General features: G+C 36.1%; 5 protein-coding genes and 1 long non-coding RNA gene across 7 annotated transcripts in view; 4 read left to right on the top strand and 2 right to left on the bottom strand.

The window, feature by feature from the left end:
• The first annotated feature begins 24,496 nt into the window (after positions 1 to 24,496).
• LOC129923976 (uncharacterized) lies at positions 24,497 to 33,935 on the top strand. The gene is made up of 5 exons (XM_056017426.1): positions 24,497 to 24,662; positions 26,844 to 27,020; positions 29,917 to 30,096; positions 32,011 to 32,184; positions 33,752 to 33,935. The coding sequence occupies exons 1-5, from the start codon at positions 24,617 to 24,619 to the stop codon at positions 33,877 to 33,879; spliced, it is 705 nt and encodes a 234-aa protein (XP_055873401.1). The 5' UTR covers positions 24,497 to 24,616; the 3' UTR covers positions 33,880 to 33,935.
• A 6,407-nt stretch (positions 33,936 to 40,342) lies between these two features.
• LOC106069248 (sodium-coupled monocarboxylate transporter 1-like) lies at positions 40,343 to 78,340 on the top strand. Its single transcript, XM_056017463.1, has 20 exons — positions 40,343 to 40,506; positions 45,247 to 45,754; positions 46,554 to 46,669; positions 48,970 to 49,077; positions 50,130 to 50,198; positions 52,572 to 52,623; positions 53,345 to 53,412; positions 56,931 to 57,011; positions 57,698 to 57,771; positions 58,813 to 58,953; positions 59,885 to 60,020; positions 60,246 to 60,331; positions 62,783 to 62,898; positions 64,576 to 64,646; positions 68,816 to 68,902; positions 70,000 to 70,226; positions 73,773 to 73,873; positions 74,458 to 74,582; positions 76,002 to 76,113; positions 77,071 to 78,340. Exons 2-20 carry the CDS (start codon positions 45,634 to 45,636, stop codon positions 77,298 to 77,300), a joined length of 2,121 nt encoding a protein of 706 aa, XP_055873438.1. The 5' UTR covers positions 40,343 to 40,506; positions 45,247 to 45,633; the 3' UTR covers positions 77,301 to 78,340.
• An 11,256-nt stretch (positions 78,341 to 89,596) lies between these two features.
• On the top strand, positions 89,597 to 93,112 carry LOC106075016 (uncharacterized). Its single transcript, XR_001219043.2, has 3 exons — positions 89,597 to 89,742; positions 92,013 to 92,100; positions 92,920 to 93,112. It is a non-coding gene; the product is annotated as an uncharacterized LOC106075016 (long non-coding RNA).
• A 1,244-nt stretch (positions 93,113 to 94,356) lies between these two features.
• On the bottom strand, positions 94,357 to 121,279 carry LOC106075010 (sodium-coupled monocarboxylate transporter 1-like). The gene is made up of 17 exons (XM_056016588.1): positions 121,147 to 121,279; positions 119,776 to 119,891; positions 114,295 to 114,402; positions 112,992 to 113,060; positions 112,556 to 112,607; positions 110,917 to 110,984; positions 110,067 to 110,147; positions 109,390 to 109,463; positions 108,938 to 109,078; positions 108,243 to 108,378; positions 105,810 to 105,895; positions 105,587 to 105,702; positions 100,366 to 100,436; positions 99,358 to 99,444; positions 98,269 to 98,492; positions 97,344 to 97,444; positions 94,357 to 94,579 (listed from the first exon to the last, which is right to left on the bottom strand). The coding sequence occupies exons 1-17, from the start codon at positions 121,265 to 121,267 to the stop codon at positions 94,392 to 94,394; spliced, it is 1,839 nt and encodes a 612-aa protein (XP_055872563.1). The 5' UTR covers positions 121,268 to 121,279; the 3' UTR covers positions 94,357 to 94,391.
• A 10,130-nt stretch (positions 121,280 to 131,409) lies between these two features.
• On the top strand, positions 131,410 to 139,232 carry LOC129923943 (reticulocyte-binding protein homolog 2a-like). 2 transcript variants are annotated; one of them, XM_056017224.1, is made up of 3 exons: positions 131,410 to 131,743; positions 131,858 to 134,451; positions 137,454 to 139,232. In XM_056017224.1, exons 2-3 carry the CDS (start codon positions 133,224 to 133,226, stop codon positions 137,468 to 137,470), a joined length of 1,245 nt encoding a protein of 414 aa, XP_055873199.1. In that variant the 5' UTR covers positions 131,410 to 131,743; positions 131,858 to 133,223; the 3' UTR covers positions 137,471 to 139,232. The 2 variants fall into 2 exon arrangements, with proteins under 2 accessions (XP_055873199.1, XP_055873198.1); XM_056017223.1 differs by having other exon boundaries at positions 131,410 to 134,451.
• A 1,979-nt stretch (positions 139,233 to 141,211) lies between these two features.
• The window catches only part of LOC106071221 (uncharacterized), an 8,546-nt gene continuing 5,578 nt past the window's right edge, over positions 141,212 to 144,179 (bottom strand). The window contains exon 5 of the mRNA XM_056017432.1: positions 141,212 to 141,268. Coding sequence (XP_055873407.1) covers positions 141,249 to 141,268 — 20 coding nt within the window. The 3' untranslated portion in view covers positions 141,212 to 141,248. The remainder of the gene's footprint in view (positions 141,269 to 144,179) is intronic.

Genomic DNA, 144,179 nt, shown 5'->3' on the forward strand with positions numbered 1-144,179 from the left:
AACAGACACATCTCAGTTCTGTCAATAAAACATACATATCTCGGTTCTGTCAATTCAACAGACACATCTCAGTTCTGTCAATAAAACATACACATCTCAGTTCTGTCAATTCAACAGACACATTTCGGTTCTGTCAATAAAACATACACATCTCAGTTCTGTCATTTCAACAGACACATCTCAGTTCTGTCAATTCAACAGACACATCTCGGTTCTGTCAATAAAACATACACATCTCAGTTCTGTCAATTCAACAGACACATCTCTTTTTTTGTCAATTCAACAGACACATCTCAGTTCTGTCAATTCAACAGACACATCTCGGTTCTGTCAATAAAACATACACATCTCAGTTCTGTCAATTCAACAGACACATCTCTTTTTTTGTCAATTCAACAGACACATCTCAGTTCTGTCAATAAAACATACACATCTCAGTTCTGTCAATTCAACAGACACATCTTAGTTCTGTCAATAAAACATACATATCTCGGTTCTGTCAATTCAACAGACACATCTCAGTTCTGTCAATAAAACATACACATCTCAGTTCTGTCAATTCAACAGACACATCTCAGTTCTGTCAATTCAACATACACATCTCAGTTCTGTCAATAAAACATACACATCTCAGTTCTGTCAATTCAACAGACACATCTCAGTTCTGTCAATAAAACATACACATCTCAGTTCTGTCAATTCAACAGACACATTTCGGTTCTGTCAATTGAATAGACACATCTCAGTTTGTTCAATTGAATAGACACACACTAAATTAGTTCATGAAACAGACACATCTCATTAAGTCACTTGAACAGGCACACTTCAGTTATTGTGAATTCACTAGACATATTCCTCTTGCCATTTGCTAGGACAAATTTGTACAAATGCTCCTTCTTCCCTAGTGCTAGTAGAGCATGGAATGGGTTACCTGCGCTAGCCAGGAAAAACCAGTGACTTGGCAGAATTTAGGTCATTGGTTAATATGCATGACTAAATGCATGACGCGTAGGACGTAATCATCTTCTTTTTTGAAGTAACGTCTGTATTATATAAGATAAGATAAGACATCTCAGCGTGTTGCTTGTATAGACACACATTACTGTTTTCGTTAAACAGAAAAAAAAAAAATTCCATTGTGCCAGTTTAACGTTCACACGTCCCACTGTTCCACCTAAACAGACATACTCCCAAGTGTGTCAGAAAACAAGATACTTTCTATGAGAAACGAAAGTGCAAAATTTCCTTAGCTTTTTAAACTTGTTGTTCTTGCATATCTTCAAGATAGAGATAACCTCTTTAATGCCTGTCCTAGAGATAAGTAGCACCTTCTTACAGTAAATTACTTTGTCTTTGAAAATAGCGCACACACAAACAAACTACCCTGTAACTTCAGGCCCCAGCTAACCCCGCCTCTATCCTTGGTCGCCTAGCTCTGTAATTATAGAGACGCGGTAACATAAGCCTTTGACGTTCCGAGGTATTTCCGGCACATTAGACAAATTTGAGCTGACATCGATACAGCCATGTACACACACGACTATTTATAGGTCAGGTCAGACCTTGAGCGAGTATTTGAAGGGTCCTTCCCTCTAGACGTCATGGTTTAATCTCACGGATGTTAAGTTTCGAACGTCTCTGTTTACTTGTAACCCCGTTGAGTCGTCAGCTACAAAAGGTCTACAAGTCACCATCAGATGCAGCGCCGGATTTTAGAAGGGTCCTTGACAGGATTTTTGGGGAGGCTCTAAATCCTGTTTAAGCGTCAATAATATTAATTGATTTAAAAGCATGTCATATTATAGGGAAAAAAATAGAGTACTTGTAAATTTTACGGTATACAAATGTAAGCAAACGCGACATGAAGCTCTTCAAAATCGACACTAGCAGCTGGGAAAAACTATCAATGGATAGATCCACATGGAGAGAGAGAGCATAAAGTAAGGGTCTCGGATTGCAGATGCCATACATAACAGCAGCAGAGAGAAGGGTGAAAATGTAACGGCGCCTAGTGATTACATATGCCCAACCTTTGACCGCAGCTGCTCATCAAGGATTGGCCTCTTTAGTCACACAAGAAGATGCAAATGGAACAGATCACCTCTCGATATATATATATATATATATATATATATATATATTATATATATATATATATATATATATATATATATTTGTTTATTTATTTAAAATGTGTGAAGGCCAAAAAGAGGAAAAGTAAAACAAGACCGGTCCCGTTTAAAATGGCGTCGCACCTACTCAAAAGACTATTTGAAGGCTCCATCCACTAAGGCTCAGTGGTGGGACAATCCCTTATAGCAGCGGTTCTCAACCTTTTAAGCTGGGCGACCCCTTTTTACAATCTCCCACTCTGCCGCGACCACCCCTCCCCCTCGCACACACACACAGCTTTAGAGGAATAGACAAAAACAATAAACTTTTTCGATGGTCTTTGGCGACCACTGGCAAATCGTCAATCGACCCCCAAGGGGGTCGCGACCCACAGGTTGAGAACCCCTGCTCTATAGCATTGTCTAGGTGTCTGGCAGTGTTCTAAAGTGTTTGCCTGTCTCCATACAGGGCAAGACCTCCCCCACTCCTCATGCACTAGTTCTATCTGTGCCTAGACTAGTATCTTCAAATTTGTGTGTTCAACTGTCTCGTCTTCTGTTTGATAGTATCGACATCTGGGATCGTGGTGAATTAAGCTTCTATCGGACAGTGTCCCGTGCGAAGCCGTGCCGAAATTGCCTAATCATTTCTGTCTAACTGCCACCATCCGTCCTTCCTGTTCGGCCGTTTGAGAACCTTCCAGACCTCCCGTTCTGTGCTACAACTGTTCCAGGCGATTGTACCACTTGGGCTTGATCCATTCACAAATCCCGGCTTTTGCACTCTCATACGTCTGCGGCTCTTAAACCCGGCCCTGATCAAATATTTTTTAAAGTAAACTTATACTTGGTGAAAACAAAAATCTATAAATAGCAAGCTCTTTGGTGTATCCGGTGTACAATGTAAAAGAAGTGTTGACAAGCTAGGGTTTTTTTCTACACGTGTATGTGAGATAGTTTTTGTGAATACTTTAAGAACGGAACAATCAAATGTTCTAAAAGCTCATCCAGTAAGGTCAGAACGGAGGAGACAGTAGACTTTCACTCTACGACTTTGTTACCTTTTTTTGAACAACAAATGGGCAACTAATTATCGATAATGAAAGAAAATTTACTTCCACTGACACTCATTGAGAGATTATTAACTCTTACTCTCCTAACTGACGATACCAACAATGATTTAACCCCATTAAATTAATTTAAATTTAGGTTTGATAAACTTTAATTTGTGACGCATGAGTGACCTTGGTCTTCTTCTATAATTATATACTTAATATAACGTTTCCTGATTACATACAAAAGAGGTATTGAACTTTAAGCATAAAAGGGTAGCAAAAAACAAATGAGCGAAATGAATTATTCTATCAGAATGTAGAAAATAATTACGGAGAGAAAGAGTTAATATATTAAAACTCTATTCTTTTTGTATCTAGTTGGCAACTTGAGGTTCAATTTAGCGTTCTTGACATTGTTGGGTTTAACATGAAAATATGAAATAGCAGTAAAATTGTTTGACAAAATCAGTTCTTATCTTTTTTCATCCGAAAAAAAATGTAGACATATTAAGAAAGAATATTTGATTTTCTCTAAAGCGTGGTCGAGAGGCAAAGTACGCTTGAACTTGGCTTGGGTACATACGAAGGGGGCTCGAGGTTCGACACCCGACTCGGACAGAGTTGTGTTTATTGAGCGGCTAAAGACAGCACGGAAAATTTCTCCTAGAAACCCCCTCCCTCCAACTGGTCCACAAATGAGATTGGACCCTAGAGCTCTGAGCATGCTATTAGTATGAAAGTAGCGTTATAAAAAAGCTATAATTATTATTATTATTAAACATTACGAAATCGTTGTGATTTTATACGCCCTTTTTTGACTTAAAATACAAGTAGAGTGGTCAGTAGTGTTCTCAGTATAGTGGTCAATAGTGTTATCATCAGTATGCTTAGTAGTGTCGTCAGTAGTGTGGAGAGTAGTCTGGTCAGTAGTTTTTTGTGAGTAGTCTTTTCACTTTCTTAGTAACTAGTGTGGTCATCTATCTGGTCATCTATCTGGAACGTTGGACACATACTAAAGTTTGGAAAAAAAATGCAAACTTGCATTTTGATGTTCCCGAAAAAAATAATTAATAAAAGAACAAATAAACAAATCTGAAAATGAAAATTAAATTTCATAGCCACAAACTAACAAGAAACATACGTTGATTATATAGCTGCGAGATGTCAAATGACCTAGTTCAAAATATATCATATTCTTGGAAGGGGGGAAAAAAAGACGAAAAATAAGTCATTGATATTGTGCTGGTTTATCTTTTTTCAGTTCCTAGATTTACTGTGGACTTGACTTGTTTAACAGAAATGACTGCCATGTGGCCATGTGGTATGCCAGGTCATGTGGTATGCCAGGTCATGTGGTGTGCCATGTCGTGTGGTATGCAAGGTCAGGTTTTATGCCAGATAATGTGATATGCCAAGTCGTGTGGTATTCTAAGGCCATGGGGTATACCAGGTCGTGTGGTATGCCAGGTCATGTGGTATGCAAGGTCATGTGGTATGTCAGTGTGGTATGCCAAGTTGCGTTGTATGCAAGGTCATGTGGTATACCGGGTCATGTGGTATTCCAGGTATTGTGGTATACCAGGTCATGTGGTATGCCAGGTCGTTAGATATGCCAGGTCATGTGGTAATGCAGGTCATGTGGTTTTCCAGGTCTTGTGGTATGCCAGATCATGTGGTATGCCAGGTCTTGTGGTAATGCAAGTCATCCAGGTCTTGTGGTATGCCAGGTCATGTGGTATTCCAGGTCATGTGGTATGCCAGGTCATGTGGTAATGCAAGTCATCCAGGTCTTGTGGTATTCCATGTCATGTGGTATTCCAGGTCATGTGGTATGCCAGGTCATGTGGTATTCCAGGTCTTGTGGTATGCCAGGTCATGTGGTATTCCAGGTCATGTGGTATGCCAGTTTGTGTGGTATGCCAGTTTGTGTGGTATGTTCTCGGGATGTCATCATGATGGTCTGGGGTTCTAACACTGCTTGCTATCATCTCCTATGTATCAAGCAGGAAGTGAAGGATTAGGAAATAATAATCTTACTTCATTTACAAAAAAAAGAAAAAAAAATAGCCAAAGCAAAAGTCTGAAAACTAAAACAAGTCCTTTGAACAGTAGAAATTATGCGAAATCCTGATGTTTCTAAATAGTTATCAATAATCAATGGAACCCCAACGGACTCATCTCTTCATGCTAAAGTGTCAAGTGATGCTAGTGAAACCTTTGTTTTGGAAATAATTTGTTTCACATCATCTGTATGGGCGTTATCTTTTCTTCTTTGGTTCAAAGACGTAGAGGGAGCTTCACTATCAAAAGCACAATACATTGCTATAATTAATCTTAACTGTGAATATTTTTCTTCAAGTTTCATTTTAGTGCCTAATGAATGGGGTTCGAACCATAAAAACTATGTGTTATAAGATAGTGCTCTGCCACACGACCAACTCCTCTGATTTTATTCTCAAATGGCAAGCAATCTTCGATCCTATTCTTGTGACAAGACGTCTGTGTATGTGTAACATAATAGACGTCTGCTCTTGCATTGGTTTCCGGTAACAATGTGAATGTAAGAAACCGGAAGTCTCAAGCGTCCACCCACATATAACCTCATAGAGCAACGTACACTTGCAGAGAGCCACACACACAAATCATCATATTCCAACTATTTTCCTCTCTGCTGGCTCCAATCAATAAGCAGATCAATCAAATATTCCAAATCTTTTATCAGTTATTTCCCATTGGCTGCCCACTAGGAAAAAAGTTGCGCCCCTTGACCAGGAAAAGGGGAGACAAGTAACACAATTAGACAAGTTCTATGAATATTATTGCATGGAGTGATACAAATATACTTCAATGTGAGCGTTTCATTTCCCGGGCTTCTGTGAAAGGGGAAGTAACTATGGTAAAAGAAAAACATATTCAACAAAAGATCTGTATTTTCCAAGATTATTTCCCTTTATTACCCATTTCCTCTCTGGAATCTTTTGGAAAATGTTAGAATTAAGTTAGATCTGGGTTATATTTTCTATTGTATAGTCAGGCTCTCACATGGGCGTAGCCAGGGGGGGGGTTCTTGGGTTTCAACCCCCCCCCGAAATGAAATCCCCCCCGGGGGGGGGGCGGAATTTAGTGACTGATTTTTGCTTTCATTTTGTTTATTTTAGGTGAGATTTTAATACTAAATCATCACTTACCACAGCACAGCCGAGGCAGTTTTGAGTTAAAAACCCTCTACCAGGGGGTTTTGAGTTTAAATCCCCCTACCAGGGGGTTTTGAGATTTTAAAAACCCCTATCAGGGGGTTTTGAGATACAAATCCCTCTACCAGGGGGCTTTGAGTTTAAAACCACCTACAGGGGTTTATGGATTTTAAACCCCCTACCAGAGGTTTTTGCAGTTAAATCCCCCTCTTCTATAAAACAAAGCAAAAAAATGCAAACAACAATCTCCAAATTCCAACAGCACAGTTGAGGAAGATTTTGATTTTAAAACCCCATCCAAAATTTACGATAACCCCATCTTCAATATAAAAAAAGCAAATTACACACTCAAAATTCTATGAGCGTAGCCAAAGGGGTTTTGAGTTTAACCCCCCCTCCCCCTTCCAGTTGGGGTTTGAAGCTAAAAAGTACCTCTTCAATATAAAAAAAAAGCAAATTACCCACTATAAAATCTATGAGCGTAGCCAAAGGGGTTTTGAGTTTAAATCCCCCTCTTCCATATGGCTTTTTCTTTAAAGTTTAAAACCCCTCCAGATGGTTTTGAGTTTAAAATTCCCCTACAGAGCGTTTAGAGTTGAAAACCTCTCTCTTCAATATTATTTTAAAGCAAACTACAGTCACCAAATTCTATGATCGTAGCTAAATGGGGTTTTGAATGAAAAACAAAACAAAACAAAAAACCCAGAGATTTTTTAGTTTAAAACCCCTCAACAGATGATTTGACGAAAAAACTTTCCTTTTCGATATAATATCTAAAGCGAAATACAGGCATGTAATTCCAAGAGCGTAGTCAAGAAAGTTTACAAATTTCTACCAGTGGCTTGGGCTCCATTAATTAAGTGTGAATAGTCTTCTGCCGAAATTGAAAATCGTTAAATGTGTCTCAACAAAGATGGCTAAGACAGATTTTAGGAGTCAGTCATAGAGATCGGGTCTAAATCAAAGAAATCATATGCCGAACTGGGAGTCGAATCCTTAGTAAGGTTGTGACAGAGCGTCGCATGAGGTTTTGCGGGACATGTTTTCCAAAAATGAATTACGCAAAATAAGCGTTGCGGAAACAGCTTGCCGGAAAATGCGCCGAACGGCGCGAGAGTGTTTAAGTCAGTAAGAATAGCACATTAGGTTTTTGAAATAAAACTTTTTAATAGCAAGATAATGCACTGTAGATACCTCAGAATATGCATTTTGTTGGCTTTCAATACCAGAAATTGTGCTCGGCGCAGGGGCTTCGCCCCGCGCTGGGGGAGCGCTGTGAACTCCCCCTGACCCCCTTGCTAGCAAGGGCGGGGAGTCTACAATAAACAATAAACGTCTTCCAAAAGGGTCAGAATTTATGTACACACACACATATATATATTTATATATATTTTTTTTTCGCGGGGGGGGGGGAGGTCGGGCGGGGGCAAAACCCTCCCCGAAAAAAAATCCTGGCTACGCCCATGGGCTCTCAAATACTTGCCTTACAGATATTTCAGCTGATCATCATCCATTTAGTCCCCAATAGGCTACTGTGTATGTAAATACATCTGGTGGAGTGGGAAGATTCGATATTTCAGTGTAAAATTAAAGTAGGATCTCCGAAAGTTAATGGACCACTGTAACTCCTATCGTACAGAAGTTAAGGCGGAACGCTTTGAGTTTATGTAGCTAGAAGGCCAATACTACAGTACTTACGCAATGTAGAGTAGGCTATGTTTTGTAACAAAATAAGGCCTACGGCTCAAGAGGCCGACGAGTCCGCTAGCGTGACGTGATGTGATATACATAGGCTCAGGGCCCCGCATATGACATGTTTTCTGAAATTCCTATGTTGGTCCTTGGTTAAAAAGACAAATTTACTAATTGCCCTACAAAATTAAAAAAAAAAACAGCTGCCATTAGCAGCAATTTTAATTAGCAACCTTTTTTGTTTAATCATTTCCTTTTCAAGTTGTCAGCTTAATAAAATTCTATCTCTTGTTAGTGTGATTTTACGAAAATGGAGACCGCTTAAAATTCATTAGAAATGTATCGATCTAACTGTAGTCTTAATCATCAACAGATAAAAATAAAAGTATTACGATACTGTTACCCTTCTAAAATAAAATTTTATTTCTTATAGTCATGCGTTTTCCGTACTAGATCTATATCATTCATGGGCGTAGCCAGGATTTTATTTTTCGGGGAGGGGGATTTTCCCCCGCCCCCCCCCCTTTCGCGAAAAAATATATATGTTTGTGTGTGTGTATACATAACTAATCTTTATTACACTATGACCCTCCATTCTTTCGGATGACGATTTTTGTGCCCTAGAATAGGCTCTTCCTGGAGCCCTGCCGCTTAAAACTATTTCTGGTATTGAAAGCCAACAAAATGCATATTCTGAGGTATCTACAGTGCATTATCCTGCTAGTAAAAAGTTTTATTTTTAAAAACCTTTTGTGCTATTCTTACTAACTTAGATCCTCCCGCGCCGTTCGATGCATTGGTCGGCAAGCTGCTTCCACAAAAATCTGTCACTGGCAATGTCTGAAGCTTTTTCCGACCTGCTCTGAGGTCCTCCATGAAAGTGTTGAGCCAAGTTTTCCCTGTTTGCGCTTTCCTCCTAATGGCCTTAATGTCATCGCAACTCTTATTATGCGTAATTCATTGTGTCGGAGAACATGTCCCGCAAAACCTTGTATTGGTTTTAAACTTAAAACCATCTGGAAGGGGTTTTATACTAAAAGCCCTCAAGAGGGGGGAGAGGTAAACTCAAAACTCCCTTTGGCTACGCTCATAGAATTTTGTGTGTCTCTAGTTTTCTTTATTTTTATATTGAAAGGTGATTTTAGATTCAAACCCCACTGGAGAGGGGTTATGAATCCAATCAATTTAAAAAGATACTGATACAACTGATCAGAAAAAGGTGCACACATTTCTTAACTTGTTATTCTAATTTTTAAAAAGTTTATATTAAATTTGTGTCACAATTTCTCCCACACCCAATCTAGCATCAAGGTTAAACTTTACACAATTATTTGTTGTATTTACCAAAACATTAATCAATGAGAAAAAAAATTAGACAATTAATTAATTATTGGTAATTAATTATTTTGTTTGGTATTGAAAAAGGGCAATAAATGCCATTTATTGAGAGGTGTTGCTGTCAATTTGTTGTCATTTCACTTATTACATTTTGTACAAAGTTTTTCTACCTATTCCATTCTCGAATCAAGTTGAAATTTTGCACAATTATTTGTAATTGATGACAATACATACAAAAAAATAATAATAAAACCAAATAGTTCAAAAATTAGTGGCAATTAATTAATTTTGTTTATATAGTAAAAAAAAAAGGCTAGTTCCTGCAGTATTGAGATTTTGCAGTTCTTCCTCGAAAGATTTTTTTTTTAAATACATTTGTACATTTTGCATCTTAATATTTTTAAAGTTGAAACACATCAGAAATAAACAGTAATTAAAACATATCATAGAGGAATACTTGTACACATTAAAAACAATTGTTTTAATTTCTACTACCTTTGTTTTTACTACCTTTACTATTTTAACTATGAATAGACCTTGTTTTTAATGATTAAACTGTATGGAATGTAGCTCTTGTAAAGGAGAGTAACCCTTGAAGGATTACGGGCACGACATGGCCTAACTTGTGCCGATGTGCCAAAACTCGAAGATCCAACTCTCACTCGATTTCACTGCAATACCAATATAATATAAATTTCTCCAACCTATATAGTGGAATGTTTTTCCTTAAAACATTTTTGTATTACTTATCTTAAAAAAACAACAACCTATGACACATTTCATTCAATGTAATAAATATATGACTACAAAATCAAATATTTATCAAGTAATTGATCTGGTCTCATACAAGCTTTGAAAGCAACACTTCACATGGTCAACGAAAGACATCAGATGGACATTCGCATCACTGTTTATCTTTCGTTAAGTACGGCGATATTTAAAAAAAAAAATACACTAGTCACTCTTACCATTTCATCCAAATAGTTTGTCTTAGAGATGTTTGCAGTCAGTAGTGACTAGAATGAATATCTTATACATGGTTATAGCATAAATAATAGAATATTGCCATTGTTAAGCTCTTCCGCGGTGATGAGGACTTGAAATACACATAAACTCAACTTGAGGTAACATCTAACTCAATACTGGAACAGATAACACCGGAAAAAGGGCCAACAATCGATAAAAGTATTCGACTCTAGTGTTGAACAACAAAGTACGTGTAATACCAAAAAAGGGAAACCGTCGAATGTCCTTTCTTCTAGCCGTCTATAAAATCCTTATCTTTACTTCAGTATGAAAAGCGTCTTGTCTTCATCAAATCCTAGAGCGTTCTTACTATTTAAAGATCTGTCACGTCACTTGTCGCTAAGTAAAACTTTCCCCTTATTCCCGAAACAAATACTAAATTCTAATCATGTCATAACACCATCTTGAATAGACATGTTTACACAACAATGCTATACTATCAGCTCTTCATGAGAGGCAGTACAGCTGTCTTACGGTAATACCGGCTAGACATCTCTATTAAGACTAAGACTAAGACTGCTTTATTGACCCTTAAGGAAATTTGTTGTGATTACAAGGACTCTTTCTCATATAAAGACAACATAACAGAAAAATACACATAAATACAACAGAAACAACATAAAGAGTTCATTCACTACACACAGTTATCTTGGTGCATTTCATGTTCCATGATCAATGAGTGGCGATGATAGAGTCTGACTGAGTGAGGTACGAACCAGTTTTTGTACCATTCGTTCTTGTTTTGATTGACAGCAGTCGCCCACTTCGCGACCACCTGACGTAGTTCTGATGGAGCGGGTGGCCGTTGTCTTCCAAGATTTTTTCGATTTTTCTTAGGCACTTTTGTTCAAAAAGTTCCTTTAAGTGTGGCAATGTTGTGAGTGTAATTTTTTATGCTTTTTTTTTATTAAAGAAAAAGCACACTTATGCAACCTGTAATGAAGTACTACTGACACTGGAGCTAGTTTCGAATCAAGGATTATCTTAAAACACACATCATAACATGATAATGAGAGCAAACAGCAAAACATGCAAACATCTCCATATAACGTGGAGGATGGGACAGAATATCATTCCTAATACAAACAGTCTGGATCAAATCCTAGAGCGTTCTTACTTTTTAAAATCTATCACGTCATTCGTCACTAAGTAAAACTTTTCCCTTGTTCCCGAAACAAATACTAAATTCTAATCATGTCATAACAACTCCTCCTCCTCTGGGAAAAGAAGGCCACAGGCCGGCCATCTTGGTTAGGGGGTAGCTGCTATGCTATGCTATAGCTATGCCAGAAGCATCTGTCTCCACTGTTAGCGGGCGATTGTAATCTATGATGTAAACAGTGGATTGCTCAAGCTCATCCTTTAGGCCTGGAATGCTTGTTTGAGTTTTGTTTTACTTCCCTTGGTGGCCTGATCGTGTTCTTCTACAATCTATGAGGCAGGGACCTGGAGCGAAGCGGGGAAGGCTGCTTATATCTAATGTTCTGCTTTGTTTCTTTTTTAATTTTTTTTTTTATTTTTTCCTCTCCGTATTTTCAGAAACATGTTTAATTTTTTTTTATATATTTTTTTCTTAAATAACTCAAATATATATTTTTTTCTCATTTTTTTTTTAATTTTATTTATTTACTTATATTTTGTTTCTTTTTATTTTATTTTTTTTTTGCTTTTTTTTTAAATTATTTTTTCCTTTTTTTGTAATTGTTTTTTTTTTTTCTCCGTATTTTCAAATAAATATATATATTTTTTTTAAGCTATTAAAATTCTCAATTTTTCATATTTTTTTTAGTTTTTATAGTTTTTAGTATATTTGTATGTATGCATAGTTTTTGTTTTGCGACCCTTCTCCCACTGTTACATCTTTACACCCCTTTTATTTCTATCTCCGCGAACGTCTAGGAAAGCATCTTTTGAAAATGAGCACGCTATTGAAAAGTGTAATTGCCATTGGTAAATAAATGAAGCAAAATTGTTACATTTCTGCCCGTACGAGATTGTAAGGCCCGGCCTTAGGCCATTGCAACCTATGCGGCAGCAATGGGCCCCACACTTTCATACACCTCGCGCAAATACTAGGTGTAAATTAGTAAATTGAACAATTATAGATTTTAACAGGGTCAGCGTTCCCTCAACATCCCGATTTTCTAGCTGCTCCCGGAAATCTCATGAAATTGTAAAATACACGAAAAAGTCCTGAAAATCTACTGAAATTTATAAACTTTCCTAAAAACGCATACAAATCTCTTGAAAAATAGACGAAATTGTCATTTTGGGATACCTTTCAATATGAAAAACGCTAATCCTACGCGCGAATAAAAATAGCAGGCATTGTAAGTTTTCATTTCATAAAAATGTAATAACAAAGCGATTTCTAACCCGAACCAGAAGTTTCGATTCATAGTTTACTTTAATTGTCACTGACATATAAATAAAAATAATATATATTTGGCGGAAATCGTTCTTCTTGCTAATGCAAACATCCTTACTAGTTTGGTTTCTAGAAGCGCGCACCTTCTGCACTAGCCTGGATGGCGGTGCGCATGGCGGAGTTATAAAGATATACATACATACATATATATATGTATATATATCAAACCACTCTGAAAGGGGGGTTTAACTCAAAACTCCTTTTGGCAAAGCTCATAGCATTTTGAGTGCGTAATTTGCTTTTTTCTTACATTGAAGATGTATTTTTTAGCTTCAAACCCCGCTTGCGGAGGTTTTAAACTCAAAACCCCTTTGGCTAAGCTCATAGATTTCTGAGTTTGTAATTCTCTTTTTTTTATATTGAAGAGGTATTTTTTAGCTTCAAAGTCCACTGGAGGGGAGTTTAAACTCAAAACCCCTTTGAATACACTCATAACATGTTGAGGGTATAATTTGCTTTGTTTTTAATATTAAAGAGGTATTTTTTACCTTCAAACCCCCCTGAAGGGGGGTTTAAACTCAAAAACCATTTAGCTAAGCTCATAACATTTTAGTGTATAATTTGCATATTGAAGAGGTATTTTTAGCTTCAAACCCCGCTGTAGGGGGGTTTAAATTTAAAACTGAGTCAAAACCCATTTAGCTACGCTCATAAAGTTTTGAGTGTGTAATTTGCGTTTTTTTATACCGGGTATTGAAAAAGTATTTTTTGCTACTGAAGAGGGGGTAGGGGTTAACTCAAAACCCCTTTGGCTACGCTCAAAGAATTTTGGGAGTGTAATTTTCTTTTTTTATATTGAAGAGGGGGTTTATCGTAAATTTTGGAGGGGGTTTAAAATTCAAAATCTTCCTTAACTGTAAAAATTTGGGGGATTGTCGTTTGCATTTTTTTTTTGTTTTGTGTTATAGAATAATGGAATTAAACGGCGAAAACCCCTGGTAGGGGGTTTTAAACTCGAATCCCCTTGGTAGGGGGTTTTAAACTCAAAACCCCCTGGTAAAGCGTTTTTAACTCAAAACCCACCTGATAGGGGTTTTAAACTCAAAAACTCCTGGTAGGGGGGGGGGGGGGTTAAACTCAACCCCCCCCCCCCCCGGTAGGTAAAACCTCTTTTGCTGTGCTAGGGCAAGTGATAGTTTAGTATTAAAATCTCACCTAAAATAAACAAAATTAAAGCAAAAAATCAGTCACTAAATTCTGATCCCCCCCCCCCGCTACGCTCATGATATATATATATATATATATATATATATATATATATATATATATATATATATATATATATATATATATATATATAGTGTCATAACCCCGCCATGCACACTGCCATCCAAGACAGTGCAGAAGGTGCGCACTATTAGTGACTAGGTAGGATGTTGACATTAGAGGAAGAAGAGAACGAGTTCCGCCAAATTTTAGCGCCGAGATGAAGATGCTGTGCTCAAGACAGATGTCCTTTGTGTTTGTCATGTCTCCATGTAAATTAACACCTATACCTCGTTGAGTTGCCTCCCTTCAGTTATTACATTGGTGTTGAAGTGGGATTATAGACGACTCAACGAGAATGGCATCTTTAAAACAACTAGACCAACTATTACTTAAACAGCTAAGGCAGGAACTTTGTTACAGACGCCTGAAGCTTGGTGGTACCAAGGAGGTGCTTACAGCTCGTCTCCGGCAAGCCCTGATAGATGAAGACGAAGATCCAGAGACCTACCTATTTGAAATTGAGTGTATTGCAAGTGAAAGGACAAACAGATTAATTTGATAAAATGGTGTCTCAAGCGTACGGAGGAATAGATTCGTCAGTGAAGGAGCAGTTGCCTGTAGACTCGTTGATGAAGAAGTTGCTTGGTCAGGACTGTGATTTTTCCTCAGGGTTTTTTCCCGAAGCCTTTCCCACGTTTAGGTACAGACGCAAGGCAGCGGAGGTTTGGATTCCGCGTTTTTCTTCTCCTAGATGGGTAAAAAACCAAGGCTAACGAGCCCCTCCTGCCCGAAGCTGACTGATTTAGGCAACAGTTGCTTGCCTTTGCCCCTTCTCCTGTCTGTGGTAACGGTTCCGCCAGGCTCAGTATCTGAACGTGAAGGCCAGGAGTTGGACTGGTTGTCAGAGGCTGTTTGAGACGCATACTATTGGAAGCCTTTTATAGGTAATGATGGACTTAAGACCATTACCACTTTCGGCGTTACCAACCTTGAGGAACCAAACACTATAAAATGTCCTAAATATAGACCAAAAAACATTCTAAATAAACATATTTTCTAAAATGATACCTAACAATTAGGAAATATATATATATATATATATATATATATATATTATAAAGTAGAATGTGAGAGGTATGTATGTATGGATGTATGTTACTTATAGACATCAAAACCGCTTGACCAATCTTGATAAAACTAGGCAGGAATGTTCCTTGGGTACCAACTTAGACCGTAGTGTATGTATTGTAGCCCTAAAACAAACTTAAGACCCTCAAAAAAAATAAAGTTGTCCGACTCTATTAAAGCTATAGTATTTTATGGATCTAGGCCATGTCTACAATGTTGACATGAGAAAAGATAGAAAGGATTTAGACCTAGATCTAATTTTAAGAAATACACTTTGCGCAGATAGTTTTTTACTTTGACACATGAAAAGACAAAAGAAGATCCATTGATTTCATTATATAATAAAATTAACCTTCAATTTTGTGTTTCAAAAGCATTTTTTACATAAATTAGTTCCTTATATCTGTGACTACAGATTTCCTGACGAACATTCTTTCATTAGACAATACCGTAATGAATCGAGTACTAAATATTAATCCCATCCCTAGATCTAAAACTCTAATTCAACTCTAAGATGATAAAACTTCTCTTCGCACAGATAGTTTTATACTTTAACACATTAATTAAAATCCATTCATTTCATATTTTGATCAAATAAACATTCAAATTTGGTTTTCTAAAGCTACATTCGTTTACGAAAGCTGCGAAGCCGAGTTGAGATAGGCCTAGATCTATATTCATTCATGAATCGCGTACTAAATATAATTTCGTTTAATTGTTCACTTTATAATCCCATTCATTTAACAAAGCTATCGCTCTTTTCGTTTTTAATAGATAAGAATGTATCGACTTCGGGTAAACCCATTTTCGCAAAACTAATTTTATTTTCGTAGCGAAAGAGAAATAACGTGAAAGGATCATTAGCTAACTTTAACATACATCTAAATCCAATCCACTAGATTATTCAAAAGCATTTTTTACATAAATAAGTTCCTGATATCTGTGACTACAGATTTCCTGGCGAACATTCTTTCATTAGACATTACTAAATGGTTACACATTAACACATCTCTGTACTGAGTCTATTCCTAGGCCTAGGTCTAAAACTCTGATTGAACTCTAAGATGATAAAACTTCTTTTCGCAAAGATAGTTTTATGCTTTAACACATAAACATACTAATTATTGTCCATTCATTTCATATTTTAATCAAATTAACATACAAAATTGTTTTTCTAATGCATTTTTAATACATTCGTTCGCTGTTCGCTAAAGCTGCGTAACCGTGTTGAGATAGGCCTATATTCATTCACGAAAAAAAGGTCACGCATGCGCAGCACAGAAAGAACTCTATAAAAGCCAATTTTTAACTCTAGATTAGTGTAGATTTAGATCTATGTCTACCTCAAGATCTACTTTATACTTTATACACATGAACATACAAAATAAAGTCTATTCATCTCAAATTTTAATCAAATATATGTAGGCCTACAAGCAAATGTTTTAATTGAACAAAAAAAAATGGATTTAAGCCTATTAGTTATTTTGATTTGATAGCTTCGTTCACACTATTTTTACATTGACAAATTCGCTTTACTTATTACATTATTATTTCGTTTAATTGTTTACAAAACACTCTTATCTTATCTTATATAATACAGACGTTACTTCAAAAAAGAAGATGATTACGTCCTACGCGTCATGCATTTAGTCATGCATATTAACCAATGACTTAAATTCTGCCAAGTCACTGGTTTTCCTGGCTAGCTCAGGCAACCCATTCCATGCTCTAATAGCACTAGGGAAGAAGGAGTATTTGTACAAATTTGTCCTAGCATATGGGACGAGGAATGTGCCTTTATCTTTGTGTCTTTCAGAGTATTTTATTAAATTTTGTTTTTGTATTTGAAGATTATGGTTCAGTGTTTTATGTATGATTGCTACTTTACTTTTGAGCCTTCTGTCCTGAAGGCTTTCTAAATTTAGTGATTTTACTAAAGGTGTTACTCTAGTCAAATGTGAATATTCGTTTGTTATGAATCTCACTGCTCTATTTTGTGTCTGTTCCAGTTTCTTAATGTTTTCTTGAGTTGAGGGGTCCCAAACGGAGGATGCATATTCTATTATTGGCCTAACCAAGGTTAAGTAACATTTTAGTTTTATGTTCTTATTTGATTTATAGAAATTTCTTTTAATAAATCCTAATGCTTTGTTTGATTTTTTTGTAGTTTCATCAATATGTGGATTCCATGATAGTTTTTCATTTATTATAACACCTAGGTATTTTGCGTTTTTAGTCTGTGATACTGGTTTGCCATGAATAAGATAAGTGGAATTAATTTGTTTTAGTTTTTTTGTTACTCTTAACAACTGACATTTTTCTGGGTGGAAAGACATGCTCCAATTTGATTCCCATTTCTGTAATTCATCTAATTCTCTTTGTAAAATATCTGTGTCTTGTGTTGTTTTTATTGTTCTATATATTATGCAATCGTCTGCAAATAATCTGACTTTTGTTCCTGAACTAATGCAATTTGGTAAATCATTTATGTAAATTAAAAATAGTAGTGGACCCAAGACTGTACCTTGAGGTACACCTGAGTTTACTGTTATCGGTGTTGATTTAGAGCCATTTATTATTACAGTTTGTTCTCTCCCTATCAGAAAGTCTTTAATCCACTGATGCAGTGGACCATTAATGCCGAAATATTTTAATTTTTTAAGCAAACTATGGTGGTGAACTTTGTCAAAAGCCTTAGAAAAATCTAGTAAGATAGCATCTATTTGTTCACTATTATCTAAACCTTTTGAAAAATCATCAATTAGTCCTATTAGTTGTGTTTCACATGATCTATATTTCCTAAAGCCATGTTGGTATGGTGTGAGGACATTATGTTTGTCTAAGTGGTTTATGATGTTGCTACATATTATGTGTTCTAGGATTTTACATGTGATGCTGGTAAGTGATACTGGTCTGTAGTTCCCTGGGTCAGATTTTTCTCCTTTTTTAAATAGGGGGGTGACATTAGCTTCTTTCCAGTCCTTTGGTACTCTGCCCTGGTTAAGTGAAGCCTGAAAGAGTATTTTGAACACTGGGGCTAGCTCATTACTTAGTTCTTTGAGTAATCTAGCTGGAATACCATCAGGTCCAGAAGCTTTATTTGGTTTGGTGTTGGCTAATAGTTTTTGAATTCCATTTTCTTGTACTACTATATCTTCTATGTTGTCTACTTGGTTCAAATTCAGTAATATGTCTTTGTCTCCTGGGGCTGAGAATGCTGATGCAAAGTATTTGTTTAGAATGTTTGCTTTAGTTTCATTATCATTATGTATTATGTTATGTTCATCTTTTAATGGCGCTACTCCTGTTGTTTCCATTTTCTTAGACTTAATGTATGACCATAGGTTTTTGTTGTTATCTTTAGATATTACATTGTTTATGTATTCACTCTGCAGCTGTCTGCTTACTTTTTGGGTTAAGTGTTTAATTTTTATATACTTTTTGTAAACTCTTTCTGCATTAGTTTCTTTAAATTTTCTATAGAGGTTTTCCTTCTGTTTACAAAGCTTCTTTAGTCTATTATTAAACCAGCATTTATTTATTTTGTTTGATGTGTATTTAGTTGGTATATGATTTTCTATTATGCTTTTAAGATGGTTTTTAATGAAATTCCAGAGGTCATCGACTGGTTGGTTAATGTCTTTTTCTAATAAGAATGTTTGTTGAAAGTTTAGTGCAGCTTGGTGTAGTTGTGTTAGGTTACATTTATTCCAGAGTAAGATTTTTCTTTTGAGTTTTGTATTGGCTACTGCTTTTATCTGACTGTGTATTTTTATGATCTCATGGTCTGATAGACCAGGGATAATTTCATAATCAACTACTAATCCAGGTCTGTTGGTTAAGAAGAGATCTAATGTGTTGTTTAATCTAGTTGGCTTTTTAATGATTTGATCTAAACTTAGGTTGTGTAAAGTTTCTATGAAAAGCTCATTTATGTCCTTAAGGTTTTGGTGTTTATCTATGGTTAGTGTTTTCCAATTTATATCAGGTAGGTTGAAATCACCCATAATCCAAAAAACTGCATTTTTATTTGTCTCTTTAAGTGTAGTAATCTGATTACATAGTTCCTGCATGTATTCTAAACTAGAATTTGGTGGTCTGTAAATGCTGCCTATTATTAGGGATGTTGAGGTGGTATTAATTTTACAAAATGTTGATTCTACATTTTTTGAGTTAGGTAAGGTAATTTCTTCTGCTATAAGAGTGTTTTTTATTGCTAAAAGAACTCCTCCATGATTATCAGCCCTATCTTTTCTAAAAATTTCATAATTACTATTGAAAATTTCTGCATTATAAATTTCAGGATGCAGCCAAGTTTCTGTTCCTGCAATTATGTCTGGTTTCTCACATTCTAATAAAATTTCTAAGTCTGCTGTTTTGTTCCTAATGCTTTGAAAATTTATAACTAAGGTTTTAAGGTATTTTGGTATTACTTCTTTAGTAGGTTTGTTTAGTGAGGCTGTTGTATTAATTTTAGTAGATTTAGGTTTAACAGGAGTGGATCTGGCTAGTGGTTGGTGAGTTTGGTTCGGGATGGTGTTTAGGATGTTGTATGGGTTAGAAGTGTCCGCATCAAAGGAATCAAACAGTCCTGATGTAAACTGAGGTAACCCACACGGTACACAGTGCCATGATGCGTCTTTGTTGCCTAAGGCATAATACACAGGTGTATTCATATGGAGACATGATGCATGGTACCATTCATCGCACGTGTCACATTGAATGGCTTTCTGTTTCAGGGTGCATATTTTTTTGCAGATGTTGCATCTATCTTTAGATCTAGGCCCTGGATTTGACTCTACATCTCCTGCCATTAATATTAACAGTGATAGGTATTTATTTCTGCTGTGTCTGATTGAGAACTTCCATTTGTGATGGGTAATCTTCTTTAATGTTATAGATGTGTATGTTAGGTTATTTTTGAAGTTGCATTGTTCTAAAGTGTGATGATTGATTATGATTGTTGTTTCCTTTTTAAGTTTAGTGTTGACAAAGGTAGATCTAGTTCTGTGTTCAGCTAGTGTGCATTTGGTGATTATTAGGATAAATAGCCAGAGCAATTTCATGATGACTGTTCTTGATTTTAGTTTTTAAAGGAGTCTAGTCTAAATCTAGTTTAAGGTTTACAATGCCTAAGTTAAGTCTAAATCTAAAGTGAAAGCTAGTTTACAATGACAATTAAATCAAATCAAATGGTTTATTAAATTCAAAATGTGGACCTAGACTAGATCTAGATTCTAGATCTAATTCTAGATCAATATATTTACGTGTATAACTAACTACATAGAATATTACTATTAGTTATTATTAGTAGTATTAGTAGATGATTAGTAGATCTAAAGCCTTAATTAAAGTCTAAGTCTAACACTAGACAGACTAGATCTAAAATCTAAGGATATAATAATAATAAATTTTTATATATACTAGACTAGATTCTAGATCTAATAAATTATAAGGATTAGTGAGACAAAATAGTCCTAAGCTAAGAATTGTTAATTTGAATTAATTAGTAGAAAAAATGCTGAATTAAGTTAAATATATAATTTAAAGATATTAGTTTATTAGTTAAATAGCTTTTTTAATGAATTTGGTTTGATTTAATACAACAAAACGAAAAATTTAACTCATCTCTGATTACAGTAAACAGGGAGCAGCCATCTTGCCAAGAGCGCGTCACTCTCATTGACTATATCGAAAGTAATGCGCAAATAAAGACCCGCGGGTCGCGGGTAACATATGTCTAGTATATATCTATACTATAAAGTAGAATGTGAGGTGTATGTATGTTACTTATAGACATCAAAACCACTTGACCAATCTTGATAAAACTTTGCAGGAATGTTTCTTGGGTACCAACTTAGACCTTAGTGAATGTATTGTAGCCCTAAAACAAATGTAAGACTCTCAAAAAAAATAAAGTTGTCCGACTCTATTACAGCTATAGTATTTTATGGATCTAGGCCATGTCTACAATGTTGACATGAGAAAAGATCGAAAGGATTTAGACCTAGATCTAATTTTAAGAAATACACTTTGCGCATATATTTTTTAATTTGACACATGAAAATACAAAAGAAGATCTATTGATTTCATTATATAATAAAATTAACCTTCAATTTAGTGTTTCAAAAGCATTTTTTGCATTAATTATTTCGTTATATCTGTGACTACAGATTTCCTGGCGAACATTCTTTTATTAGACAATACCGTAATGAATCGCGTACTAAAAATTAATTCGTTTAATTGTTTACTTTATAATCCCATCCCTAGATCTAAAACTCTAATTCAACACTAAGATGATAAGACTTCTCTTCGCACAGATAGTTTTATACTTTAACACATGAACATACTAATTATAGTCCATTCATTTCATATTTTATTTCATAAACATTCAAATTTGGTTTTCTAAAGCATTTTTAAGAGACTACATTCGTTTACGAAAGCTGCGAAGCCAAGTTGAGATAGGCCTAGATCTATATTCATTCATGAATCGCGTACTAAAAATTATTTCGTTTAATTGTTCACTTTATAATCCCATTCATTTGACAAAGCTATCGCTCTTTTCGTTTTTAATAGATATGAATGTATCGGCTTCGAGTAAACCCATTTTCGCAAACCTAATTTTATTTTCGTAGCGAAAGAGAAAAAACTTGAAAGGATCATTAGCTAAGTTTAACATACATTTAAATCCAATCCACTAGATTAGTAAACACAAACTTAGACCCGCAGGCCGCGGGTAAAGTCAGGCTAGTACATATATATATACCTTATCAAACACCCCTTTTAACTCTGAATAGGTTGAATGTAAAGCAAAGGAAGTGTAAAATAAAGGACTTAGATTATTAAAACATTTTAAAAATACATTTTGTTTGATATTGTATACAATGCGTTCGATATCCTAGTCAGGGAAAAATTTGGCGTACCTACTATATTCCTCTTTGATATTGTTATGACTCTTCATTGCGCACTGTCATTTGGCACGATATTGTGTACCATAGGACAGGATGGAGAAACAGAGGAAGTCAAAGATGGCCGATGTAAACAAGTGTTGTTATTACTTTATTACTAAGAAGTGTCGTTATTACTGTAACTCATATTTGTTATCTGACTTGGGCGGAAATCGTTCTACTTTCTAATGTAAACATCCTTCTTAGTCTGGTTTCTAGAAGTGCGCATTTTCTGTACTATCTTGAACGGCGGCGGTGCGCATGGCAGAGTTATAACAATATATATGATGGGCGTAGTCAGGTCTTTTTTTGGGTGGAGATGGGGGTTGGGAGTAATTTTTCTCCTCCACCCCCACCCCTACCAATATATATATATACATGGGAGAGGCCAGATTGGGTGGGATATTCAACACCTCCCCCCTTTATGTAATCCCCCCCCCTGCAGGGGTTGGAGGAGTGGAACTTTATGACTGATTTGTGATTTAATTTAGTTTATTTTAGGAGCGATTTTAATATTAAACCATCACTTGCCCCAGTGCAGCCTAGGGTGAATTTAAGTTTAAAAGCCCTTCCAGAGGGTTTTACGGTTTAAACTCACCTCTTCTATATAACAAAAACATAATAATAATGCAAACTACAATCCACAAATTTCAAGAGCATAGCTAAGGAAGATTTTGATTTTAAAACCCCTCCGAATTTTTTTTATACGATAAAACCCATCTTCAATATATATATACTGAATGTCAAATGGCAAGACAAAATACCAGATACTGAAGTCCTTCGAAGAGCGGGCCTGCAAAAAATCCATACAACCCTGATGCAGTCTCAGCTGCGATGGGCAGGACACGTCTGCAGAATAGAAGACCTCCGCATCCCTAAAAGACTCTTGTAGGGCCAACTAAGCTAAAGAAAGAGCTCGAAAGGTGGTCAAAGAAAGCGCTTCAGGGACACCCTCAAAGCTTCTCTGAAGGCGTTAATAACAGACCCAGCCACACGGGAGACAGAGGCACATGACAGAGCATCATGGCGTCGCGCTGTGAAAAACTGGCGCACAGGTTGCTGAGGAAAAGAGAACCACGCTGGCAGAAGAAAAACGCCAGAGAAGAAAAGCAAAGCAAACGACACTAGCTCCAGCTGGAATAACCTGCCCAGTGTGCAGCCGAACATTCCGGGCTCACATAGGTCTCACCACCACATGAGGAGGCATAGAACCCCAGTGCAGAAGAACCCCAGAAGCCCTCAGCCCCCTGGATGACAAAGTGGTCATCATCGAACCACGATGGACGAACTATATGGTGTCGTTACAAACCACTAGCCATAACGATACCAAAACTTAAGTATTTCAATAATTCATTAATTTTAATTACATAACCCCTCAGAGGCGCATGACATTGGTTGCTTTTTCCAGCGGCGCATGAAAATTACTAAATAAATAAAGTTCCCTTTGCAGACCTTCCAATCTATAGGAATCTATATGTTCAGGTGATCTGTTTCTTTGGCCAACACTGGACACTGGGTGAGTGTCATATGCTAGGCCTAAATCAAACCAACACTACACCGACACATGGACCGTAACTTCACTCTGACCGTAACTTCACTCTGACCGTAACTTCACTCTGAAACGAAACAAAGCCAACTTAAATTTAAAAAAAAAAACATAATTATTTTCTCCCTATAAACCTAGATCTGGAACAATTTTTCAATCTAACAGACACTAAGAAATAATAATCGATGAAGCTCTGTGATTTCTCATTATCATAAATCTATTGGTTCTCCAAGGTCAGTGGCATGTCACAATAACCCAATGATAATCAAACAAACAAAAAAAACTGTTGATTTATTTACCCTGTACAATTAGGCAGCCAGTCATCCAGGGAAGATGGATGTCCAAACGTGTAAGCTAATGGCTTCAAGCAAAACAGACCGCATGTTCATTAGTAAAGTCTGCTCTTTCATAAGTTACAATAATGCATTTACTATGTCCACCAGGCTGTTGTGCCAGCAGAGGCGTCCACCAGGCTGTTGTGCCAGCAGAGGCGTCCACCAGGCTGTTGTGCCAGCAGAGGCGTAGCTAGGATTGGGGCGAATTAGAAAATCTCCTCGGGCCCCCACTTGAGGGGTCCCCCAAATGAGTGTTTTTTTACATTCAATATTACGCAAAATGCAGGGACCGCAAAGAGGTCAATCCCACTCAACGCATCCCCAAATGATGGCGAATTCCTAGCTACGCCACTGCCTACCAGAATGTATGAATCCCATTTTCTTGTCATGTGCAGACATATTTATAGTAAAAGCTAATTTAATTTTCATTCACTCCGTTACAGTTTCATTTTTTTTTTAAATCCATAGTACTGTCTTGTGTGCTCGGATGTGAAGAAAGGTACTTCTGAAATATCTACGGTGTAAACCTGCAGATCAGTCCTTCGAATCTTCTGTGTGATGTTATAGAGCAATATGTTTTGCATTAAGCCTTAATAGCTTCTAAGATATGATATCATTTGCCTTGTCTGTATTTGTTGGTTTCATAGTCTTTGGTAAGTACCGCTCGGCATAATCGCCTGTATTTTTAATATGTGACAATTTTTTTTTGTATATTAAAAACGGGTACCTATGTGAGGAGTATTATGGTGGATTTATATTTCTGTAGTTATAACCAACACTGGTAAGTAGTTGGTACTGGCGATAGGCTCGCCTTGGAGCGTAGCTAGGAAATTTCTGTCATTTGGGGGCCCAGGGGGCTTGACCTTTTGGGGGCCCTGCATTTTCCGTAATATTTAATATAAAAAAAACACTCATTTGCCCCCCCCCCTGAAGTGGGCGTCCGGGGGATTTTCAAATTCTCCCTTCTCCTTCCCCACCCTAGCTACGCCACTGGACGCTCCCCCCACCCCCCGCACCCTCAAAGGGATCCTGCAGAATGAAGATTGCTTTGTTACAATCGTTTCGCCATACCAAAATGCGTGTTCTCTGCCATGCATTCTAACGTACCGCACTAATACGACATAGACACAGAGTGGCGGAATAATTGGATCACTTTTTAAATACATTCAGGCCTCACCTATGGCACACACTCTGTGACCAGCATGCTGCTATAAGATCGTCTTAGATTCAATCTTAACAAATCTGCATCTGGCCTTAACTTATCAAATGAAAAATTAAGGAACAGATTATGTTTGGCAGGTCACCTGAAAAGAAATGCCTGAGAACAGAGGATCGAAGATTGTTCACTGGCTAAAACCAAAAGTCGCCCCAGAGTGGCTTGATGACCTTGTCAGGGTTGTATTAATGCCTTAGCTCGTTTACCCAGGCCCCTGACATTCAACAGGCACCTTCGTGCTTACAAATAAATAATAATTGACTCACTGTTGACAATGTAACTGTTTAATGACATGAAAATAATTAATAATGACAACTGATGGAGTAATGACATTGAATCTAAAATATTCGAATATTGTGGTTATAGTAATTAAACGATAGTTCTGCACCTTGCTATCCCACAACGCCACACGTTCAACACTGGCCCACAGCCGATAATAAACTCCAATGTAAATCTTGATAATCCTAGAACTAACTCCCTGTAGAGACATAAGAAAAGACAAATTGAAAGTTCTAGTCCCAAAACACTAAGGCAGCGAAACAACTTCGAAATGCAGTAATGCCTTAAATATTCACCCTAAACAGGGGAACACAGAAGAATCTCAAACACACGTTACACCAGCATAATAACAAAACCACTCCATAAACTTACAAACAAGGCAACCAAGAAAGTGCGTTCAAAAATTGTGAACTTAATAAACATTGGTGCTAGAATGCCATAATCTACCGACACCGACAGACGTAGAGGCAGATCTACAACAGCTACAAGTCCGGGCATGGGGACGTTAAGTACGGGATAGATCAGAATGGAGAGATGTGCTAAAGCAGGCCAGGGCCTTCCAAGGGCTGCAGCGCCACTGGGATGAATGGGTGAAAAAATTAAGGTCACGTAAAATATAGATACAATGGAAATATGGAAACATCTCCAATTATTGAATAATTAATATTTTTTTAAAGATTGTATTAAGAAAAAAATTGCTGTCTATTTATTGATTTAAAAAAACGAAACAATATTGTGTACATCATATCAGGGCCAGATGTAAGTAAGTGGAGGCCCCATAGCTGTATTTTTGGACGCCCCTACACTTTTTTCGATAGCTTACATTAAAGTCCATTTGGTATTAATAATAATTATTATATCTAAAAGTATGCCGGATTGGATAAGTAGAAAAACACATTCTTCTAAATTTCATTTTATTTTTTTATTTTTTTAATTTTTTTTTTTTTTTTTGGTGTTTTTTAGCAAAATGTATATTTCTGAGTTTATGAAGGGTAACGTTCCGGTTTGACTAACTGCCGTAAATCCGGAGCTACATTTAGGGTTAGGGTTACTATAAGCGGTTACTTCTTAACCATGACAGTGTTGGCAACGGTCTAGCAGACTAAGGGATAGGTAAAGGTAAAGGTAAAATCCAGTTACTTTTCATAACTCATAAGATATCTCATGTGATCACGAATCAAGAAATGGATATGTTGTCACAAAAGCGGAATAATGATTGTAAAAAAATATTATATATTATTATTATATATTATATATATTATAAAATCTTATTACAAAAATCAATAATCTTTTAGAAATGCTAAGTGTTAATTTAGCTGTAATGCTATAATTGTTTCAGGTGAAGAGTTTCCGTTTAGTGATATATTTCACAAAATAAGTAAAAGTAACTATACATTGTGGACTAACAGGACTGCTATTAAAGTCCGAAGTAGAATGGACTGTGCTAGCAGATGTTTAATCACTAACAGGTGCAGGGCTTTTACATTTGAGGAAACTACATCAATGTGTACTTTGGGTAAGTTCAAATGTACAAATGTGTACTTAAGGTATAAGTTGGTGAATGCGTAAACTCACCCAAAACAAGGGTCAAGAAAATCCTTTAAGAATATCTACCAAGGACAACGATAAAGCTATCCAATATTAGATCCAAGAAGAAATTGAAGAGCTGACCAAAATGTAGCTTGCTTCAGTCTATCAACATGGCGTACGAATGTGTACTTTAGGTATAAGTTAGTGAGTATCTTTAAGCCTTAGTGAGAAAAACCTGATGTTTACTACACTGGCGAATCCAGGGGAGGGGGTGATAGGGACGATCGCCCCCCACACTCGGCCGACCTCCCCCCTCCCGAAGGGGGGGGGCGGACGAATTTTAGTATAGAATTCAGACAATGTTTATACGAATTTATTACTTATGTTAATAATATATACTAATTATTTATATTTCAATCTATTTTTAGATTTTTCGCCCCCCCCCTCTAGTATGTTGGCCGATTTGGTTGGGTCGGAAGGGGGCGATGATATCAATCTAGCCCTCTGAGTGAGGGGGGGAGGTGGTCCTATTTTTATGGAGAATCATAGTATGTGAACAAAATTAGTTGAATATCTATATAATATAAACTGCGTATTGATATGTGAACCCAATGTGTATTATGTCGTACCACACTCTTATCTCAAATTTTATCAATAATAAATTTAAATGAAAAAGGGTTGTACCAGGTGGGAGGGGCGATACATGCAATCGCATTTACCCCATCGGACAAACCAATACTTTTTCTTTTTGTATTATAGTTAAGAAATTACAAAATTAAAAATATCTGTCACTAATTTAATTTATATATACTATAAATTAAATTCTTATATCGAGTCGCCTCACCCCTATTCTTTAATGCCAAATGCAATCTTTAGCAGAAAATATTAAAGGAGCGAGGTTTAATCGTTTTCACTCTACCGCCCCTCCCATAGCCAGACAGAGTTTATGTAATTTCACATGAATTTATCATAATTATTTTAAGAAAGACTTTGCATTGGAAAAGTTAGAATTCAAACGAAATTTTTCAGTATAAGAGTCATGATTTGATGAGTTCTAAACCCAAATAATGTTTTCATAGTCGCCTTTTCCCAACCTTTACTCAATCTGATATTTTTCTAGTTAAATAAGTTTGGGACTATAACTCACAATTTATACTCTAATTTTATTGAATATTATTTATCGAATCATTTTTTTTCCGGCGGCGATCCTCAAAGCCAAAATCTAAATATGTGGGGTATCTTTTATCTTTTCAAGGAACAAATCGATTTTATTTGCAATGTATTATGGGCCTATAAATTCATTTTAGAATATTTTTTATTATTACAACTTTTTTCAAAAGGTCCTTTTTAATAGGATGAATAACGTTTTTGGCGTCGGGGCTTCCCCCGAACTCCACTGATGAATAATGAGCTGTAGGTGTCAGGAGAATGCGTTTCTGCAGTGAAGAATGCAAGAAAACGCTTTTGTTTTGTTTTTCGCCGAAGGTTGAGAAATGCTGCTTTCCTGCCAGCAGGAAAAGGAATTCAAAAAACCGGCTTCCGGGGCAGAGGTCAACTCGATACTTTGCTGACCGATGCTTGGTCAAGCTCAGCCGACCCGTATATCATGTCCTCCCCACGTTTATGTATAGGGTTAGGGTTTACTGGGCGTTAGGGTTAGGGTTTGAAAAAAAATCGCCCCCCCCCACTCCAAAGTTCTGGATCCGCTAGTGCTTTACTATAGTTAAACGTTAATGTGTAATATTGGTATAAATTAATGTGTATTTTATGTTCTAGTTAGGGTACTTACATACCAGACCTCTAGACCTAGGCTATGGTCCTCCTGCGCCGTTGGGCACATTAGGGGGCAAGCAATCTGGCAATGTCTGAAGCCTCCTCCCACAGCCATCTGCCGGTCCTAAACCCGGGTAAGAAAGGAGGAGGCTTTGACTCGGAGCTAGCCACACCACCCTGTAAAACCACTATAACTACTGAAACTGCAAACTTGAAACATACTTCTAGAAGAACAATTAAGTAGTCTTGCCAACGTATGCCCATTATATGGCAAGGGGACCTTTGATGGAAGCGTTTGAGGAGCCTTAGATGCCTTCCATGAAACACCCAGGTCTCAGAACCATTCAAAACTGTGGTGTGTATCACTGCTTAGTAGACATTGATTTTTGCTGATAAGCAAAAAGACCTATTCCGCAATACTATCGTTAAAGGCTCGTAGTCTTGGCCAGACGATTAATTTATTTCTTTGTAAATTACTTTCTGGAGAACAAATTCAAAGCAATATCTGCTGTAGCTCACTCTTTGTTTTTTCTGACTGAGATGGGATTCTAACTCAATACTCGATAGGTAGCCTAGCAGTTTATGCTATTCAGCAACAGATCCCACTTGTTTTCTTTGTTCGTTTTACATTATCTATAATTAGTTAAACCATCATTAGTTAAACCATCATTAGTTAAACCATCATTAGTGAAACCATCATTAGTTAAACCATCATCAGTTAAATCATGATTATTGAAACCATGGTTGGTTAAAGTATCTTTATTTCAAACATAATTAGTTAAACCGCCTTTAGTTAAACGATCTATAGTTAAAACATCACTATTGAAGCCATAGCTGGTTAAACCTTCATTACTTAAACCACCTATATTTTAATTATCGTTAGTTAAACAATCGTTAAAACAGCCATCGTTAATTAAACCAAAGTTGGTTAATTCACCTTTCTTTTAACTATCTTTCATTTAAACATTGTTACTTAAAACATCTTTAGTTAATAAGTTGTAAGTTAAACCTTCAGATCTAACTTTTTATTTAATAATATAATATTGTTGGAATGACGTATTGTTATCATTATTTTGAGTAACTTAAAGTGATTTCTTCTTCTTTTGAAGGTTTCTGTTCTCAGTCTAATTCTTCTGCTCGAAGTCAGTCTGTAGATTTGTACCAAATACAACGTAAGAAATGCAACACTTATCCAGGCTTCAGTTCCAAGTCTTATGGGAGTACAATCGCGTGTGTATGGCAGTCTACTGAGAGACTCAACTTTACTATGGCTAGATCTGACTGTGCTGGTACTTGATAATAGTTCCATTATTTCAAAGACTTATTTTTTAAAACAACATTATATCAGGGACATCCCTAGAGACGGTGTCGACCGGTAAGGTCCACACCCCCCGAACTCTCTCGGTAACGTCACTGTAAGGCTATATATTGAAAGAAACGTTTAAAAATGTTTCAAACAAAGCTTATATTAACTGTAATTGTATGAATTAGTTTGGTGGAAGCTCGAGGGCTCAAGCTCCTCAAGCCAACACACTAACCATTCTGCCAACGAAGTTCTTATGATATAGAATCTTTCATAACTATCTATTATTAATTTCCAACTTTTAAGCGACAAAGTATAAAGGGGACTAATTCAACTTATAACTACACATCATTTAAGCATAATTTCTTTCCTTTGTTAATTAATTAACTACTTTTTTATAAATTATTATTGTTTTGTCAGGTACAGCTAGTACAGCTACAAGAAATAACTGTGCAAAGTTTCAACTTAATCCTAGAAAGGGCGTGGGAGAAATAACGAGTTCAAACTTTTTACCTGTCAGACAGACAGAGATAGAACGAAAGAGCGGGTGGGTTGCAACAAGCTTTGAAAAAAAAGTTCAGACTCTAAGTTATCGGTTGCCTACTGAATGAAGTGGTCGTCTCCTTTCCATGAGGTCTAAAACAGAAAGATTTAAAACTTTATCCCACTTTCGGTCGTATTCGAATCTATATTGTTATTGATACAGTAATTACGCTGAAAAGGGGGGTCAATTGTAGTCAAACTGAATTTCCATTTGATTGGACCAATACAAATTATCTTATCTTTCTCTTTTTATTATACCGCTATTCAAGTCAGAACTTCATGGATTATTAAAAAACATGGACATCTAATCTAAAACAAAAAAACGTCTCTAACGATTAGATCATTATAATTTTTCAAATTAAAAAAAAAAAAAAAATAGATGTAAATTTGGCTGGAGACTATATCTAGGTCTAGAGCCAACATGGCGTAGTCAGCCGTATTACCGTAATTATGCCATAACTGAGTACATTTTAAAGTTGCTTCTATTTAATTGAAGCTCAAAACCGTTGTTTATATTTTAACTTAAATCTAATATAGATTACATCTGGATTGTAGATCTAGAAGTAGACCTAGACTAGATCTTAAGAGTTATAAATACGAACTTGAGGTCTAGTGTTAGATCTAGATGTCCATAAACATACCAATAAATAGTCGCAAAAGTATACCTCGCTCGCCGGACGCAAAAACAAAAATTGTGTAAGTTCAAACAGCGGACGGTTTTATGAGTCCGATACCCTAACTGATCCGCATTTTTTTTTCATTAGTTAATTATATTTGAAGTTAAATATATTTTTTTTTAATAAAATATTATCTATGTCAATTTTTACTTAACTATAGACTTTTGTTACGTTGAGTATAGTTAGATAGATAGATAGTTAGATAGATAGATAGATAGATAGATAGATAGATAGATAGATAGATAGATAGATAGATAGATAGATAGATAGATAGATAGATACATAGATACATAGATACATAGATACATAGACAGATACTTAGATAGATACATAGATACATAGATACATAGAAAAAGACAGACAGACATAATGTTTAAACAATCTAATTTCCTTTGAATCTGAAATATCACTAAATCTGTCTTATTTTCTTACCTTTTCTTTAGGTTAATGTACATCCCCCCACCCCCATTTCCAACATTTCTCCTTAACTCTTTCCCTTTTGTTTCTATGTTGCTGTATTTTAGTCTTTAATAACTTTAAAAATGTAAAACAAAAAAAAGAACTTAGTTAAAGAAAATTACATTGCAACCAAAAAGGAGATTTTCCTTGTTAAAAATGTAATGTACGAAATCCCCCAGTGTCACACTTAAATTCTGAGTCAATTATGCTTTCGTTTACAGCAAAAGGAGCAAGTCTCTTTACAGTGAACACATTTGAAAAGTTGCAGATTGCTGGGCTACTGCCTGGCAGTTACTTAATAGGTTTGAATGACAACGAGACAGAAAAAACATTTGTATTTGAGGTAGATAATTCAATCCTTGACGAAAGCCTTAAGCAACAGCTGTTTGCATCAGGTTGGTTATATCTGTATGTACTTTTTAGAAAGCTTACATTAACTCACTCTGTCTGTCTGTCTGTCTGTCAGTCTGGCTGGCTAGTAAAAAGTTTGTACACGTTATTCCACAGAACACCCAATCTCGGATCAAGCTGAAATTTTGCACAATCATTTCTTTTTAAATGACAACACAAGAATCATTAAAAAAAATTAATTAACTAATGAACTATTGGTAAAAAATTAATTCGTTAGGTATTTCGAACAAGGGAAAGAAATTGTACTTGACTGAAGTGGTGCTATAAACTGAAATAGTCCCCTTTATAAGTCGCCACTTTAATGTAAGTTTGAAACAATAGATGAATAAACAATCTTCTATTTTCATATGTCGGCTTGAGGAGGCTTTAGCCATGAGTTTAGATTCAAGTTGTTCCTTATTTTTTTATATAAATGCTTTAAAAAATGACTACGCTAAAATTCACCCTAACCCTAACCCTTTCTTTTCCTTTCCCTTTCCACTTTATCCCAACTGAGCCAGAAAAGTGATAGGATCATATCACATTGAGAGCGATAGAAGGATGTTAATAGCGCTAAGCGAAAATAATTGATACAGCTATTTATCACAAATTTAATTACGTGACTGGCCCAAACTAATCTATGTAACTATAATATGTGTGTGCATTTTTTTTATACCATGTTATATGTTTCTCTAGTTTGTATATGTAGCTGCGTTTTTATTTGTGTATAGATTTATCAAGGCCGGACTTAGGCTACTGCAATCTATGCAGCCGCAGTGGGCCCCGCACTTTCATAGTCACCGCGCTAATTCTAGGTGTAAATTATTAAATTAAACAATTTTAACTTATTATTGCAGGGTTCCCGCGGACTCCTGATTTTCCAAGAGCTCCAAAATTGTAAAATATAGGAAAAAGTCATGAAAATCTCCTTAAATTATTAAAATCTTCTTAAAACTCATAAAAATCTCCTGAAACAAAGACATAATTGTCATTTCGGGGAGTTAATCAATATGAAAAACTTCAATCCTACTCGCGATTAAAAAAAAACGGCATTGTCAGCTTCCATTTAATTAAAAAGTAATAATAGGGCGAATGTTAACGAAAACAAGAAGTTCAAATACTGTTCAAATACTTAATTTACTTTAATAGTTACTGGAATATAGATATAGAATCTATCTCGATCTCTTACAAAAAAAATCCAAAGTTATATTTTACTAGTCGATAGTAAATCTAAAAGGCAGTTCTGAATGTTTATCGACTTTTTGTTGGTAAACTACTATCTACTGTCAAGTTAATTTGACCGTGATTGTGTACCTATTATGTATAAAATGCAAAGCCAAAGAAGAATTTATTTTATAATACAAAATCTTAATTTTCACTTATTATCCTTATCCTTAACCAGACTGAGCCCCGTGCAAACCGTTTTGCATAGGGCCCCGCAATCTCTAGGAGTGGCACTGATATTTATATTTTGTTTCGAGCTTCTTTTATGAAACAAAAAATCAAGAAAAAAAAATAGAATTAAAATTTAAATTATCATTTTATTTTGTTATATATATGTTTTCATGGCAGGTCAGCCAGATGATCTATACTCTGACGAAGACTGTGTAGTCTACGTAGACTATTTCAGAGGATTGAATGACATCTCTTGCTCAAGAAACGAAATCTACGTCTGTGAACAATTCTGTTTTATCCCTTAGCTAATTGTCTTTCTTACTTTATACAACTAAAAAAATAAAAATAAGTAAGCACCTGATTTTCTGTTTAATTCATTTTTGTCCAAACTTAGTTTTTCTTCTTTGTTTTTATTTAGGGTCTTCTTGCTTCTTTTAGCTTTATTTAAACTATATAGAATTCGAACACTGGATGGGTATTTTAAAAAGCAGCTCAAACGATTACCTTTAATATATGCTTTTAAAAAATTATTATTTATGCATTTTCACATGCCATATTGAACCGATCACCAACAGTGATCAATAAATTAAATTATTATTATGTTAGATTATAAATACTAATTTGAAAACAAACGAATGGAAGGTAAATACTTTGGTCCCTAAACGCCATTTTGAATAAGTACGAAATCATTAATAACTTTTGCGAGCTGATACAAATAAATTGGTATCAACGTAGTTAAACATTATTGACTTATTTAAATTTTTAATTTACATTAAGTAGTTAACCTGAGCACTACAAATCTCATCAAAATGTTGTCTTATTATTTTTAAACATTTTTGATCCGAACTTTCGAGTTAGTAGTTTCTTTGACTAGCTAATTGCCCACGCTATGAAAACTTTGTTTTAGCCGTTATTAAAATGATGTCATAATCGAAGTGGTGTGTGACGCAGGTCAGCGTGTTTCTAGCGGCCAAATGTGTCAAGGGACTTTGAAAGACCTACAGGACAGTGGGCTAGTATAAACTCGCCCGTAAAAATCACCCATGATATATTCAATGGGGCCATGTAGAGAGAACTGGTATTTTCTGTGACTTTAGGAGAAGGCATTCGTGGACCTGATATAAAGAGAGTGTAGAGTCTGGGGATTTGAGTTGAAACAGAGCACAGAAAGACAGTATATTTTAAAATATGAAAGCTTATATTAAAAAAAATATATTAGTACTAATTGTACCACAAATTATAGCATATACGAATGCGACGACCCAGACACTTATCTTCACCTTTCCAAAGAAACAGTGGCGTAGCTAGGGTATATGATGCCCAGTACGGCAGCTCCCCGTGATACCATCACCCCCTTTTCCTATTAAAAAAATTAAATAAATAAATAAACAAAAATAAATTAATTTAACAACAAGATTCTACAAAAATCTGAGCTGCTTTCTGGCTGGTAAAATTGAATTCTATTTTAACCCAACAATTGCCCAAATTAGTGAGTCACACATTTTTTCATCGTTGATTGCCATTAATTAATGATCAGCTTTGAGTCTGAATAAACTTTGCTCGCATAGAACCATACTTACCACAACTGCCAGAAATATGAAAATAAAGACAATATTTAGAACTGAATCATCTAGCTGACAACATCTTGTTTTTATTAAAACTCAAGATCTCAAACATTGTCCTTGTTTCAGAAGTTCAAATGCTTTTAAAGAAACTGAGACAAAGTCTTGAAGTCTCTTTCGCGCCAGATGAAATTCGTTTCTTTGCCAATGTCGCTAGGAACACTATCGTGATTGATTTAGATCTGAGGATTCAATACTTAATTAAGATGGTGACACAAATTCATATTAACCTACCACGTCATGGAATTGCTCATATCAGGTGATTATTTCCTAAGCTATCCCGTCCAAGGAAGAATACATTTCCATCCTTGGCTCTTTCTTGTATGTTACTACAGAATCTTCACCTTTTTCGTCTGGCGTCTTGTGGCTCACAAGTCTTTGAGGTTCTGCGCTGATCGCCAGATCTGAGCACATGCGTACTGTAAAGGTAGCACTGGCTTTAGCAATGTTCTTCCGACTAGTAGTTAAGAATGTTTTAAATATTTTCCGTTTAAGTGCGTTGTCTCGAATTGACAATCTCTTGATTTTGAAGGTAGACTTACATGTTCGTTAATTCAGTTAATACAGGGGCCTAAAATCCCAAGGTAGGTGAAGAAATGAAAACTGCATAGCAAATAACAATTCGCCTGCTTCAGACCTTGTAGAAGAGTTTTCATCTGTTTTAGTCAATGTCTTTAGAGTTTCTATGATTTTTGAAAATAAATCCAGAACTACCTTAACGACTTCTCCTTGGGCGCTCCAGTTTCAGTTGCTGTTTTTTATGAGGACGTCCTAGCGGTGTGTTGAAGTCGATAAAAAGGTGCTTTAACGGTCCAGTGTACCGAAAAATGTTACTGAATAGATTTCAGCTTCAGCCCGAATTTCAACCATACTCAGAGAATGGTTCGAGTTGATAATGAATTAAGATGATGTCAATGAAAGACTAAAGAATTTATACCCCGTCATTATCCATGAAAACGTAACCTCTACTTTAGTAAATAAAAACTTTCTAATAAGTAATTCAGAATCTCCACAAAGAGGCCACAGTTGCAGTGTACTGTCATTTTGCTAGGGTTAATATTTAAACATATTTATATCTACAAAGAAACTTTGACCTTATTGTAAACCTACTCCACAACACGATTTAAATAACAAGGGAAGTAATTAACACAAAACATTTTTCTCTGCCTTTGGTGGATTACATTTTGACCGTATGATAATTTGTAAATGTCATCAAGAACGGAATGTAGTCTAAGGGAGACAATATGAACACACCCAGTTAAACTCAGTTACCAATTATGCCCCTTTGATTAAAAAAAATAGTTTGTCTATTTTAAAGATTTTAATAAAGCTATTTAGTTTACAAGGTAGATATGCTAGATTTGTCATTTACAATTAAGATAATATGAAGATCATAGTATAGAATATTTTATTCAGTTGTATTATTTACTCTCTATTGCGTTAGAGTAAAATAAAATAAAAAGATTTTGAATCGTTTATCTTGACATATCGCAATATATTTTCACAGATAGACCTATCGAGCTGAAATTTCGCTCATAAACTCAATTTTCTAAAGAACAAATAGGATTGAAATCTTAGAAAGATCACTTAATTGGCTTTTACATTGATTAATGTTTTGTATTTACTTTCAAAATCCCTTATTTCATTTATGGGATTTATGACAAGTAACAAAAGAAGATAGGTGTACACCGCTATAAGCATTCCAAATAAATAGTCCACCTAAATCAATGATAACTAGTGACAGTGAACTATAATAATAATTATAATAATTTTATTCATAAAGCGCTGTTAACAAACGAAATGTAGCCTCAAAGCGCTGTAAGAACATCACAAGCACAAACTAAAGAAAACTCCAAGATTCATGGACAAAAGGAAGCTGGCAGTTCGTGATAAAAGAGAATCTGTGCTCTAAACTTTTGAGACGTTGTTCTGAATGCCAATCTTAATTATTTCTGTCTTGTCTTCGTTCATCTTGAGCTTATTCTCAACCATCCAATCGCTCACCCTTCCAACGGTATCACTGATTTTTGCTGCCAGATGCGACACCTCTGAGGGTAACGAGAAATCGTATAACTGTGAGTCATCGGCAAAGAAATGGTATAAGATGCCGGTTGGCCGTATGACACCGCTGAGTGGATATGTATACGTAGTAAACAGTACTGGGGCCTACAACTGATCCTTGGGGTACTCCGTACTTCAAAAGTAAGCTTGTTGATTCTGTCCCGTTAACAACGACACTTTGAGTGCGTTCCGTCAGGTAGGATCCAAGCCACTTTAGGACGATTCCTGCTAAACCAGAAGTTGCAGAGAATCTGGCCATCATAATTTCATGGTCTAGCGTATCATGTATCCATAATTTATTTATTTTATCGAAACATTTTTAACAATAGTTCTCAATCGTTTAACGGGGATTAGGCACTGATTCAATCTCTCAGCCACGTGTACTCGCTTTTCACCACACCCCACCCCTCGTCACTGTTTTCAGTCCGACGTAAGCTATCGGCCGTCGTCGGATGTTTCTATGTAGGTTTTAATTCGCTTTCGACGCAGGACGAATAGGCGTCTTAACCACGTGCTTTGATTTTGACGTATAGTTTGTTGTTTCAAGTATTTAAGTTAGAAGCGAATTATCTTCTCAAAGTTAGAAGCAATCTACAAGTAAGGCTTGTGCTTTGCAGCACCACTAGAAATTGCAAAAAAAAGGCAAACCATTTACAGGTGGTGAGTATTACAAGTTATAATGCTTTCATAGAGTTGGTCAACTTTTTTTTTGGAGGGTCTTAAGTTTGTAATAGGACTACAAGACATACACTACGGTCTAAGTTAGTACCCAAGGAACATTTATGCCAAGTTTTATCAGGATTGGTCAAACGGTTTTGATTTCTATTCGACACATACATACATACATACATACATACATACATACATACATACATACGCCTTTCATTCTACTTTATAGTATAGATAATACATACCAAATAGAACGTCTGTATAGATAATACATACTATATCGAACGTCCAACTATTAGGGCCGGCCTTACTGATTGTTTGGCCCAGTTCTATTGATGCTACGAGGTCCCATCTTCTAATTTTTTTTTACATTTGTATTGTTAAGTTATGTAAGTTCTGTTATACTAAGTACTATATCTACACGCACAAAATGTTTACTATTTTTTTAAGAGAAAACATCTATTTAGTATGCATATAAGTTGGACATAATTTAAAACAACAATTAATAAGTATTTTTTCATATTATCGCGTGAACAGCAGAGGTGGATATGTGTCAATAATAAAACAAACCAAAGGGAAACAAAAATATATTTTTGTTCTTTTTTTACTGAAATGTTTTTGTTTTTTTGAGGAATAAGAGATAGACCCTTTACAAAACAATTAGATCAACTAGATATTTATTATAAGTCATCAGTTAGGTCAGGCTCACATCAAACTTCACATTCACTTTCACCTATCCCTTGGTCTGCTGGGTGGACCACTTCGGAGGCCAATTTTCAGTTTGTGTATACTGTCTTTGTAGCCTTGTTTTTCTTCCAATGTGTGACAAGTCTTCTTGTGACACGCATTCTACCTGAGATGTGCTAAATGTGACGAGAGCGCTCGCACCACTGACACATGATCACACTCAAACACACACATATATTTACACACACAAATACAAACACACATATCCTACACAGTACACACACACGCGCGCACGAATAAACACACACACTAACGACATGCTCGAAGAGCCAGCAAGCATCAATCTTTCAACAATGTACATTTTCTTGACCTTATGTATAGCAGGACACAGACATCTAGTGACTAGACTCATTAGAGCAGTGATTCCCAAAATGGTCTATATAGACCCCTAGGGGTCTACGAAGACTTCCAAGGGGTCTACAAAAGTGAACAAATAAATTTGGGTTCTATGAGATGTCCAGGGGAGTCTACGATAATAAATTTTAATTAATTAGGCCGTGACTTTAATTTTAACATCCCATTAATGTAATTCTTTCCTAAACTAATATATGATTAGTACCTTAGTTAATCCTTTAAATATTTAAACGAAAAAACTAATGTATTTGATTTCAATACTTTTTAAATAGCTTAAATTTGTCTACTTGTAACTAATGCTCAACAAAAAGATGTAGACTGTACAGCATTGATTATTTAAAATTGGGATTCATTCTTTCCTAGTCAAACAAACGGTTGCCTTAGTGACTTTTTATGACGCTATGAACTAATTACGCTGGAGGATCATCTGAGACAAAGCCACCCTGACAAAACAGATAAAGATTTTTAAAACGCTCAAACACTCAAAGATAAAGTTTAAAATAGACCCACAAAATCTCTCTTTCACATCATATAGAGATGATGGTTTGTGAGTGTCTTACAATATCTCTTTACTTATAGAAAAAAATACGGAAAACACTATAGGTAAAACATTGATTTTATCAGCCGCTGTAGTTTTAAAAACTGTTGTACAAAAACCTACATCAGTATTTCTTTAAGCAACAATACAGTTCAAGGACACATCGGTGACATTAGTTATCAAATTAAACGCTTCTAATGTAATTTTTTGCAAACGACATACATACAGTTTGAGATCAACAGTTACTCGCCTTCGCCCCTTCTCCTGTTAGTGAAAACAGTTCTGCGTACCCGATATTTGAGACAAACGTGAAAGATCAAGAAATACACGAGAAACTGCGCTTTGTGAAAACTTTTACAATGATACAAAAGGCATTAATTGATTAATTAATATATAATGTTCAATGACTACTGCATCATAGAACCATTTCCCATATGAAACATAATAAATCCATAGCAATGAATAAAAAACATGCAAAAAAAAAAACATTTCCAGAAATTAATATTAATTGTTATTTTAATTGGTTTAACTTTGTATTTTATGAATAAAATAAAAGATACATCTCTGTAACTTTAAATGAAGCTTTATATTACTTTTTCACTCTTCCACTCACTACAGTTAGAAATTAGTTTTAGAAAATGGAGTTGATGAATTTGCAAAAATGAAATTATATAAGCTAAGCAAGGGGTCTACCGAAAACCAGAAAACATGGCAAGGGGTGTATGAGACAAAAAAGTTTGGGAACCACTGCATTAGAGGTACAATGAACAGAAGAGTTACACAGGTCACTAGGAAATACATTGTCTAACAAGACATATCACAGAACTTAGTCTCAATCTATATGCACTTTTTATTTTTCATTATAGAAGTTCAGAATTTAATTAACATTCTAAGATGTGTATTCTTCTAGGATCACCTTTACACACAGAACAATAGACAAGGTAAAATGTATTATTTTTGAAAGCCTATATCAGCTCACCCTGTCTGTCTGTCTGTCATGTAAAAAGATTGTACACGTTATTTCTTCCACACATAATCTCGGATCAAGATGAAATTTCGCAAAATTCTTTCTTTTACTTGACAACACGAGAATTAAAAAATATTGAACCAGTTCGTAATTAATTATTTTGTTCAATATCTTGAACAAGGGAAAGAAATGTTACTTGATTGAGGTTGCGGTATAAGCTAAGTTAGTCCCCTTTATAGGTTTCCGCTCTTAATTGTAATAAATAGTTTATAACTATACAATCTTATCTAGTGGTAAGTCTAACTAGCAAAGTGGTTATCACGTTGGAGAGGAGGCGTGAACCACGAGTTTTAATTCAGGTCGTATGCTTTTTTTTTATTTTTTGGAAATGCTTTAAAAAAAAACAATTATGGTAATAAAGAACCCAGATATCACTTTTTAAATAATTGTAAAGAAATTTAAAGAAGAAAAAAAACATTTAATGAGATATATTGTATTAAACATATGACATTATTAGCTCTTACCAAAATGAGCTAAAAAAAAAACAAAGAAATTCAATATCTGAATCTGACCTCGTCAAGATGTCCTAAAAGGATTATGATAAATCCCTTTTATAAGCCTTTGACCCTAGAAAGGATTTTAATCCTTGGATGGATTGACTCTTCACCGACCCTTCTGTCAAGGGTAACGGTCCCTTCATGCCATCTTCTCATACCAGGCCGGATACCGAGCCCACGAGTAGGCACTTCCTATTCCTATGCTGTAACATCACGTTCAATTGAGAAACTATAACCGCCCGTATGGTCCCCACTGGAGAACGGTGCGACGAATCGGCCAGGGTTTGAGAGCCTCTCTTCCATGCTCACCACGTGCAAGTACGCTCGCTCGAGCTCATCTGGTAGCCTCCTGGGAGCTATGTTCGCTCTCGTTCTTAGTCTTTTCGCTCCCCCGGGCGGACGTTTTCACCGGAGTCACCCCGCTGAGGCGACGGGAGATGGCATCCTCCAGTCAGAGATTGTAAGTACAACTTTTATATAGGCATGTACCAGACAGAGATTGTAAGTACAACTTTTATATAGGCATGTACCAGACAGAGATTGTAAGTACAACTTTTATTTAGGCATGTACCAGACAGAGATTGTAAGTACAACTTTTATATAGGCATGTACCAGACAGAGATTGTAAGTACAACTTTTATATAGGCATGTACCAGACAGAGATTGTAAGTACAACTTTTATATAGGCATGTACCAGACAGAGATTGTAAGTACAACTTTTATATAGGCATGTACCAGACACTTACGAGCAGGTATCACTGCAGTTATATAGGCATGTACCAGACCCTTTCGTGCAGGTATCACTGCAGTGTAAACAGCCATCGATCAAATTTGATTCTTTTGCGTTGACCATAATCAATAAACTGCTAACGCGTCCCAACATGTTGTGAGTATAGACTTTAAAAAAAAATTCACTTCCGTTGCTTTTAATTGATTTTTCACTAACATCAAAACTTTAGAGACACGAAGACGGGTAGAACGGTGACGGGACAGCCGAAAATCAAAAAGTGGTTAGGAGTTATTGCGCATGGCGCTAAAAATTACAATTCTTTTAAAATGTTTGTTTTTTTCCTTTGTTTAATTTAAACATCAGTGGCCCTTATAACTCGGTACATACAAAATATGATTTAAAATGTTTTTAAAAATATCTGCGATGGTAAACTAGGTACTAAAGTCTGTTATTCAGTACATGAAAAGATTAGGAAGAACGTTTCACTATGTGCTCTTTCTTATCTTAAAAATACAGACGTTACTTTAAAAAAAATAGAAGATGATTACGTCCTACGCGTCATGCATTTAGTCATGCATGTTAACCAATGACATAAATTCTGCCAAGTCACTGGTTTTCCTGGCTAGCTCAGGCAACCCATTCCATGCTCTAATAGCACTAGGGAAGAAGGATTATTTGTACAAATTTGTCCTAGCATATGGGACGAGGAATGTGCCTTCATCTTTGTGTCTTTCTGAATATTTTATTATTTATATATTAATACTATTTCCTTTCAGCTCATGGAAACGTATTCAAAACAAAAGGTAAAAAAAAATAAGACCGATAGGCCTAAGTTAGTTAATGTTATACTTTCGGGTAATTTTCGTCTAATCCAACTGAGAGAATTAGTGATTTGTCATTCAGTGAGCTGGGGTTTTCTTAAATATATATATATTATATATATATACAGAGAGAGAGAGAGAGAGAGAGAGAAATAGATAGATAGACAGACAGACAGACAGACAGACAGATAGACAGACAGACAGACAGACAGACAGATAGATAGATAGATAGATAGATAGATAGATAGATAGATAGATAGATAGATAGATAGATAGATAGATAGATAGATAGATAGATAGATAGATAGATAGACAGACAGACAGACAGACAGACAGATAGATAGATAGATAGATAGATAGATAGATAGATAGATAGATAGATAGATAGATAGATAGATAGATAGATAGATAGATAGATAGATAGATAGATAGATAGATAGAGATATGTTTGGAATTAAAATGAGATGTTATTATCCTGGATGACCTGCTAAATAGTATTTTTAAAACATCTCTATGGTTATACCACAAGTTACTCAGAATAAGCAAAGACCTTATTTCAGGGAACAGTAACAGGAAGAAGAGGAAGAGGCAGACAGAGAAAATGAAGGAAGATAACATAAAAGAATGAACAATGCCTGTAATGAAAAGAAATTCTGTCCAAGGCTAAAGTCAGAGAGGAATAGAGAAAAACGGTCAGCATATCTTATGTGTTGCCCCAAGTGTTCAATAGGTTATTAAATTGCTCTAGGTCAGGGGTTCTCAACCTGTGGGTCGCGACAACCTTGGGGGTCGATTGACTATTTGCCAGGGGTCGCTTAAGACCATCGAAAATATGGATTGCTATTGTCTACTCTTCTGTTGCTGTATGTGTGTGTCGGGGGGGGGGTGTCGCGGCAGAGTGGGGGATTGTAAAAAGGTGTCGCCGAGCTTAAAAGGTTGAGAACTACTGCTCTATGTGATAGTGTCAACGATATACTACATTAATTATGGAGGATGTTGCTGTGTAAAGCTTTTAGGCACAACGTTATTGTAGATGTACGTTTTGTAACATTGTGACAACAAACGGGAAATTATACAAGGAAATAAAAACGAAACGAAATGCTCGACCAAAAGAAGCCATAAACAAAAGCGAGTTCCAAAATAAATCTTCCAGAGCCAAACATGTTTTGGCTTCCGGCTTTAGCTTCGACAAGTTCCGGTTTCTGTTTCATTAACTCTCGGAGTGCAACAGCTCTTCTTTGAAGGTCCGTCAACAACCTAAGGTGAAGGCCGTTATGAAAAGGGTTTGGAAAGGAATGCAGGGGGTAGGAGGGGCATCGATTGTTTGCGTTTGGCGAGTGTAAATAATAGAAAACAGGAAAGGAGGGGGGGGGAGGGAGGGAGAGGAAAGGAGCACAATGTTTGGATGAAATAGGATGTTATTAGTAATTTGCATGTTAAAGTTTAACCCACGTGAGCTAATAGAGGGGCATGAATACGTGTAGACATAAACTTATGCTAAACTTCATAGACCTAAATAATAACAAAGATAACAACTTGTATTAACTTTACACACTGAAACTGGTTTGATTAACCTGACGTATGCATCTTTAAAATTTAAATATATTCGTCTTGTAAATAGGTTAATCTGTCTTTAAAAATATCACAGGATTGATTCCCGGGAATTTGATATTTTTGTTGTTAATGACCTCCTTATTCTGCCTAATTCTAAAGCTTACCTGCAATGGTTGAGTGTTTCTTAATGGTCTTGGCATCCACGTTAACCGTCTACCGTAGAAATAGAAGCTTGGACAACGAGCTGTAAAATTTCGAGTAAAAGTATCAAAAGGGGTGTGCTGGCTGAGTGGTAGAGGCATAGCTTCTGAATCGAATGGTCACGGGCTGAAATCTTGATGAGATTAGAGATTCTTAATTTTGAGTGAGCCCATCCAGCTCTAATGGGTACGTCAATTTAGGTTTGAGAGAACAGAGCCGTTTGGTATTGTGTGCTGGCCACATGAAACCCTCGTTAACCTCTGGCCGAAAAAAACAAATGAGCTTTACATCACCTGTCCAATAAAACGCAAGGTCTGAAAGGGGATATTTTTTTATAAAATTTTATAAGTGGAAAAGCAGGTACACAATAGAAGCGTCAACAACGCTTTAGATAAACGTAGCTTCAACTCAAAGTAAACAAAATTCTAAAAGTCCAATACATTTAAACTATGCTGTAAAAAGGACAATGTTCTCTTATCTTTTTCTCTTATCTTCATCCTTAGGTGTTGAAATAAGTCGGAAACATTGTTGACCCGGTTTTTAATTCGCTTCTTAAGACGAAGTGTGTGTTTTGATAATTAGACCATCCTGGTATAGAATTTCATATTTCTATTTGTACCTATCTTGAGTATTGTTCCGTGGCACTTATAACAAGAGAGATGGTTGAAGTATCTTCTTTTTTTTTCTCTTCTTATCAAACACAAGTAATTTTATAATGAGCACCTTAATTTATGTTTATAACCTACAGCCAATTTGTGTTAATATATCATTAATATATGACTTCTGAATTTAGCTTTCGAAATGTTGATGTTTCTAAATTGATCGTCAGTTTTTTCTGTCCACTTTTTCAGACTGTGAATGACTTTAGATGAAGAGGGAGTACTATCATTCCAATAATTTTATGAAAAGGATATATTATAATACTACACATTCCGCAAGCAAGTCGCTGACATACTTTAGGTGTGAGTGGCCTGGATACAGACTCTAAAAAACTGTCAAGAGGAAGATAGCTTTTGACTACATAATGTTTGTTAGTTTCTTTTGAAGCAAAGTATGTGTACATTGGGCTGGCAATAACTAACGTAAAATTGTGAAGACAAAAGTTATAAGACAAGAGAAAGTGTATGTTATTCATTGTTCACGATTAAAGAGCAAGACATTATTTGTCAACAGAATTCTCTTGCTCGTTTCTATAAGATAGATCCAGTGGTACATTGGACTCAGGACTATTAAAAAACATGCTATCTGTACAAAACGCTTTCGTCGTTTGGGATTATGTTGTCTTTGCAGCCATGTTGGTCATTTCCATGGGCATCGGAATCTGGTTCGCTCTCAGAGGCGGCCGACAGAAAACCCAAGGTGGGTCATTTTATTCTTTTATTGTAGAAGTTATAATAACTCTTACATTAACTTCTGTTCCTTTGCTGAAAATGCAGTTATGTCCCTTAAAAATCAATAAATGTCTTTAATTTGCTTCAAACTGGTGCAGCTAATGTCGCTTATTCTTTGGTAATTGTGTAACTCTATTGACGTCTAGCATATGCAAACTAACAAGATTAACTACCTTACAGAGATCTCTCAAACGTAAATGTCTATGGTTTAAGCTTTTAACAAATTACGTTCGATTTATTTTAGCACCATAGGATTAATCTATCTCACTTGCGAAATGTATTGTGACTCCTTTAACAATGTCAATTGAGGACATTTCTCATGATGTGGCAGGTCTCCATCAGTACCGCACTCTGAAAGGCAACGAGAATCTTCTTAGGGATGTTTAGGGCCTTATATGTGTCTGCGAGGTCAGTTTTCATTATCTACTCGGTTGATATAACAACAGGGCATGTTGTTATTTTAGATAACTTCCATAGTCGCTTAATCTTAAACTAATTACTGAAACGAAATTGATATTTGACTGACCACGCTGATAAGACTTCTTTGTAATTGGATATAGTTCAGTACCTAGTCGTGTAGTAGTTCTGACCTGCTCGATAACTTAAAATGAAACAAAGATTGCAATACACAATTGAAATAGTGCAGCCTTCATTGGCTGATGAGAGTCAGAGACCCTTGATTTGTATTACCAAGTAGCCACCAGATCACCCTCTAATATCACAATACATCATAGGTACAAATGATATTTTTTTCCGTTTGATCTCAGGTGAGTATCTTATGGCCAACAGAAATATGTCTATCCTACCTGTGGCCATTTCAATCCTGGTGTCCTTCATGTCCGCCATATTGATTCTTGGAAATCCTGCAGAAATGTACACGCAGGTAACTGTTTTATTTCATTTTAACAAAGTAGTAAAATAACGTGGTCTTAGGTTGGAATGTAACTTACTAATATTGGTAACTTGTATTAATAAACCTTAATGATTTTTTTTTTTGGGGGGTGAGAAATTTATATGTATAAATTTTTTATCATAATTTGTTTTGTGTATTTTAAATTTTCCTTTGATTTAGCGTCCTTGATATTGTTTATCTTAACATGAATATCTCCAATTTATAAACCAATATCTATAAAGTGTCAGATCATCAATTTTCCTCTATACACCTGACAATTTTAGTTTCCAACTCCAAAAAACATTGGACTCTTCTACGTGCTTTATCTCGTGGCCACCTGTACAATTACGTCAGACGGTCAAGGGGACATGTGAGAACAAGACGAACAGAGCAAAATGGCTATTATGTTTTCAAATTAGCATGTCACATTTAATTTGACAATATGTATTAACCTGTCACGATCTATGACATCATTCGTGGTGCATTCTTTAGGACTCGGTATGACATCTTGACCCTAATCGGAGAGTCCAGATTTAATAAAAACCAGGCGTGACAGTGATATCACAGATTGATATATGAAATTGATACTTCATAGAAGTATTCCACAGTAATATACAACAAAGATACTGTTATATCCTACATTAACAATCGATCGCCCACATAAGTATCTCGTAGTAGTGTGTCACAATAATATCCGACATTAATATCGATATCCTGCATTGATATCCAAGGTTCACATTCCGCAATAATATCTCCAAATAGATATCCTTAGTGTTAAGGGTCGTTGACCAGTATCACCAAACTTCTGGTAGACAACTAAACTATTATATTTTATGAGCTTGTAAAACTTAAAAAAAACCTTGAATAACTTCTGCATGAACAATACTAAATATGACTTTTATTAGAATATAGTGCACACCAACTTATAATGAAACAAATTAAATATGGTAGACTTAAGTAATAAGTACCAGGTGACCGAGCCTCGCTCGGATAAATAATTAGTTAAGGAAGGATATATACCTGAAGTCCTTTTGGGAATATTTTTGTAGTTACGAAAATGAACGATGGACGCTAAACATTGTATCTTTTGCGTAAAACTATTTAGGCTATTATAGGCTTGGAAGAAAGTCTTTGCAGTGTAACTTCTAAAATGGTTACGTTCTGAGATTTAATATTGCAATTAATATATTCACTATGGCTTTAGTATGAAGCATCAAGTGATAAAAAAAGTATACTTTATAGGGTAAAACGTGCACCTTGTAACAAAGTAAAATAGCTCATTTTTTCCTAAGAGACTTAAAAACATAATGGTGCCGCGACTTACGGAAAAGTATGTCAAGACCAGCTAGTTACATTTAGAGCGAACGATTTTATGTAAAAAATGTTTAGTAAACTCAAATTTGAAGGTTAATGTGCATCAAATAATGAAATGAATAGACACGCATTTGTATGTTCATGTGTAAATAACAAAATTATGTTTTCTTGAATGAGAGCTAATTTAGGTCTAGAAATTTTCATCTCTGCGCATGCGTGACCTCTCGGTCTTGTCTCATCATTTAGACACAGCATGTAAACATGGCCTAGATTTATAAGTTACAATACTTTTATAGAGTTGGGCAACTTTTTTTTTGAGGGTCTTAAGTTTGTTTTAGGGCTACAATACATACGCTACGGTCTAAGTTACTACCCAAGGAACATTTCTGCCAAGTTTTATCAAGATCGGTCAAACGGTTTAGATTTCTATACTGGGACATACATACATACATACAAACATACAAACATACAAACATACATACATACATACATACATACATACATACATACATACATACATAAATACATACATACGCCTTACTGTCAACTTTATAGTATAGATAACTCGTCTTTTCAGTCTCACGTTTGGGGTCGTCTGTCCTGACTAAGAACGCTGACGAGAGTGCCCCTTACCTTGCATCATTGACAATACATAACTAACCACTTCCAACCATCACCATAGAAACACACACACACACACACACCATAACAATCCTAGAGGTATATTCCACATTGGTATTCAACATACGATATTTTTCATTCATTTCTCACATTGCTATTCCTTTATAATGCACATGGAACAGCCATTACCATTATTAAAGCTTTACCTGTCCCAAGGTCTCGACCTATCACATTTAAGATAAGATAAGATAATTATTATTGATCCAATGGAAATTCAGTTTATCTCGGTAGATAAATGCAAGCTTCTACTGAGTTGTCTGCGCTTACATGCATTTTCCTATTGGAAACTTCCACAGGGGACAGAATTTTATATTACTCTAATTGGAATGGTCATTGGCATCACAGGAGCATCACTGCTGTTTGTGCCGCTGTTATTCCCCTTGAAACTTACCAGTGTTTTTGAAGTAAGTCTTTTTCAATGTGCTCACTTCAGATCTAGCTTCTCTCATAATAAGTCTAGTCTAATTTTAAGGCTTCCACGCTCAAATTGTGTTTTAGACAAATTATCTTGTATTGTTAATTAAAATATGGCTACTTATAACTAAGTAGATTATTGCTTAGAAACAATGTTTCAGTGCTTATAAAAGAAGGGTGCATTTAAACATATACTTTACTCAAAAGAATCTAAAGCAATGCTATTTAGAGAAGGATTAATACAATCTTGCAGTTCGGGATGACTATATAATAAATATATATATATATATATATATCGTTCTGATTACATTCTAGATGGTCTCGGGTTCAAACCCTGCCAGTGGCCCTGCCGGATGTTTGGGTTAGGATGTAATCTTCAATTCTGAAGGAATATTAAAATTAAACAAAACATTAATGTTATAAATAGATCAGATTATAGTTAAAATATTATTCTTTTGGATGTATCAACGTGGACTTTTTGTTCATATGTATGAACATGGACTTTTTTATATGTACCAACATGGACTTTTTTATATGTACCAACATGGACTTTTTTATATGTACCACCATGGACTTTTTTATATGTACCAACATGGACTTTTTTATATGTACCAACATGGACTTTTTTATATGTACCAACATGGACTTTTTTATATGTACCAACATGGACTTTTTTATATGTACCAACATGGACTTTTTTATATGTACCAACATGGACTTTTTTTATTTATCTACATGGACTTTTTTTTATATATTAACATGGACTTTTTTTGATATATGTACATGGACTTTTTTATATGTACCAACATGGACTTTTTTTTATTTATATTAACATGGACTTTTTTTATTTATCTACATGGACTTTTTTTTATATATTAACATGGACTTTTTTTGATATATGTACATGGACTTTTTTATATGTACCAACATGAACTTTTTATATATATATTAACATGGACTTTTTTTGATATATCTACATGGACTTTTTTCCTATATATGTATGGGTATGATCTTAGTTGAAATGTTTGGTCTACTCTCTCAGTACCTAGAAGTACGTTTTAACTCCAAGAGCGCCAGACTTGTTGGAACTTTCCTCATGGTCCTCACACAGGTGAGTCTTTCAATTCATTATCATTTGAGATCTATCTGTATTACTTTACGTCTATGGTCTTTTAATTTATTTTGTTCTTAAAGAAATCTCAACATTTGAACTATTCATTTTTAGATTTTTCATCCTTGGAATCCTTGGGCCTTAGGCCTCTTTTCTTTTTCTTGCCTCTTTTTGGAGGTTTCTTTCCCTCTTTTTTTTTTGGAGCTTCATACCTCTTTATTGGGCTTTTTTTTAAAGATAGATTTTATTTAAAAACAGTCACCATATTATTTTATATTAGTAATAATACAAAAGAGATATTTTACAAAATCTTATGTATAAAAAGATTATAGGTGTACATAGTCCAACCTTTTTCGGTAGTTCTCAGGAAATATTTTTTTTTCTGTAACCAAGACACGGTGAAACTCTGGTTATAATCAGATAATGATTGTATTAAGACAGTGATGTTTAACCAAATTTGACCTGCAGGCCATTTTTTTTCCGACACTCATGTCGCGGGCCACATGACCAAAAATGTACAAAAACGAAATTAAATTGACATGAAACAATTTTATTAGAAACTTGGGGATCTTATAATTACATTAATTAATAGGATATAGGAAGTTCATCTTTTTTTTACGCGTCGGAAACTAGTTTTATTTCTCTCTTTAAATTTGAGCATTACTGTAGCTAGTTTGACCAGCCAATTACTTCTTGTTTCTTGTTTGTAAATATTCCCATCGATCCTCCAATGTCTAGACGTAGTTTGACTATCTTTTATTCGCAGCTCAAGCCAAGAATGTCGTCATTTTGTTGTATAAAGCCGTCTATATGTTTGTTTGTTTTTTTAAACAGCCACAATTTACAAAACAAATATGTTGGCTGATTATCACGTTCCACAAAAATATTTATTTTTACCTTGTAGGATACTAAAGTCAGGGTCCAATTGTAGTTTCTTGGGTTCTCTTATTTCATAAACCTACACATTTTAAATGGCATGGTACAATCCATCACAGAAAAAGTCATGGTCCTAATGTAGGTAAAGATAAAAAAAAGGGGGGGGGGGATTTTCTACACTATGTGCAGACGTTCCGGTGGGCCGATAAAACCACATTGCGGGCCGGATATGTTAAATGTTAAAATAGTAATTATATATATATAATAAAGCATTTGGAAAAATTGGAATTTCACATTAACAATGTATTTTTATTTCTTCTTACAGTATTAAGAGCAATAGCTGTAAATGTACAGTTCTTTTCCTTATACATGCCTTTTTGAAATTTTTAAAAGTATTTTTACAATATTTTTCTTGCTTGGGTTTTTGAACCGATGAAAAGTCAGAAAAGGGAATTCTAGAGAGAAAAAAAAAGCGCCATGAACTTAAACTTGACATTAGACAACCAAATTTACCTGATTGAAGTAATGTCATACTTTTGTAGCTGTTACTTTGTCCCTTGTGTCCGGGTAATCGGCCGATTAGTTTCTCACGCGCCGAAAGTCAGAGGTAAACATTCTTCAGAGTTTTCCGATGTTCTTTTTTCACCATCGGGCCAGTCAACGCCCAAATCGTCTGCTGATATTTTCTTACATACCGCACTCCAGGTCATTGTGGGGTCACCAATGTAGTCTCGTTTTTTATTTTTTTTAACAAAGCTAATATCAACTTACTGTCTATCTGGTCTGTCTGGTCTGTCTGGTCTATCTGGTCTATCTATTCTATCTGGTCTATCTATTCTATCTGGTCTATCTATTCTATCTGGTCTATCTATTCTATCTGGTCTATCTGGTCCAATTTTTGTACACTGGATTTTCCCCATACCCATTCCTGTATCAATTTGAAACTTTATGTAACTATATATTGCACTTATGAAGTTATGAACTAAGCAAAAAAGAAATTCAACAGTTTAATTATTGTTAATTGGTTTGTTTGGTATTGAAAACAGAAATGCTACGTATTGCCTTGTGTACATGTTTCTTCCAATTTTCCATTCTCAGATCAAGTTGATAATTTGCATAATTATTTATGGTCGATGAAAATACATGGATCAATACAAACTTTAAACGATTAGTAAATTAATGAGTGTTAATTAATTAAATTTGTTCTACATAGAAACAGGGAGCTTGTTGCTGCAGTATTGAGATGTATTGCAGTGGTTTGGCGGCTCTTTCAGTTAGATAGCATTGTTTTTAAAAAGATTTCTTTAGAAAAAAAAATTCAGCTTGTTTTTATAAAGTTAACACATGTTTTAGAAGACCCTAAACAAAAATATTTTATGAAAGGATAATATCATTCAAATAGCAAATGCGATACTTGACACTGAGGCAATGTGTATATCGATCTAGTTTCGATCATAAAGTTTAGGTTGAATTTCTGAATGTTTCTTTTTCTTATAGATAATATACATGGGTCTGGCTTCGTTTGCTCCAGCAACTGCGTTTGAAGCAGGTATTTATAGTTCTCTCTCTCTTTTTATGTCTTTCTATTTCTTTCTGACACACTCTCTTTCTTTTTCTCTCTCTTTCCGTCTTTCTCTTTCTTTCTTTCTCTGTCTCTGTATATCTTTCTTTCTGTGTCATTTTCTCTTTCTGTCTGTCTGTCTGTCTCTATTTGTCTCTGTCTTTCTCTCTCTTATTGTCTCTCATTCTGTGTCTTTCTTTTTTCTTTTTCTCGCTCTCTTTCTTTTTTTCTCTCTTTGGCGCTCTCTCTTTTTCTTTCTTTCTTTCTTTTTGTCTCTTTCTCCCTCTTTTTTTCTTTCTCTATTTGGTCGTCTAAGTTATTCAAACTCTATAACCTATTTCAGTCTCTGTCTCTTTCTCTTTCTCTTCAACTTCCTCTTAGCTCTCTCTTTTTCAATCTCTTTCTCTCTCTCACTGACACCATACACACTCTCTCCTTCTCTTTCATATCTTCTTTTCTTAAACATTACACTTAATTCTCAATTTCTCTCACTCTCTCTCTCTCTCTCTCTCTCAATCTATTACCCCACACACACACACATACACGTACCCACAAACACATAATTTTATCTGCACTAAGATAAGTTTAATTACATTCTTGTCAGAAATTTTAGTAGAAAAACATTCTATTTACATTAAGGTATACGCATGTTTAACTTAAGTGTTTACCATCAAATACGTTAAGAAATAATAATTTATTTTTTTCTTAGTGACAGAGATACCAGTCTGGGCAACTATTTTAGTGACTGGTGCTGTGGGTACACTTTATACAACAATAGTAAGTCTATTTTTATAAATCTTACCTCACTCTGTATGGTAAAAAGTTTGTACACGTCATTTCTCCCACACTTCTCGGATTAAGCTGAAATTTGGCACAATTATTTTTTTTTTGCCTGACAAAACAATAATAAATAAAAAAAAAACAAGGATACAGTTTGTGTAAAACACAAACTCAAAATCGGCCCCCGAAATGATCCATCAAGAGTCTACACCAGGATTCGAACAGTTCCAAGTGTTCATCAGCCACAGCATCTCCATATATTCATTTAGCGTATACTTATATTTTTTAAAACAATAATTATTAACCTTATCCATGCATTCATAATTAATAACATGTTACATTGTAATAAAGAGAAACTAAAAAAGATTTATTCTTCTTACAAAATTAAATAAATTGGCAACACGAAAAAAAAATTCTTGACCCACTTTCAGGTACAATGGTTTACAGATAACAACGAGACATTCCCCTCTCAAATAAAAGTTGATATCTCCATTGTCATTTGTCATACAAACAAGACATAGATCTAGCTAGATCTAGGCCTAGTTTTATATCTAAATCTAGATTCAAGATCTAAGTCTAAGCCTAGATTTTGAAATAGATCTAAGTCTAGATATAGAATCTTGATATAGAATCTACTATATCTAGTCTAGAACTCTTATTATATACATATGTTGATCTGGGCTCTATTTAGTTTTAAGTAGACTGTCAATTGTAGGCCCCTTTAACGACAATATGTCACAATTACGTGTTGAAAAGTAGTTCGTTATTTTTTAAACTTATAACTAAAACGAAGTTCGTATCAAAATTCTTTTTTAAAATTTACATTTGAATCAGTATTCTATTCAATGAGTTAGTTAATAAATGGAAAATATATTTTATAATGATCCATTGACACTTTTACCATTGTGACCTTACATGCAAATGTTTTGTACTAATGCACGAATCTATGAATGAAGAAAGATATATTAATGAAGTAGTCCATGACCTTTTAAAAAGAGTTACCTCTCCTGAAGTTTTTCATTGAAAAGTGGTGTAATTTTTTAAAAACTCTGCTTGCATATATAATTTTATAAAAATTAGATGGTTCACTTTTGGAAAAGAAAAAAGTAGCCGTTGCATCAGGACTTTGAATGATCTAAAATATCACGATGTCCGATTTTCATTTTCTCGTTTCTAGTTTTTTTTCTAGTTTCTGGGATCTAAATGGGACGGACGGACAGACGGACAGACAGGCCACACAAAAGTAATAGCGTCTTATCCACTTTCGGGGGGCGCTAAAAATTGAACCAATTCGTTAATTAGCAATTGGTAATTTTCGTTTTGTTTTGTATCTTGAACAAGGCAAAAAAAACGTACTTGACAGATGTGGTAGTATAAGCTGAATTAGTCCCCATTGAGGACTCAAGCCCTGAGTGAACCTTTTTTTTTTCAGGCATTTAAAAAATCGATCATATAAACATTCACCATGATACACCCTTCTTCCAAATGATAGGATCATAGCTCTTTGAGAAAGCTAAAAGCTTAATAAAAACAATTGTTAGAAATATTTGTAATCGCACAGATTTTTTGTGTCCTGGTCGAATATGCATATAATTGCATCACCGATCCAAACGAATTGATGCAGTTACACTTAACATAAGCTTTTTTTAGAAAGAAAATAGTTTTAACATGTTTATCTTGTTTTTAAATTTAGGAATAAAACAATATTTCTTTAACAGGAGAACATTACCTAGTGAGTCACGAAAGTGTAAATATAACTTGATTCCCATTTTTATACAGACTGAAGGATTAATGGCGCACTTGTTACTGTTGTAATTATTGTTGTTGATATTTTGAGGTACTTTGTCACGTACTAGCGACAATATGCAGTCCAGAGATCTGGCGTGCATAATACATATATAATCTTTTTCTTGTTTGTTGTTTTTATGGCGATAGAGTTCTTTATATTCATATTGTTTAAATAAAAGTAATTGTAAAAAAAAAAACATCTTTAATCTTCATTTTTATAATTCAACAAAGTAATACACTATTAATTCGATCACACATCACGAACAACTCCTAGGCTTGGTCAAAAACGAAAAATCCAGCGATGCAGATCTACCAAAAGATAATGATGTAGAGAAGGCGATAGATAATGGCTGGGTAGATAATCATGTAGAGAATGCGATAGATAATGGCTGGGTAGATAATGACGTAGAGAAGACGATAGATAATGGCTGGGTAGATAATGATGTAGAGAATGCGATAGATAATGGCTGGGTAGATAAAGATGTAGAGAAGACGATAGATAATGGCTGGGTAGATAATGACGTAGAGGAGACGATAGATAATGGCTGGGTAGATAATGATATAGAGAATGCGATAGATAATGGCTGGGTAGATAATGATGTAGAGAATGCGATAGATAATGGCTGGGTAGATAAAGATGTAGAGAAGACGATAGATAATGGCTGGGTAGATAATGATATAGAGAATGCGATAGATAATGACTGGGTAGATAATGATGTAGAGAAGGCGATAGATAATGGCTGGGTAGATAATTATGTAGAGAATGCGATAGATAATGGCTGGGTAGATAATGACGTAGAGAAGACGATAGATAATGGCTGGGTAGATAATGATGTAGAGAATGCGATAGATAATGGCTGGGTAGATAAAGATGTAGAGAAGACGATAGATAATGGCTGGGTAGATAATGACGTAGAGAAGACGATAGATAATGGCTGGGTAGATAATGATGTAGAGAATGCGATAGATAATGACTGGGTAGATAAAGATGTAGAGAAGACGATAGATAATGGCTGCGTAGATAATGCCGTAGAGAAGACGATAGATAATGGCTGGGTAGATAATGATATAGAGAATGCGATAGATAATGGCTGGGTAGATAATGATGTAGAGAATGCGATAGATAATGGCTGGGTAGATAAAGATGTAGAGAATGCGATAGATAATGGCTGCGTAGAAAATGATGTAGAGAATGCGATAGATAATGGCTGCGTAGAAAATGATGTAGAGAATGCGATAGATAAGTGAATGATACAGAAAAGGTGACAGGTAAGGAATTAAAGAAGGATGCATAGATGAACAACTATGAGAACACTTTAAAACCCTTTTTATCCCTTAAGAGTATAATTCAAAATTAAAATGTACGAACTCAGTCCTACATCGAGGTAAAAAAAATCATATCTACCTTTTTTTTTGTTATTAAAGAAATGAGATAAAGTACTTATTATTAGTATTGTTTCCTGCAGACTGAACCTTACAAGCCGCTTCTTTTATCCCTTAAACTCTGAGCAATCCTATTGCCTGAGTGTATTGTTTTTAAAAAAGTGTACAATGGTCATTAGTCTGTATGTAAAGCTGCCCAGTCTTATCTTATTCCAGTCTTATCTTATTCCAGTCTTATCTTATTCCAGTCTTATCTTATTCCAGTCTTATCTTATTTCAGTCTTATCTTATTTCAGTCTTATCTTATTCCAGTCTTATCTTATTCCAGTCTTATCTTATTCCAGGGAGGCATGAAGGCTGTGATATGGACCGATGTCTTTCAATCGTTTATAATGTTGGCTGGAATTTTGTCAATAGTCATTCAGGTACATCGAATTCGTCTAGTTAGTAATGTAGTATTTGCAGGTTTAGATGGCTTGATCTGATAGGGCTAGCAATAGGTATATATATATAAAAAGGCTTGAGCTGCTAACGTTCAGCCATAAAGTTTTACGTAACTTGTCATTCTAGAATCATTAAATCTATATAATATAATATAATATAATATAATATAATATAATATAATATAATATAATATAATATAATATAATATAATATAATATAATATAATATAATATAATATAATATAATATAATATAATATAATATAATATAATATAATATAATATAATATAATATAATATAATATAATATAATATAATATAATATAATATAATATAACTTAGCCAAATAACCTCAACGAAAGGATTATAAAATAACAAAATAGAATGTTTAATAACCAAATAGGAAACTAGATCTAGAATTACACTAATCACATCACAAGCTTTGTTTTCATCTCTAATCATCGGCCATCTTGACTTCCTCTCTTATTTCCTGTCTCGGTCCTGTGTCTCATGGTGCGCAGTCTCACACCTTATGACAGCGTGCATTGTAGAGTCATAACAATATAATATAATATAACATAAAAGGTTCCCATGTATATTAAAGATAGTATTTTTATACCTACTGTTACATTAGTAAACGTTCACTAAGATTATGAAATATATTCCTAGGGAACGTTAAAGGTTGGAAGTCTGTCAAATGTTTGGGACATCAATAACAAATGGGAGAGAATCAAATTTTTCAAGTAAGGTTTCTTTTCTTTTTTTTCGTTTTTTAATTATTCTTTTACATATTGTACACCGAGGAGAAATACAATTATTTTTTATGGAGTTTTCAGTAAAGTAAAGCTCCCCCCTTTCAGATCCTGGGATCTATAGGGCAGATGATGTTAAGGTCATCTGTTTCTTTGGCCCAAGGTTAACGAGGGTGTCATGTGGACAGCACAACAACCAACCGCCTTTACTTTCCCCAACTAAAGTCAGCTACCCTTTAGACGACTTTTTTTTTCAAGGTCTACTTTTGTTTTTGGGAAACATTCCTTAATTGACCATTCTCATTGCCATTTTGTGTTTATTCTTACAACCTCCTACCTCGAACATTGGAAAGGCACCCAGCAGGAAAACAACTTCCGCGTATATTGTTCGTCCATCGTGGCTAGATGATGACCACTTTTGTCATCCAGAGGGGCCGAGAGCTTTGCACTAGAGTTTTTTGCCTCCTCATCTGGCTGGTGAGACCAGAATGTTTGGCTGCACACTGTGCAGATTATTCCAGCTGGAGCTCTAGTGTCATTGACCTTGCTATTTTTTTTTTTTAATCTGCCGCGCTGTTCTCTTTGTCTCAGCAATTTGTGCGCCAGTTTTCACAGCTCGACGCCATGATGTTTTAAACAGGTGGCTGTGTAAATGCTGAAGGCTTTCAGAGAAGCTTTGAGGGTGTCCCTAAAGCGTTTTTTCCCCCACCTTTTGAGCGCTTTCCTTCCCTTAATTGGCCATGCAGAAGTCATTTAGAGATGAGGTGGCCCTCCATTCTGCAGATGTTGTAAATGAAATGTTGTAAACGACCGTTTCCTACACACCACAGGAATGCACGTTTTGCTGCACCCAGCCAAGAGGGAAGATCTATTTGTTTACCTTGTTCGTTTGTCTTTTTGTTTTACCACCAGAGTCCCAGCGCTAAGGTCAGGAAAACATACACCCTGGTGCTTGTGCTCAAGACTCTAGACTTGTACTCTCTTACATTAACCATAAAGTGAGCCCGCTGAATGTCTTCTACTCTGTTGCAGTTTTGATACTGATCCACGAGTCAGGCATACATTTTGGAACATGGTCATCGGGTCAGCCCTCGCCTGGTTCGGAACTTATGGCATAAGTCAGGCCAGTGTACAGAGATATTCTAGTCTACCCACATTAAACAATGCTCGGATGTAAGTACAGTCAGTTGTTTTTTTTTTTAAATAATTTAACAACACGATACATAATTACATACTTGTACTCATAAGAGCTTACGTTATGAGAAATCTCATGCCTAGCTTGCCTTGTATAAATGATCGGAGCATATAGTATAAGAGAATATTGACTAGAGATGCCTTTTACAAAGAATACAATAATTCTTGTGTAATTTTTAGCAGTGTAAAAGAAAACTTTAAAAGTTGCTGACTGTATTGCTGACATTATGACTGTATGGCTGCTGACTATATGGCTGATGACTGTAAGGCTACTGTTTTAATGCTACTGACTTTATTGCTACTTACTGTATGACTATTGGCTGCTGTCTGAAAGTCTGATGACTTTATGGCTACTAACTTTATTGCACCTGACTGTATTACTACTGACTGTATGGCGACTGACTTTATGGACACTGAGTCTATGGTAACACAGTGAGTTACTGTGTGGCTATTAAATGTAGAGCAACTTTCTTTTCGGCGACTGACTTTATAGCTATTAATTGTATGGCTATTAACTGTAGAGTTACCTACTTTATGGATATTGACTATGGCTGGTGACTATATGGCTACAAACTTTAAGGTTACTGGCTGTATGGCTACTGACTTAATGGCTACTAACTAGAAGGTTACTGACTGTATAATTACTGGCTACTGACTTAATGGCTACTAACTAGAAGGTTACTGACTGTATAATTACTGACTTTATGGCTACTAACTGTATGGCTGCAGACTGAATTGCTACTGACCTAATGGCTGATAACTGTATAGGTACTGACTTTATGGCTGCTGACTTTATTGCTGCTGACTGGTTCTGAACGTATGACTAATGACTATAACTACTGATTAAAGTCATTCATTCTTCTCTCCATCTAAATTAACCATGATTTTTTAAATAAAATATATTCTTAAGCTCAATTTTACTGAACATGATTGGCGTGTTTGTCCTGGTGACACTGACCTGCATTGCTGGCCTGGTACTGTTCGCCTACTATGCTGCACAACAGTGTGACCCCCTAGGCCAGAAGCTGGTGGACAACGCAAACCAGGTAAAATAAATACACTGGGACAGTTTATGTTTTCACTGAGATTTTCTGTTGTTTTCATTGACAGCAATCAAATATTGGTGCTTAATTATTTACTGTGTTCAATTACTTTGATTTAACATGCTTAAATATTTAATTTGGTGAAATATTTACTGTACTTCATTTTTTTTGCTGTGTTTACTTATTGACCATGTTTAATAATTGACTGTGGTTCAAATATTTCTCCAGCTGGTTCCTTACTTTGTGATGGAGACTTTAGGGTATCCGGGAATTCCCGGTCTATTTATAGCCTGCTTATTTTCTGGAGCTTTGAGGTAAAAACCAAATTAGTCACAATTTTTAAACAGAATCTTCAAATATTTTAATATACACATTCTGATATAAACATTAGAAATCAAATCAAATCTGAACTTCAAAAGACGCTTAATTAGCTCGGTACAGCAGACGTAGCCTATATACAAAATTAGTAATCAAGTAAAGTAAAGTTCCCCTTTCAGACCTTGTAATCTATAAGGCAGAAGATGTAAAGGTTATCTGTTTCTGTGGCCTACGGTTAACGAGGGTGTCATGTCGCTAGCACAACGATCAACCTCCTTTACTTTTCCTCAACTAATGTCAGGTACCCATTAGAGCTGGGTGGACTTAGAGGCGCCCGTAGATACCGAAATTAAAAATCCCTGTCTTCACCAGGATTCGACCCAGGTTTAAAAGCCAAGCGCTTTACCCCCTCAGCCACCGAGCCTCCTATACATAAACAAAATTAATAAATTAATATTGTATTTAAGCAGGGGCGGACTGGGTGTTAAGATCGGCCCGGGCATTTCTATACAATCCGGCCCACAAATTGTAGGCTTATATCATACGAGGGGCATCCAATTCTAGGTCTACCTAATGATGTCCTAATATATGGATAACTGAACGCATGCATACAATGAATCTTCATAAGTAAGAAATATATAGGCCTTAGGTTGCTTTTTAATCGCCAAGTGTGTAGACCCTAAAAGGATGCAGCCTACTAGTAGCTCTGCCAACGGATATAGGTTATTACATTATTTCGGGAAAATGTGTTAGATTAAATTAGTATTAATCAAACTATGGAGTCTGTAAAAGATTTAAAAAAAAAACAAAACACGAAGCTCAGAGGGTCCTTTTACAAGAGAATAGTATAAAACATTTAACAATTTAATTTAACACTTTCTATAGTCTCATTCATAAGGCCCTTTAGGTGACCCTACCGGCCCATTTTTGTACCAGCCCACCGGGCATTTGCCCAAATGCCCATATAGCCAGTCCGTCCCTGTATTTAAGTTGATTATACGGGTTGTTGAGATCATACGTAGCAGTTGGATATGTGCGACTCAAGTCCGCAAGGCAATGAGGATCGATCATTTATTCACAAACACACTGTGATAGTTTCTAGGCATGGAATTATTTTGTTTTTAAATAGGATGCTGAGATTTAGAAATATGAGTAGTTTCTACACAAGTATAGCTTTCGTTTAAATGTTGTATGTGACCGAGAGGAGTTAATGGAGTGACTAGGAGTTACTAGGACTTATTTTAAGTCACATTTATTGATTGACATATGAAGAAAGAAATTCAACCGAGTCACTCTTTTTGTTTTTATCTCTCTAACTCTTCTTCCCAACCTTTGTTTCTCTCTATCATCTCATTTCATTCTCATTCTTTGTGGTTATCTCTCTCTTTTTTTCTTTCTTTCTTTCTTCCTTTCTTACGTACTTTCTTTGCCTCTTTCTTTTTTCTTCTCTTTCTTTCTCTTTCTTTGTCTCTTTCCATTATTTCACTCTATTCTCTCTGTCTCTCTCTCTCTCTCTGGCTTTCTCTCTCTCTAGCTTTCTCTCTCTCTGTCTCCCTCTGTCTCTCTCTGTCTCTTTTTCTCTCTCTGTATCTGCCTATCTGTCTCTCTTGCTCTCTCTCTGTCTCTGTCTCTCTCTGTCTTTCTCTTTCTTACTTTCTTTCTTTCTCTCTGCCTCTCTCTGTCTCGCTCTCTCTTTGTCTCTCTCGCTCTCTCTTTCTTTCTTCCTTTCTTTCTTTCTCGCTTTCTCTGTGTCTCTCTCGCATTCTCTCTCTCTCTGTCTCGGTCTCTGTCACTCTCTCTGTCTCTCTCTCTCTCTGTCTCTCTCTCTGTCTCTCTCTCTCTCTGTCTCTCTCTCTGTCTCTCTCTCTGTCTCTCTCTGTCTGTCTCTCTCTCTGTCTCTCTCTCAGTCTCTCTCTGTGTCTCTCTGTCTCTATCTGTCTCTCTCTCTCTGTCTCTCTCTCTGTCTCTCTGTCTCTCTCCCTCTCTCTCTCTCTCTCTCTCTCTCTCTCTCTCTATGTCTCTCTCTCTCTGTCTCTCTGTCTCACTGTCTCTCTCTCTGTCTCTCTCTCTGTCTCTCTCTCTCTCTCTCTCTCTCTCTATGTCTCTCTCTCTCTGTCTCTCTGTCTCACTGTCTCTCTCTCTGTCTCTCTCTCTCTGTCTCTCTCTCTCTGTCTCTCTCTCTGTCTCTCTCTCTCTTTCTCTCTGTATTTTTCTCTCAACCTCATTTATCTTTTATCTTTCTCCTCCTCCGCTCTTTCTCTCTCTTTCTGTCTCCACACGCACATTTTCTCGATTTCTACTCCCCCTCCCTGCTTCTCTATCTCTCTTTTTCTTTCTTTATCTCTTTACTTTTCCCCTCTTTCTTTCTTTCTCTTCTTTCATTTTATTACTTTCTCCTCTTAAGATACTCCTATTGACCTACTGTTACAAATTCTCTTTCCTCCCAGCTCTGTCTCTTCCTCGTTAAATGCTCTGGGAGCCATCACTTGGGAGGACATCTTAAAACCCAGGTTTGACAAATCTTTGACAGAATACCAGAAAACCATTGTCACCAAAATTACAGGTGAGGTCAGTGATGCTATTATTTACCTGTCCCTCTGCAATGTAATAACAATAAGGGAATTTCTTTTTTCTATAACAGAAGTATTTATTTCTGAACTATGTGCTGATTATTGTTATGTCTTGTTTAATTAAGCCGTTTTAAAATGCCCTGATCATCACTTCTAGTGGGTTATCTGATGAAGTTTTGGGTTATACATCCCATAAAAGCTTTTTTATTTGATCATATGGAGTTTATGTATGGTAATGAATTTTACCTTTACCTATCTCTTAGTCTGTTTGACCGTTGGGGCACAATGCAGGATTTGTCCACCGTCTTTCTCCATTCCTCTTTGTCTTTTGGCTTAGTTAGAACCTCTTTCAATAGCAGGCCCGTCTTTTATATTATTTACCAATCGCTTTCTCTGTTTGTCTCTTCTTCTTTTTCCTGTCACTGTTCCCTGAAGAAAGGTCTTTGCGAGTCCCGAAGACCTTGTAATGAATTATAATTGTTAAAATGTTTATAATTTATGTGGGATTTATAAACAAGGCTAGATATGCACATAGATCTGTGTACGTTCTTGGACATTTAGTAAAAGAAAATGATTACATAAAAAAATGATCATTAACAATATAAATTAAATTTCTCCTTTCACACCTTGCGATCTAGTAAGCATTTAACGAGCAGGGTGTCATGTGGCCAGCACAACGACCAACCGCCTTTACTTTCCACAACTAAAGTCAGGTACCCATTAGAGTTTGGTGGACAAAAAAACAAGACATTCACTAAGAATTGAACCCAGGAGCTTAGGTTCTGAAGCCTGATGCTTAACCACTCAGCCACCGCACCCCCATTTCACTATATACACTTTCTTGATAATGTCTGCAAAACCATGTTGTACAGTCTTGGCGCCTTCCAATTTCTTTAATTCATTTATCTTGTGTTTTATTGTAATTGAAATAGAAACAGATTTAACAAAAAAAAACATCTATAGATTTCTAGGATTATATCCCTACTGAGTCTTTATTAACGCAATATTTCACGTTGTAGATAAATAAAAAAAAAGTATACGTATATAAATATACATGTTTGTTTTTATTTATTTATTTATATAATTAGAAATATCTATAAACTAAAACATGTTTATTGTTTTACTTATTGAAAAAAACAAAACATTAGGCCTGGCTCTTTAGACCACCAAATCGGATGACTTCTTGCCAAGAGAGCTTGAAAAAATTTTGCAGCCACCATTGTCACGTTGTCGAATTTTAATTCATCACATTACCACGTTGTCATGCGTCACGTGACCACGTAGCCATATTACACCACATTGTGACTCGTGTATACAATGATAATGATCGTGAATAAATTTAAATATACGTCTATGGTTTCCAATGACCTATCTTGAGGAGATCATTTAATCACGTGTTTAGAGTGTCACGTCTTAGTGTTCACATTATACTATATATATATACATATATATATATACATACATATAATATATATGTATATATATATATATATATATATAGGCCTAATATACTATAAATAACTATAATTAAATATATATATATATTAAAAGTTTCTCTTAGCACTGAATGTCACCTACAAAACCGTCGCACAATGTCGCGTTATTTTTATATTAATTACCTTCTGCTAATTACTGCTGTGTCTATGTGTTTCTTTCTTTACTTTGTTTAGTTTGTATCTATGGGTGTCTGGCCATTGGTGTCAGCTTCGTGGCACAGTTACTGGAGGGGCACGTGTTGCAGGTTAGTAACCATTCACGTGTGTGTTCTGGGGCAACGATGTGCTCATTAGCTTTGAAATGTTTCAGGAACATGGCTAACACATTTTGGAAGAGCCAGTGGCCGTGAGAAGGAATGGAACGAGTGAAACTTACATTCCTTTTAGCCAATAGAATCTTATATTTCTATTATACATCTTATATTTCTATTATACATCTTATATTTCTATTACACATCTTATATTTCTATTACACATCTTATATTTCTTTATACATCGTATATTTCTATTATACATCTAATATTTCTATTATACATCTTATATTTCTATTATGAATCTTATATTTCTATTACACATCTTATATTTCTATTACACATCTTATATTTCTATTATACAATCTTATATTTCTATTATACAATCTTATATTTCTATTATACATCTTATATTTCAATTATACATCTTATATTTCTATTATACATCGAGAATCCTTTAACGTTACTGTCAGAGTGAAGTATACGAAATGAAACAAAATTGTAAATTGCATATATTATGCCCTTATATTGTGTGAATAAGTGATTTTAGGATGCTTTATAGAACCCAGGTTGTAACTTGGTGCCGGAGAGGGAAGCGAAGTTCAGGTGTGATGGGTAATTCTGTCATCGGAAGTTGATTGTATAAATATAAACCGTGGGCCACAGAAGCAGGTGACCTCCACATCATCTTCTCCCAGATTGCAAAGTCTGCAAAAGGGGGTAACCCACCTGCAGGGGCGAAGCTTAGAATTTTCCATCGTTTGGGGGCCCAGGGGGCTTGACCTCTTTGGGGGGCCCCTGCATTTTCCGTTATGTTTAATTTTTAATGTAAAAAATATTCATTTGGGTGCCCTCCTCTTCCTCCCTAGCTACGCCACTGCCCACCTGCCATAAATCGCAGTCATTCCTTCAAAAGGATAATTAGTCTTATGCTATCCATGTCTAAATCTAGTCGTTAAAGTTAATTATAGACTTAAACTCTCACAAGTCGTTTTATTCTGGCTTATTCAGGCAACTATATCAATCTTTAATGGCATAGGAAAAAAATTACTGGATAATGTAATTTGTACTGTCTGTAACTCTAGGCCTTAGAAGTCAAGGCTGACCAGCACTTTCTTTGGCCTTGCTTTATGATTGTCATTTCTTCTAGTATCGACAGTGATGGTGGATACAATATCATCCATCAGGGGCGTAACTAGGGATTTGGGGGCCCGGGGGGATTGACCTCTTTGGGGGCCCCTTACATTTTGACATTCGACATATGACATGGGATAATGTACGCAAAAATATATGCGTCCCAAATCCAATTGGTTCAGTATATCAGTAAACTTAACAAAAAGTAATCAAGACTCTTTTAATGAATAATACCTTTATTTATTAGTTAAATAATGCACAAGTGACAAATCTAAATTGATATCGCTTCACGTCGTGCATTCTGTGCAGCAAAGACATCTATAACATCAACTACATCGATACTTTCTAGTATTTGTGACTTCACTGACATTAAAGCCATGATAAGCCTTTCTTGTGTCATTGTGCTCCTGAGATAGCTTTTGATGAACTTGAGCTTTGAGAATGATCTCTCACATAACGTAATGGAAGTGGCCTGAGTTAGCGGTATTCGGAGGAGGTTGCAAAGTTTGAGCACACGTAATTACCATATGAAGCCTGTTTCCTCAATATGTCTATTGGTGATTGTATTACTGTTTGTTGATGAAAAGTGCTCGTGCATCAATGACATCATTGAAAAAGCGATTTGCCATTTATTTCATCATACAAACAGGAAAAGTAGCACAGTTTGTCATAAGCGGGTCTTCATCTAACAGGTGTCTTGGTTCAAGAAGAAACCCAAAGGTATCCATTTTCTTTCCAACCTCTGAAATCTGCTCTTCATCTCCATATGAAATCTGTCCAGCACTTCTGTCGCAACACGTTTGAATTGCAGTTCTATTGACAGTCCTACATTAGAACTCAACTTCCCATCAAGTCTTTTCTTTCTTCTGGTTGTTTTGATTACTGGGAATCCATAGTATTCACTACCTTCTTTTGCTATTTCGATGGATTGTTTTTTTGTCAGTTTCTCATCATTTTGCAGAAAGCATGAAAGGGTACTAATTTTTTCTTTAGCAGCTTCCCGTATATGCAGTCCAGACTTTTGTAGTTTCTTCTGAACTATATTAATTGGGCGCAAGAGCTTTGACCAGAATTCAAGATAAGCAAAAAATTCTTAATTTTCCACTGCATGAAGAAGATTTTGTGCTAATATTATATGGTATTACGTAATTGTTGGTTGTTTATGTTTTGTGCGCAAGAAAAAGGATTCAGAAAATACAAAATTGGGAAAGATCCATATCTCGTTATGCTCGAGTATAGAAATACTCCGATAAGTGGACTGCCGTATTCACCATCACAACTGCTAACGAGTAGAAGACTAAGGGAATCATTCCAACTGATCCCAAACTATTGAAACCATCGGTAGCTGAAAATGCAGAGACATTACTCAACGAACGACAGATGAAAAGCAAAGGGAAATTCAATGCAAAAGCAAGACTACCTAAAGATTATTCTGTCGGAGAGTTCGTCTAGGTCAAACATGGCAGAAAGCAGTTGTCATAAAAAAAACATTCAGCACGCAGATCTTACATCATAAAGACAAACGGAAAAACATACAGAAGAAATCAAAGCTTTTTGAATAAGAGTTTCGATGAAGACATCTGTGAGTACTATGATACCGATGGAGACAACGAATTGCAAACTGTTGGAACAAACGAAACGGACAGTTATAGACCAACATCTAGAGAACTTGTTGTGCCAGTCAAGACAACCAGAAGTGGACGAATAGTTAAAGTTCCTAGTAGACAGGGCCGGCCTTAGGCCACTGCAGCCTATGCGGTGGCAGTGGGCCCCGCGCTTTCATAGGCCCCGCGCTAATTCTAAGTGTACATTATTAAATTAAACCATTATAATGTATATAAAATAACAGGGTTTTCGTGACCTCCTAATTTTCCAGGGCCTCCAGGAAATCTTATGAAAGGCAAAATATACGATAAAGTCCTGAACTTTTTTTTTGAATTTATTCAAATCTCCTGAAGAATAGACGAAATTGAAATTTTGGGGTGCCTATAAATAAAAAGTGGCATTGCGAGTTTTCATTGCAAAGACGAAAGTAGGCCTATTTTCTAATTAAAAAAAAATAATTTTGACATTATGCTCATCCCTACCCAGACTAGGCCCCGCGCGATCCGTTTCGCATAGGGCCCCGCAAATGCTAGGGCAGCCCTGCTAGTAGATATCATTTTTAAGAACTTTAAAAGGAAGGGTGTGATAATAACTTCAAAAGGAATGATGTGCTAATATTATATGATATTACATCATTGTTTGTTGTTTATGTTTTGTGCGAAAGCAAAAGGATTAGATGGAAATAAAAATAGAGCTTCCATTGGATTGAGGAACGATGAATAGAAGGGCAATAACTCGAGTGTGAAGTTTAATTCTGAAATTATAGACGCCAAACCTGAATAATGGACTATTTTAGCATTATTAAGGATAACTTTTGGATCTGTTATACTCGATTCTGTAAATTATGATTCCAGGTTAATTAGTGTAGCCATAAAATACTCGACATTTAGATCTATTATAAGTAAAGGTAACAAGATACCTGGAATTCGCTGTATATCATGCAGTTTTATTCGTGGCAACAAAGTTTAAAATGTAAAACAAACTTTAAAAAAAACTTTGATCTCTGTGGGAAAATTTTTTTTTTAATGTCAACAAAGTCAACGTACTGATAGACCTAGATCTAGGTTTAGTCTTTGTGATAAATTTAATCCATAAATGTTGAAAAAAAAAAAAGACACCCGTTGACACTATTTGTCAATCAAATATATTAATTTATGTATTTACAATAAATTTCGGACACCCATTTGGGGCCCCCCCCTAGGTGGGGGCCCGGGGGGATTTTAAAATTCTCCCCCCCCATCCCCCCCCCTTAGTTACGCCACTGGCATCCATGTTATACTTAGTTTTCCTTTATGATTTCTATTATTATAGTCATAGTTACAAATGCTTTTGAGAATGTGAAGATGTTCCTTTAGAACGAAACTAGAAGTCACTTGTTGATGTCTTGTCAGTAAAACATCATAATATGAACATTATTTTCACAGGCTGCAGCAAGTTTGATAGGTTCAGCTTCAGGCCCATTGACCGGGATGTTCATCTTGGGGGCTTTCTTTCCATGGGCAAACAGCTACGTAAGTGCATGTAGGCTTTTATTTTTTTTTATAGAATTATGATAATTTTTTTTATACATCTTTTGATTTCGGAAAGCTAATTTTTTAAAACATAATTCTACTAACTTGAAATGTATTTTTAGGGGATCTGAAAGGTCAATTCTAATGTTAGTGGGGTAAACTGGTTGCTGCTAGGCGTGTGGCCAGTTCTGGGTTCGGGTCCTCGTCAGAGCAGACCTAGCTGCGACCTACAAATTTTGCCACATCCAACACAGGCTTCTATAGAAACTCTCGAAAGGGAGTCCAACTGTATCACATTATTGTGGGCACTCATTACATCTGTTGCAAACCTTGTGTTGATAGCATTGCTATGGGATGGCTGTGTGACCACTGGCTACTTGAAAACCCCAGTCAAGTACAGACACAGCTTGCCGACAGGATCCAGACAATTGATAGCTGAAGTATTACGTTATCATTCAGGTCATACAGACCTGTGGTGTGACAACGAGCTATTGGTCTAAATAACCCACAGGTTGTGACGTTGCAGGTCAGTGTTCAGGCCTTCTGTAACGATTGGCCTCGACCCTTGGGCCACGACATCACAACCTCTCATTCTAACCATTTCAGTTTCTCAAAAGCTGATATACTGTACGACTAAAAATAAAATGGAGATCTATAGACCCGAATTTAAATCTTACAGTAAACTCGCAATCTGACTTACGACCAGTGATGTAGTTAGAGATTATTGGGCCCGGGGGCTTGACCTTTTTAGAGGCCCCTGCATTTTGATATTTGACATCATGATTTGAGACCAATGACGTAATATTTAATGAAGAAACTAATTTCGCACACTCATTTGGGGGCTCCTCAAGTGGGGGCATGTAAAGAATTTTTAAATTTGGAATCCCCTCCCCCCCACCCCACTTTCTAGCTATACCACTGTTTAGGACAACAGCTGCAAGGCCTCAACTCTTATAATAAATTCCTCTTTAGTCCAGAGTTCCAACTAGGCATATTCAGTCAACTAAAATTTCTATCACTTACCTGGCCACAATTAACCTTTGACTACGTATATTAGTCAGTTAAGAGTTAAGATTACCTCGATACATATATTTCAGGGAGTTATAACTGGCGCCTTCGCCGGACTTGGACTTAGCTTCTGGCTCGCTATCGGGTCCTACGTCAACGGAATACACTTGCCCAAGAAGCCTTTTCCTAAAGGGACTTGCCCAGTTTTTTTCAACCACAACAGTAACTACACGACTTCAACAATGTCGTATTTGGCAAATACGACTTTAACTACAGCATCGTATGTGTCTACCCAGTTCATTCCAAACACTCAAAGGTAGTCTGTTACTTATCTGCATCCTAATATGACATTCAGCATAGACATAGAGATACAGCTATAGACATTGGCGTAGCATCCATGGCGCGAAGGGGTTCAATGAACCCGGCCCCACAACCATTAGGGGCCCACAGCCTAATGCGTAGCAAAAGGGTTTATCGCAGTTGGGCCCATGACTTTTGACCAGTTGGGGCCCTCGTGAGAACATAGGGATGACACTATAGAAGAAAAATGCCCTTTTGTAAACCAAGTATAGAATAGAATCTGAAGAGCTCCCTCAAAATATCCACAATGTTGCACGAACTTTATTTGAGTTTTAAAACTTTGACCCGTGGTTTAAGCTAGAGTGTATGTACCAGCGGCTTGGATTGCTTGAATGTAAGGAACTGCTTTCCATTTGGTGTACTGTAATGGTGGCGAGCCTTAATTGTATGATTGAAACGACAATGGACCTCATTCACCAATCGTAAACAAACAACATTTAGTCACGTGATAATATTGATAAAACAACGAAAAAAAAGTCACTTGATAGCCTTTGTGTATTAAAAATTAGATCGTATTTTGTATAGAAGAGATAGAGAATCACGTGGCTAAATGTTGTTAGTTTAGGATTGGTGAATGAGTTCCATTGTTGCCAGTTCGTACCCTACTTTTTTTTTCTCTGTATGTTCATGAACCATTGATAGTATTCGAATTAATTAGAGGGGAGGGGGGGGGGAGTTTGGTTTAGAAAATAGTAATGCGTTATACAGAAAAATAAAGAAAGAGGTGTTTCTATAGGGATAGCCCTGTTGGTCACGAATTAATAATTAATATTTCATCTGCTAATTATTCAATTTTTGCAAACCTTTATTTGTTTCTTTATATTTTTGTATTTAAAATTAGAAAATTAGAAAATTGATGTTGTCATGGCTTCCAATAGTCTTTCTAGCTCTATGTAATCAATAGAGAAAAGGTATTAACTTTTAATTGTGGTTGGTTATCCTTTAGTTGTTGATATGCCTATTCTTGAACCATTTTTCTGTCTCTGATGGTTTTGATAGTTATGTAGTATGTCTTTGTTATTAAATAATAGACAAGGAGACGCACTTTCCTGCATGCTTTTCAACTTAACACTGGAGAGAGTTATAAGAAATATACACATAAACACAAGGGGAACTATTACTAACTACTTCAGGAGAGAAAACATGGGTCCACAACCAACAGGGACGATATACAGCCAACCTCTACAATACCTTGCTTATGCCGATGACATTGCCTTATTGGGTAAAGAAACCTCTGACATCGCTAGAGCCTTCATACAACTAGAAGAAGCATCTCGACCAGCAGGACTTGAGGTCAATGACAGTAAAACCAAGTACATCACAATGACAAGAGACAATCAAACAGAGGGACAAAATATCAAAATCAAAGACCACGAATTTGAAAACGTCCAAACTTTCAAATATCTAGGAAGTACTATTAATTTAAAAAATGACCTACTAACAGAAATAAAGGAAAGAATAGCAGCAGGCAACAGGGCATTTTATAGCACCCACCATCTACTTAAGAGCAAAATGATTTCAAGTAAAACCAAGAAAATAATATACAAAACTATAATAAGACCAGCAGCAATGTATGGAAGTGAGATCTGGACACTGACAAAGACATCTGAAAATTTACTTAACACTTGGGAAAGAAAAATCCTTAGGAAAATCTATGGTGCCATACAGGATGAAACAGGGTGGAGGACACGCACTAACCATGAGTTATATCAATTATATGAAGACCCACCAATAGTGAACGAAATAAAAAAGAACAGACTACGTTGGGCAGGTCACCTTGAAAGAATGTCAGACAACAGAGGGGCGAAAATCGTATACAGGCAAAAACCAAAAGGCAGGCGACTCAAAGGCAGACCCCGAATGCGATGGATAGATGACGTGGAAGCAGATCTGAAGCAGCTTGGGGTTAGGGCGTGGAGACGAAAGGCCCAGGAGAGATCTGAATGGAAGGATGTGTTAAAGCAGGCCAGAGCCCTCCATGGGCTGTAGCGCCACTGGGATGGGATGGATTAAAAAAATCAAATCTGATTTAAAAACTTCTGTATTGGATCTAACAAAGTAGATATTATAAAATCGAAGTCGTCGTCATCATAATGTTTGGCTGTATTGTGTTAAAAAATGTTAACAACAGAATTTAAAAAAAAGGAGAAAATAAAATCTAAACAAACCAAATATAACATTAAATATTAAGCAAGCAAAAGAAAGATCAAAGTATGTTACATAACAATCGTGCGTGTGTTATTACAATGAATGGCGAAACAGAATTGGCCAGCAGGTTTATAACACATATATAGAAGATAGATGTCTAAACTGATCATGGAGTAATGCCATTCCCTGGCCAATGCTTAGTATTTATTTGGTTCATAGTTTTTAAAGAAAGTTAACACCATTATATTTAAACAAAAACCTCTAAAATAGCTGTGAATATTGAAATTGGACTGGACAACAAAGCCTCAGAGATAACAGACCGTTCGGCAATGTAGTTCTAACAAAAATTACGGTACAATTAGAGAGCCAACCGGCGCCATTTTTCATTAGTGAGATCACATATCAAAAGTTGATCAAATTAATTAACATAATTTTTGTGATCTTCGATGTAGGAATACCTAAGAAAACAGCAATGACAAAGTCATTTCTAGGTTTTCATAGTTGTGAAGAATTGGCTATACAATTGCTCCAAATAATGAATAATTTATCCTTAAATAAATTGCAAGGCTAAGCTAGGATAGTGCTTTCAATATGAGTGGATAGTATAATGGTCTTTGGGAATCGCTTCATGAAAAGAACCCTAAGACATTAAACAAACATTGACTTTTAAGACACTAATACTTGTCTGAGTCCTAATTGAATCATACGTAATGACATTTTTACTGATTTAAAAAAAAAGATGCTCTACTTGCATTGGAATGTCTTTCAGTAAATTTACCGATACATATAAAATATTCAATTGTTTGGTCTCACTTTACATTCATCTTATTAGGGGAAGGGGGGGGGCCCACCAAGATATTCTTGAACCCGGGCCCACGGGTACCTTGCTACGCCACTGGCTATAGAGACAGTTATAAAAACAGTTATAGCAACAGAGATACAGTTAGAGCTACAGTTATAGAAACAGTTAAAGAAAAAATGAAGAGATACATAGAGATACAGTTATAATAATAGTAAAAATAGCAATAATAATAATCTTTGTTCCGAGATTGAGTGTGTGAGAATAAAAACTTGTACAAACTTTTTTACCAGACAGACAGACAGACAGAGTTAATAGAAGCTTTGTAAAAATGCATTGTAAATACAGGACATATTGTGTCAGGCTGGTCGGGTTCGCCCAGAGGTATTTTTTTTGTTTTTAAAGACTAGCGGTCAGGACAAGCCGTTACGATATTAAATACTGGTCAAATCTTCGCTTTGGTATTTCTCCCTTTCACCTGGTACTTGGACTATGACTGTTTTTAATGAACGCTAAATAATAATAATACTTTCAATTGTTTTTTGTTTTTTCCAGAACGGGATTAGATGGCTTCTACGCCATCTCTTATCAATGGTTTACGCCCTTGGGTGTAATTACTGCGGTGGTGGTAGGCCTACTGGTCAGTCTTATTACAGGTACGTTGCTTTAACCGTCAGTATTATTATAACTGTATATGTTTATTATAATTAATCTTTTGTTTCCATAAACATTAAACGAACAAACCAGCGAGGGTTGAAATGATTGCTAGAAAACGAATTTAGATTTTCTTTCATACACTGTGAAGGTATTAATTTGTGCATATAAGTAAAAGTGTAGATTTATTGGGTTTTATCAGTAATTACACATTTTTAAGACCTCAAGTTATCAAAGATGACATCCTTAAAAACATAATAACACTCTCTATTGTAAATTAAAAACTAGCCTCTTCTGTGTTTATTTGTAGGTCTATTTGAGTTATTTTTAAATGTACATTAAAAATATAAACTTTGATTTAGAAGCTTATATAATTCAGTGGGCCAGCGACCCACGGGTTTTAAACCGATGGTCTATTCTAACGTGGTAACTAAACGAAAAAGCATTTTACAGGTGGAATTTAAGAGGTCGCAGATCTATATTGCTGAGAACCGTTGGAGTAGTTAAATCCTTGCTAATTGTGTATGGAAACGTATTTAACTACTGTTTAATGCGACGGATATTTAATGTGAACTATTTCTTAAAGGTCCTAACAGCCTCTCAGATGTGCCTACCAAATACCAAATCCCACTGGTCAGCAGGCTGTGCTGCTGCTGTCCGAGAAGCTGGCAACATTGGCTGAACTGCAAGAGAGATTTCAAGCAACCAGAGGTTCGTAGTTGGCACCGCCCCCGCCTTCCATAATAGTATCCGGCAAATAACAGAAAGCACACAATGTTGAACTTGACACCAGTGGGGCCCAAACCATTTTCAGTCAGGCGACATAAATTTCTAACACGCATGCTAAGTGTAGCATTATTTGTAAAAAAAAAAACAACAACAGGGTCCAAAAATACCTTTACCGCTTCTTTATGTATTGTAAGAAATTTTGAGGTACCGGATAACATCGCGTTACGGACCGGACACGCAGGACGTAGACGTAGGTTGGGATGATGGCCCTAACAATCTTTCTGGAGCGATTGTCTGTTGAGCTTTATAAAAACATATATTGAGATTTTTTTTAATTATACAGCGCATATAGAGAACCGCACCAGGCAGAGTGTTTTAGAAAGGGGTGGTGTGAGCCCACAACCGTTTGTGTGTGTGTAGCAGAACAACCGCAGTCCACTACCATGGCCTTAGTTATGTGTAAAGTTTTAAGTTGATTTCTGTTATTTATATTTTAGATCTAATGTCATTATTTATGTTTTAATATATTTTAATTAGATTTGTTTATTATTGAAAGGGGGAAATAAGTATTTTTTTTTTTGTGCTTTAATGTTTATTTTGTTGTCACGGGACCAGAGTACCTAGGCTACCACGAGGGCGGGGTGATCTGGGAAATCTGGGGAAAGGGGCAGTGGTCATCACTGGTCAGATACTGATGATGCATGTAGACGTAACCACTGAGGATGCGTCACTGATGATGCAAGGGGACGTAACCACTGTGTTGCGGTGTAGTCCACGTGGGAGGGTTCTTTTTGCTCTAAAAAAGTGAGAGTTAGTTGGCGTGGGTCTGGTAGAGCGGACGGTTGTATTTCCCGCTCCTGCTCGTTTCCTAATCTGGTACGAGAAAACTATAGCAGAATGACTTCATGATTAGAGACATAGTCATTAGAGATCTGAGTTTAGTTTTAGTAGTTGATGTACCTGTATATAACGTTTCATTTAGAAGTTTATGTGTTGTGTTTAAAATAAAGTTACAGTTTAGAGTTATAGTCTCTAACTACATTCCGGTGTTGAGTTGCATATCTCAGTTATATATATGTTAGTTATAACACCAAAATCGCGACAAGGCTAAAGCCACCAAAGTTCCAGCGTCAACAGTCGGGCCTCCTGAATCACCCTAGACTACGACCAGTTCAAGCAGGCGCCAGCACACTGCTAGCGTCTTGTGACAGTGGGGGATGGGGGGGGGCGCGAAAAAGAGAATATTATGTCACCATCACTGTTCGTCAGTCCATCATACAAATATTAGAGTCCCTGAAATGACCCATACTGAGGGCCCCGCACTAGCCAAGGAAGCCTATGAAGCCCGCAATCGCCATTGAAAGATGTATCAACCGCCATTTTGATTTCTGCTTATTCTAGGAAATAAGATGTGAAGAGAAAGACAAAGAAATAATTGTTGAAGATCCAAAGATCAAGGCTATCAGTGACGGAGTGGTCAATAATGCTTTTATTCCTGACAATGGTACAGTAGGTAAGTCTGAGTTGAAGATGTCTAAATAAAATCTCTAGATCTATATTATATATGTATATATGCAATTTATATGCATCGAAAATATTCAGTGCAATTTCCATTCATGGGCGAATGATCCGTAGAGAGGTTAGAAGACGTCACTTACTTCTGGGCTCATTGGTTGACGAGGATATGTGTTAGCCAGGACAACGATAAGCTAACTTTCATTTGTCCTATTTTGATCTCAAGTATTCACTGCGTTCCTAAATCTTCAGTTAAAATTATCACCACCTTAAGGATTCGATCTTTAAACCCCCATTTCCACAGCTAACCACTTTTAGAAAATACACCATTGCATATTATATTATATTATATTATATTATATTTTATTATATTATATTATATTATATTATATTATATTATATTATATTATATTATATTTAAAGCAGAGATAATTCATTTTTTTCGTATATATTTAACTAACTAAGTGACCAAGGTCAACATAGTTAAAGTAAGATTGAGTTCGCTGTTTAGCTACAATTGAATTAGATATTTGAATGCATAATTTTGCTTAATTAAATTGCTTCAGAGCGACTAGGAATTGCTTACATGCATTAATGTTGATTAAATATTTTGAATGTCTTGTTAGCATGCATTCCTTTACCTTATAGGATACATTCTAGGAGGCGGTGTGGTTGAGCGGTAAAGCGCTTGGCTTCTGAACTGGAGTCCCAGGTTCAAATCCTGGTGAAGACTGGGATTTTTAATTTCGGTACCTTTGGGCGCCTCTGAATCCACCAAGCTCTAATGGGTACCAAACAATAGTTGGTTGTTGGCTGGCCACATGGCACCCTCGTTAACCGTTGGCCATAGATGATCTTTACATAATCTGTCAATATTTCACAAGGTCTGAAAGGAGGAACTTTACTTTTTTTTACCATGTTATAATTGCTGGATTTATTATTCTTTATTTGACAGTGCCAGTTGTTGACAAATTACTAAATGGCCAGATAGAGCTTAAGGCGAAGGACGAGGAACTAAATTTCGATTCGAATGACCTGAAATCATCAGTGCGATCTCAAGAACAGGAAACACAATTCGTTCATTACGAAACGGAGAGAACAGCCCCAGTTATCCCAACACCAAGAATGCGAGCAGCTCCTCTTAGAGAACCTTCTGATAGTGATGTCATCAACGAAAGGCTTTAAAGCTTTAAATAAAATACATTGAATGACATTTTGGACCAGCTACCGCTACTAATTCATCAGCTGTTGTTACCTACAGTCTGTCATGGATTTAAACAATATCGGTTCAATACTCAGGCAAGACATACATATATTTATATATATATATATATATATATATATATATATATATATATATATATATATATATATATATTCTTTGACAATGTTTCTTAGGTTCCTTAGATCAAGAGATGTTGTATTCTGCAGTATGGACATCCATTTATTTCTGGGCTGTCCACTTGTCTTGGGTTTTCCAGGTTAGAGATTATATTTTATTGCTGGAAACAGGGTTGCGGAGGGTATGGCCTGGAGGATATGTACTTCAATAGGCTGCTGGTTTGTTCTCTGCCACAGTTCCTAATTCAACATTTTGGTTTTGGCATCTCATTTTTATCCTAATTTTTGATGTTGTATAGTCCCTGATGAAATCCAGAAAGGAAGAATAAATAGAGTCCAAAATGGTAAAATTAGTGCCTCTCGTACTTAGTGGTCATATGTTTGGTTTTTTGCTTAGAATATGAGAACTGATTTTTTAAAAAATGCTTTTCTAAGGCTGTAACTCTAAATAACTGTATGTGTTTGTTTTTGATATCTTTTATAACAAAAAATGTTATTCCTAACCATCAAAAATTAAGAAAAAAATAGGAATGATGTATATGATTTTGTTTATATACTTTAAATATTTAATATAATTGTAAAATATTTATTCGTTTATTTCTTTTTTTTTTTTTGGAGTGTACTTATCATTACGACTCACATAGCCGAAATCTGAAACCAACTCATTTATTTTTATATAACATTTAGTGTTGACTTACATTTATTTAGAATTAATTAATATTTGTTTCACTCAGTGCCTTGCAAGGATCTACTAGGTATGTGATAATTGTGAATACATTTGAGCACTGTTTTAACTTTGAGCTCAGATATAAATGTACATATTTGCATACATTTACGGGGCTATTTAATTGTATTGTACATAATACATTTGATTTTTGAGTAGTGCTTGTGGCAGTTTGTTATTTATTTATTTAGTTTCAATAAAAAGTCGCGAAAATGTGAAACTTTTCCGTGGTGTAGTTTTTGGATTTTTTTTCGAGAAAAAAATTAATTCCCATTGTTTACTTTAAATCTGGTTGGACTGTAATTAAATAAATGTAAATATAAAACCGATGTTTGCTTTTTGTAGCAGCATCTGCTCCTGTGTACAGTTTTATTTATAAACGTCTGTAAAATCTAACGTTTACTGTACCAATTGAGTGGTATGAAAGATAACTCTTTAAAAACAATGCACACAAGTATTCTGTAGGTTGTATGCCCTTTAATGAGTGAGTCTCGTACTTAGTGGTCGTATGTTTAGTTTAATGCCTAGAATATGAGAACTGATTTAAAAAAAAAAAATTTTGAAACTGTAACTCTAAATAACTGTATGTGTATGTTTGTGATTTATTTTATAAAAAAAAAAAACTTTATTTTCCTCTTTATCGACATTAGGTAACTCAACTTAAAAACAAAAACCTATTTACTTGTACAGTGTACATAAATGCACTTAGAAGTCAGATAGAATGCATGACAATGTAAATTGTACTGCTTCGAGTACATTAATTTTTAAATTTTTCAGTTTTTAAAGATCGCATTTCTTTATTCATCTTATTGTTTATGCTGTTCGAATCAGAAGCCCCATTGGTAACGAACCATGCTGAGATTACTCCCTTAGAGCATGTGAAAGGAAGTGGGCAGTGAGTTTTAAGGTCACCTTGTCCCCAATTGCCACACATGGACCAGATCTCTCTCGTTCAAATCCTTGTCTCGTTCTTCCGTCATGCAGGACGCGACATTCAAAGAGAATGTGGTCAACTGTTTCTTCGCCCTCTATGCAGTGGCGACACCGTGTGTCATGTTTTTATTTTTCAAAACTGTCCGAACCAGAGTTGTATCTACCACGATGCCAGATGTTCATTGCATACGGGCTTATGACTTTAAAGTAGTCGTTTATTACTTTCAAAACAAAAAAGCAAGCATTTAATGTAAAGGCCCCATTATCTTTACATATATTGAAACTGTGTACATATACTACATATGAAGACAAATACAGGATAACTTTATTATATGTACTCACCCTAGTCAGTAGCATCAATGCTGAGACTAAACTCCCTAAATGCTATTTATTGGTTGCTATATATATATATATATATATATAGTTATTCCATCGAGGTTCGATGATGACCACTTTTGTCATCCAGGGGGTTGAGGGCTTTGCACTGGGGTTTTGTGCCTCGTCATATGACTGGTGAGATTTATGTGAGCCCGGAATGTTCGGCTGCACACTGGGCAGGTTATTCCAGCTGGAGCTGGTGTCAATGGCCTTGCTTTTCTTTGGCGTTTTTCTTCTGCTTGCGTTGTTTTCCTCAGCAACCTGTGCGCCAGTTTTGACAGCGCGACGCCATGATGCTCTGTCATGTGTCTCTATTATGTACAATGTTAAAGAGTTACGTCCCATTAGGTCTAAGACGTTTGTGGTTAAAATGTGATGTGTGAACTAAATGGCGTGAGTTTCTGTTATGACATGATGGTCTTGTGACTGCTTGGAGTCGGCTGTTTTCTGGGACTGGAAGAAATCAGATGTCATACAATTTTTTTATTTTATCCTAAATATATAAAACTTGTTCTTTCTTGGATAGTTGGAATTTTTTTTGTGGATTTATTTTTTATAATTGTTATCAATTAGTGTAATATCTTCTTTCTGCAGTGATCGAGGTCCTAGTTCTTTTTAAGTATGCTGCCTCTATTAAGTCATGTAAAGATTTTGACAACACTTAATTAAGTATTTTTTTTTTGAGGGGGGAGGCCTTCAGGTAGTATGATATATGTTATTAGTTATTAGAGATTCGATTGTACACACAGACTTACAAACATAACATATTTTTTCCTGCATTGTTTCAAAAGAAAAAGCAACAACTCCAAAAGTGAGATTCATTTTGGTTTCATAAAATCAAGAAACAAAAAATTCAAGATTGTAACACGAACAATTATAATATTTAATGGAAAATGTTTGACTACAGACTCGATTACATTGGTCTTAGTTTAAGGTCTAAGACGTTCCATTTTTATTTTTTATTGAGAGGCTTCTGCTATTCAGAATTCTCTAGAAATTCCAAACATTATTATTGATTTTGTTTTTGAAATCTACCTTACGATTACGTAGTATTGTGTATCTCAGTATTTTTACATTTGTTCCAATGTAAACTGCTTCTTGGGCTGAAATTAAAAGTAAACAAAAAGTATATTAAAAGTGTATGGATTAATAGATGAGAATGTATTAAAGATAAACAAAAGTTGCACAATGTTTAACTCGACTTGTCAATTGTTAGACCCTGTGTAACTCTTTACCCTTGACCTGGTTTCAGTCAATGGGGTCAGTTGTCCATGAGAGACTGGGGTCACGACATGACCTAAATTGGGCGGATGCGCTAGATATCTAAAATACCAGACATCGAATATATCGATTGGATTCGTCAAAGCTTACCTTAAAACACTGATTTCGTATTCTTGAAAAAAATAGTTTACAATATCTAATTCACAATAAATAAATTCTGATACTGTGTTTCAATTAATACTTTTGATTATTGTTAGAAAAACAATAGCGCTCCATTCAATCATTTTATCCTTTTAAAAAATCATAATAAAATACAATAAGAAGAAGAATAAAATGGAAAAACAACAAAAAATTAAGCGTTTATGGAAGTTATACAAAATAACAATATACCCCATTGTTATATCAACCGAGGGGATAATAACAACTGACCTCACTAATACCTTCAAGTCCCTTAACATTCCTAGGAACATCCTCGTTGCCTGTCAGAGGGCGGTACTGCTGCAGACCTGCCACATCATCACAAAATTCCTGATTGGAATCTGTTAAAGGGACTACAAGACATTTTGTTTCTCTTTCATGAAACTCGACCCTGGCAGCGCCACATAATCTTTCGTTCGTTTCTAACATAATAATAATAAGGTTTATAAGATTATTGAGAAATGCAGTATTTCCCGTTTCTACGCAGCTCAAGCTGCGACCTACACATTTTGCCACATGCACTGCAGGCATAACCATTGTCGCAGGTGGTCGATTTTCTTTTCGCTGTCCACGTCTGTCCTAGGTAGACGATTTTTTTGGGTCTCAATATGTGTATCCCGCAGTCTTTGTAAGAAATCTCCAGCTGTCTCGTTTTGAAGCCGCCTGCAACCAGGTGCTCTCTATTATGTAAGTTAAAGGTAAGTTGTGGCCTAATTTTGTCTTAAAAGCGTTTCCATGGGGCGTTTATGTTACGTCGACCACATTTATGTTCAACAAAAAAGAATGCTTGTGGAATACGTTCGTCTCCCATACGTAACTGTCGGACCTTAGGAAGTCCGCCTATAGTGTCCATACCGGCGTTTACATGGACATCGCTGTTTGTAGTGCTGTCTTGCCACCTTATGTCCATAATGGAGCGTCAAACATCTTTGGTGAAAGCGTTCAAGTAGTCTTAGTTGCCTTGTAAGAAGCATTATACTTTCCCTATATAACTTAAAATGTTATTTTTTGTTTTAAAAAGGGCATCTAACTATCGGGTTACAAATGTGAGTTGCTTAGAAGATCTAGTGCTACGCATTGAGATAGTGTTAAAATTCGAGCTCATTTCTTTTTTATTTAGCTGGCAACTCTAATCTATGGCCTCCTTTAGTAGCGAATCGACTATGGATCATCTCATAGAAATGAAATGAATGCCTGGTCGGAACGTTGTCGACCACACATCAGTTCCCCCCTCTCTACACAGCACATGCATCCGAAGGAATGGCAGTGCCAATACAGTTTGGGGTCAGCGGCGTCGCAGGTTCTGCTAGGGTGTAGCACTGGGTGCTGCAAACTGCCTTAGGGTCGAAAGCTCATGCTTTTTCCTCAGGGTTGACACTCGAAGCCTTTCCCATGATTGGGTATAGATGCAAGGCAACAGAGGTTTGAATCCAAAGTTTTCCTACTTTTAGGTTGGTAGCTAGCCATGACTAATGAGCTCCTCCTTACTGGTTAAGGCGCCATTTAGTTGGCTTTACCCCTTGTTAGTGAGAACAGTTCCGCCGGACTCAATATCTGAGCCACACATGTAGGGCAGGAGTTAGACTGGTTGTCAGAGGCTATTTGAGACGCATGCCATTAGGAAACATTTTAGTGGTAGTGGAGTGCTTACATCCATTACACCACTTCCGGAAATGACAACCTTGAGGCACGAATGTTGGCCACAGTGAAGTTCACTTGAACGTCCTTGACATTCTTTAAATTTTCGTGAGAATCACCCATAACAGTATCGACTACACTTTCTTTTCTTTTTTTCAGTCAGCCGTACATTTCACACGAATATAGACTGAGTTTTGTAACCGATACAAAGAAGAAATCGATACTTACATGTTTGACATCGGCGATTATTTGTTTTATCATGTCTACATCTGTGTCAATACAAACTTCCTTCTTTGTCTCTTCGTAGAATATTTCCTTATCAAAAAAAAAACAAAAAAAAACAACATCTTCGTTCATGTGAGAGTTTACAAGATTTATTTTTAGGTTTCTTAGGGCAAGACTCGGAAGGGGGCAATAAGAAGAGGTTTGAGGATTATTTTTTGTTTTTCCAAAATCTTCGTTGCTCTGGCTCACTGATGGCACAGACGTAACAAAAATTACAACTTGAAAAAAGAAAATGAAGGATAAATTGTTGAAGAAAACGAGTGTCCCATTTCATATGATACCTTTTGTTTTGTCCTTAATCATTTTTGGTTACTTTTTTTTTGTCCTTAATCATTATTGGTTACTTTTTTTTGTCCTTAATCATTATTGGTTACTTTTTTTTGTCCTTAATCATTTTTAGTTACTTTTCTTTTACTATGCTGAGATTTTCTAGAGAAACTCTTGCTGCGTAACAATACATTCTATTTCAATTTTAAAGGGGTGTATTCACTAATTACACACATCATCACCCTATTAACCTTTAACCTTATATTGACAGAAGTAAAACTAAAAAGAAAATAAAAATAAAAAAAAAAAATTTATTAAGAAAAGAACGCCGCACTTACAACTCAATAATGTAGAAGTTATTTCTATTGTTCGATATAAAAAATGATTAATAATAGAGGATGAATAGACAATTTTTTTATGACTCATGTTTTGTTAGGTACTATATATAATTGCTTAAAGTTTCAGCTTGATCTGAGAAAGGCAGTGGATTAGGGTGACCGGTCACTTCATCCCCGGTCACTTCATCCCCGGTCATTTCATTCCCGGTCACTTCATCTCCTGGTCACTTCATCCCCTGGTCACTTCATCCCCAATTAAATATTTTATAAATAAATATGATTATGTAGAATGCTTTTTGACATTTTATGACTTGTTACTAAAGCGTTTACAGTGTTTCCTCTTTCAGTTTGTATTCTTAATGAGAAATCTTATAGTATATTGTAAATCTGGGTGTGTACTTAGCTAAAGCGCTTCTATTGAATGTGGGTGTTGTAATATCATATTATCCTGATCGAAGGCCAAGGTTTGGTTGAAGTAGTAAAAAATCATATGAGAGAAAGAAGTTCGATTAGGATAATTGTGATCATGCCGCTGATAACTTATCATCAAAGGCCAAAGTGTGGTGCAAGTAGTGGTAATCTTTTGAGAGATAGAAGTGCGATTACAATAATTATGACCGTGCCGCTGATAACTTATCATCAAAGACCAAGCTGTGGTGAAAGTACGAATATGTTTAACTTTCATTTATTAGAACAAAATAAAACCTTATTTCGTTCTAATAAAGGCGGAGTTCACCCATCCTCGTGATATCATGTCGCCTCTATAAGTTTTGCTTTAATTCCTTTTAAACATTAACGTGTTACAATTTTATCATTTAAATAAAAAATGAATACATTAAATATTTCTCATTTCATGATTTTTTAACTTACTATTTGTTAGATAAAAATGATCTGATGATGAAAATATCAGGGGATGAAATGACCGGGGATGACGTGACCAGGGGATGAAATGACCGGGGATTAAGTGACCGGGGGATGAAATGACCGGGGATTAAGTGACCGGGGGATGAAGTGACCGGGGATGAAATGACCGGGGATGAAGTGACCGGGGATGAAGTGACCGGGGATGAAGTGACCGGGGATGAAATGGCTGGGAACCGTGGCGGAGCAAGGTACCCGTGGGCCCGGGTTCAAGAATATGTTTGTGTGCCCCTTTCGCCAATAAGATGAATGTAAAGTGAGACAGAACAATTAAGTAATTTGAATTTATTGGTAAATTTACCAAAAGACATTTCAATGCAAGTAGAGTAGCCTTTCTTTTTTATAAGTAATAATGTCTTTACGTTTGATTCAGTTAGGACTCAGACAAGTATTAGTGTCTTAAAAGTCTATGTTTGTACAATTTCTTAACAGAATTAAACGACTTAAAGATGTTTGAAATGAATAAAGAAATGTTTAATTACAGTTTAACCCCTGAAACGCGTGTGGTAGTTTAGCCTCTAAACATCAGAATTGTAATTCCATTGTTTATGTACTCATTGTAAAACAGCTCAGCACTTAAAGGGTTAATGAGTTCTACATTGTAAGCTACACATTTGCATTTCTAAAGCACTTCTAGGTGTAAAACTTTTAAATATTGATACAAACTATTATCAATTTTCTACTTCCATCATTTAACAGTAACTAGATCGAACACTTTTCTGGCTTTCTAAGTAGCGAGGTCAGTAAACCAGTGCATTTATTTCTAAACTTTTGGCTGTTTCTCGCTGAATGGAAAGAACACAATGTGAAGCCAACCTGCTCTGTGTCATAGAAATTCTAAAAATATTTTTTCATGTCAGATTTCAATATTCATTGCAATTTTAAATAAAACCTTATTAGAGTTTTTTGTATAAATATAATGGTAATAACTTTCTTTAAGAACTATGAAACAAATAAGTACTAAGCATTGGTTACAGATTGATACTATTCCATGATCAATTTGGACATCTATCTATCTTCTAGATCTTTGTTATAAACCTGCTCTCCAATTCTGTTTCGCCATTCATTGGAATAGCACAAGCACGATGGATATGATTTTTATTTTGCTTGCTTAATATTTAAAGATACTTTTATTCTGTTGTAAACATTTTTAACATAATACAGAGGGCAACAAAACAGTGTGATATTTGGGCCTACACTGCTGGGCCTTCACATTATGGGCTCTGTCGGATGGGATACAAAGTTATATAACATTTATTTGGTTACGGTTACCACAAATAATGTAATTTTTTTACGTATTTTAAATACAGAAAATAAAAGAAACAGATTAAGCTTTTAAAAAAGTTGAATAATTAGTAGGTGTGTCAAAATATTAATTCTTGACCATCAGGACTGTCTCACTAGACCTAATTGTCATTGTTACTCGCCCCTTTCGTTATTTGTTTGTACAGCACATTAATATTTTCTACATCTCTCTCTTCCTTGCTCTCCATTCATTCTAATAACAGCCTATTAATACTAAATAACAATGGTTTATGAACATACATGGGAATCAAGGGGACGATATGGCAACTATTAAGTCCCCTCGTACACTTAGGGCTAGCCACCATTACATTAAACCTAATGTAGAACAGTTCCTTACATTTAAATAATACAAGCTGCTGGTATATTAACTCTAGCTTCAAACACGTGGTTAATGTTTTAAAAGTAATATAAAGTTTCGTGCCACGTTTTGGATATTTCGAGGGAGCTTTTCAGATTCTCTATAGTACCACATTTTACAAAAGTGCAATTTATTTTTCTTTAATGTCGTCCCTAAGTTCTCACGTGGGCCCCACCTGGTCAAGAGTTATGGGCTCAAGTGCATTCAACCCCCTTGCGCCATTGTTGCTACACCACGGGCTGTGGGCCTCTAATGGTCGTGGGCCCGGGTTCATTGAACCCCTTCGCGCCATGGATGCTACGCCACTGGAGAAAGGGTCTGAGAGAAATAACGTGTTCGATTATCTAAGTGGAATAAACTTAACATATTTAGCAGCTTATGTGAATGCTGAAGTATTAACTTCCCTTGTTGGTATCAAACAAAATAATTAATTACAAGTAATTAATGTACTAGTTCGTTGTTTTTGTTTGTTTTTTTGAATTCATGTCTTGTCTTCGCCATTGAGTAACAGTGCACAGTTTTAACTTGATCCGATAATAGGCGTGGGAGAAATAACGTGTAAAACCTTTTTACCAGACAGACAAAAAGACAGACTGCCATTTTATATTACATTCATGTAATATTTTAAAATGTTCTTTTTATAGCGCAACGTTCCCAAAGTAATCTGGTCCAATCTCTTCTGTGGACATGTGGAGTTCACAGTGGAGGGGAGTATATGGGAGAGGTTTTCCTTTAATCGGGATGCTTACTAGAGCTCTATTGATAGATGGCCAAGCAGTATTTTACCATTTAACCAGACATCTCACACAAATGTGTTTATATATATATATAATATAATATTTGATATTTTGTTGTACGACCTGTTAGCTAAGAATGTTTGGAATGATCAAAACAAGCTTGATTTCAAAATGTAATTTAAAATGTATAACTCCAAAGGATATACGGATAATGTAAATGTATAACTTCAAGAGATAAAAGGATAATGTAAATGTATAACTTCAAGAGATAAAAGGATAATGTAAATGTATAACTTCAAGAGATAAAAGGATAATGTAAATGTATAACTTCAAGAGATAAAAGGATAATGTAAATGTATAACTTCAAGAGATAAAAGGATAATGTAAATGTATAACTTCAAGAGATAAAAGGATAATGTAAATGTATAACTTCAAGAGATAAAAGGATAATGTAAATGTATAACTTCAAGAGATAAAAGGATAATGTAAATGTATAACTTCAAGAGATAAAAGGATAATGTAAATGTATAACTTCAAGAGATAAAAGGATAATGTAAATGTATAACTTCAAGAGATAAAAGGATAATGTAAATGTATAACTTCAAGAGATAAAAGGATAATGTAAATGTATAACTTCAAGAGATAAAAGGATAATGTAAATGTATAACTTCAAGAGATAAAAGGATAATGTAAATGTATAACTTCAAGAGATAAAAGGATAATGTAAATGTATAACTTCAAGAGATAAAAGGATAATGTAAATGTATAACTTCAAGAGATAAAAGGATAATGTAAATGTATAACTTCAAGAGATAAAAGGATAATGTAAATGTATAACTTCAAGAGATAAAAGGATAATGTAAATGTATAACTTCAAGAGATAAAAGGATAATGTAAATGTATAACTTCAAGAGATAAAAGGATAATGTAAATGTATAACTTCAAGAGATAAAAGGATAATGTAAATGTATAACTTCAAGAGATAAAAGGATAATGTAAATGTATAACTTCAAGAGATAAAAGGATAATGTAAATGTATAACTTCAAGAGATAAAAGGATAATGTAAATGTATAACTTCAAGAGATAAAAGGATAATGTAAATGTATAACTTCAAGAGATAAAAGGATAATGTAAATGTATAACTTCAAGAGATAAAAGGATAATGTAAATGTATAACTTCAAGAGATAAAAGGATAATGTAAATGTATAGCTTCAAGGTATAGAAGGATATAACATGGTAGTTCACACACAAAGTCCAATGCCAGATGATGTAATACATTAATAGTCCACTCCTACTTTAATTCAGATTTAAGAATGTGTGCATGCCCCGAATTTCAAAACTGGGAACGACACTGACAGGGCCGAATTTAGACTTGAAAAAGCCCTAAGCTATATCAACATAGGGCCACTTATTCCTTTGTTTCATATTTGGAGGGGGGGGGCATACGCTCTAGGTAAATCCAGTACAGTATCCTGCGTCAGAATATATATACTTTTTTTTTGTTGTTTTGTCTTTTTATTATTATTTTTTTTGTTATCTCCATATGTTTCTGACACACATTTTCACATGGACTCAGCTATATTCAGCGGTTCTAAAATGTGAACACTAGATAACCTAACCCCCTCGTGTTATTGTTGGATAAATTGATGAGTTGCTATGGGGAAAAAATGCCAAAATATCATAAAGTGATCCTAAAGAAAAATGCCAAAATATCATAAAGTGATCCCAACGAAAAATGCCAAAATATCATAAAGTGATCCTAACGAAAATGTTAGTGAATGTCACGCTCAAACGCACAAGTCAGCTAGAAGCTAGAGATAGGCAGTTCAGTAGTGTGGATCAAGCTTTGTGTATGTAAAGATCACCAGATCCTTGTGGAAGTCCCTCTACAGATGTTATGGTCAACAAATAGTCGCTGACAAGAAAAGAAAATTCGAAGAATAGGTCACGAATACTGTAAGAAAAAGTACAAAAGTATTTCCTTTCAGACATTACGATCTAAATGGCAGATGATGTAAAGGCCATCTTTTTCTATGACCAACACTAAAATAGGATGTTTGGGGCCAGCACAACGACCAACCGCCTTCCCTTTCCTAAATTAATGTCACGTGCACATTTAAACGTCCTAACAATCCCAAAGATCAAAATCCCAGTGTTCTCCGAATTTCGAACCCCAGATTGCTCGTTTAGGAAGCCAAGCGATTTATCACTGGCCACCAAGACCCCTCAAGAATTATGCTCATTACTTTTAAAGCAGAAACTTTTAACTGTTTAAGAAACATGATACATTCCAACAATGACCTAATGTCATAAGTAAAGGAACAGCAGGCAACAGAGCTTTCTATAACACACAACACATGCTTAAAGTAAAATTATATCTAAGAAAACAAAGAAAACCATTTTTAAAACCATCATCAGACCCTGTAGTCACATATGCAAGCGAAACCTGGACGCTGACAGGAGCAACAGGAAATCTGCTAAACACTTAAAAAAGAAAAATACTAAGAAAAATTTACGAGAAACCGAATGGAGTATTCGCAACAACCAAGAAATATACAAGCTCTATGAAGACCCCTCCATAGTGATGGGAATACAAAGAAACAGATTATGTTGTGCAGGTCACCTCGAAAGAATGCCAGAGAAAAGAGGATCAGAGATTAAGGACAATGTTATTAAACAACTGTCTAAATAAAATTCAGACCGTGTATGTGCACATGATCATAGTTGTTTTCTTAAAATCGAAAAACAAGTGTGTCCTGTATGGGTACTTGGCTGCGCATGTTGAGAAGCCCTGGCGTTTTGAGAGAGACAGTACGAATATATCATTGGTTACCTAGATTTCAACAACGACCTGAGCTGCTAAACCAATAGCTGTAGAACTAGATCCTGAACTAGATCCTGTTTGTTTGCAGCCAAAATGAAATCTAGTCTGTTGTGTCTAATTGCGTTGCTAATAGTAGGATGTATGTATACATCTGAAGGTAATATACAATACTTTATTAAAATATAGTCAAGTTACTAATCATAATCGTGGTACCCTGTAAATGTCGACTATGACAAATCATCTCCCTAGCCTTCGTTTTGTAATTAATTTTTACTATAACAAATATTTCCAAGTTCCGCTATATTATCCGAGCTCGAAATTCTATATTGAGCATTTCAGTTCCATTAGGCATTTGCTGTCTTTTCTGCATAAAAAAAAACTTAATTAAGAGAGCTGAGTACAAGTCAATTTCACATTTTTCTTATTTTGCTTTAAATGTAAACTTTATTCAAACTTTCTGATAAGAAGTGATGAAAATCAAAACCACAGTCATATATTTTTCCTAGACTGCATATGAGAATCTCGAACACTGCACTAAAATGTTTTCCAAAATTTGTAAAAAGCTGAAACAATGTGTAAAGTAGTTATAGGGAGTAAAGTTTTCTTTTCAACCCTAACCTATGTAGCATATACTTGTTTAGATCTTGGTCTAGTAATTGAACGTCGAATATAAGAGCATTCTTGTCTCATAATTATTATTTTGCAATTTTTAGATACATACTCTAAAAAGATCTAGATGATCAATTTAAATGTATATAAGATGATTAAGATCAACAGACATGAATTATTTCGATCTAGCATTTTCAAACAATATCCCAATGAAAACTAACAGGAAATTGCTTTATTTCATAGATTTGCGTGAATGTGTAGTTCTGTGATTAATAGCCAATTCTATTTAAAATCCGCAAAATCGTATTGCATTATTTCTAAACTTTGAAAACCAAAGACCATTACTTTTTTAAAGCAGAAAAGATCAATTTTCCTAGATTCGGGGCGACGTCCCTTACAGCTGGAAAAAGAGTTACGTACAAAACAATCTATATATAGGTATCTGATCTGATCATTGTTGGATAAGAATTCGTTTCCGTTTTGCAGACTAGGTCTAATATATATATATATATATATATATATATGTCTGTGATCCAAACATTGTTGTAGAAGAAATAAGACTTCATTCCTTAGCACGCTCTTCTGCGAAGAAGTTTTGTATGTGCCCTAAGTGCAGAACATTGTACCAGTTTAGTCATTTAAGTTATGCCGTACATAGTCTTTCGTCTATCTCGACATGTAGATCTAAGTATATTCCTTTAAGTCTCACATTCTTTGTATGATACAGTGTGTCTACAGTACAAGAGAGGCTTCGGGTATCAAACGCAGGCGTATGCCAAAAAAAAAACAACACTAGTTATTTCTACATAAATTATCAGATGTAAACAATAAGTTAGAGCTTAATCCTACATGGAAAGTCGAATGTATCAGCACTTTGGTATGACTCATATATGTATGAGATGAAAAGTGCCACATATATATAAATATACATATTACAATACTCAAAATTAAATGTTCATAGCCTTATAAACCTAGGTTTTTGAAACTGAATTGTATATGCTAATTATTCATTCCCTTGGAGATAATGATACACAAGTAATGTCTGCTCCTAACACAACAATTGTAATCTATTTAGGAAGGAAAATAACCAAGACTAAATTAATTGGTTACAGCTGTACTGTCATTATTTCCCTTTGAAGAAATAGTTAATTAGTAACCGATTAAATATCAAATAAATAGCTTACAGGTAAAAAAAATCCAGTACTGTTTAAAGGTAAGTTAAAAGAAAATTCTCGAAACACTTAATTGTCACCAATATATTAGATCGAGCTGATATCCGCGCTTCGTTACTGTAGAAATATTTTGTTAAGTTTTTGTTTTTGCTACGAACACTTTTAATTCTTTCACTAAAACGACCTGCACACTTCCCCACCACCAACACCATTTTCTGGTCCTCAAATTCCACAAGTTCCTTTCTTTGTCCCTTTCATCCTTCACTCTAACGGCGGCCCCTGATATAGAATATGCACAAACACTTCTAAAGCCCATCAGTTGTTGCCTTCTCTTCTGCCTGCACTATAACACGCCCCCCCTCCCAAACTACATAAGATTTTTGAATGAAACAGCCGTCCCCCAACAAGACAAGTCTTTACCTTGTATGTTGCTGTGGAATGTTGCCACCACAGAAATGATAAACATTAAACAATAATAGGAACAAGCGAATCTACTTCTCGAGGTTTCGCGAGGTTCTTTACTACCGTTCCTAACAATGCTAGTGAAGAAGTAATTGCTCTTGATTTATATACTCTCTTCGGTCTTTAAAGTGCATGTACAAACATTTAAACTATTAATTTTTTTTCCTGTCTATCCAACTTGTAGGCGCCCCGATACAATGCCCCAATATGGTGTACTGTTTTGTTGCACCCTGCGGTCTGGCACGGTGCTCGGTGCTTGGTGCAGTATGTCAGTAAGTTCCACTTTTTTTTCTTCTTCTTTTTCCTAACTTTTGATATATATATATATAGATAGATAGATAGATAGATAGATAGATAGATAGATAGATAGATAGATAGATAGATAGATAGATAGATAGATAGATAGATATAGATAGATATAATCTGTTTTAAATAAATATCAACAATAGATTTTGGACTGCATCAATGGTGAATGTATTCAATTTTCAATTATAGTTTCTTGAAAAGATCATAGTTCACAGATAAAGTATGTGATAGCAGGTTTCATATGTTCCTTTTGAGCTAAAAATAATCCCAGCCCCAAGCCCAAATTTCCCGGAGGTGACGGTGGGCAGGTTCAAAATTGAGACAGTTCACGGTGGATACCACACGACCAGGCAGCCATGGTACCTGCTATTTGATTACTAGGGTGCTATATGGCAGATTAACCCCTTAACACCTGTAGTTTCCCAAGTAATAAATCTCTTAGATCATGAAGTGATCTAAGGTCTAAAGTCAAATTACACATTTTTAAAAAGAGAAAGAAAAAGACCCCTTGACTGAAAACTTAAGACATCATTGACTGAAAACTTAAGACATCATTGACTGAAAACTTAAGACATCATTGACTGACATCATGCAGGCAGCCGGGCGCTATTTGATGGCCCTGTCTCTAGTTGTATGCAGATTTGAAGCATTGTTTTTATATAGATCTAATTATATACTACCCTTTTTTATGGTATCCATAAACTGTTTATCATGCAATTATTTAGTAGTATCGGTAGAGGGCGAGAGACCCAATAGATCTATACACAATTTTTATCTTTGACTAGTGATGACTACTGTGGTGGCTGCTATGCCAGATGGTACGTTGGAAGTAAAGAAGTTACAAGTCAATGCACATCCGGTTCGATAGCCTAAATATCACGTGCCAGAGAGATACTGCCTACTGTGGACATTGGGGAAAGAAAAGTAAACAGAACAGTTCTTTAAGAAAGGTTAAATTAAAGTTCTTTATGCACAATCTTAGAATAGTTTACTTTTTTTTTTCTGGAAAACTTGTCAACCATTTAAGGCTAGAAGAGAGAGAGAGAGAGAGAGAGAGAGAGAGTGAGACAGAGAGTGAGACAGAGAGACGGACAGACAGAGAGACGAAGAGAGACAGCAAGACGGAGAAACAGAGAGAGACACACAGAAAGTGGGACACATAGAGATGGAGAGAGACAGAGAGAGAGAGAGAGAGTCTAGTTAAAGAGAGAGAGAGAGAGATAGAGAGTCTAGTTAAAGACAGAGAGAAATAGAGAGTCTAGTTAAAGACAGAGAGAGAGAGAGAGAGATAGAGAGTCTAGTTAAAGACAGAGAGAAATAGAGAGTCTAGTTAAAGAGAGAGAGAGAGAGATAGAGAGTCTAGTTAAAGACAGAGACAGAGAGATAGAGAGTCTAGTTAAAGACAGAGACAGAGAGATAGAGAGTCTAGTTAAAGACAGAGACAGAGAGATAGAGAGTCTAGTTAAAGAGAGACAGAGAGATAGAGAGTCTAGTTAAAGACAGAGATAGAGAGAGAGAGTCTAGTTAAAGAGAGAGACAAAGAGAAATAGAGAGCCTAGTTAAAGAGAGAGACAAAGAGAAATAGAGAGCCTAGTTAAAGAGAGAGACAGAGAGATAGAGAGTCTAGTTAAAGAGAGAGAGACAGAGAGAAATAGAGAGTCCAGTTAAAGAGAGAGACAGAACAAAAACAAATAGAATGAATTTAAAACATACATTGACACAAAAGAAAGGAAGACAGAAAGATGGAATGGACAAGGCGGAGAACAAAAGAACAGCTCCACGCCTTCGAGACTCTAAGGTTTATTTACAGTAAAACCTGAAAAAACTGTAACGCGATGTCTGTAGACGAATAGATAAATAAGATAATTATAAGAATGCTTAAAAAAAAGAGACTTATCTCAATAATGTAGAAGTTATTTCCCTTTTCCATGTAACAAATGACTAATTGGTTAATTTTTTAAATGATTTTTATTTTGTTAGGTACAATAAATAATTTTTAAAAGTTTTAACTTCATTCGAGAATGGATGTGAGAGAATTCACTTATACTATACTCTAAGGGGGCAAAACCCTTCTTTTAGCCTGAAGGATTAATTTCCTTTATTGGTATCAAAGAAAATAATTAATTAATTACCAGTCATTATATCTAATTGACTTATTGTGTTTTTTTAAATATTAATTACTGTTTTGTATTCGCCAATGAATACTTGTGTGAAGTTTTAACTTTATCCGAGAATGGGTGTGGGAGAAATAACGTGTTCAAACCTTCAACCAGACAGACAGAGTGAGCTTATATAATTTTGTAAAAAAAAAACCACAAACCTCTGGTTTCCTAAATTCTCTCTTGCAGTTCAGCCAGAACCTCCAACGTGCAGGACAAAAGCAGCACAGCCTATCTGCCAGTGGGATGACATACTTGGTAGGGACATCGTTCAACTTGTTAGGACCTGGGACACCAAATGTTGTCTTAACCATTACTGAACAAATATTAGACCCGACCTGTCCACATTTTCTTCCTAGCATAAAATGTAACTCTTAACTGTGAATCCATCATTAGCCGAGAGACGACCTACAAAAAAAGTATTAACCGTCAAGCTAGAAGCATTGTAATAATAATAAGGCTTCTGTTCGAGTCCAAAGGTGAAAGAGGAGCAAAACATTTCCCGTAGCTACCCAGTCCTAGCTGGGATCAAAGAGGAGCACAACATTTCTCGTGGCTACCCAGTCCTAGCTGGGATCAAAGAGGAGCAAAACATTTCCCGTGGCTACCCAGTCCTAGCTGGGATCAAAGAGGAGCACAACATTTCCCGTAGCTACCCAGTCCTAGCTGGGATCAAAGAGGAGCACAACATTTCCCGTGGCTACCCAGTCCTAGCTGGGATCAAAGAGGAGCACAACATTTCCCGTGGCTACCCAGTCCTAGCTGGGATCAAAGAGGAGCACAACATTTCCCGTAGCTACCCAGTCCTAGCTGGGATCAAAGAGGAGCACAACATTTCCCGTGGCTACCCAGTCCTAGCTGGGATCAAAGAGGAGCAAAACATTTCCCGTGGCTACCCAGTCCTAGCTGGGATCAAAGAGGAGCACAACATTTCCCGTAGCTACCCAGTCCTAGCTGGGATGAAAGAGGAGCACAACATTTCCCGTGGCTACCCAGTCCTAGCTGGGATCAAAGAGGAGCAAAACATTTCCCGTGGCTACCCAGTCCTAGCTGGGATCGACCCATTTTGCCACATTCAATGCAGACATGACTGTTGTCTGCCGGTGGTCGGTCTGAGTTCTCTTTTCGCCGTCTACGTCTGTCCTCGGATGTAATAATAATAATAATAATAATAATCTTTATTGTCCGTATGGAAATTTGTCTTACAATTTGTGCATTACACCAAACAAAAAACATTATAACTATAAGAAACCAAAGTGTACATTCACACCAGACTCACTCATAATTTACATGTGACAAAGTTTATACCAGATTGTTCTTATTTATTGATTTGATTGCCAGGGGAACAAAAGAGTGTTTGTGTCTGTTTGTCTTTGCTATCGGTGTCTTGTATCTCTTTTGTGATGGTGAAATCACAAAATCCTGACACAAAGGGTGATTCTTTATTTCGATGATCTTGTTAGCTTTTTTATAGATGTTTGTCTCAAACAACTGCCCAAATGGGGTTTGTTTTTTGCCAATGATTTTACCAGCAGCATTTCGGATTCTATAAAGTTTATTTTTATTTTTAATGCTCAGATGCCATACCAGGCAGTGATATTGAAACTTAAAATATTGCAGATGTGAGCGTGATAAAACATAGCCAAGGCCTTTTCGCTAACATTAAACGAGGACAGTTTTCTTAGTAGTCGTAATCTTTGCTGCCCTTTTTTGCTGATATAATCAGTATGTGCAGTAAAATTTAGTAGATTTCCTTTTGGTCTCAAAGGTGTAATAAATCTCCAGCTGTCTGAATTTGGAAGCCGCCTTCTGCCAGGTGCTCTCTTCTATGTCAGTTAAAGCAAGCTGGAGTCTGAGCTGGTCTTTAAAGACTTTTAGGGCGCACCTCTGTTGCATCGTCCATCTTTTTAGCTCAAAAAAAAAAAAGCACTGCCTTTGACAAACAGTCGTCCCCCATACGGAGTATTATAATGCGTCATTTTTTTTTTTAAAGATATTGGTCATTTTGAAAAACTAAATAAGAAAGATGAGAAGGGAAAGGTCGGGACTTTATAGAAACCCCCCCCCCCCATTACATTATAAAGTCCAATCGCCACAATCAACAATGTGTCGGAATGTTGACATAGAAAGAATGGTTGAAGTAGATATAATAACCACCGCTCTATTTGCGGTCTGACTCGCTCTTTTCTGTACATGGTCAGAATGGTGGCGCGGTAGCTGAGTGGTTAAGCGCTTGGCTTCCGAACCTAGGGTCATGGGTTCAAATCTCGGTGAAGACTGAGATTTTAAATTTCGGCACCCCAGTTTTTATTTAACTGTAATGGGTACTTTACTTTAGTTGGGGAAATTAAAGGCTGTTGGTCGGTGTTGGCCACATGACACACTGATCGTAAATTGTTGTCCAAATAAACAGATGACCTTAACATCATCTGCCCCATAGATCGCAAGGTCTGAAAGGGAAACTTTACATGATCAGAACCATTACCTAAACCATACATCAATGCACGAAAAAAAAGCTTGAATATACCCCCCACACACACACATGGCTTGTCTACAATATATGTGACAAAATATGTAGGTCACAGCTGAGCTGCACCATTTGCACGTATCATTAATCTTCAGAATTGAAGGCAATGCCTTATAATTATTGCACAGCGTCTTTGGATAATCTGGAAGACTAAGCAGTATTAGGCCTAATCTGTCCATGCCCTAAATGTAATCAACTTTTCAAAGCAAATATCGGACCCCCATGGCATGCTACGAGTTCCTATGAAATCATAACGTGTTTTTTTCTTCTTTCATCAAGGAGGAAAATTATTTTTAACATCGTGGCGCTGAAAAGATTAATGGACTGGTGAAGGGAAAGTTGAAGCTTGATGATTGGATGGTTCGAAGACACTTAGCTTAGCGAAATAAACATTTAATCTGATTGTTCTCTGCTCTCCTGACACCACTGCAGAAATCATGACTCTTCTTTGTTAGACATAACTTTAGTGATTCTTTCTCTACGTTACGTTTGGCTTGAATGTAAGATTATCTGAATTCCTCACCTGTGATAAAACTAACCACCAGACCAACCACGATGGTCAATGACATTCCAACAGTTGGAAACCAGGCATATGAAACCGAATAGAAGTCGTCCAAGGCTGATCTGTTAAAGGAAAGAAACATTTAAGAAAACAATTTATTTAAAAGAGTCACAGATCTGTCCTGAATCACTCGTACTCACAAATAACATGGAGTTACCCACATAAGGACCGTGTATCAAAAGTAAGTAACCCTTGCGATCTATGAAAGCAGCTAATGTTAAAAGTCATCTCTTTCTATGGCCGACATTGTTTTTTTTTTTTTTTTGTTTTTTTTTAAGATATCGGTCATTTTGAAAAAACAAAATAAGAAAGATGAGAATGGACAGTTCGGGACTTTATAGGGTCTCATGTGGACAGCAACACCCCCAAGCGTCTTTACTTTCTCAAACTTAAGTCAAGTATCCCTTTTAGTTGGGTGGACTCATGAGGAGTCAAATAAATGGTATATCATATCGCAATCACAGCAGGAATTCAAACTCGAGATTTCTGATATGCATTCACAAGTTTCTTAGTTCTTATTACCAAAAAAATGTTACTAAATGTCTACAATACAATAGATTTGAGTGCTATTAGTAGTTTACTAGTAACCCAGAAAGTCATACATTACTCTCTATCGAGGCACGCTTAACGTAAACAGATATATTCAAGCGTTAAGGTGTTTACTATTGGGACCAGGAATAGATTAGCTTAAGGCAGATCCCTGGTTAATCTGGGTGGGCTAATATTATTAAGTTTGTCAGTTGTTCTCTACCCAAATTTGGTTGAAACTAAAGCAGAAGTGATAAAATTATAGCGTAGGTTGCGTTTTATTTTTTTTTTTTGTGTTGCTATTTTTTTACAATAAAAAACAACAACAACATATACACATTGTCGGTAGATAAGTTACCTTGTGTTGAGTGCATTCGACTGTAGAGCCTTAGAAACAGTGGCAGCAGTTGTCGTCACGTGTGTCAGATGAGACATAATTGTAGTTTGAAAAGTATCGACATTCACTGATGGGCAGGTGCCGTTTGGAAAAGGTTTGAAGGGCAGACGAACCCCATTTACGAAAGAGCCAATAGACATCCAAGAGGTGAGAGCGAAGCCAACCAAAGCGCCAGAGATGGCTCCCTGGAACAACAAAAGGTGAAGATTCTTTCTTTTAGAGTTAAACAAATTTCAACCTGAAAGTGAGACTGTTTTTGTCTTCATGAAATGTAAAAGTAACAAGACATAATGAATTCAACTATATAACACATTTAGCTTATTAAAACGTTTATATCAACCATCTGTCTAGTACAAAGTTTGAACGCGTTATTTATCTAACTTCCAGCTCTCGGGTCAAGTTGAAACTTTGCACAGTTTCTTATAGCTTCTAACAAAACATGAATCAATACCACAAAAAAATAATATGTTTTCACAATTTGAGATAATTAATTAAATTTGCTTAATATCGGAAGAGGCAAATAAATATTTCAGTATTGAGATATGTGATGTAAATGTGGAATTCTTCCACATGGATAATCTTTCATTTTTTAAGCCCTTTTGTGTATTTCTCTTTTTAACTTTGCATATTATAATATTTTTATTAGTACAATTCAATCTTATGATTCAAGACTCCAACTTTGTGAATTGTTAAGTGTTACCTTACAAAAGACTTTATTGTACATTAAGGCCAAAAATGTATGGCATATATAAATCACAAACTGATAGAGTTATTTTTAATATATTTACATCACAACTTGGTGGAGGTATTTTGTGGTATATATACATCACAAATTGGAGTTATTATATATATATATATATATATACATTACATTGTGGTGGAGCTATTATACCCAGATTTTCATGTCACCACGCTTTAAATTCATAAAACCCTGTTTGAAGTTTTGACTTTCTGTAAAGTGTTAAGCACTGTAGCTAAGCTCTGTAGTTAAGCTCTTTAGTTAAGCTCTGTAGTTAAGCTTTTTTTCTCACATCGGAAGTTTGTACTTACGTAGCTGTTTGTCCAGGGGAAGAGAGCTCCAAGGAAAAACATCCCAGTCAGTGGTCCACTAGTAGCACCTGTCAGGCTTAACGATATCTGAAGAATGATTTTATTTTTAAATGAGGGTGAATAGACATCGCAGAATGAAAGAATCATTTTGTTTAACTCTCACTAGATCTTTAATAAAAGGTGATTTACAATTATCAACTATACAGGAATGCGCAATAATGCAAAGAATGTAATGTACATGAAAAATAAATACTTTGAAAATCTGAGAAAGTATGGAATAGTTTGCCAATGCTACGGAACACGCCATTTTTATTTAATATACCAGGCTAACCGTGCGGAACACGCCATTTATGCAACGGTCCCTTGCGGGACGGCGCCTGGGCGTGACACAGAAGGCCTGAACACAACCCCACACTTCCACTCACAGTCACACACACTTTCACTCACAAACACACACACTTTCACTCACAATCACACACACTTTCACTCACAATCACACACACTTTCACTCACAATCACACAAACTCAGGAATGTTCAGATCCCCTGATGAAGGAAAACTTCTCAAGAATACTTTCATTAACACACACATACCTCTCACATGAACTCAAAAACACACATGCACTTTCTTTCATTCTCAGTCTCATCATTTCTTTCTATTTCTCTCTCAATCTCTATATTGCAGATGTTACTTCAAATAAAAAAAAAGAAGATAATTAAGTCGAACGCATTTTATGTGTCAATCTAGTTAATCTTCTAAGTCGTTGGTTTTCCTGGCTGATTCAGGCAACCCATTCCATTCTCTAATGGCATTCTTTGACTCTCACTATTTTTTTCTTTTCTCTCTCGTTCCCTCTCATAATTTTTCTTTTCTCGGTCTCTTTTCTCTTTCTCTGTATCTCACTTTCTCTTCCCATCTCTATTTTGTGTTAGTCGCAGAGTATATATGTTTTATCACTTTAATGCAAAGCCTTAACTCTAGGCATCTGTATTAACAGAGTATCACTGACCTGGACAACCGATCCTTCCAATTGTGTAGCTAGAAAACTAATTCCTATTGAAACAACTCCAAAGATGAGAACTTAAATACAAGAAAATATAAAAAGATTTGAAAAAAAAAAAACATAGCTTATATTAAGAATAGTTGTATAAATTAGTTTGGATCCGCTATGTAATTAAATTGGTAATACATCTAGGGCTAGACTAACAATAAAAGGCATTTATATGACAAAAAAAATAACAACATAAAATATATTTTTCTAAAAAAACAAACTTATATTATGCTTACTTGTGTCAATAAGTTTAGATCAGTCATGTAATTAAATTTTTAATAGATCTAGACTAACCATGGAACTATACTAGCAATAAAAAGAATTTTTTAAAAATAAATTTTAAAATAAGAGAAATTCAAGTTTCTGAGTTAAAGTATTATTATGCTTCTCAAGATAACGCGGTAACCACTCTACTAAAGTCTATATACATGGAAGGTTGTATAGTTGCGGTAACCACTCTACTAAAGTCTATATACATGGAAGGTTGTATAGTTGCGGTAACCACTCTACTAAAGTCTATATACATGGAAGGTTGTATAGTTACGGTAACCACTCTACTAAAGTCTATATACATGGAAGGTTGTATAGTTGCGGTAACCACTCTACTAAAGTCTATATACATGGAAGGTTGTATAGTTGCGGTAACCACTCTACTAAAGTCTATATACATGGAAGGTTGTATAGATAACTCTTGTTTCTATTTCATGTTTGTGTTCACTAAGTCAAAGACGGCAGCCTAATATAAAGGGGACTAATTCAGCTTATACCACCACTTCAGTCAAGCACTATTTCATTCCTTGTTTGAGATACTAAAACAAAGTAATATAGTACCTATAGTTAATTAAATAATTGTTTTTTTTATTGATTCTTTTTTTGTCAGGTAAAAGAAATAATTGTGCAAAATTTCAACTTGATCCGAGATTACGTGTAGGAGAAATAACGTGTTCAAAGTTTTGGCCAGACAGACACACAGTAAGTCCACATAAGCTTTCTAAAACAAAAGGAGAGGAGGAACAACTTGAATTCAAGCTCATGGCTCAAGCCTCCTCAAGCCGACATTGTAACCACTCTGCTAATGAAGTTCTTAGAAATATAGAAGATTGTAGAGTTATGTATTGTTTCTATAGTCTCGTCCTATATTTCATGTTGTGTTCACTAAGACTCGTACGACGACATATAAAGCGAACTTATTCTGCTTATACCACTACTTAGTCAAGCGCAATGTCTTTCTTATGTTCGAGATAGCAAACAAAATATTTAATTACTGTTGTTGATGTGTTGTTTTTTTTTTGTTGTTTTTTTCGATGTGAAGAATTACTAAATCTAATTTACTAAGTATATTTATTTTCAAGCATTTGAATAAAACACAAATTTTGCTACAGGAACTATTTACATTAATTATGTCAATAACTCACATCTGAAAAAAGTATCGGAGTTTCTCTAAGTGAATGTAAACCAAACAGTGCTGTTTACATCATTCAAAGCTTTATGGACATTTGCAAAACAGTTTCCTACGATGTGGGCACAATGTAGTTCCAATTAGCTAAGCCAATCTCATTGATAAGCGAAAGTTTAATCTTAAATGAAATAAAACTTTGAATGGAAACTTTAAACCATCTTTTAAAAGAAAGAATAAACTCAATTAGGTGGTTGGGAGGTAAAGCGCTTGGGTTCAGAATCGAGGGGGTCTTGGCTCGGTAAAGGCCGTTATTCGGGTCCTGGCCATCAGTCCTATAGAGCCCTTTTTTTTATTCACTAATATCTACAGGCCACTATCTATGTAGAAGGATTCAAAACACACTTTTAAATACAAAGTGTTTTACATAAAAATATTTAAACACAAAATGTTTAAACACAAAATGTTTAAACACCAAATGTTTTAGGATTTTTAACTCTCCTTGCTGGCGATATTTCGGTCTGTCTCCACACATTTCGCCTCTTCACTTTCTGTACAAGCCTCGAGCAGTTTGAAAATAAAACACAAGTAATCTATCATTCTCCATCAAGAGAATTGTATTCTCTTCCCCTCTTTTTCATTCTCTCTCTGTCTCTGTCTCTGTCTCTGTCTCTGTCTCTGTCTCTGTCTTTCTTATTACACCTACACTTACTGCATTTCACATGCACACTCACCCATAAGGGGAGAGTATATATGAATTTATCTGTCTCTAACGGTTTGATGCGTCACGTGCAGCCAGGATATATCAGACATCATTTAAGTCTTCCTGCAGTCAGCGACAACATTCGTCTTTAAAATCTCACCCTTCGAGACACGAACTTAAGACCCTTGCGTTCCTAAGCCAAGTGCATTACTACTCGCCTCTCACCCAATATGGGCATCGTTTATGTCAAATATTCTATCCGCTGTGGTACAGCGTATCGTGTTAATGATTGAATTATAATTAACTTTGCAAAATATTATATTTATGGGATATAACTATAGTTCAGGGTCCTGTAGATTTCTCGACTGTTTCAAGGGATGCGAAACGGCTTCACATTGCTAAGATAGAAACAGGGGCACAAAATAACCTACAGGACAGCCCAATGTCATCTTACATTCCCCTGGCGACGTGAATCAAGACCCAGCTATGATGTTGTTAGCTGGCTGATACAATCAAGTACCTTCAGATGAAGAAACTGATGACCCAATATGCAAAATTAGCTGAAGCTTGTAACTTATTTACCAAAGACGCCGATATTAATTGGGAAGCGTGGTCGAGACGCCAAGTGCGCTTGACTACCTAGAAGGGGGCTCGAGGTTCGACACCCGACTCGGGCAGAGTTGTGTTTACTGAGCGCCTAAAGGCAGCACGGAAAACCAACTCCTAGATACCCCCTCCCCCCCCCCCCACTGGTCCACAAAAGATATTGGACCAAAAGCTCTCTGAGCATGCTATAAGCATGAAAGTAGTGCTATATAAAAGCTATAATAATAATAATAATAATAATAATAAGTACAGCTAACTATAGATGGTATTATATTGCATCAAGCTAATAGAAGAAAGAGAAATTTACACATGTGTTACATCGACTACAAAAAGCTTTCGATTCAGTTCCGCATGATTGGCTATTAAAAACCCTGGATATTCATAGAATCAACCCAAGAATAAAACAACTATTGAAAGTCTGTATGAATAATTGGAAGATAAACCTGCACCTTAATCGTGATAAACTAGGTTCTGTGCACATAAGAAGAGGTAAATACCAGGGTGACTCACTATCTCCACTCTGGTTCTGCCTAGCGATTAATCCTCTATCTACATTACTCCAAGACACTACAAACGGTTTTAGGGTTGACACTAAATGTACAAAATGTGTGTCCCGCTTATTATACATGGATGATCTAAAGCTTTATGCAGAAACCGAGCAAAAATTACACACCTTAATCAAAACTGTAAAATGCTTTAGTGACGATATCTGTATGTCTTTTGGCCTGGATAAGTGTGGCATCATAAGCATTAAAAAGGGCAAGGCAACGAACACCAACATTGAATTTGAAGGCATCGAGGAATTGAACTCCGCCTCTATTTATAACTATCTTGGAATAAACCAGAATGCCAAGATAAACCATAAGAATTTAAAAAAGAATTTTCTTGGTAATTATAAGCAAAGAGTTAATAAAATCCTCAACACCAAACTGTCTGGCAGTAATCTCATCACTGCAACAAACAGCTGGGCCGTCCCAGTGCTCCTTTACACGTTCGGTGTGATCAAATGGACTGACACCGACCTACATGACATTGACAGACTCACTAGAAAATTACTAACCAAGTTTCGATGCCTGTACCCCAAGTCCTCTCCCATAAGGTTATACCTGCCCAGGAAGGATGGGGGTCGTGGATTGCAGAACATCTTCAAATTGTGTAAGATGCAAGTTTTAAAAATACGATCAAAACTGCTCGCCTCCAGCAACAAATTTGTTTCCTTCCTACGGAAATACGACTCCGATGCAACCCCTCTGAACCTACACAATGCTGATGTCAATGTCGGTTTGGACGACGTAGGGCATGAGATTCGCCTATGGGAGGAAAAAACACTCCACGGAAAATTTCCGGCTTCATTACATGGGGACAACATCGACAAGGCTGCTTCCTTAACATGGCTCAAAGCAGGTCATCTCTACCCTGAAACAGAAGGCTTTGTTACAGCAATACAGGACAGAGTAATCAGGACAAAAAATTACGAGAAGCATATCCTGAAACTCAATGTTGTCGACAAATGCCGAAAATGTGGAAATGTGAGCGAGTCGATTGAACACATTATGGCAGGATGTCCAGCCCTATCAGAATCAGCCTACCTAAGTCGCCATAACCAAGTTGCAAAGTTAATACACCAACACCTGGCTTTGACGTACAAATTGATCGGTAAGGACACTCCCCCTTATTATAAATACTCTCCGCAAGAGGTTCTCGAGTCTACTGAACATCTGCTGTACTGGGATAGGCCTATTCTGACCGACAAAACGGTAGATTTCAATCGCCCGGATCTGCTGTTCATCGATAAAAAAGAAAAAACCGCTACCATTATCGATATCGCCGTACCACTGTCTCATAATTTAAGAAAAACTGAGATAGAAAAACAAAGAAAATATGGGAACCTAGGCTTGGAGATTAAGCGTCTATGGAAATTGTCCAAAATAACAATATACCCCATTGTTATATCAACCGAGGGGATAATAACAACTGACCTCACAGACACCTTCAAGGCCCTTAACATTCCTAGGAACATCTTCGTTGCCTGTCAGAGGGCGGTACTGCTGCAGACCTGCCACATCACCAGAAAATTCCTCAGTGGAAACTGTTAAAGGGACTACGATGAATTTTGTTTCTCTTAAGCGAAACTCGACCCTGGCAGCGCCAGAGAATGACTACTCGTTCATTTCTAACATAATAATAATACTCCTTTAAAATTTTGTTTTTCAATAAAAACATTTCAAACTGGAAAAAAATAAAACTGTTAATTTCTATTTAACCCCCTTTCATCCTCCGATTCTCTGTTTTTATAAAAATCGAATGTTTGAGTAAGTAAACTGTTTACGCGTACATTACGTGAAAAAAAAACAGCTGTCATACATTGCTCTGAACAGGAGTCTTAGGAGATCTGTAGCTGGAAGAAGCGATAAACTGTTAGAATAATAGAATAATGTGGATTAGTTTTCTAATTATTCCTTTTCATTCCTCACCGATAATTTTGGTCACAAATGTTTTCTGTGACTCAGTTAGGGTTTTCTCAAATCGTGGCTTTAAGATGTCCTCCCAGGTAATGGCTCCAAGTGCATTCAGAGATGAAGAAACAGAACTGCAGATTACAGGAAAGAAACAGTTAAAAGAAAACTTAGATTTAACTCCTGATAACTTTGATTCAGTAAAGCTATAAATAAGTACCACATGTGTATCAATTTTTACCTTAATGCACCAGAAAACAAGCATGCTATAAATAGACCCGGGATGCCGGGATACCCCAAGTTTTCCATTACGAAGTAGGGTACAAGCTTTAACAAAATAAAATATAAAAACTTTAATAATAAAGCAGAAAAAAAGTGAAATATTAAAAAAAAAATTAAGTGTACTATTCGACCCGCAGAGTAGCATACGCTGCTTTTTGGTGACGGGTGAACTCTTCATGAACGACACAGTTGCCCAAGTGTGGTAACTCTAGTCTTAGTTGCAGAATTAAAAGAGTCATCTTTCCATGACATTTACATCGAGGATTAGAGAGTCGGAGTGCGTGCTTGCTCCGCACGGTTGGGCGACGAAGAGAATTATATAAACAGATTGAATAAAAAATCTAAGAAAAAAATAAATATAAAAATAATTTATATTAGTGAAATTTCTTCAATCATTTAAAATCAACCATAACTGTAAGTAATTGCGTAAGTTACTGTTGTAGTCTTGCAACATATACACTTCTGCCATCTAGCATGTTGAGAAGAGTTCAAACGCTGTCACATATCTCAATATTGTTAGGCGTATCTCCTGTTATTTTAGTACATTTTCATATATATTATATTTTTCATATAAAAGTTTGGAATAATTGAATAGTTATTGATTAATATGTTGACATTGACATGGAATAATTGTGCAAAGTTTAAACTTGCTACGAGAGTGGGATATGGGAGAAACAAACTATTACAAGATTCCAAGATAGACAGACATAAGTAAATGTAACAATAAATGTAAGTGAATCTAATCTATTCATAAAGCCTGTAACTTTAATTTATTGATTTAAGCATAATTTATACAGAAATTTCGCGTAAAAAATTTGTATCCTTGAACGTAAGTCTTTGCTAATAATATTTGTTAAACAAATATTAATTTTCAAATAACATGTCTCTGTACTAGCTTCTGGAGACCAAGTTTGTGTATTTTAGGGCAGTGTTTCTCAAAGGGAACCCCCCATTCATTCTCACCCAACTGGGAGTAAGTATGAGGGGAGAGCCGCAAACTTCCAACAATAGGATATAAAGGATATATACATTAATAGTAATTAGTATAGATCTAGTTAAAACACAATTTTCAGGGTTTTCTTTGCAACTTCGTTCACGTTTGGCATCCAAATAAACAGCTAGTATGTTTAGTCCTTGCTACTCCGGACATTGTGTTACATTTATAAGTTGTACATCTTTCGAACACTAGAAATAGAAATCTTTGATCACACAGCATTGAAGAGGCAGCAGGTTACCCCTCTAGTCAGCAAGGACTCTTGGTAGAGCCACCGTTTTCTAGCATTCTGATCGTCAAATATTTTTTCGGGTGTCTAGGTCTACTCCTTACTTTTTCTTATAGTAAGAAGAGAGCCTGTCTAAGAGGATTAAAGTAGGCGTGGATAGGATGGGCCTTTATTAATCTAATTAATTCGAATGAACGAGGTGGCAGGGCTGGCCGAAACTAGGAATATGAACATTTCATTTACGTATGGCTTTTGTACATTTGTAATCGGCCTGATCGTTTTAACATCATCATCCAGATTCTTTTGTGTGTGTTTCTCGCAAACGTTGTGAAACTAATGCCATATGTCATTTCTGGAGAAATTACACTGTTCTGACATAAGAAAATGGTGTTCATTCTCTTTAGCGTTATATTCCTTATTTTTGCAAGCGCCTTTGTGCTAATGCTGAATTTTTAAACATATCCTACTCGGAAGACAATCCAACAATGCTACAGCCTTAAATCACACGGCTCTTCAGTCAGAAATTATCTTAGTTGCTTAAGTCGCCTTATTGAAAAAAAAAACGAATAAATCTTAGAACGTATGATGCATGATGTATGTAAGTCAACTTCCTGTTTACACATCTCTTGAGACCTTTACGCGAACAGTACGTGGCAAAGCCAAACAACAAATGATTTCCTAGACCAGCTGTCATTCATTGCTCTGAACAGGAGACTTAGGAGATCTGTAGCTGGTAGAAGCCACAAAGCGTTAGTCAAAATAATAAAAGAATGTTTATTAATACCGCATGTCGTCTGCTGTTTCTGAAAGATCTTTATATAAAAATATATACATTTTTAATGTTTTAAAAGTGGTTAAGCGGTCTATGATAAACAATTTAGATACGTTATCATTTGAAACTGCTTATTAAGTAATGGTAACAGTAAACAGCCTGATATTTATTTTACAGAAAAGTGAGCCAACGGTATTTCGGGCAAAAAGCAAGTGCCTTAATGGTACTAAAAAAAAATACATCAAAAGATATTAGCACATATTGCCTTATGTCCTGTTATCTGCATAATCAGTTATACAATTCTGTTGGCGAAGAAATCTGCTGTTAATGAGTATAAGAGCTTAAGTTGAATTTATCATGCCTCGTAATGCCAATATAGTACAATTACCTCACTTACCTGGTTAGGGTTACTGACTAGACTCTGACCCAGAGGGTTACAGTTCTGATCTGCGTAGAAGGCGAAGAGTGCGAGTCCAGACATACAGGTCAGTGTCAACAATAGAAACACTCCAATGATGTTGAGCAGGACAGACCTAGTGCGACAATGGACGAAGTCTTCAGAATATACAGGCTTGGTAAGTCGTATAGATTAATAAATTAAGAAAAGCTCTAGATTTACAGGTTGTGAATTGAAAAAGTGAAGATGTGATTCTAAATTAGACTGCTCGAACATTGACACCCCCAACGTTTTTAAGCAGAAGATCTATATAAAAAAAAAAAGAAAACCAGTGTAAGATGAAGATGCGATTAACGTTTAGCGGTATCGAAGTAACTACTTGATTACAGTGAAAGCGGTGTCGCACAATTCATCTGTGTAGTACCGTGAACTAGATTTCGCAAGATATCTGAGTGCAGTACATAGTGCTAAACATGTTAGATAACGGCTGTACTTTGTAAGACAGGATAAGATAAATATTCATATATTAGTTTCGTAAGAACCAATTATATCATTTCACATTTTTTGTATGCAATAAAAAAAAATAATAATTATAATTTCTGTACTCAAAAATAAAAAAATGTTTCCAACAGAAATTCCGAAACGAGTAACGGCCGACAATCATGGTGCCACTTTAATTTGTGCATGCTTCTTACTGTGTGGCGTGTCGTATCGTGGGTAGACTGCTGTATCTTTGTACGCTCGGCTGGCTGATTCCATAGATGCTACAAGACATACATATCTGTGCCAAAACTAAATTCCAGAAGGTGTGTCTTACTCTTGGGTCTGGATCGAAGCTGTCAAATGATTAAACACAATGAGAGATATGTATACCATAAATAAGTATTGAGAATTATATCTTAATTATTCATGACATATTTTAACGAAAGCAAAATACTATATCATAGAAGGAAAGGAAATTAAATGTGTTGTGTCAAACAGTCATGATATAAATTTTAATGAAAATCATAGATTGATATACACATAAAAATTAAAGTAATTAAGTTAGAAATTATCACATAAACATGAGAGAGATGTTACTTCAGATATGAAATAACAACATAAGTATATTATCAAAGTTCACTAACTGCTGTAAAAACTAATTTACTTGAAAAATTTGATTCTCTCCCATTTTTGGCTTATTTCCCAGACTCGTGACCAGCTTCCAACTTTTATTGTTCCCTAAAGAATTTCGGAAAATAGAAAGAGTTATTCAATCGTTGGGAAGGGAATAGTTCAATTGTCCTATTATTGGAACACTTTCACCTTGCAGTGTTAAACATTGGCACATATTTCTAACCATGAACCAAGTGCCTTAAATTAGGATTTCAATTTCGGAACCACTGTATAGGGATACCCGGATACTTGTAATTTAGGTTGACACCTAATGCAGGAGCAGTGAGAGGGAGTCACAAAAGAGCAGACGAGGGTGTCACAAAGGTGCAGACAAGGAGTCACAAAGGAGCAGACAATGAGTCACAAAGGAGCAGACAAGGAGTCACAAAGGAGGAGTGCGAAGGAGTCACAAAGGAGCAGACAAGGAGTCACAAAGGAGCAGACAAGGAGTCACAAAGGAGCAGACAAGGAGTCACAAAGGATCAGTGCAATGAATTCACAAAGGAGCAGTGCGAGGTGGTATTAAAAGAGCTATTCGAGGAAGAAGCAGAAAAAAAAACGAATCCGAATTGTATTAATCTTTGTGAATTCATCGTATGGGCTCTAGGTACGAGAGAATAAGCAATACTACATGAAAGACTATATTTAAAAAATAGTTTTTGTTCTTACCTGTATTAAAATAGACATTATTCCAGCCATCATAATCAATGCCTGAAACACATCTGTCCATATCACGGCTTTTATTCCACCCTAGGAAAGTATACAATGAGCTAGCTAAGACATCATTTCTAATAATGTACTAATTTTATCTTTGCACTTTATTAAAGCAGTGGCTTACCTCTTAAAGCCCGAGAACCGCTGCGTTTCACTAAAATACTTATATTTTATTTAAAATTATATATATACAATTATAAAGGTTATTTCTAACAAGATATTGAAGTATATTTATCAAATATTTGTGGAATTAATTTGAAGTGATAATTGTTTTGGGAAAATGCAAGCCAATTAAATAAAAACTAGTATCGATTAGTTTGGATCAGTTATGTAATTAAATTTGTAATAAATCTAGACTAACAATAAAAGAGCATTGTTTGAAATGAAAAGAAGGGAACGATCTGAAATCGAACTCATGGCTCAGCCTTCTCAAGCCAACGCGGTAACCACTCTACTAGCGAAGAGTCTATGAACATGGAAAATTATAAAGTTATCTATTGTTTCTATTTCATGTTTGTGCTCACTGAGCCTAAGACGGCAGCCTTATGCCACCACTTGAGTCAAGTATTATTTCTTTCCCTTGTTTCAAATTCCTAACAAAGTAATTTATTTCCCAAAGTTAATTAATTAATTGGTTAATTTTTTTATTTTTTTATTTTTGTGCTGTGAGGTAAAAGAAATACTTGTGCAAACTATTTCAGCTTGATCAGAGATAAGGTGTCGGAGAAATAACATGTACAAACTTTTGGCCACTCAGACAAATAGAGTGAATTTATATAAGTTTTGTCAACAAAAATAAACTTACTATGGTGGTGTAAATAGTTGCCACAGATCCTGTGGTGACTAGTGTCGCCCAAACTGGAATACCTGTGACTAAATAGTAAATACATGTTACTAAATATTATACATACCTCTGTTACAATCACTAGCGGATCCAGAACTTTGGAGGGGGGGGGCAATTTTTTTCCAAACCCTAACTCTAACGCCCAGTAAACCCTAACCCTAAGCATAAACGCGCGTACAGCCTATATATTATTGTTAGCTTGGAGGTCTGGGGGAGCGCTGTAAGCCTCCTCATTGGGTTTACTTGCATTTTTCACTGCAGAAACGCATTCTCTTGACATCTACATATTCATCAGTGGGGTTTATAATCATTCGATTTATTAAGCTTAAAGTTGCAACGCGTTTTTCCTCAAGATATTGTCACTTACTGTAAAATGGCATGCAACTCACACAGCCTCTGACAACCAGTCTAAGCCCTGGAGTGAATGGGTGCTCATTTTTTGGGGGGGTCCTTCAAAAGATATCGCTAACAGGAGATGGGGCAAATGTGAATGACTGGCGCCCAAACCAGTAAGTTCATGCCAAAGAGACTCGTGAACATTGATTTAGAGAAAAAATTTTGGGGCGAACCTTTTTTGGGGGGTCATATGCAGTTTTCCCAACTGGTAACAAGCGAAATAAATAAAACAGCTTATCCAAGGGAAATAAGTCAGCACTTACAATAATAACTCAATAATGTTAAAGTTATTTCCCTTGATCGATATCAAAGAAAATAATTTTTATTAATTAACAGATGATGTAAACGTCATCAGTGTCTGTGGCCAACGGTTAACGAGTTTGTCAGGTGGCCAGCACAATGACCAACCACCTCTACTTTCCCCAACTAATGATAGGTACCCATTAGAGCAGGGTGGATACAGAGGCGCCCGAAGATCCCGAAATTAAAAGTCCCAGTCTTCACCAGGATTCGAACCCGGACCACGGTTCGGAAGCCAAGCGCTTTACCGCTCAGCCACAGCGCCTGCAATATTTAAAGACTAATAAGTTAATTTCTTTCTTACTAATTTATGTTTTGTTCGTTACAATAAATAAGTGTTTAAAGTTTAAACTTAATTCTATAATGGGTGTGAAGGAAACTAAGGGATTACTAAGGGATCGAAACCCTAATATTTAGCCAAATGTATGAATACCGAATGATTAATTTCCCTTGTTTGTATCAAAACAAAATATTTTAATTTCAAGTAATTAATTGACTTATTGGCTAATTACTTTTATTAATTCATATCTTGTCTTAGTCAATAAATATTTGTGCAAATTTTCAACTTGATCCCAGAATGGATGTGTACAAACGTGTACAAACTTTTTACCAGACAGACAGCGTGAGTTGATATAAGCTTTATATTATAAAATGGAACTGGTGGTTACACACTATGGCACTGTTTGTCACAAAAGTTACATATGCAGATAAACAATAACTTGAGCTAAATATCTACACAGGCTTGTGCCGCTTGTCCGATTGGGAATATGTGACATTTATCAAGGATGCAACCGATGTACGTAAAATACAATAATCAACCTTTGTCTATTTTTAATCATTTTTGTTTTTTGAAATGCAAAACAATAATTTCTAACTACCAAAGAATCCAAAGTATTTCTCTTACCAGCTTCAAAAGCTATAGCAGGAGCAAAGGATGCAACACCAATGTACAAAATCTGTTTTAAAAATGTGTTAAGTCTTATTAATGAATAGCCGCAAAAATTATTAGTGCATGCATAGAAAAAAAAGGATTTAATTTCAATGAATGATGTATAAGTCTGCCATCTATCATGGTAGGATCCAAGCACATATTTTATACTTGTAATGACTCAATAGCAAGACGCGTAGAAGTTGGGTTTAATTTTGGGTATTTCCTTAGTGACAATACATTAAAAAATTAACAGGAGGTCGAGAACCAAACTTAAGTGACCACAAGTTGTTTACTTCACTATGACAAGTTGCTAAAGTAAGTTTCCTTAATAATTCGCCATCAGATTTGATCCCAGCCAATCAGAGCTCGATTTTTCAGAGCGTGAAACTATCAATTAAGATCCACATACCTGGTTGGTAAACATCATTAGTGTTCCAATTAGCCTCACAGTCCTGGACCGGAACCTGATTTCTAAATACTTGGAAAGACAAACAATGTGACAATAAATGTATATGTCCTAGAAACGTTTGGTCTAGCCAGATCAATAAATAAGTAATATCTAACATTAAAAGACGTCTAATTAATATATATATTATAAATCTATACAATGTAAACATCGTCTAGGGTTTTGTATAAAAAAAAATCAAAGTATAGCTTGAACTTGGTCTTTGCCTCTTAAAGTCACGTAAGCTTATGCATATAGATGGCTGCAATTCAGGTAGTATGCGCCTATGGATCAAGCTTTTTTTTCCACATAAAATGTAATATATACCAGCAGATTTGCCATGTTTATAGTAAGTGCTACTCCACAATATGTGACCCAGTTATTGAAGTTCTTTAAGAATTTCATGGTCAAACTGATATTAAGTTTCGTGCTTGGTTATACTAATTAGTCAGTCCAGCATCTGGCATTGTATTTTTTATTATGCGATTGGAACCGGAAAAAAAAGTTGTACGATAATTGTATTCATAAGTAAAGGCGGCTACTTTTGATTAGTTAAGTTATTCCTAGTCAGGCTTCAATAACACCAATTAGATAAATCCTTTTTCTTTTACTAAAGTTAAATATTTTGTTAGCCATATAATACGTAAAACAAGTTGGTCATTTTACAAAGCTTATATCAACTCTGTCTGGTATAAGTTTTGTACATGTTACTTCTCCCAAACCCCTTCTGGGATCAAGTTGAAACTTTACACATTTATTCGTTGTACTTAACAAAACATGAATCAATCAAAAAAAGGATCCAATTAATTAACAACTTATTGACAATTAAGTATCTCGTTTGGTATTGAAAAAGGAAAATAAGTGCTACTTAATGAGACATGTGGCTCTATATAAGGAGACATTTCCCTTATTACGTTTTGTAGCCTTTACGTTTTTTTTTCTCCCACTTCCTTTTCTCTGAGCCATTTGAAACTCTACAAAATTATTCAAGGCCATGACAATACACGAATCAATAAAAACATTAGCCACTTATTTCTCTTTTTTGTAGATAAAGGTCAGCAGAAATCATAGTGAAATCATCAATGAAAAGATTAGCCACTTTTTTTTTTAGATAAAGGTCGATTATTCCTACAGTATTAAGATATATTGCAGTTCACCTTAGAGAAAGTCTTGTTTAAAAAAATTATATATTTCTTATATTCTGCTTGTTATTCTGTTCTGAAATGATTTGATCATTTATTGTTTCGTTTATTAAATGAACACTTACCTCGAATACGCTAGTCAGTTTGAGTGGGTAGAGAAGCGGGACAAACAGCACTGAGGCAAGAATAATTCCAAGTATCATACCAAGAGTATAGATATAAAATTCTGTCCCCTGCAATTTATGGTGTAATTTTTAGTTGTTTTGTTTTCCGCATTACGATATTAAATTACTATGATAAGCCACTAATTCTACTTCCACCGTCTCTTATTTGGTCTAGGCATGAAAGTGTACCTTCCACCGCCTTTTATTTGGTCTAGGCATGAAAGTGTACCTTCCACCGCCTCTTATTTGGTCTAGGCATGAAAGTGTACCTTCAACCGCCTTTTATTTGGTCTAGGCATGAAAAGTACCTTCCACCGGCTCTTATTTGGTCTAGGCATGAAAGTGTACCTTCAACCGCCTTTTATTTGGTCTAGGCATGAAAGTGTACCTTCCACCGCCTCTTATATGGTCTAGGCATGAAAGTGAACCTTCCACCGGCTCTTATTTGGTCTAGGCATGAAAGTGTACCTTCAACCGGCTTTTATTTGGTCTTGGGATGAAAGTGTACCTTCAACTGGCTTTTATTTGGTCTAGGCATGAAAGTGTACCTTCCACCGGCTCTTATTTGGTCTTGGCATGAAAGTGTACCTTCAACCGGCTTTTATTTGGTCTAGACATGAAAGTGTACCTTCAACCGGCTTTTATTTGTCTAGACATGAAAGTGTACCTTCAACCGGCTTTTATTTGGTCTAGGCATGAAAGTGTACCTTCAACCGGCTTTTATTTGGTCTAGGCATGAAAGTGTACCTTCAACCGGCTTTTATTTGGTCTAGGCATGAAAGTGTACCTTCCACCGGCTCTTATTTGGTCTTGGCATGAAAGTGTACCTTCCACCGTCTCTTATTTGGTCTAGGCATGAAAGTGTACCTTCCACCGCCTCTTATTTGGTCTAGGCATGAAAGTGTACCTTCCACCGCCTCTTATTTGGTCTAGGCATGAAAGTGTACCTTCAACCGCCTTTTATTTGGTCTAGGCATGAAAGTGTACCTTCCACCGGCTCTTATTTGGTCTAGGCATGAAAGTGTACCTTCAACCGCCTTTAATTTGGTCTAGGCATGAAAGTGTACCTTCAACCGGCTTTTATTTGGTCTAGACATGAAAGTGTACCTTCAACCGGCTTTTATTTGGTCTAGACATGAAAGTGTACCTTCAACCGGCTTTTATTTGGTCTAGGCATGAAAGTGTACCTTCAACCGGCTTTTATTTGGTCTTGGCATGAAAGTGTACCTTCAACCGGCTTTTATTTGGTCTAGGCATGAAAGTGTACCTTCCACCGGCTTTTATTTGGTCTAGATATGAAAGTGTACCTTCAACCGGCTTTTATTTGGTCTAGGCATGAAAGTGTACCTTCAACCGGCTTTTATTTGGTCTAGGCATGAAAGTGTACCTTCAACCGGCTTTTATTTGGTCTAGGCATGAAAGTGTACCTTCAACCGGCTTTTATTTGGTCTAGGCATGAAAGTGTACCTTCAACCGGCTTTTATTTGGTCTAGGCATGAAAGTGTACCTTCCACCGGCTCTTATTTGGTCTTGGCATGAAAGTGTACCTTCAACCGGCTTTTATTTGGTCTAGACATGAAAGTGTACCTTCAACCGGCTTTTATTTGGTCTAGACATGAAAGTGTACCTTCAACCGGCTTTTATTTGGTCTAGGCATGAAAGTGTACCTTCAACCGGCTTTTATTTGGTCTAGGCATGAAAGTGTACCTTCAACCGGCTTTTATTTGGTCTAGGCATGAAAGTGTACCTTCCACCGGCTCTTATTTGGTCTTGGCATGAAAGTGTACCTTCAACCGCCTCTTATTTGGTCTAGACATGAAAGTGTACCTTCAACCGGCTTTTATTTGGTCTAGACATGAAAGTGTACCTTCAACCGGCTTTTATTTGGTCTAGGCATGAAAGTGTACCTTCAACCGGCTTTTATTTGGTCTAGTCATGAAAGTGTACCTTCAACCGGCTTTTATTTGGTCTAGGCATGAAAGTGTACCTTCAACCGGCTTTTATTTGGTCTAGGCATGAAAGTGTACCTTCCACCGCCTCTTATTTGGTCTAGGCATGAAAGTGTACCTTCCACCGGCTCTTATTTGGTCTAGGCATGAAAGTGTACCTTCAACCGGCTTTTATTTGGTCTAGACATGAAAGTGTACCTTCAACCGGCTTTTATTTGGTCTAGGCATGAAAGTGTACCTTCAACCGGCTTTTATTTGGTCTTGGGATGAAAGTGTACCTTCAACCGGCTTTTATTTGGTCTAGGCATGAAAGTGTACCTTCCACCGGCTCTTATTTGGTCTTGGCATGAAAGTGTACCTTCAACCGGCTTTTATTTGGTCTAGACATGAAAGTGTACCTTCAACCGGCTTTTATTTGGTCTAGACATGAAAGTGTACCTTCAACCGGCTTTTATTTGGTCTAGGCATGAAAGTGTACCTTCAACCGGCTTTTATTTGGTCTAGGCATGAAAGTGTACCTTCAACCGGCTTTTATTTGGTCTAGGCATGAAAGTGTACCTTCCACCGGCTCTTATTTGGTCTTGGCATGAAAGTTTACCTTCAACCGCCTCTTATTTGGTCTAGACATGAAAGTGTACCTTCAACCGGCTTTTATTTGGTCTAGACATGAAAGTGTACCTTCAACCGGCTTTTATTTGGTCTAGGCATGAAAGTGTACCTTCAACCGGCTTTTATTTGGTCTAGTCATGAAAGTGTACCTTCAACCGGCTTTTATTTGGTCTAGGCATGAAAGTGTACCTTCAACCGGCTTTTATTTGGTCTAGGCATGAAAGTGTACCTTCCACCGCCTCTTATTTGGTCTAGGCATGAAAGTGTACCTTCCACCGCCTCTTATTTGGTCTAAGCATGAAAGTGAACCTTCCACCGTCTCTTATTTGGTCTAGGCATGAAAGTGTACCTTCAACCGGCTCTTATTTGGTCTAGGCATGAAGGTGTACCTTCAACCGGCTTTTATTTGGTCTAGGCATAAAAGTGTACCTTCAACCGGCTTTTATTTGGTCTAGGCATGAAAGTGTACCTTCAACCGGCTTTTATTTGGTCTAGACATAAAAGTGTACCTTCAACCGGCTTTTATTTGGTCTAGGCATGAAAGTGTACCTTCAACCGGCTTTTATTTGGTCTAGACATGAAAGTGTACCTTCAACCGCCTTTTATTTGGTCTAGGCATGAAAGTGTAACTTCAACCGGCTTTTATTTGGTCTAGACATGAAAGTGTACCTTCAACCGGCTTTTATTTGGTCTAGGCATGAAAGTGTACCTTTAACCGGCTTTTATTTGGTCTAGTCATGAAAGTGTACCTTCAACCGGCTTTTATTTGGTCTAGGCATGAAAGTGTACCTTCAACCGGCTTTTATTTGGTCTAGGCATGAAAGTGTACCTTCCACCGCCTCTTATTTGGTCTAGGCATGAAAGTGTACCTTCCACCGCCTCTTATTTGGTCTAGGCATGAAAGTGTACCTTCAACCGGCTTTTATTTGGTCTAGACATGAAAGTGTACCTTCAACCGGCTTTTATTTGGTCTAGGCATGAAAGTGTACCTTCAACCGGCTTTTATTTGGTCTTGGGATGAAAGTGTACCTTCAACTGGCTTTTATTTGGTCTAGGCATGAAAGTGTACCTTCCACCGGCTCTTATTTGGTCTTGGCATGAAAGTGTACCTTCAACCGGCTTTTATTTGGTCTAGACATGAAAGTGTACCTTCAACCGGCTTTTATTTGTCTAGACATGAAAGTGTACCTTCAACCGGCTTTTATTTGGTCTAGGCATGAAAGTGTACCTTCAACCGGCTTTTATTTGGTCTAGGCATGAAAGTGTACCTTCAACCGGCTTTTATTTGGTCTAGGCATGAAAGTCTACCTTCCACCGGCTCTTATTTGGTCTTGGCATGAAAGTGTACCTTCAACCGCCTCTTATTTGGTCTAGACATGAAAGTGTACCTTCAACCGGCTTTTATTTGGTCTAGACATGAAAGTGTACCTTCAACCGGCTTTTATTTGGTCTAGGCATGAAAGTGTACCTTCAACCGGCTTTTATTTGGTCTAGTCATGAAAGTGTACCTTCAACCGGCTTTTATTTGGTCTAGGCATGAAAGTGTACCTTCAACCGGCTTTTATTTGGTCTAGGCATGAAAGTGTACCTTCCACCGCCTCTTATTTGGTCTAGGCATGAAAGTGTACCTTCCACCGCCTCTTATTTGGTCTAGGCATGAAAGTGAACCTTCCACCGTCTCTTATTTGGTCTAGGCATGAAAGTGTACCTTCAACCGGCTCTTATTTGGTCTAGGCATGAAGGTGTACCTTCAACCGGCTTTTATTTGGTCTAGGCATAAAAGTGTACCTTCAACCGGCTTTTATTTGGTCTAGACATGAAAGTGTACCTTCAACCGGCTTTTATTTGGTCTAGATATAAAAGTGTACCTTCAACCGGCTTTTATTTGGTCTAGGCATGAAAGTGTACCTTCAACCGCCTTTTATTTGGTCTAGGCATGAAAGTGTACCTTCAACCGGCTTTTATTTGGTCTAGGCATGAAAGTGTACCTTTCACCGCCTCTTATTTGGTCTAGGCATGAAAGTGTACCTTCCACCGCCTCTTATTTGGTCTAGGCATGAAAGTGTACCTTCCACAGGCTCTTATTTGGTCTAGGCATGAAAGTGTACCTTCAACCGGCTTTTATTTGGTCTAGGCATGAAAGTGTACCTTTCACCGCCTCTTATTTGGTCTAGGCATGAAAGTGTACCTTCCACCGCCTCTTATTTGGTCTAGGCATGAAAGTGTACCTTCCACCGGCTCTTATTTGGTCTAGGCATGAAAGTGTACCTTCAACCGGCTTTTATTTGGTCTAGGCATGAAAGTGTACCTTCAACCGGCTTTTATTTGGTCTAGGCATGAAAGTGAACATTCATTATTGCAGTGATAGAAAATGTACTGTTAAATATAATTTCCCTAAAAGGAAATCGAATTTCTATTTATCTTATGTGACGTGGAAGCCTAGCAGTTTTATTTTAATTTTAAATTTAAAAGTCGGTGTCCATAGAGGACTTCAACTTTTGGTTTGGGAACTTGGAACAATGTAAGAGATAAGTCTTTAAATTGTCGAAAACCAGAAAGACTACATCACTGTTTCTCTCTCCCTCTATAACATTTTTCCCTCTTTTCTTCTTTCTCAATAACTCACTCTTCTTTGTCTGTCTCTCTTTCTTTCAATTTCATTCTCTCTCTCAGCTCTCTATCTATATTCCATGTTTCTCTCTATCTCATTCTCTTTAGTATCACACAACTCGACAGAAATCTATTCCTTAAACCCACAACGTGTTTTGTATTTTGATAAATTGCTTCTACTGATTATAACTTCATTTTCCCCATTAAAAATGCTAATAAAATTCTTTAAACGTATGTAGTACATTTTAGTAAGGAAATGTCTTAACGAAGGTACCTGCGTGTACATCTCTGCTGGCGTTCCCAGAATCAAAATGGCAGAAAAGAATGATACCAGGATAGAAATGGCCACAGGTACGACAGACATGCTTCTGCTGGCCTTGAGATACTCATCTGAATGAGAGGACGTTACATCACTTTAAAGCAATGTTTTATTTTCAAAGCAATATATAGCAACAATCGCTGCAGCGATTGGACCCCTGCTAACCTGCTAACTATCGTAAAAAAACGTAAGCTAAAACTCTATGGCCATATAAGCCCATATTAAAAGGTCTTTGGGGCTCGCAAAGACCTTCCTTCAGGAAACAGTACCAGGAAAAAAAGAAGAAGAGGCAGACAGAGAAAGCAATGGTAAGACAACATAAAATAATGGATTGCTCTGCCATTGAAAGAGGTTCTAACTAAGGTAAAAGACAGAGAGGAATGGAGAAAGACGGTCGACAAATCTTGCGTGGTGCCCCAACGGTCAAACAGACTAATGGATAGGTAAAAGGTAAGGGTAAAAAGATAGCAACAATATGATTGTGTGGAGTCTTAAGTTTGCACTACAATTAACTGAGTTCGCACAGAATGCTAAGTTAATTGATTAAAGGTTAGGTCGTGTTTCACCAACATTCTCTTCCTCTTGAGCGGTTCTCAACCTTGCAAGCTCGGCGACCCCTTTTTACAATCCCCCAATTTGCCGCGACAACCCCTCCGACACACACATACTGCAATAGAAGAGTAGGCAATAACAATCCATAGTTTCGATGGTCTTAAGCGACCCCTGGCAAATGGTCAATCGAGCCCAAGGGGGTCGCGACCCACAGGTTGAGAACCCCTGCTCTTGAGTAACTTTACATGATGTATTCGGACAAAGCGAGTGTATAAGACAGTTCTTTGTTAATGGTGTTTAAAGGGACAATGCGTATGACTAGTAGTAGTAATAAAATTAAACTTTTTAAAAAATTAACTCTGTTCAACTATTTTTCACTTTCTTAGTTGGGACACGAAGGATATAACAATGTTGATAACATTTGACTGTCTTTTACAAAAGAAAAGGTTGTTTTTTTCTTTACATGTTTTGACTTTTGGGGGGAAAGTTTGATTTTAAGCAGTAGTATAGAATAAAATGTGGGGGTAAAATGGAAGAGCCATTTAGCTTGTAACATTTTTAGCTGGCACATATGTTGATAGGTTGAAACATTTCCTTCAAGACACGGTATAATGAGTTGATCAAAAGCCGGATTATCTTTATTTCGTCGGTTATGGTTGGCCGCATAGGCTGACACCTAACCTGGAAACACCTCTGATGTAACAGAAACATTAAGGTCTGCCTTTGCCAACTCTAAATGTATACACACAAAAATACAGTGTACATGAGGCCTACCTTGAGTCTTTTGTCCTCCGCCTCTGACAGCAAACCATAACCCGATGCCCATGGCTACCACTAAGGTAGCCGCAAATACAACATAATCTAAGATACCGAATGAATTGTGTACAACAAACATTGTGGCTTTCTTTATGCCTTTATTTGATTGAGATTTGGCTTTATAGTGCAGCTATCCCAATGTAGACCGTGTCCGATAGAAGTACGGCAGCCCGTATAGCCCTCATTTTACATATTTTCATATCTACGGCTCTATTTACTGATTGTCGCAACTATTACATACGGGTCCCAGATAGATGTTTCGCAAACATGAATAGAAAAAAACTTTGATTTCTTCAAATGCTAATATTTTGAACTGAAAAGAACTAAAATAACATAATGGAATTAGGACTGATGAGATTTACGATATTTGTTGATTTTGATGCTTATTAAGCAATGTCTGAGGAACTGTGGAAAAGAACAGAGCAGCAGCCTATTGAAGTCACTTACGGATCCAGGTGGGGGCGGTAGGAGCGATCACCCCTCTACCTCGGCCGGCTCCCCCCCCCCCCCGAAAGGGTGGGTGGAATAATTTTAGTAGAGAAATCACACAATTTATATACGAATTCTAGACTTATGTTAATAATATATACAAATTTTTTATATTTTAACCTATTTTTGGATTATATCGCCCCTCTCCCTTTAGTATGTTAGTGAGGTGGGGTGGGACGATCGCATCAATTCCGCCCCCCCCCCCACCCACCACCGAACCTTAACATTCGAGTAGGAGGCTGTCCGATTTTTTTAATTTTTGTTTGCAGAATTCACAGGTAGTTGAATGAATTAGTAACATATCTATATGACAAAAGCTACTTATTGATATATCATAGCTAATCTTCATATTATGTGGTTTGCCTTCTGGTATCTTGGCTTTAGGGAGTAAGGCTGTATCTACTGCCCTCCCCACTTTATAATTTTAAATGGGGGGGGGACGTCCAATTTTTAAGCAGAAATCATAGTATGTGTACAAAATTAGTTGAGAATCTTTATATTATAAGCTATTAATTGATATATGAACTCTTTTGTATATAATGTCACAGCACACTCTAATCTCAAATTAAATCATTAGTAAATATAAAATGAAAGAGGGTTGTACCATGTGGTAGGGGCGATAGATGTAAATTACCTCGGGCAGACCAATACCTTTCCTTTTGTATTTTAATTAAGAAATTACAAAATTAAAAAAAAAATCGTTCACTAATCTAAGTTACAAGTTTTATCAACATTGGTCAAAAGGTTTTGATTTCTATTCGTCACATACATACATACATACATACATACATACGCCTTACTTTCTACTTTATAAAGTAGATATATGCTATAAATTACATTTTTATATCGAGTCGCCCCAACCAATATTCCTTACTGGCTAATTGCTATCATTAGCAATAATTATAAAAAGGAGAGATGACTCATACTGTCTCTTATATGATAATCGTTTCCACTCTTTTTAAAGTAGAAGAGTAACAGTTGAGATGACTTCTGAAACCAAACATTTGTTTCAAGTGGCCTTTTCCAAACCTTTACTCAAGGTAAGATGTTTCTATTGCAACAATACTTGATTTCTTTTCGTCTTCCGAATTGTTTCTATGTTCAGAGCTTAGTATCATAGTTCTTTAACTGAACGAAGTTACAAACAGGCATATTGTTATTCAAAATTAATAACTTATATATGAATTTGTTTCAAATATTAATTTACAAAGAATTTTTTTTTTGGAGTAACCCTCAAAGCCTAAATCTAAATCTGCGGAGTATCTTTTCTTTTCAAGAAACACATCTACGGTATCCAATATAAATATATAAATCCAACCCTTTTACTTTCGTTAATTAATGTCAGATACCCATCAGACCTAGACCTTGGGGCGTCCTAAAAAATCCCGAAATTCAGAATCCTCGAGATTTGAGCCTATGATCCCTCAGTTTAGAAGCCAGGCGCTGCGCACTATTTAATTTTTTTTTTATTATCATAGTAATGACTATTGTGGAGGGTGCTCTAAGCCTACAATGTGGTATGTCGACAACAAAGAGGTTACAGTTCGATGTACTTCCGGTATTTAGTCTAAACTGGGTCCTGGGTTCGAATCTTGGTGAAGACTGGGATTTTTAATTTCGGGATTTTTAGGGCACCCCTGAATTCAACCAACATTAATGAACACCTGACTTTAGTTGGGAAAAATAATGACGTCGGTGGTTGTGTTGGCCACATAACACCCTGCTCGTTAACCGTTGGCCAAAGAAACAGATAACCTAAACATCATCTGCCCTATAGACCACAAGGTCTGAAAGGGGAACTTCACTTTATTTATTATCTGTAGAAATTAACTAATCTTCACTTTCAGGCACTGCCAGGGTCGGCCTTCTCTAAAGGGAAACGGAATTTATTGTAGTCCCCTTAAAATAATGCCCACTGAGGAAATTTCTGTTGATGTGACGTGACAGGTCTGTAGTATTATTGCTCTCTAACAGGTAACGAGAATATTCTTAGGGATTTTCCATCCATCCAAGCCAGTGACGCTACAGCCTGCTTCAACACATCCTTCCATTCAGATCTCTCCTGGGCCTTTCTTCTCCACGCCCTAACCCCAAGCTGCTTCAGATCTGCTTCCACATCATCAATCCATCGCATTCGGGGTCTGCCTTTGGGTCGCCTTCCTTTTGGTTTTTGCCTGTATATCATTTTCGCTCCTTTGTTGTCTGACATTCTTTCAAGTTGACCTGCCCAACGTAGTCTGTTCTTTTTTATTTCCGTCACTATTGGTGGGTCTTCATACAATTGATATATCTCATGGTCTTAGGGATTTTTAGCCCTCGAATATATTTGCAAGGTCAGTTGTCACTATCCCTTCGTTTGCTATAACCACAGGGTTCAATGTCAGTTCTCCTTATATTGTGGGTTATTGGTATGGCATGTCAGTGATGGTTGCAGATTTTCGGTAATACACAATCTGGGCGATTGAAATGCACCGTAGGTCTATCCCAGCTTTAAAGTTAATCGCTTGACTCGAGTAGCTCCTGTGGCGAGCAGGGCCGGTCCTACAGATTTCGGGCCCCCTATGCGAAATGGATTGCGCGGGGCCCCGTCTGGGTAGAGATAAGGATAACAAGTGAGAATTAGGATTTTGTATTAGAAAATAAATTTGTCTTTGCATGTTGTTCATACTTTACTAAGTACAAAATCACGGTCAAATTAACTTTACGAGCCAACTAGAAAAAGATGGTAGTCTTCCAACATAAAGCCGATAAACATTCACATCTGCCTTTTAGACTTACTATCGACTAGAAAATTATCGCTTTTGATTTTTTATTTGAAGAGGTCGAGATAGATTTAGATCTGCATTTATATGCCAATGATTATTAAAGTAAATTAAGTATTTGAACTTCTTGTTTTGGCTAAAATTCGCCTTATTATTACATGTTTATTAAATGAAAGCTGACAATGTCGCTTTTTTTTTTAAATGCGAGTAGGATTTGAGTTTTACATATTGAATGACACCCCGGAATGACAATTTAGTCTGTTTTTAAGCACATTTGTATGAGTTTTCATTAGATTTTAATAATTTATGGAGATTTTCATTAACTTTTTCGTATATTTTGCGATTTGAATAGATTCCAGGAACTCCTGGAAAATAAGGTGGCCGCGGTAACCCTTTAATAATAGGTTAAAATGGTTTTAATTTAATAATTTACACCTAGAATTAGCGCGGGGCCTATGAAAGTGCGGGGCCCACTGCGGCCGCATAGGTTGCAGTGGCCTAATGCCGGCCCTGGTGGCGAGTATTGTAATAACGTTCTTAGATTATGTATCAAAGCCAGGTGTTGATATATTAAATTTCGCTACCCCGGTAGCCCTATTCTGATATAGCTGAACACCCTGCCGTTATATGTCCTATTGACTTTGACTCACGTTTTGAGATACGCTTTTCATATTTTTTTTTGTTTTCATAGCTCGATCATGAATTGCTGCGTCATTCGATATCATGCTTCCTAGATATGTGTAGTGGTCTTCTACTTTTAGAGGCTGTCCATTTACGTTGGTCTTTGAGGCTGAGTAGGTTTTATTGGATGACTTCTGGAACAAGACTTCTATTGTCTTTTTTTTATGTTAGCTTTGTGTAGTGTAACTGAGTTGATCTTCTGCGTGCGTCCAGCGTGTCTGAAGGTCATGGCCATTGTTGTGTTTCATGTCCAGTGTGTGTGTGTGTGTATAGACTGCATCAGTGGTATGCTAGACGTGCTGGTCTCATTCACTGTTTACTGTAGTCTAATTTTGTCGAATAAAGCCATGTTATTGGTATTCTAGTCGTTATCATTTCATTACACTTTGACAAAGCTTTCTGTTTCGAGATAGAGATGACCTGCTATAACGATCAAACTAAAATGTTCCCCATGTGACCTAAGAGCTAGTAATTCTTTTCTCAAAGATATGCATCAACTGTTAAATGTCTAGAAAAGTCGTTAGAGCAGTTTGTTAGAGCAGCGTTCAGGTCACATCCTCCACCCACCCTCCACGAAGTCCTGACATGAATAGAGGTATTGTAATAAAACAAGTAGGCCTATACTTTATGGAAATAAAACGTACTTTTATTGCATTCACATTAAGAAGGTAAATAATACATTCTGTACATTGTCATAAATTATACTTTGTGTAAATCATACAATTGAACGTGATACCTGTGCTGCAATACGGTTGAAACTTTCAAAAAATAAAAAGAGAATACACAAACAATTATATGGGTCATTAATTGTAGCCTTCTTGTCTGCCTGAAATTATAATGCACCCCCTCCACCCTCCAAACACTTAATACACACAGTAATTTTTAATAAAACACTTCTCCCCCCAAGAAGACACATTTTGGAATTGTATAGTCAATAGAATAACAATTATTACAATAACATGTACTTTTTGGTCATAGAAAGATCTCATTTCCCAAGCTAAAACTCTCAGGCCGACCCACTTTTTTGAGTCCCTCAAATGAAAGTCAAATAAAACTGTTTTAACTCTTTCTCTCCGAACTGACGATACCAACGTTGATTCCACCAGAATGTCGTAAATAATTACGGAGAGAAAGAGTTAAATAATCCAAACTCTTCTTTGAAACACAAGTTGCACACTAGTATGTTATAATGCTTAAGTGGGAAGCGTGATCGAGAAGAGGAGGGGGCTTGACCTTGGCTTGGCTACCTATGAAGGGGGCTCGAGGTTCGACACCCGACTCGGCCAAAGCTGTGTTAACTGAGCGCCTAAAGGCAGCACGGAAAACCTTCTCCCAGATACCCTTTCCCGCACTGGTCTTCCAAATGAGATTGGACCATAGCGCTCTGAGCATGCTATAAGCATGAAACAAGCACTATATAAAAGCTATATTTATATTTATTTACTACACACATAAATTACAGAAGAAGTACTGATACATAATTTCTTGAAGTTTTACTTTAGGCAATTTGGAAGAAGAAACGCCACTATTTACAACCTATTCCACTCTTGACAAAGATCTAGATCAAGAGAAGCACTTTTTGTAGAATAATTTAGTATACATCCAGCCCACCCTCTTTCCCTTCCCCCCCCCCCCCCCAAAAAAAAATCAACAACAAACATACACACACTATTAAAAGGCCTGTATATTCGCTGTGACAATTTTAAGAAATCTTGATTTAAAATGAAGGCCTACTTGTAGATCCAGATCTAATCGTTTGAAAAATTGTTTCTACACATTATCATTAACTAGTCTTAACATTTCAATGAAATTGTTTCTTCACTCACACAGACACACACGCTTGTATACAGCTGTTTCGTGTTCTTTGGACAGACACGTTTGATAATTACACTGGCCTAAGGATAATCTCTCTAAATCACTCTGGCCTAAAGATAATCTCTCTCAATCACTCTGGCCTAAAGATAATCTCTCTCAATCACTCTGGCCTAAAGATAACCTCTCTCAATCACTCTGGCCTAAAGATAATCTCTCTAAATCACTCTGGCCTAAAGATAATCTCTCTCAATCACTCTGGCCTAAGGATAATCTCTCGCAATCACTCTGGCCTAAGGATAATCTCTCTCAATCATTCTGGCCTAAGGATAATCTCTCTCAATCACTCTGGCCTAAGGATAATCTCTCTCAATCACTCTAGCCTAAGGATAATCTCTCTCAATCACTCTGGCCTAAGGATAATCTTTCTCAATCACTCTGGCCTAAGGATAATCTCTCTCAATCACTCTGGCCTAAGGACAATCTCTCTCAATCACTCTGGCCTAAGGATAATCTCTCTCAATCACTCTAGCCTAAGGATAATCTCTCTCAATCATTCTAGCCTAAGGATAATCTCTCGCAATCACTCTGGCCTAAGGATAATCTCTCTCAATCACTCTAGCCTAAGGATAATCTCTCTCAATCACTCTGGCCTAAGGACAATCTCTCTCAATCACTCTGGCCTAAGGATAATCTCTCTCAATCACGCTAACGATTATCTAGATCTAGAAGAGAAATATGTTAGGCTTATAAATCTAGATCTGGGTAGAAATAAACATAAACAAAAAACAACTGGAGAAAAGAAATGTATGTACCAAAAAAAAATAATAATAATGCTCAATGGAAGGAATTATAGTTGTGTATTAATTAAGTTATAGCATGTTTAATTTTGTATTTTATCCTATCCACGGCGAGTGTGAGAATTAGTGATTGTCAATGAGTGAGTTATTAGAGCCAAGGACTTTGTATAGCAGATTATAGCAGATTATACTGTGTAAAATATATACAGTGCATGAATTATACTTCACATGAACTATACTTTACATAAAGTATACATTGTGCAATGTATACGTTACAGAATGTAAACAGAAATTATAATTGTCGAAAATCATTATTTCAAAAAGAAAAACAAACTAAACAAAAATGTTATGTGCACAAATTATACGTTACCAAAAAAATTATCTACAAAGTAGACTTGAAGTAAATTATTATTTATAAGTAATATGCATTCTGAAGTGGAATAAAATTTAGGAACATAAAATAGAACACTGATGTGATATAGTGTTGACTGCACACTTTTAAACCAGGCAATACATCGGGTCTGACCTAACAGAACTGGAGATGGTCTAACTTTCAGAACTGCTTTCACTACTTTATTCTACGAAGTTTGAACATATTTTCATCACATTTCTCAGTATTCTCATAAAAAGGTTTAGCTCTCACCTTTCGAGTAGGTGTAGATTGTTGGATGACAAAGGTAGACTTCTGGGATTGGTCTGGAAGAGGCTGTTTGTACATTGGTACATATGTTTCCTTATCCATCGTAACGGAAAGACTGGATTCAGCTTTTTTTTCAAGAGTTTTCTGATCCTGAGGTGCGGGTCTTTTAATTCCTAGCGGATCCATAGCTAAGGTGGGAGTTAAGGATTGGTCAGGAAGGCGTTGATTGAGAAGTGATCTACACATTGGTACATATGTTTCTTCATCCGTCATTACGGGAAGGCTGGATTCAGCTCCCTTTTCAAGAGTTTTCTGATCCTGAGGCTCCGATCGTTTAATCCCCAGCGGATCTATCATTAAGGTCGGATTTGTGGGTTGATTTCGGAGGTATTGATTCAGGAGTGGTCTGCATGTCATTGAAATGTAAGTGCCCGTATTCATCGTTACGCCAAAGCTGGTTCCAGATTCGTGTGTTTGAATTTCCTGATAAATATGAATTAGAATTGTAACAGTGAAACAAAGACAAATGTTGTAGGCATTAGAAAATAATCGCCAAAAATTGACCTTAATGAGGCAATCTTTTAATTCAGTATTTCTTAAACTGTGGGGCAAACCTCCGCTGGAGAGGGGGGAACGACTTTCTTAAAGGGGAGCGCGACGTCCTAACAAAGGGAGGGGGCGAGAACGAAGCCAGTTAATTTATTTCACAAGGGGAAAAAATCCTTTAATAATCAATCCGTTTTTAAATATTAACCAAGAAAAAATACTTTAAATAAAATATAATTAAAACATTTTAAGTAAGAGACCTTGTTTCATGCACTAATAAATATCTTTTAAAATGTATACCAGGACCGGCCTTAGATAAATGGAGGCCCTAGGTGAAGTAAATTTGGTGGCCCCAAATAAAATAGAAACATAAAAAAATATACATCGAAAGAAAAAGAAAAAAATGATGCAATTTACAAAGAACCTAGTATACAAATCAATGACACATAACACAAGTTTCGCTATTACCTTGCGAGGCCCTCACCAATTGGAGGCCCTAGGCGGCTACCTGGTTTGCCTATAACTTTTTCGTTCTAATATGGACTCTATAAGGAGTATGGTGCTTTGCAAATTAATGTCTAACAAATGGTCGACATTATCCTCATCATTCAACATCTTATCTTATCTTATTTAATACAGACGTTACTTCAAAAAAGAAGATGATTACGTCCTACGCGTCATGCATTTAGTCACGCATATTAACCAATGACTTAAATTCTGCCAAGTCACTGGTTTTCCTGGCTAGCTCAGGCAACCCATTCCATGCTCTAATAGCACTAGAGATGAGGGAGTATTTGTACAAATTTGTCCTAGCATATGGGACAAGGAATGTGCCTTTATCTTTATGCTGACTACTTTTGCGCTTAATAAACAAAAAAGACCCGCGACAACACGACAAAAAATAAGCTAATGCCTATTACAGTCTACGTGCACTATTTAATAGAGACTTGCAATTTTTATTTTATAAATACAGCGCTCGGTTGACAACTAACGTATTTGCAAGCACTTTCTTACTATGAGAAAAGGCGATGCAGGCGCCAGGAGAAGGTATTTCTAAGGATCAGAACTTGGTGGTGGGACCCCGGATCCTGCTGGGGGAGCTCGCTAAAATGTATGATCTCCAGTGTCAAGGTGATAATGAATAAACTTATAATATACCGGGTATATGTTTTTAAAATGATGCATTAGACATTTGGCCTTAATTAAAACCAAATAGATATATTTTTTAAGAACCCTAACCCGTATAAATTTCTTACTTACACGATCCACTGTAAGAAGTATGTTGGTCCGGACTTTCTTGTTCGTCTTTCTCAACACACTATATTGAGATAGAAAAAAAAATAACAACAATAGCCAGTTTATTTTTTTTTGTATTACGAAAGTATATTTTTCTTTTAGGCTCTAATACAATTTTTTAACATTCTTTTATGTTGTCTTCCCATCGCTTTCTCTGTCTGCCTTTTCTTCTTTATTTCCTGGTACTGTTACATGAAGGAAGGTCTTTGTGAGCCATGAAGACGTTGAAATTCAGCCATATAGCTTTAGTTTGCGTTTTTTGGCAGTAGTCACAGAAGGTACTCATGGGAACCACTCGCTGTAATAATCTCTAATTTCTTCGTTTTTGATGCGGCCTTTGTATGTAATACCTAGGAACTTTATGTTGCATCTCATTTCCATTGCTAGGATCTTCCTGCATAGTTCTGCAGTCAACGTCCAAGACTGGCAAGTTTATAAGAATGAGGCCAAGATCAAGGAGCGCATCAGCCTGATTTCAGTGTTGAAGGCTATGCCTTGTAAACAAACGATCCCTTTAAATAGCTCGGATCTCGGGTTGGCGCTGAAAGAAGTAATGTCGTAACATACAAACCTAAATTCAATGCACCCAGAAGCGTTTTAATTATAACAGATATAAACCACAAGATAAATAAAACGAATACGCTCTTACATCGAAGGAAGGCATTCTTAGACAAAGTCATGATTTAGGTTTCGGGTATTAATTTTTTTAAATAATTGGATAATTAAGTTGAGCAATCATTTTTTTAACATTACAATGTATTGCTAAAATATTTAAAAACATGTGTTATGCTTGTATTTATTGTCGGCTTGTAAGGCAATCTCTATTTTAAAATGTATTGGTTACACCATTTCTGTTAAAAGCTGATCATTGTTGGACAAACTTTGTTTGGTATGTTTTTTTTTTACCCCACGATCTCCACATCTCTATATATTAAAGACACACCTCATGTTCACTCTATGTTTCATTATATTTCGGTAATGATCATTATTTTTGGTAAAATTTTAGAACAAACTAGATTATTCTCAGACATAAAAAAGTAACGCCATTGGGTCGGAATCTGATACTGTAGATACTGTAACGAATGCATGTGTAATAAGCTGTATTTGAAGTATTTCTAAATACTTAGATAATTCTAGATGCGTGGACAAGCACCGGTAAACCGAAAGCCATAAAGAAGGGGTGGTCCCTGTCGCAGTTATCTATGTAACTGTATAGTAGAATTAGTTCTCTAATTGATAGTGCGGCGTTGATCACTATATTGATGACGTCATTACATTATTAATATTTTCTGTGTAGACTAGAGGACTGAGCTTTTGTTGCTTGTCACAACTTCTAGTGACGTAGTAAATTTAGTGTGTGTGTGATTTGCGTCATTTATCGTCTAGTACAGTCTCTCCATTGTTTTGTACGTTGGTACAGATAGACGTGTTTTGAGAGCTCTGGAATTTCTCCTTGGTTTTTGTTATTGGATAGCCTTAGAATTTGCCTTGGACATTTTCTTGTTGGATTATCTTGACCCCTGTTTAGGGTGAGTTTTATTTTTCATTGTATAGTTTTTCTATTTGAATTCGTTCGTATTTGTAAGTCTATAATTAGACTAGATATAGATGATTAGAAGAATCCTTTCTTTTATCTTCTATAGGGTTTTAGCGTCAAGACTAAGTTTTAGTCGTAGTCTCAGTTGAAGACTCTATTTCAAGTATTAGTGTCAAGTCTATATGTTAGACTCTGTGTCAAGTCTCAGTGTCAAGACTTGTTTATTCAGTCTCAGTTCTATATTGAGAGTACAACTTTAGGTCTACAGTCTACAGGACTGAGGTCTTTCTCTCAGTTGGTCGTCTGGTGTGCACGTGGATTTGTACATGAGTCTGAGGTTCAAGATTCCAGACTGCGGGTTGCAGTGGTCAGACCTGATGGTGTAGTGTCAACTATGAACTTCTACTTTTTGGAATTGTCGTCAGTGGACAGTACCTGATCTAGAGGCTAGATCTACATATATTACCAGTTGTTGTTTTTGAGATTGAAGGACTATGTGATCCATTGAACTACTTATTATAGTTAAGGTAATATACTATGTGTTTCATAATTATATGAATGTTCTGTATCTAAGGAGACTAACTGGATCATTGTAGATTACATATTATTACATATTGATATTTCATACTATTATTATCAGTCATCATGAATCAGTCATTTGTAAATATATCACAAGAATAAATTTTATTGTTATTTACATCATACACTTAGTTTATTAGTTTATCTACAACTATATGTGTATGATGTGCTTGTCAGGCTGAACTTGAGCCAAAATATTATAAGTTCAGAAAATAATAACAATAATACAAATTGAAATAATATTTAATATTAATAAATATTTGCATTGGAAATATATAATAATGATTTGATAAATACAAGAATACAAGAACCTGACAAGTATTTTGGGGGCTCGTCTAAACTGTTAAAGGAGTTATTTGAGGGATTATCTCAGTCATAATTTGTTATATTATTGACAGTTGAATATTTGCTAAATAAATTTCTGTACTTGTAAGAGTATATTTTCAGATTCTAGACACTTGTTTGTGTCACATTACTATTCATAACGGTACTATGTGATTGTACCTTATTATTCAGGAAAGGCATCGTATACATTTTTTGTGTGAGACTTTATTGGTGCCAGTGTATCATATTGTTATTGCTAACATTGTATCTTATATATAATATTTTTTTTTAAATTTATACTAATAAGATATAATTTTGTTACATGCCAAACTGATTGGTGGACCTAAATTGGAGCTGTGATCTGTTTGTTGGGATTCTCAAGTTGTCCTGGTGTATCTGGCTGTACCTTGTCATCAATACTCTATCTTCCTGGTGCTGAGGCAGATTCTATCTTCGCAGGAGAAAGCACAGCTAAGTGTATTTTTTTTGGTTGCTAATAGTATATCTTGTGCTCTAATTAGTTTTTCCGATTTGACCTGTTAAACTTATATTGTTTGGAAATTCTAAGGATGGAGACTAGGTTTTCTATAAATTCACAATTTATAGCGGATGGGCAGGCGTTGGGTTTTACAGGAGCTGACTTGCAGAACTATGTGAAAGAACAGAAGGAAGAATATGTCAAGGCAGAACAAGCAAGATTGGATAGGGAGGAACGCATAAAGAAGGAGGAGCATGAACGATGGAAAGAAAGGGAAGTAGTGGAAGCTAAAAAGAGGCAGGAAGAATTGGAATTGGCTAGACTTCAGGAGAAAATTGTGGAGAAGGAGTTGCAGAAAGAAAGTAAATCTGAAAACAAAGAAGGAGAACCTAAGATCCAGGATAAACATAGACATATAATTGATAAGTTGGACAAGAGTTTTCAGAATATGAAGGAAGATGAGGATTTGATTGGTTTCTTGACTCTATTTGAGGCGGTGGCAACAAGATGTTGTATTGATAAGAAAAGTTGGGCTATGTTGTTATCGTACAAATTGACGTCGAAACTCAAGAATTTTATGCTGCAAGATGATCTGTTTAAGAAGGAAAATTATGATGAAGTAAAGGTTATGCTAATGAGACAGGCTGATATAAATGGAGAAACGTGTAGGAAGAAATTTCACCAAATTAGACCTAAAGAAAATGATTTCAGGGGATATGTAGCCGATTTGAAAAGGGCACTAGACAATTGGATGAAGATGGCGGAGGTAAAGGAGACCATAGAAGGCATGAAAAATATGATTGTGACAGACAGATTATTAGAGAGTGTTTCAGGCGAAGTGTATCGTCAACTTATCTTAAATAAAAGTGATAATGTAGAAGACATGCTACAAGTAATTGAAAGTTTTAAGACTGCAAGTTCAACAAAATCATTATGTAAAGAGGAAAATGTGTATGTAATGGGAGCTGCTGAAGCCACAAGTCAGAATTATGCTAGTGACAGGAAAGTCATAACTTGTTTTAGGTGCGGAAAAGTAGGTCACAGGTCAACGGAATGTTATGTGGGTGGAGCCGGAGTGAAACTAAAGCAGGTGACATATAATAAGGATGGACCAAGACATGTGTCAGGCACAAGGAATGTGTCATATGGAACTTACAGGAGGCAGTTTGATACTAGAGGAAGGAGAATGGATGGAGGGAATTGGAGAGGAGCTTACAATGATGTGAACCATGGTGGAGGAAATAACAAAAGGAATTATTCAGGTGTTGATTATACTAAGGAGAAAAACACAGACAAGTCAAAGAAAGTGCAAAACACAGGTACGCAGAGATGACTAAATTGTTCACGTAAAATTCAAAGTTGTTGTCATTCTAATCTGGCTGATGAAATAGAATATTTTACTCCATGTAGAAAAGAAACTATGTATATTGTTGATCAGAAATTGAGGAAAAAGTCTGTAGGGAAATTACGTTTTGAAGAAGGATTATTAAATAATAAAATAGTGTCTATATTGCGTGATTCAGGATCTAGTGTTATTGGGGTAAGAAGTTCTTTAATTGAATGCAAAGACAAAATTCCAGGTAGCTACAAATTAAAATTGATTGATGGTACTATTAAGGAATATCCACTGGCATGTGTTGACATCAATTCAGACTATATCACAGGGAAATATATTGTAGCTTGTTTTGAAAATCCAGTAGCTGATCTAATAATAGGGAATGTACAAGATGAACAACATAATGAACATATTGGTGCTGCTGTTACAAGAGCAATGAAACAAAAAGAGAATGAGGCTGATATTATGAAACATTCAGAAGTTATTCAAGATTGTTATAAGTTATTTGGATCATGTGAAGATTTCTTGAGAGAACAAGTGAGTGATCCTACATTACAAGAATTATGGAATCGACAGAAGGAGAAGAGTGTGGATAATAAGACAAATGGAAGTGTTCGATTCAAGGTATTCGATAGATTATTGTATCGTGTATTCAAAGGTCAATTAGGTCAGGAAGAGAAACAACTCGTGGTTCCAGTGTCAAAAAGGGAAGTAATTTTGAAAACAGCACATGAAAGTATATTTGCAGGTCATTTGTCAGTTAGGAAAACAAAGTCAAGAATATACCAATATTTCTTTTGGCAAGGAGTTGATAAAGATGTTAAAGACTTTATTAGGAGTTGTGATATTTGTCAACGGTGTAGAATGCCACGAAGATGTGACAGAGTTGAACTTGGAAATATGAATATAGTAACAACACCATTTTACAAAGTGGCAATAAATATTGTTGGTCCGTTGGAGGTTACCGAGAACAAGAACAGATTTATTTTAACACTTGTTGACATTGCTACGAGATGGCCAGAGGCAATACCTTTAAGAAATATTACTACAGAAACTGTGATTGAGGCATTAAACACAATCTTCAGTAGAATTGGTATACCGCACGAGGTACTAAGTGATAACGGAAGTCAGTTCACTGCGGATTTATACAAGGAAGTGTTTAACTTCTACAATATTAAAATAGTGCACTCAACTATTTTTCACCCTTCGTCGAATGGGATGAATGAACGTTTCAATTCTTCATTGAAAAGTTTTCTAAGGAAGGTTACACAAGAGAGTCCAAAGGATTGGGATAGAAAGGTTAGCGCTGCACTTTTTGCTTATAGAGAGGTCCCAAATGAAACTACAGGAATATCGCCATTTCAAATGGTATATGGAAGACAGATGAGAGGACCATTGGCTATTCTGAAACAAGTATTTGTAAACAAAGAGGAGGAAGATAAATACAGGAATGTTTACTCATACTTAATGGATTTGAAGGAGAGGTTATTTCATGTGACATCAATTGCCAACAGAAATAGTGAGGTTAAAAAGCAAAAGTACAAAATTCAGTATGATAGATACTCTACATTGCGCAAGATTGATGAAGGTGATTGTGTATTGATACTTAAACCTCAAAGAGAAAACAAATTATCTGTATATTGGCAAGGACCATTTAAAGTTATAAGGAAGGTATCAAGATTCAATTTTCTGGTAAAGAAGGGAGATAAGTTGAAACTTTACCATATCAATAGATTGATGAAATATCATAGCAGAAGTAAAGATGATACAAGTGAAACTGTTATTAATATTGAACATGAGAACAGTATTTTGTCTGCTAATATGGTGTCTGTTGTGGATGATGAGGAGGAATTTGATGAAGACTTGACAAATGAAAATATTTTACCAAGCATTCCGACATTAGAAATCAATAATAAGAAGCAGACGAATGAAGACATTTTATCTCAATAGAAGGTCAACCCAGATTTAAACTGTAATCAGAGATGTGAAATAATGAAGGTGCTGGATGAATTCAAAGATATTATATCAGACATACCGGGTAAAGCAGATGTGGAAGAATTTAGGATTAAGTTGCTGGACACTAAGCCTATAGCATTAAAGCCATATACGGTACCAATAAATATGAAGGAGAAATTAAAAGAGGAAATTGATAGTATGTTGAAGTTGGGTATCATAGGACCCACAGATTCATCATATGCCGCTCCTGTTGTGGTTATTAAGAAACGTGATGGTACACTACGTCCATGCATTGACTACCGTAAGTTAAACAGTGTTACACAAATACCAGCTGAATTAATACCAGATCAAGAAGAGCTATTCAATAAACTCTACAGGGCTAAGTATTTTACTTTAGTTGATTTAACTAAAGGGTATTGGCAAATACCTATAAGTGAAGAATGTAAGGAGTACACAGCTTTTAGAGTTCTGGGGGAACACTACATGTTTCATTACTTACCATTTGGTTTAAGTGGTGCCCCTAACCATTTTAATAGAGTTTTAAAGAGTATTTTAAGAGATATTGAGAATGTATTGTTTTATTTTGATGACATCTGTATATTTAGCGAAAGTTGGGAGACTCATGTTAGAGATGTACAGAATGTTTTCGGTGTATTGAAAAGTCATGGATTTACTCTAAAACCATCTAAATTAGAGGTTGGCTTTACTAACATTAAATTTCTGGGACATAATGTAGGTCGGGGAGAAGTGAAACCAGATAGTAGAAATGTTCAGAAGATCCTGGAGTTTAAACCACCCAGTACTAAGAAGGAAGTAAGGTCATTAATTGGGTTGGTTAACTATTACTCTAAATTTATACCTTGTTATTCAGACTTGGTGTTTCCATTCACAGAGTTATTGAAGAAAGGGAAATCTGTGAGAATTGATTGGAGTAATGAGTGTATTGTGGCACTGAAAAGAATACAAACTTATTTGTGTGATTATCCTATTCTAAGATTGCCTGATCCTTCTCTTCCATTCTTTTTGCAGACAGATGCATCAGATAAAGGCATTTCAGGTATATTAAGTCAGATGAGAGATGGTGTGTTACATCCAGTGAAGTTTGTCAGTCGCAAGTTGTTGCCACGTGAACAGAAATACTCTATCCTTGAGCGGGAAGGACTGGCCATTGTATGGTCGATCAAAAAGCTAGATCGTTATTTGGCAGGAGTGAAGTTTCATCTCCAGACCGATAACAAGGCATTGTCATTCATAGCAAATAGTAATTATTGTAACAAAAGAATAACTAGATGGTGTTTAGCACTTCAGGATTATTGTTTTGATTCTGTCCATTTGAAGGGAGAATTAAATGTTTTTGCTGATGTATGCTCAAGACTTGTATAATTTTTTTGATTCATTTGAGCAATCATGTACTTATGTTATATTAATTTTGATATTGATCAAATTTGATAATGTAACTATGTAACATGCAAACAGTTGTAACTTTAACTGTAAATTTTTGAGACAAACACTATTTTGTCTATTGAAGTGTATAATGAAGATTTTTTATTGTTGAGGTAATCATAATGATTATTGGTTGTTGAGGATTTCTCAGTTGTTTTTTTTTCTCAGTGAGAGTTTGAGGTCTCTTTTTGTAATTCTTGGAAACGTATTTGCAGTATTGGTCTTGGTGAAGTTGATTTTCTGGAGAATTTTCTTGCAGTTTTTATGATAACTGGAATTTTTTTCAAAATTGCCAGTTCGTTGAGGAGGGGGAATGTCGCAGTTATCTATGTAACTGTATAGTAGAATTAGTTCTCTAATTGATAGTGCGGCGTTGATCACTATATTGATGACGTCATTACATTATTAATATTTTCTGTGTAGACTAGAGGACTGAGCTTTTGTTGCTTGTCACAACTTCTAGTTACGTAGTAAATTTAGTGTGTGTGTGATTTGCGTCATTTATCGTCTAGTACAGTCTCTCCATTGTTTTGTACGTTGGTACAGATAGACGTGTTTTGAGAGCTCTGGAATTTCTCCTTGGTTTTTGTTATTGGATAGCCTTAGCATTTGCCTTGGACATTTTCTTGTTGGATTATCTTGACCCCTGTTTAGGGTGAGTTTTATTTTTCATTGTATAGTTTTTCTATTTGAATTCGTTCGTATTTGTAAGTCTATAATTAGACTAGATATAGATGATTAGAAGAATCCTTTCTTTTATCTTCTATAGGGTTTTAGCGTCAAGACTAAGTTTTAGTCGTAGTCTCAGTTGAAGACTCTATTTCAAGTATTAGTGTCAAGTCTATATGTTAGACTCTGTGTCAAGTCTCAGTGTCAAGACTTGTTTATTCAGTCTCAGTTCTATATTGAGAGTACAACTTTAAGTCTACAGTCTACAGGACTGAGGTCTTTCTCTCAGTTGGTCGTCTGGTGTGCACGTGGATTTGTACATGAGTCTGAGGTTCAAGATTCCAGACTGCGGGTTGCAGTGGTCAGACCTGATGGTGTAGTGTCAACTATGAACTTCTACTTTTTGGAATTGTCGTCAGTGGACAGTACCTGATCTAGAGGCTAGATCTACATATATTACCAGTTGTTGTTTTTGAGATTGAAGGACTATGTGATCCATTGAACTACTTATTATAGTTAAGGTAATATACTATGTGTTTCATAATTATATGAATGTTCTGTATCTAAGGAGACTAACTGGATCATTGTAGATTACATATTATTACATATTGATATTTCATACTATTATTATCAGTCATCATGAATCAGTCATTTGTAAATATATCACAAGAATAAATTTTATTGTTATTTACATCATACACTTAGTTTATTAGTTTATCTACAACTATATGTGTATGATGTGCTTGTCAGGCTGAACTTGAGCCAAAATATTATAAGTTCAGAAAATAATAACAATAATACAAATTGAAATAATATTTAATATTAATAAATATTTGCATTGGAAATATATAATAATGATTTGATAAATACAAGAATACAAGAACCTGACAGTCCCTGTCATGCGCGTCTTGCGTGATGTTTTCTTTTGGGCACAATAATGTATTTTAGTTTCTAAGGACGCGCTTTTGTTGATGTCATTTTACTTCCTTGCTTCCGTAAATAAAAATCCGTTGTGGTGGTACTGATGGCAGATCTTTGGTTGGAGTTGTTTTCTTTGGTGTTTTCCTTCCCCGGTATTGGGTAAGTCAGTTTATTGTACTTTATTCCTCGTGGGGTAGCTCTAAATTCGTTGGTCCTTTGATCTTGGGAATGGCGATCTCAAGAAATGATTATTTTTCTTGTTTAGGGACGCAGGCTGTGGACTCTGTCGTAGTCATACTTGATTCAAAGTGTCTTGTTTGGTATGGCCCCTGCACCTATGGCATTGGGTTGTAGGCTATGTTTCGTGATTGAATTATGGCACCGAGTTAAAGGTGTGATATATTTCGTTGCATAATATGTAGACCTTGTGTTTCCTTTGTAAATACTATTGACCTTTATTCATCACTCATGTCGTAACATTCCATTCAGTCATTAAATTGTTAAACGTACAATCTTGTTGTTAACTAATGTACAGTAACTTACGTTGTCAGTAATATTGTTCACGTTTAACAACTGTTGGTATTCACTACATGTTCAGTTGAATAACCTTTACTCAATGTTAGCAAGCCACAGTTCTTCAGCTAGTATTATTTGTTTTGTTTGCAATGTTAAGGTTGGGGAGCTCGGGACCGTGTATCATACCCTAACTAAACTGTTATCCCACCCTGACAGTCCCTCCTCCTAGCGTTTAGTTTCCTGACAAATGTGGACATCTACCTCGTATCGCTCTACAGTTGTATGGACCTCGACCCGTTTCAACAAGAGCTGCCGATTCAGGTTAAGGTGGGTTATCCGAAGCTGTTTGCTACGGTCGTAACCGGGTGGGGGTGCACCACTACTCCCCTTTTGCCTTGCCTCCTTGTGCTGTCACCTTTCGTGATTTAGTGGGGGGCTCAACTTCCCCTAAAGTGCTAGAGGCCGTCGCGACGCTCGATGGACTGGGCCCGGACGCCGGACGTTGTGCCTGGGGAGTGCTGGCCACCTGTCTAACACCCTGTAGGGGGAACTGTTCCCCATTTAAAAGATTGGTTTCCAATGGTAGCACATTTAGCGACCATAAACCCATTGTTGCCATTCCTATTCCGTCGGTCCTGCCCGTATCCGCTTTTTTCGAATTTAGAACTGAACATAGAATTGAGAGAGGTTGCCCCAGGGGATGGGGAGGCGCAATGGTTGCATGTTAGACAAATCGGACTGTCCCATTGGTGAGACAATAGCTTAATACCCTGGACTGGTGTCCAAGGCTGCTGAACTGCCTGCTGCCTCTTAGAGTAAGAGGAAATTTTAGAAGTCGTTTCTCACAACGTTCGTAACCAATGCCGTCGGTGGGGTGGCTTCGTGCAATGCCGGGTGTTTCCGGAAACACTGGCCCCGAGACCTCTCAACGTGTATGACACGCTGTTACCTCTAGCGCCTCGACCTACCTGACGTTAGTTGGGGATAAGCAAAGGAGGTTGGTTGTTGTGCTGGCCACATGACACCCTCGTTAACATCATCTGCCCTATAGACCACAAGGTCTGTTAGGGGAAAGTTGCTTTTCACTAGACCCAACAAAATTGAAACAAGCGTGTTTCAGATGTTGCTTTGATATAAACTTTTCATGTGTAAATTTGGGAAGCATTTGGTGTGAATGTACATTTTTTTTCTTTAATAATTCTGCTGAGAAATTACAACGCAGAATTAGTGAAAGTACATTTAAATTATTTTAAATTTAAATATGCTTAAAATTACTTACCAACATTGCAAAGAACCTGAGAAAACAAAAAAAAAACTTAATGTGTTAATGGTAACGATTAGATTTCTAAAAAAAAAAATCAATAGATCCTATTTATCTCATTAGTAAAAGTAATGTTCTTTTTCAATTTTAATTACATTTCAATTACAGCTAACTACACAGTTGTGCTTCTTTGACCTAATTTTATATTAACGAAGTGTTGCCAGCTAATTGATGTGTGGGTGACATTGTTCCGACCACAGCTAATGCTCAAGCATTCATCTCATTTTACATGAGATGATCCATAGTCTCTTCGCGACTGAAGGAAGCCATATAATATGCCAGCTTATGCCTACTGATGGTAATATTAATGCTCATCTATCAATGGCTTTCTACAGCTACTCAAACTGATTAACATCAGCGGTAGGATTTGAATCGTAGACATGGACTCACCGTAAGGTGGTCAAAATAAACAAATACAAATTATTTCAACCGTGGCGAAGCAGGGGCATTAGCTATGTTACGTGCTCAGGAGAGAGTGAATGTGGAATGGTGCGAATGCGTGTTGAAAGGAGAAATAAAATGAAATCCGAAAATGGAGTAGTGTAATCAAAGTTCTTATTGATATATTATTAATTGTGACTCAACATTAAAGTCATCTAAATCTACCCTATTTGAGCCTGTTGGTGTATGATTAAGAATCTCATATGCTCGTAACAAGTGGCGCCCAACATAAAGGTAAAACCCACGTATTCTCTGTGCGTAGTTGATCTCTTGTCAACACATAGTAGAGATATTAAAGCTTGGATCTAGCGACAGGATACTATTCGACTATTGATAATAGGCAATGGCGGACAAGGCTGAGGTAGCAGCGTTGAAGGAAGAGGGGGAGGTTGTTGGATCTGGAAGGATCGGAACTAAGGAAATACGTTCAAGAAAGGTTGATGTAGAGGGAGAGATTAGCCATAGAGAGGGAGAGATTAGCCATAGAGAGAGAAAATTAGCCATAGAGAGGGAGAGACTAGCCATAGAGAGGGAGAGATTAGCCATAGAGAGGGAGAGATTAGCCATAGAGAGGGACAGATTAGCCATAGAGAGAGAGATTAGCCATAGAGAGGGAGAGATTAGCCATCATAGATTGGGAGAGATTAGCCATAGAGAGGGAGAGACTAGCCATAGAGAGGGAGAGATTAGCCATAGAGAGGGAGAGATTAGCCATAGAGAGGGAGAGATTAGCCATAGAGAGGGAGAGATTAGCCATAGAGAGGGAGAGATTAGCTATAGAGAGGGAGAGATTAGCCATAGAGAGAGAGATTAGCCATAGAGAGAGAGATTAACCGTAGAGAGGGAGAGATTAGCCATAGAGATGGAGAGACTAGCCATAGAGAGGGAGAGATTAACAATGGAAAGAGAAAATGAATTAATTGCCATTGAAAAGGGAAAGAAAAACGAATTAATTGCTATTGAAAGGGAAAAGAAAAACGAATTAAATGCCATTTACGTTGGTAAAAGAGACGGCGGAGAAAAGGTTAACAACAGATTAACAAAAAGAGAGTGATAAAAGAGTGACACTACAGGGAATAAACTGGCAAAATATAAAAGTTTGATATTCCAATAAGACAAAATGGACATTGCCATTTTTCTGAAGAAGTTCGAAGTCGAAATGAGAGAACTGGAATACCCTTAAAACAAATGGACATTCTTGCTGTCTAGATCGTTTACAGCCGAGGTCCCTTCAAAAATATGTATGAGCCTGGGTAACTACAATGTTGTGAAAGAACAACTGCTTCGAACTTTCGGGAAAACAGAGGTTTTCTATCGTCAAAAAATTATCAATTGTGAGATAGAATTAGAGGATGACCCGCAGACATTCCTATACAGAATGAGTATAATAATATATGAGTATGTCGGTGTATTATTAAGAGCCCCATCTGCTGTAAACAAGCTAATATATATCAATCCATCCCAGAGGCGCTACAGCCCATGGCTATATATTGCAGCCTTCCTCTTTATCGTTCATTTTGCCCCGCCCCTGCTGCACACTTCCAGGACGACAAAAAGCGACCGGGCTGTAATTCTCGGCTATTTATATTTCAACTGGAGTTCTGCCGGAACTGTCCCCTCCCATTGCAGAATCTCACACTAACGGACCAGAACAGTCTACAGCACCCAGGGCCGATGTTAGGCCACTGCAACCTATGCGGCCGCAGTGTGCACTTTCAAAGGCCCGCGCGAATTCTGGGTGTATATAATTAAATTATACCATTTTAACTTATTATTTAAAACAAATATACGAAAGTCATGAAAATCTCCTAAGATTATTAAAATCTTCTGAAAACTCATGCAAATCTCATTTCAAACAGACAAAATTGTCTTTTCGGGATGTCATTCGATATGGAAAACGCCAATCCTACTCGCGATAAACAAAAGCGGCATTGTTATCTTTCATTTTTAAAAAAATGTAAAAAAAGGTGGATTTTAACCAAAACAAGAAGTTCAAATACTTAATTGACTTTAATAGTCACTGGCATATAAATATAGATCTAAATCTGTCTCGACTTCTTAAAAGAAACACACGATATTTTGCTAGTCGATAGTAAATCTAAAAGGCAGATCTGAATGTTTATCGGCTTTTTGTTGAAAAACTATCTTGTATTGTAGATGGCTCGTACTTTAATTTGACAGTGATTTTGTACTTGGTGAAGTATGAATAAAATGCAACGATGAATTTTTTTTTAACCAAAATTCTTAATTTTCACGTGTTATCCTTATCCTTACACAGGCTATGCCCCGCGCTATCCTTTTCGCATAGGGCCCCGCAATCTGTAGGACCGGCCCTGACAACACCATGGCAGAGGGATAAGCCTCTGATAGGTCAACAACTTAACCCAGGAACATTAGAGTTAAGTATTATAAAGAATAGGGCAAATATGATGATTTAATTAATT

This window comes from Biomphalaria glabrata, chromosome 18, assembly GCF_947242115.1.
Source record: "Biomphalaria glabrata chromosome 18, xgBioGlab47.1, whole genome shotgun sequence".
Classification (NCBI taxonomy): Eukaryota; Metazoa; Mollusca; class Gastropoda; family Planorbidae; genus Biomphalaria; species Biomphalaria glabrata.

Excerpts from the sequence above, each read along its gene's own strand:
- LOC106069248 (XM_056017463.1), top strand. The coding sequence starts at position 45,634 with ATGCTATCTGTACAAAACGCTTTCGTCGTTTGGGATTATGTTGTCTTT. Across the intron at positions 57,772-58,812 it reads GAGAGAATCAAATTTTTCAA|TTTTGATACTGATCCACGAG; the intron begins GTAAGGTTTCTT and ends ACTCTGTTGCAG. Across the intron at positions 70,227-73,772 it reads TTCATTCCAAACACTCAAAG|AACGGGATTAGATGGCTTCT; the intron begins GTAGTCTGTTAC and ends TGTTTTTTCCAG.
- LOC129923976 (XM_056017426.1), top strand. The coding sequence starts at position 24,617 with ATGATATCATTTGCCTTGTCTGTATTTGTTGGTTTCATAGTCTTTG. Across the intron at positions 24,663-26,843 it reads TGTTGGTTTCATAGTCTTTG|GTGAAGAGTTTCCGTTTAGT; the intron begins GTAAGTACCGCT and ends TAATTGTTTCAG. Across the intron at positions 30,097-32,010 it reads GGCTAGATCTGACTGTGCTG|CAAAAGGAGCAAGTCTCTTT; the intron begins GTACTTGATAAT and ends TTTCGTTTACAG.
- LOC129923943 (XM_056017223.1), top strand. The coding sequence starts at position 133,224 with ATGGAGACTAGGTTTTCTATAAATTCACAATTTATAGCGGATGGGCAG.
- LOC106075010 (XM_056016588.1), bottom strand. The coding sequence starts at position 121,267 with ATGTTTGTTGTACACAATTCATTCGGTATCTTAGATTATGTTGTATTT. Across the intron at positions 105,896-108,242 it reads TAGTCAGTAACCCTAACCAG|CTTGTACCCTACTTCGTAAT; the intron begins GTAAGTGAGGTA and ends ATTTTGTTAAAG. Across the intron at positions 97,445-98,268 it reads TCGAATGCACTCAACACAAG|ATCAGCCTTGGACGACTTCT; the intron begins GTAACTTATCTA and ends TTCCTTTAACAG.